General features: G+C 38.8%; 1 protein-coding gene across 1 annotated transcript; it reads left to right on the forward strand.

Annotated features, from left to right (window-relative positions):
* The first annotated feature begins 42,599 nt into the window (after positions 1–42,599).
* On the forward strand, positions 42,600–108,310 carry SDHAF3 (succinate dehydrogenase complex assembly factor 3). The gene is made up of 2 exons (XM_026506211.4): positions 42,600–42,878; positions 106,366–108,310. The coding sequence occupies exons 1-2, from the start codon at positions 42,705–42,707 to the stop codon at positions 106,567–106,569; spliced, it is 378 nt and encodes a 125-aa protein (XP_026361996.1). The 5' UTR covers positions 42,600–42,704; the 3' UTR covers positions 106,570–108,310.
* Positions 108,311–144,179: the final 35,869 nt, after the last annotated feature.

Below are 144,179 nucleotides of genomic sequence, written 5' to 3' on the forward strand. Positions count from 1 at the left end.
ACTTTTAAATTTTAGCTCAGATGAAAACATTCCATTAATTTCACGACCGATAACAAATTGTTAATTGGCAAAGACATTTTAACATCACCAAACACAAACTTATTTTTTCAAGTTACCAGCGATGAAAAAGTTTTTCTGTTTCTTTAAGCTTAAACCTAGGATTTCTGCCAAGTGTCTGATTTTCTATTGTTACCACATTTGACCTCAAGTGAAAATAACCAATTACGTTACAAATGTTATTGCATCATATAAACGAGGAAGAATTTGCATGGCTTCTGGTGGAACAGAGGAATACCAGTAATTTCCTTTTTGGTTGCTCTGAGTAGCCGACAAATAAATTAACAAACTCCCCGAAGTATTATTAGCATGATTCCTAATGGAAAATATGTAAACTTTTTTTTATGGGTAAATATTTTACCTTATAAAATATAGATTCCACAATATCAAGTTTTTTCAAATTGCTTAATTAAGCTTTCTGGATTATTGTTACAGAAAATTTGATGTAGGTAACTGAATGTGAGCTTAATTTGAGATTTATAAATCTCTGATTTACATATACTTCATGACAGAACAATCCTATTTTTCCTTCAGTATCAAAAGATTATTTTTTTATTTTTTAAAGATTTTATTTATTTATATGACAGAGAGAGAGAGACAGCCAGTGAGAGAGGGAACACAAGCAGGGGGAGTGGGAGAGGAAGAAGCAGGCTTCCCATCGGAGCAGGGAGCCCGATGCGGGCCTCCATCCAGGACCCTGGCATCAGGCCCTGAGCCGAAGGCAAATGCTTAACGACTGAGCCACCCAGGCACCCCTTAAAGATTTTTTTAAAAAAAGTTATCCATATTAGTTCTATGTCTCCTTTTATTTGAAATGTTTCTTTCATTTTATATCTCAGTTTTTACTTGCAAGAAGAATGTGTTCATTCTCTGAAAATAAACTAATGTGTAAAAATCAGAATATAACAATCAACACGAGCACTTGTCACGATTTATAGTGTTTTAAGGAAGTTGGTTTCTGTAGGGCATTTAACATAGGGATTGATGTACTTTTTCACATTTTCTTGTTACATAAAGAGAGGTGAAGTTTTCTTGTCCTTCAATTCTACATTGCATGGCTATGCTCAAGGAGTCTGTCAGCTTGAATCTGTCCTTTGCAGTGACTTAGATTAAGTGGCAAGAGAAGAAAGTTTTCTTTGGAGGGGGTGGAGGAGGAGAAAGAACATCTTTCTCTTGTAAATAGTGGTGCCCTCAGAAACCTGGCTGCTTGCACACTGCCGAACCAGCACACTGTGTCTGGGACCTTGCAGGGTTTTGCCATCAGAATCCTCTGAAGTCTCTACATTGTCCTGAATCTGGAATGTCTAGTGTGGTGAAATTGCCATGCGAGATGAATTAGAATGCAGTTCGAAACGAGTCTCTCTGATTTTGTGCTCTTGGAAGTCCAGCGGATGAAGTGACCAAGTGACCAAGTGATCCAGAGATCCAGATGCCTGGGGGGAAAAAAAGTAATTTTTTCCTACAAGGCATAGAGATCTGGCTACCTATGCCTCCCAAAGTTCCTGAAAATGAATCAGGGTTGGAAGCATCAAAAATTTAAGAAAAAAAAAAAAAAACCACACACACAAAACTGTCCAATAAAAAAAATCTATATTCCTTCTTATGAATCCAAAGAACAATTAGGCATCTTTGTCTTTAATCGCCTTAATTCAGTGAAATGGTATTCTGTGATAACCCCATCTTTAGCCCCTTTATGGAGTAACTATCAGAGATAGAAACAGGAGCTGGGATCACATGGTTTTTTTACCCCCAAGAAAATGAGGTGGGAAAAAAATCCAGATGCTTAATGTGGCAGGCTTCTGAAGTCTGTGCTTTCATTTTGGTGTGTGTCTGGCTTCCCATCACCTTAATTTAAATGGTATCTTTAGGGAGTAGGAAGAAACCCCAAGAATTTGGGTTAAATACAATTCGGTTACCTTAGGGAATGGTCATTAAATATTTCACGAGGTATTTTATGTAGTATCTATTTACAAAAAGTACATACAGTGCTACTTAAAAGCCTTTATTAGGTACACAAAAGATATTGTTATAGGATGCTACGTTCAGAACATAAGCTATAGCCTAAACATCTCGAATAATTAAAATATCCAAAATACCTTTAATGGCTCAGTAATGAGGACTGTGTAAACACATGAGAAAATGTGCTTTGAGCTTCCAAATTGCCCACTGTATTAAAAACTCCATCGCAGAATGGTGACGCAGGGAACTCTGGGATGGAGCTCGTGGACCTCTGATCCATGCAGCTAAGTTGAACATTACGAGTCAGATACTTGGTGAATAAAATTTTATAAAATGACTTGAAAAAGAACTAACCCACTAAGTCAGTATGGCTGGGTACACTGCGTAAGGAGCAACAGCCAGCCCTTCACACAGCACGCTGAATGCCCAGTGCTGAAGCTGGAAGCTGTATTAGTAAGAATGCAAGAATTGCAGCCAGTTTATTTTAGAAGTTCCAATCCGCCCTCAGACAGGTAGCCTGAATTTGCCTCTTGGGAAGAGATTGGATGTGAGGGAGAACTAAGTTGGGGGACATTTTGGCTGCAAATATTATGGACTTTAAATTTTTTCCCTTGCGTTGAAAACTCAAACTATTTTAAACCCACTGAATACTGTTACTTCTAACCTTGAGGTAGGCTGGCAACAGTGACATCTAGTGGTGATACTGATTCCTTTTTTTTTCTCTTCGTCTCCTCTCTATCTCCATCTCATCCCTCCCCACCCCCCGACTCTCTCCAAAGAAAGAGTGTTATCAGAGTTCAGCATTTAAAGTTGAATTTCTCTATTAATATCCACACTTAAATGGTCTTTCTGGGTCTCTAAGGTGCTTCAAATACATGTGTTGATGGATTAAGACTGAAATGTTTCATTTTGACTATTTCTTTGACTTGTATGAAAGTCACCTAGCAGTACAGCAAAGGGGAAATAATTGGGCTCAAATATTTAAAAGGACAAGTTTGACAGCCCAAAGCGCTTAGTGATGGATAGAACGCTCACAGGTGCTGCGTTTGCTTTAGCGCTGCCCCGCCCACTTCGTCCCATCTACGCAGAAGGCTGCCACCAGACTAATCTTCCTGAATAGTAACTCTCATCAATCCTCAGTTGCCCTCAGTTGCCTACCACATTGAATTCATACGTGCCTGCTTGGTTTTCAAACAGCCCGTAAGACTAGTCCATTTTAATTGTTTTTCACTGTTCCTCAGCTCATTTCTCCATCCCAGCTAAATCAGTTTCCTCTCTGTCCTCTTGACCCAGCATGTTAATTTCTCCTTTCCTGCCTTTGCGTCTCCTCTTCTCTCTCCCTTTCTTCTCTGCTGCCTATTTTTCAATGCTCATTGTAAGCCCATCTCTTCTCTGAAGTCATCGCTTCTTATTTCTTTAAATCTACACTGATCTCTCCGTTCTCTGAGTTACCATCTTATTTATACTTAGAACCACACAGCGAAGCATTAAGCTGCTTCTTGAGTATTTCATGCTCCTTGTCTTGTCTTATCTTTTAGAGCTAAAACCCTACAAAAGCAATGTTTGCCCTTACTCACTGTATGTCTTTTTTATATTTTCCTTAGAGTTTTTTTTGGGGGGGGTACCAAATTATTTTCTTTGAAGGAATGGTACAAATGAAAGAACTTAAGCTGAAGTTTTTGTACATGTTTAGATTTCTTAATGTCATAAAACATGCAAAACATATCTTCTTCTCAACCATTCCTTAATCTTCTCTCATGTTTCAGTGGAAAAGCTCTATTTCCCTTTGTCCAACCAGCTGATGGACTACAGTTTTTGGTAACTACTAGTATAATGTTAAGCTGTGATGCAAATCAATAAAATAAGCCTTAGATCAACTTGAGTTGTTATGAAAGTTTATTCCCGGGAGATTCTCAGGCAACATAAACAGAACAAATCCTTTCACAAATATCAGATCCTATACAACAGAGCAAAAAGATATATGATACTGTGGAAATCTTTCTCACTATTTGAAAGCTCTATTTATTTTCATTTAGGAAGCTCATCTGCTCTAAAAATGTAATTCTGTGTCTCCAACTCAAGTTCTGTTCACTACTGTTTGACATCTCACTGCTTTTCAAATACTGTGATATACTATCATGTGGACTGTTTAAAGAACACTAAGTGTCAAGTGAAGTTTCTATTATTTTTTAAATAAAAGAAAGTTCCATACCAGAACTTGGATAAATAATATTTAAGATTCTATTACACATCAACTAAGCATTGGCCAGGTTAATACCATCCTGGTTAAGATTCAACTGAAGGATTGAATTCTCTCCTGGGCACCACGTTTTGAAAGAGACAGACAAATTGGAGAGAGTTCAGAGGGGAAGAACAAAAATGATCAAAGGTTTGGAAAATCAGCCCTGTGAGGAAAGGTTAAGAGAATCAGGTCTGTTCTGCCTAGAGAAGAGAGGGCTGAAAAGGGCCATAATAACTCTCCAAAATACATAAAAGGATGTTTTCAGGAGGAAAGGGACCAATTATCCTCATTAGTCAACAAGAACAGGACCAGGAGTAATGGGACTTAAGCTACAGCAAAGGAAGAAAAAAAGATTAAATATTATGAAAACCTTCATTTCAAGGCTGGGCCTAATGCTTTTTCTGAGTTAGGGATAAAGAAATCAGTCCTGCTGTGACTGTAGGGAAATATCAGAAAATTACCAAAGCAAACCTTGACAACTCAGTAATTCTAAGAGAAAAAAGGAGGAAATTTTGATGTTACTTTTCAGATTTACATAATGTCCACCACACCAGCCCCATGAACGAGTGATTTTCACCCAAAGTCATACAAACACACATAGACACACCCAAAGATGCACGGAGACATAAATCACAAAAGAAGAAAGACGATTACCCATTTCTATACCATCTTGGCTCATTCTTTCAGCATTAACATACAAAATAGGTTTTGTCTTAATATACTGTCAATGTCCTTTGTTCCTGGGTTAAATATAATAATTATATTAAGTGACGAGAGGACCGATAGACCTTTAGGTATGATAAGTCAAGTGTGAATGCAATGATGACAGATTGGAAGGAAATATAATATATCTGAAAGTAATCAAAATTTGTATGTGATTTGTTTTTATTGCCTGCCATTTACTCGCTGTTTTCTTAACCTCCTACTTCACTAAGAAGGTCAGGGTTACCCAGCTTGAGTGCTTTATATACATTCTATGCCATTTGCATCTGGATACATTTCCTTTCTGCACAGTTCTGATTCTCAACCTCCATTTCTCCATTTCTTCCTTCTCTTGACACACAAGTATGGTTACCTTCTGTTTGCCCAGAAACTAGGTGGTGCTTTCACCCAGTCTCATTTAATCATTCACTCAATTGTTTGTTCAACAAATATTTATTGGATGCCTCCTGTATCCTGGCCACACTCTGGCCCTAGCTGAGGACAAAACACAGTTGTCCCTGCCCACACAGAGCATGCAGGGTTGACATAAACACACACACTAAATGTGTGATGTGTGTTGAGAAGGGAAGGAGAGAGGACTGTGGGGCGAAGAGCTGGGGGACCTAAGCTAGTGTAGGGAAAACTGCCTTCCAGAGGCAGTGAGACTTGAACCACAAGTACGAGTTAGCAGGTACAAGTGCAGGGAAGGAGATGAGGCAAAGTATTCCAGGTAGAGGGAACAGCATGTGCCAATTTTCAGAGGGGAAAATGAGCAAGCGTTTGGGTTCGTGACTTTACGTGTTTTAGGAAACTACCTGAACAGGCCTTTTTTAAAAAGCAGGCTTGGACGGTAACTGTCTGCATACAGCTTCTTACCATTTGTAAGACTTGCTCCATAGTCACAGGCTTCCACGGGAGAAAGATGTACCTCTACAGACAGAACCAATCGTAGTTATGTTCATGTCATGAGTGCCATCTGTTTGTTTGTTTGTTTAACAAGCTTTTTATTATTCTATTACATCTATACATATGGAGAGATTGGAATTATGAATTCATCACCTAGCTTCAGTGATTATCAACATATGTCCGATATGTTTTATCTATGCACCCCCACCCCCCCCCCCCCCCCCCCCGCCGCCATCCGCCTGTCATGTCATAGTTGTTTGGAAGTAAATTAGTGGCTTTGGGTTTTGGGAATGAAATGATATTTTCTGAGCCTGTTCCAGAGTGGAGGCTAAGAGAAGATTATTATTGAGTTACCTCTAGGAACCTGGGAGAGAGGCTCTAAGGTGCCCTTGTAGGCCTGAAAGAGGAAGAAATTGGAAAAAGATGTATGCATCCAAGAGAAATAGGTCCTCCAAAATACGGTGGAGTGTGGAGCCCAGGGAGAGAAAAAACTTAACGTTGAGAAATTCCCTAGGTCTGGGATGGGTAAGAATATTTTAGATTTATAAAATTCCACTTAATGTTATTTATTATTTGATGCTGGCCTGTACTTTGTCTCTATTTCCCTCAAATTCTAGTAAAAATGTGAATGTCCATAGGGCTTTGGTTGCAAGTAGCCAAGAAAAATCAACTCTGGATAATTTCAACAAGAAAGGAAATTAGTAGAAGGATGTTATTACCAGAACTAAAAACCCCTGGCCTCCAAAAAGATGGGAATTAGGATAGCTCTAGGAATACATGTAGCAAGAATCAGTGGACAGTTCTTAAGGTTACTGCCATTAGGATGAATAACTTGAATCTATTTTTGTCTTGGTTACTTGCTGGTGGTTCACATTCCAGCAAGAGAGCTTCGGATTGACCCAGCCTGGGTCTCATGCTGTTTGCCTTGATTTAAGTCCCCCCATAAGCATAGCCAATGGATGAGGCTTGGTCTCCCAGAGAAGAACAGTTAGTGGATGCTGAGCGGGCAAAAACAACAGATGTGTGCTTCTCAAAAGCTTTTTCTTTTACAAAAATATAAAGTGCCACATAAGTAGCATTTCCGTTGTACCGTGCATAGTGATTCTTGGGCCTGAAATTTTGATTAGGATTCAGGAATGTGAAGCTATGATCTTCATGGCTTTTTGTTTTGTTTTGTTTTTGTTAATTCATCAGGACTTAGTTCTAGATTCTAATCAATATGGCCCAGGATGCAGACGCCCAAACACAGAGACACTTCTACACCAAACAATAGTCTCCTGTTAACGCGAGTCATATGCCTACCTTGAAAACCCCAAAAAAAGCAGTTTTCCAGGGTCCCATGCTAAAATCTTTTTTAAAAGATAAATCCCACTTGTAGCCAAATTACAGATCGGGGTAGGAGAGGAAAGGGAACCATTATCTTTTTGGGACTTGGGGTCAGCCCTCAGCAAGAAAGGAGGCAGGAATATTACTGAGGGGAGGGTGGAGGCCATCCTTATACAAGATCGTGTCTTTTTTAGAGTAGAGTAATGATGGTGGAGATGAAGACAACTATGTAGACTCGAGGTATTTCGGAAGTGAGATTTACATGGTTCTACATTGTAAACACTTCACAAGTGAGAATCTGAAATGGCTGGAAGACTACCACTGTTTGCTTTTCAAGTCCTCTTATCTGGTAACCACAAAATGTCCCTCAGAATCTGAGTAACATTATTATTCTCCCAACTCTGCAAATACAGGAAGAGGACCTGCATGTTTAGTGATTTATCCAAGACGGAAAACGAATCCTGTCATTTTGTTGATTTCCAGCGTAGTTTATATTGTATTAGAGCACATGTGGCATCTCATTTTTCTTAACTATAGGTTTTCAAGGCACTTCCAGGTACCTTGATATCTTCAAAATCAAGATATCTTCTATCTGTCTAAAAGCCCCCATTTTTTTATGTGGTTCATTTTGGAATGGATGACAACTGTATATGTGTTTTGAATAAGGAAACGGACAGCATATCACAGAAATCAGGACCTTTTCAAAAACCTACTTGGAAATTCTACTCCTTTTATATCTATTTTGTCATATTTTGTTCATTCTGACAGTAGTTAAGACGATGACAATTTCCGTGAAGAACGTTTGTTAGGGGAGAAACCAGTCATGATTTCTTTTTACCACATCTACTCTGTGGAGACTCTACAATTGTAAAAAGACAGATGGCAAAATCCATGTCTGCTCCACTGAAAACATGAGGTTTCTTAGCATTTGTTTAATTAAATACGGCTGCTTCCACAGCTTCTGAACCGATGTTTTGAAGAAATAAACTCTTGAAAAAGAAAAACTTATTCATTTCATTTTATTTGCACAGTTCATGCCAAGTTTTCCAACCAACTCTCTTTCCAGAGCTATAATAATATCCAAGAGAACTCAGGAAAATATGTGAAAAATGGATTGACGAGCGAGTGTTTAGAGCAGGGATTTGGGTTCAGCTCTGGGTGCTCACTAGCTCTATTTAGCACTTGCTGGTGGCATTTACAGTTTGCCTGATTTCCAGCCATTGGAATGCACACCCAGAAAAATCCATTTGCTGAGGTTATGATGCTTGTTGGAAGGATTTAGGGATTAGACTGGAGGAAACAGGATTTTGGTTTCTGGCTCTGTTAGTGATTGTCTGTGGGACTTCAGACAAGTTCCTCAGCTTCTTTGTGCGTCCCCCTCGCCCCACCCGGCACCTTTCTTTCCCCCCAGCAATGAAAGGAGCAGTGAAGACACTCCAGGGCCAACGTAAGTAAATCTGAACTCATGCTTCATGACACTTGGTCTTTTTGTGATCAAAATATAAGTGGAAAGGAGAATAATTAAGAAGCCCAAATAACGAACAAGTGATCTTATGTAACACGGTTCTTTTGTTTACACTTTCTGAGAAGTCTCTTTTTGTTTTATTTTGACATACATGTTAATTTCAGGTATATGACACAGTGATTTGACACTGTATACCTTGTGAAATGGTCACAATAAGTCTCGTTACCATCTGTCTCCGTACAAAGTTGATACAGTGTTAGTGACTATATTCCCCATGCTGTACATTACCCCCCCATGACCGACCTCTTTTATAACTGGAAGTTTGTACTTCTTGAGCCCCTTCACCCAGTTTGCTCCCTCCCTCAGCCCCTCCGCTCTGGCAACCACCAATCTGTTCTCTGTACCTATCAGTCTGGGTTTTGTTTTGTTTGGTTCTTTCAGATTCCACATATAAGTGAAATTGTGCAGTATTTGTCTTTCTCTGTCTGACTTCTTCTCCTTTTTTTTTGGACTTATTTCATTTAGCATAATACCCTCAAGGTTCACCCATGTTGTTGCAAATGGCAAGACAGATTTAATTCTTTTTTATATTCCTGTGTGTGTTTTTTTCAATGTAGTATTTTTGTTTTCTTCAGATAGATACTCAGAAGTGAAATTGCTGTATCCTCTGATAGCTCTATTATCAATTTTTCGAGGAACCTCCATAATGTTTTCCATAGTGGCTGCACCAATTACCTTCCCACCAACAGTGTAGGATGGTTGGTTCTCTTTTCTCCACATCCTCACCAGCATTTGTTATTTCTTGTTATTTTGATAATAGCCGTTCTGAGAGGGGTGAGGTGATATCTCACTGCGGTTTTGATTTGCATTTTCCTGATGATGAGTGCTGTTGAACATCCTTTCATATGCTCGTTGGCCACCTATATGTCTACTTGGGCAAAATGTCTATTCAGAATCTCTGTCCATTTTTAAAAAAAGATTTATTTATTTATTTGAGGGGCAGAGGGAGAGGGAGAGAGAATCTTAGGCACACTCCCTGCTGAGCGTGGAGCCCAATCTGGGGCTTGATCCCAGGACCCTGAGATCATGACCCGAGCCAAAATCAAGAGCTGGCCACTTAACCAACTGAGCCACCCAGGTGCCCCTCTGTCCATTTTTAAATTGGATTGTTTGTCTTTTCGTTATTTAATTGTATGAGTTCTTCAATATTTTGGATATTTCCCTTACTGGATAAATGATTTGCCTTCTCTCATTCAGTAGGTTGCCTTTTTCTTTTGCTGATGGTTTCCTACATTTTGCAGAAGCTTTTAATTTTGGGGGCGCCTGGGTGGCTCAGTCATTAAGCGTCTGCCTTCGGCTCAGGGCGTGATCCCAGGACCCTGGTATCGAGCCCCGCATTGGGCTCCTCCTCTGGGAGCCTGTTTCTTCCTCTCCCACTCCCCCTGCTTGTGTTCCCTTTCTCGCTGGCTGTCTCTCTCTCTCTCTGTCAAATAAATAAATAAAATCTTTAAAAAAAAAAAAAGCAGCTTTTAATTTTGGTGTAGTCCCAATAGTTTATTTTTGCTGTTGTTTCCCTCGCCTTTGGAGTCAGGTCCAAAAAAAATATCACTAAGACTGATTATTGCCTATGTTTTCTTCCAGGATTTTTATAGATTCAGGACTCACATGTAGGTCTTTAATCAATTTCAAGTTGATTTTTGTGTATGGTATAAGAAAGTGGTCCAGTTTCATTCTGTTTTTTAAAGTTTATTTGTTTACTTATTTTTAATAATCTCTACACCCAACGTGGGGCTTGAACTCACCATCCCGAGATCAAGAGTCACATGCTCTTCTGACTGAGCCAGCCAGGTGCCCTGGTGCAGTTTCATTCTTTGGCATGTAGCTGGCCAGCCTCTCCAGCACCATTTATTGAAAATACTGTCCTTTTGCTACTGTATCCTTATCTCCTTTGTTGCAAATTAATCGACCATGTATACTTGGGTTTGTTTTTGGGGTCTCTGTTCTGTTCCATTGATCTATGTGTCTCTTTTTATGCCTATACCATACTGTTTTGATTATGATAGCTCTGTAGATGGTGTGAAACCAGGGAGTATGATGCCTTCAGCTTTGTTCTGTCTTTCTCAGAATTGTTTTGGCTATTGGGAATCTTGTGGTTCTGTATACATTTTAGAATTATTTGTTCTAGTTCTGTAAAAAATGCCATTGGAATTTTGATAAGGATTGCACTAAATCTATATATTACTTTGAGTAGTATGAACATTTTAACAATATTAATTCTTCCAATCCATGAGCATGGAATATCTTTTTTTTAAATTTGCGTCTTCTTCAATTTCTTCGTCAATGTCTTGTAGTTTTCAGAGTACAGGTCCTTCACCTTCTTTGGTTAGTTAAATTTATTCCTAGGTATTTCATATTCATAGAAGTCTTTCATTGTATACTTCTGTGCATTGTTGAACTTCTAGATTTCAAAATTCAATTCAATCAGCCTCTAATGGTTTATATCTATCGGAACTTTACAAGCTGAAAATGTATCTCTAAAAAGATATACTTTTCCGTTATTATTTTTTACAAAGGTTTTTATTGTTCTATTTCACTCCAGAGAAATTTCACTCAGAGGAAAAGATAATAATGACTGATGTGTCAAGGGAAGGTTTGTTTAGACGTGCATTAAGGATACAACTTGATGTTGTCATAATATACTGTCTACAGTAGATGTAGTCCAATTCTTGCTTTTAGCAGATGCCTAGTTCTAAAAGGGAGCATTAGTTTTGCCTGTGGGAAGTTAAGTACTTGATAATTGATCACCTGCAAGTACATTCTGCCTTTTACAAATGATTACTTTGTGATTATTTGTTCTTCAATTCCCTTTAGCCCAGGAGAATTTATACCCAGCTGAAGTGTGGAAATACACTAACACCATATGCCACGATGTGCCTGAAGTAAAGGACTGTGTAGTTTTCCTTGGTTTGGCTCAGGGGCTTGTGCCAGGCAATCTTTGTTGCTCCCAGCTCAACTGGGCTGGCTCCGTCCCCTGGCACCTTGGATGGCACATGACCTAGGCCTCACAAATGAAAGTAGTACTCTCTCCCTTGCCCGTGGTGACTGGTCAGGACTGTGTGTGTTGTCCTCTCCAGGCCAGGGATAGTTTGGGGAAGAGTTCTTTCGGCACTGTCGTGCTGGTGGGATGTAAGCCCAGAGCTATCTTGCCCATCTTTGCCATCATAGCCTGTTCATTCTTGTAAAAAGACATAAAAAGACAGTTTGCTGAAAAGGTAGTAAAAATGAGTAATAAATATTCAGTCTTATTAGTAATCAAAGCAATGCAAATTAAAACAATAAGACATGATTTACTTTTTTAATTGGAAGGTGATTAATTAGTTGATTGTTTAGATGATAAGTGTCAGACGGGATGCTATAAACGCTCAAGTTTATAGGGGTAGAATCTTCTGTGATGGTTTTTGAAAGTAATTTGAATGTGTATCAATATTTTTTTTTAAAGATTTTATTTATTCATTTGAGAGAGAGAGAGTGTGTGAGAGCACACAAGCAGGGGGGAAGTGCCGAGGGAGAGGGAGAAGCAGGCTCCACACTGAGCAGGGAGCCCTATGTGGGCCTCGATCCCAGGACCCTGGGATCATGACCCAAGCGGAAGGCAGACGCTTAACTGACTGAGCCACCCGGGCGCCCCTGTATCGATATTCTTTTTCAATATCATATTCTTTGTAGCAATAACTGGAATCTATTTTAAGGAAATAAATCTAAATACAGATGAGTTTGGGGGCACAAAACAAGAAACAATATCTAAAAGTACAAAAATGGTAATTAAATTATAGTAGATACCTCTGGGATACTTTAAGATCAAGTGAATCAAGCTGAATACAAAATCGTCTGTTCATAGTCTCTTAATGCCGTCTGAAATATAATTGACCTGTTATGTATAATATAATTTGTCTCTATGATATTTTCCTTTGACATATATATGCTAACCGATCACTATTGTACACTTCTAAAGTCTTTTTCCCCCGTGCTGCAAGTACTGTTGTCCCCTCTCAGCGGGTGAGACGTAGGCAAGTCTCTCACGCCAAAGGTCACTAGCCTCCCCTCCTGGATCAGCCGGCAGGTGCTATTTGTCCTTTGAGGGTCCCTCTTCATATAGTTTGTCCTGAGTGAAGAGTTTTGCCTCAAAATGGTTGACATTATGTACACGAGTGGTAGTGGAACAGCTGCTTCCAAGCTTCAGGTATGAAAGCTCAACTTTTCTGGACGCTTGAGGAGTGTTCAAGGAAATGGCAGAGGAAATAAAAAGTAAAATAAAATAAAATAAAATAAGTAAAGAGGATCAGAAGATGAGGAATTGGTGGAAATCCTTCAACCTTTTGAAAGCATATAAACATCAGTGCAAATCAGTAAACTTTTTTAGGACAGGGCTTCTCTTTTTGTTTGTGGGAAAACAACTCTTTCTGACTATAAAATTTGTAACACATGGGAACAACGTAGTAAAGACTCTACATAATACCTACAGAATACTCCACACAATAAAAACTCTTTCTGACTATGTAATTTGTAAGTCTCAGTGCAAAAATAAAAGTATGGAGCCCTTGTTCAAAAGCAGGGGGAAAATAAATAAAAAGTAGGGGGAAAAATGCTGTTAAAGGTACAGATAAAGCTTTTTCCTTTTTGCCGTGGTCTGTCTCTCTCAATCTTGTCAATGTGTTTTATTTGTTATTTCATTGTCATTCTAAGTAAAGAAAAATTTAGATATTAAATGTTTACATGAAATTTCCCATTTGTTTTTATATTGTGCAATGCCAATTTTAAATGCAAATAGCAGGACACAATATAAAAAGGGGAAATCTTCTGCCTTCGGGGGTTCAGAAGAGAAATACAAGCCGTCCCCAGGCAGGGTGGAAGAAGGGCGGGAGCAGGGCACGCTTGCGGGGTGAGTGCAGACCCTCACAGCTGTTCGAGGGCGTGCGTGGCTTGTGTGCAGGGGCCTGATGGTTACCGGCTTCTGCTCCCGCTAGCCGCTGAACCCCGGCAAGGTGCCTCAGCATGGGGTGGGAGGAGCTCTAGGGAAGTGGAGGCTGCTGCTCCAATCCACAGCAGACGGGTGACTCCCAAGTTTCTTTAAACCTCAGGGCTGGAATGTGCTGCCAGTTTGGATGGGACTGGGGAAGGGGCTCAGCCCAGGACCGGGTGTGGCCACCACTCATCTCTTCTCTCTCTACACTGCACGCAGGCTTCTGCCCGCAGTGGAGGGTGGCAGCTGTCGTGGGGCAGGCGAGGGGGAGATTGGAGTGGTGTGGGGTGTCTGAGAATGGAGAAGCAGGCCACAGACAGCCCACCCATCCTGGGGAGGTAGAGGGAGGCGGGATCACACGAGAGCTGAGGCTCCAAGATCCTGGGGCATGCTCCATTGTCCCACTGGATTTCACTCACAAAATCCAAATCCAAAGATAACATTATTAAGAATTTCAGGGTGGTGACCACAGAGCATTAAACCCCAATGTGAGGCCTTCCGAGCACCTGGCCCCGTGACCGCCCTGGTCTCACGGCCTGTGTGAAGGACACACCTACACTCGCTCATCTTGCTGCCATCTCAGTCTCAGGGTATGTGGTTCCAGTCTAGGCCACACTTCTCTCTCCCTGGGTGCAAATGGAGCTTCAGATGACATAACTGATTCAGTGCTTATTAAAAAACATTACCCACGGACATCTGGGTGGCTCAGTCGGCTAAGCGTCAGACTCTTTTTTTTTTCTATTAGAATGGCTATTGCTATTTTTTAAATTTAAATTCAATTAGCCAGCCTATAGTCCATCATTAGTTTCAGATGTAGTGTTCAATAATTTATCAGTTGTGTATAACACCCAGTAAAGTGTCAGACTCTTGATTTAAGCTCAGGTCATGATCTCAGGGTGATGGGACTGGGCCCTGCATCGGGCTCCACATTCAGCTTGAGATTCCCTCCCCCTCCCTCTGCCCCTCCCCTCTCTCAAATAAATAAATAAATCTTAAAAAAAAATTACCCAAATAAAACCCCTGGACACTAATTAGACCCTTAATGTGACAAGACCAAAGTGAACCTTACTTATTTTCTTACAGTGAGGGTTCCGTCTCCCCATCTGGTCTGCGAAAGCCCTTGGGGGCAGAGTCCCTGTTTTGTACTTCTTGAATCTCCTTGCCCCCCACAATCACCCCTCATTGCCTAACATGTGACTGGAGTCTTCTGTTTATGATGGTGATAACTTGATGGATTAAGTTTGCTCTCTCCAGATGAGGTAATTACCTTCCTTAGGACAATAAACACGTATCTAGTCTTACTGTTCTGTAAGTATTTGCAAATTCATTAAGAAAGCGCATTGAATCATTTGATTTTAAAGCTGGAAGGAGAAGACGGGTTCACCAGCGGGCTTGCACTGCAGGTCTAACGTCACACTGCTCATTACTGACAAAGCCAGGACTAGAAACCACGTCTCCAAATTCTCGGTCAAACGCTTTTCGTAATACATGAAACTCCTGCTGAAATTGTAATTAGCAACCTAATTTGAATCCTCAGAGCTGGTTGTACGATTCACAATGGGGGGAGATGGCTTATATCTGAGAATGAGAAGAATAAAAACAAATGAGAACTGATAAAGTTGTATATGTTGGATTGATTCATTAGCAACTTGAGAAGGATAACGAGAAAAAAGGGAATGGCTTCTTCACATGATTTTTAAAAAACAGCTGTTTGTATTTTCCTGTTGAGTCTCTATTGCCTCCAGGTAGTTGATCCTTTGTGGCATAGAAATGGAAAATGTCACCTCCAGACCAGCTCCACCATCGTCCTGCACTTGGCTGGCGGCCTTCCTTCACCGTCCACAGTGCTAATGTTAACATCAGTCTGCTGTCGCTCTAAAGATACATCGTCGATTTCCTGCAGTTATTCGGGGCATTTAACTCGTCTCCGCTGCAAATCTAAGCTGTTGGTTACTGTGGAGGATATACGGGTAATTCAATAAACAAAACAAGACAATCCTCTTTTCAAGGAGCTCAGAAACAAGGACAGGAGCCACCAGGTTTCTTTGCTGTTTTGTTTGATCTGAGTCGCTGCTACCTGTTATTATGACTAATCAAAAGTGGGGGCGTAAGAGAGAAACAAACAGCAGATGGGGAAGCTGGAGACACAGAATCTAGTTCTTGCTCAGCTTTTAATTAGCTGTATGACTTTGGGCAGGTCACTTAATCACACTGGATCTCCCGTTTGGTTTTTTCATCTCTAAAATGAGAGGTTTAGATGGGAAATAATTTCAAAGCGCCCTTCGAAGTCTAAAATCCCAATTTATGATTACAATATATTTATGTGAACTAAGCAATCACCTAATTTATTCCAGATTATGCCAAAATTAACTTATAATTAACTGATATTACCCTCACTTTAATTCAGAGTACTGAATAAAATCGAAGTTACAAATTGAAGTCAAAATGAAACCAAGCCTTTTAGCGTTGATGGCGTTTAGTGATGTTGGCAAGACAGTCAGCAGTGAAGGTTTAAATGACGATGATATTGTATTCTTTCTGTTTAGCTTTCGCCTAACCCGTCGTTGCTGAGGGGGCAAGCCCCGCTGTACGACGTGCACACGCGCGCGTGCGTGCACACACACACGCACATCTTATTTAAGGGCAAAGGGATGTAAAAGAAGGTATTTTGGCCCAGGGCTTACAATCCACCTATTCTTTGTGCCAAGTGAGGGTTTCCTCTTTCAGCTGTGGTTAGTCTTGATTTCTGCGTGAAGCGCTGGGCAGGCTGGTACATATGCATATCAGCTTCGCCACAGATCATGCCCAGAAGCCCTAACAGCTACAAACTGTGCATTGGTGGTCCTGACCCTGAGGTCCCCAGTTTGACAGGGTGCCGCATAGAACTCGCATTCTTGTACGTGTCCTCAAGCTTGGCTTTTTTTTCTTAACATTTCAGCATATCTTTGCTTTCCTTTGATTCTTCTGAGGTTGTAGGGTGGTCACTGGCAGAATTACACAAATAGAGTGTTCCCAGCTCAGCAGTCCTTGCATCCACACTGGGTTCTACGTGGGTGGCACAGGAATACGTGCCAAGAAGCAGCCAGGACAGATCTGTTAACAGAAATTAAGTGACTCAGGATACGGCTCTGAAAGCTTCCATTAAAAGGCCGGCGACACTTAAAAATTATAATAGTAGGGAAAAAAACCTCGATTTAAAAATTGCTAATAGCTTGAATTTATGGACCTTTTAAAAATATAACTTTTCGTATGTCTACCAATTAGTATTTTTAATACTTTTAAAATTAAGAAGCAACGTAGCCTTGAGGATCGAGTTTAGCTTTGCATTTGATTTTTAAAAATTGAAGTCAGCAACAACATTTCTTTGTGTTTCGACTCTGGCAAAAATAGGGTTGTGGAAACAGATTGGAAGGTGAGGAAAATATCAGCAAACTATCACCTAAAACATAGCCTATTCTCCTACATTTATATCTTCTAGGGGATGCTATCCGTTATCTGGATGCAATCAAAATCAATTTCACTGAATTCCGTATAACTACTTAGTTAAACTTCCAAAATTTGAATAACTGCGATACTAGTGATCTGTGCTCATCTTTCTTTTTTTTTTTTTTAAAGATTTAATTTATTTATTAGACAGAGAGACAGCCAGTGAGAGAGGGAACACCACAAGCAGGGGGAGTGGGAGAGGAAGAAGCAGGCTCCCAGGGGAGGGGCCTGATGTGGGGCTCGATCCCATAACGCTGGGATCACGCCCTGAGCCGAAGGCAGACGCTTAACGACTGAGCCACCCAGGCGCCTCTCATCTTTCTTTTTTAAGATTAATGATCTTACTATTAATGCATAACCTGCTCAAAATTTCCATTCAAAAATTACAATGATTGAGCAGTTCGTATTGCATATATGTAAAAGTATAAGCATATTTTTTTTCAGCAAACAGTCTCAATTTTAGCTTTTTAGGTAGCAGTTACTTCAAGTTCGTTTTTGTCTGGTTAGAGGCAGGATACATATCTGAACATACAGCGAAATAATTAATTTTCATTATTTTCCTTTAACTATTGGACATCAGAAGCCACCTAGGGTAAGAACTGTCCCTGCAGTCGCTTCCCCCTGGGCATTAGGCTGCCCAGGCTGAGCGGCCACAGAGCCTGGTTTCTATACCAGAGCAATCTTCCTCCAGGAGGCACCATACTGTGCCAGGATTGGCATTAAACAATGGCCTCGAACAAGGCTTTCCTGGGACACAGTTATGTGTTCTTCCCTGCCTCATTGCCAGGGCGGTTATTCTCAGGGAAAAGCTATTTCCAGAGGGATTATAAGAGACTTGCTGGCTGCCAAGGGGAGGAATTTTGAAAAGAGCTGTGGGGCTGGAAGAAATGATTCTGACCACATATGTTCCCTGGGATCTCAGAGAGAGCAAAGCTCATAAAAAGAGAAGACTTCGATGGCTTCTCCTTCCTGAAGAGCACGGGGGCCTGTCCGTGTGGAGTAACAACAGAGATGCAGGATGGGAAGCAGCATTCCCCTCTGCGATCGACTCTGCTGAGTCTGCTGGAGTTGCGGTACAGGGAAGACTACCCATCAAACTGTTGCCCATTTCATGCGGCTTTGGCTTCTTACAAGACCTTCGCCAAAATGAGCGGGCATGAGGCAATCAAGCTCCAGGTAACATTTCCTGAACACTTTCTTGGGGAGGATCATTCCTGTGGTATCCTGTTGTCCTTTTCATCTTTCCTAAGAGCCTTTGTAGTTGCAGAATCTGAAAAACTCAAATGAATTATTTAAAGTTATCCTTTATAAGCAAGTTGGAACAAAGTGTAAAGACCAAGACTCTTGAATCCAAACTCTGTGGTCTCTATGCTAAACTTCTCAGGCTGCAAGGGCTGTGGTCAGAAATGCCCCTTTTCCCTCCTGGTCCCAGCAAAGTTGGGTAGTGGGTTCTATGCTTTTGGTGACTATTGTAGTTGTCTATGCTGTGTAACAAACTACCCCAAAACTTAGTGGCTTACAATAACAATATATTTTATAGTATTTCTTTTTTTTTTTTTTATGGTATAGCAATTTAAGAAGAGCTCAGCTGGGTAGTTCTGGCTCAGAATTTCTCATCTGATTGTAGTCAGACAGTGGTTGGAGCTGGAATAGTCGATGGCTAGAACATCTGAGAGCTGGCCAGTCATCTCTCTCTTTATGTAGTATCCCAGGCCTCTCCCTGTGGATTCTCTCTATAGGTTTAGTTTGGGCTTCCTCACAGCATGGCAGCCCCAGGGTAGGCCTTCTTAGCGTGGTATCTTAGGGCTCCAGCACAAGTGTTTTACCAAATTAGGTGGAAGTTGTATCTGAGATTGAGAGAGTTCTGGCTTCTCTGATGGAGAGTTAAGAGAGTTCTGGCTCCTCTGACTGGAACCCTCCTTCCTGGACCCCAGTTTTTAGACATAATGTATTCCTAGAGAATATGCCATATGGTAGAGTTCTTCCTTGGACTACTAGGGCATTGTTGAAAAACCTCAAATACATGCATTCATGTAACAAAAAGTGACACTTAAGTCTGTCACTTAAAGATTGATAAAATGAGAAAGATAAAATGAAAAAAGGCCAAAATTTGATGGACTCATCCTAGAGAAACCACACTCTGTAACTCAAACACAGCAATAGTTGGGGAAGCTGATGTGCCATGTCTGTATTGTTATTACATTCTTAAATAGCTTTGTGTATTGTAATACATCCAGCCAGAAGCCCAATCCTGTGCGTAAGCTTCTGGAAAGTAAAGTATGGGTGTAATCAAGGGACAGAGTTGATCTTTTAAGTCTTATTTATCTGGAAAATGCCCATATTAATTAGGGTAAAGGCTGAGTGACTCTCATAAAAAGATTTGAAAATACCATGGTTCAAATGAGATAGAATGTTATGTTTCCTTTATAGATCAGTCCAGAATTAATTGGCAATTTAGGGTATGTGGGTTGTTAAGCTTCATGAAGTAACTTAGGGACTCATGAAGTAACTTAGGGACTCCTTCTGTCCTGTTGTTAGGCCATCCTTTCCTGTGTTGGTGTCTTCAAAATTGGTTCATTAGTTTTATGCTCTGCATTTGAGTCTGGGCAAGGAAAGGGGAAATAAATTAGATAGAAAAGAATTCAATTCTTTTTTGATGGATCTGACTCAGGAATGTGCACACATCACTTTTGTTCGCACCCCGCTGGTTAGGATCGAGTCATATGCCTCTGCCTAGATGCAAGGAAGACTGGACAATATTATGTCAGCTCGGCAGCCATGTGTTCAGTTAAACTGTGAGATTTCTGTCTCTAAAAGGAAGAAGCGAGAATAGTAGTAGGGGACCATGAACAGTCTCTGCCACAAAATTATCATGGAGTTACAGAGCCTACGTGGAAGTGCTAGTAGAAGAGATAATTCTGCTGAAGACATTATGCTCTCTTCATTCTCACTTTTCTCATCTGAACCACTGCAACCATATCTAGTTTGAGTATTTTGGAGAATACTCAGGGGTCTGGCTGAGGGTCCAAAAGGAATGGAACAAGATAGCTCATCAGCTCCAGATTACAGGGCAAGTTTTTTACTTGTGGTATTTCTGTGGGACCACTTTGTCATTGATAGTGTTGAATAAGAAATCAAGAAACACAGATCTACTGAGCAACTAACATACGCAAAGTATTGTTACGGGAGCTCTGTTAGATAAAAGGAGCATGAGATGATCCTTGCCTCCGCAGAGCACAACACCTACTTGGGTAGACTCAGTCTTGAAAAGTTGAAGAGCAATGAGATCATAATGATTTAACATTTCTTTGATTACTCACGGTGTGTTCTATAACTCAAAAGGACCCTATAGCCCGTTAAAGATCCATCTAAGCTCTCTGTTAGGTGGGCTGCCTTATGCAGGCAAAAGACAAGCAAAGACAGAACAACAGTACTGAACGGTAAGGTGCTAGTGAGAGAAGGTACTCTAAGAGTGTGTGGACTGGGGACTGACAGTCCCATTCAATCCAAACCATCTACCCCTTATACTGACCACGGCCCAATGAGTTCTACAGGGAGTAGCACAAGGGAGTCCAAGGATGAAGGGCATTCTCGGGGTTGACGTTCTCTTAGGGAATTTCCTGTAGAAGTAAATGTCACCTATCATTGGAGAATGGATAAAATGGAGAAAAGAAAGGGGATCTTTGAGGATAAAGAGACAAAAAAATGGGAAAGGAAGAGGCATGTTCTAGAGCTAGCCAGTTATGCCGATTGCCTGGAGTGAAAGGTTACACAGAAACAGACTGGGAGGAGCGAGGGCTGGGATCAGCTAATGAAGGACTTTAAATGCCTGGTCAAGAAATCTTTTTAATGTGCTGTCTATTGTGGAAAGCAACAGGGTGGGCTTGGCAGCAGATGTTTTTAAATAACACGCTACACCTAGACAGTGAAGGAACAGGACTTAGCTACATTAGAATTTAAATGTTAGCTGGAAGTTGCTAATCACAGTGGTTTCTTCTGGAACCTGGGGCATACACAAAAGTTCCATTTTGGAGATCTATATTTAACTAGCTAAGCATCTTTTACAGACTTTGGTCTTTGAGTGTTTGATCAGGTTTTGTTTATTGTGTTTAATGAGCCTGGTCTCACACAGCCTCCTCTGGGGCTTCCTAAATATGAGTGTCTTCAGGAGGGAGAGGAGCAGGGGTTCACTGAGGCCTCCCCAGGCCTGCCCCTCCCTCAAAGGAGTGTGGAGGTTGCGGTATCATTACTGGTTGTTGGCACAACGCCATGAAAAGATGGACACGGTGCCTATACATGCGTGCTTTCATGGCCAAAGTCAGGTACTCCTGTAACATCTGGTGACATCACCTTAAAGACACAAACGAAGTGATAAAAAAGCTTGCTTGGAGTAATTTTACCCCACTGACATTACAGAAAGGTGGAAAATAAGGAGAAATTTAGTAGAGAAGCAGGCGTGACCTGGTGCCTGCATTTCTAGCACCTTTCCGTAGGTCAATGAAGAGCATTTGGCCAGACGTTTGTTTGATAAAAACATGTAATGTATGTGTATTAGCACCTTCCCAATGCCAAGCACAGTGCCTGACACACAGGAGATTCTTAATCAGTTGTGTTGGATGATTGAATTAGTAATCATGTAAAATAGTTGTGGGACAAATATCAACAAGAGAAATCATTAATTAGGTGTCTGCTTGTGGAATAGCCTTTTCGTTTGTTTTGTTTTAAAAGGCTCAGAAATTTGGGGGGGAGGGAGAAGTAAAGCATAAAGAAAAAAAATGAAAAATCACTTCCGATTTCACTTTTCCAAGATAATCACTTTTAACATTAGGGTGTATTTCTTCCATTCTTCTTTCTTTGTAAGTCTTTGTTCATATATAAATTTTAGCTAATTTAAACCAAGTGTATAACCTGGAAAACAGAAGCATAGATTAGAGGATACTGCGTGGACTTACTAAGTTTTTTTTTCCCTGGTGTCGTAAGACATAAAAAAAAAAGATATGCAAATATATACCTACATCTTATATGTGTCATCATTAGCTTTTTTGGTGAAACGAATTTTATTTATCAAAAAAACTACTTAAACATTAATTAATATTAAAACAATGATTGCGATTTTTACACCCTTTGTAAATTTTATTGTGTTAGGTCTTAGATATGTGATGGGTGCAGTTGGCGCTTGAACAGCATGGGTTTGAATGGTGCGCATTCACATATATGCAGATTCTTTTCGATAAACACAGTACAGGATTATAAATGTATTTTCTCTTCCTTATAATTTTCTTCATAACATTTTCTTTTCTCTAACTTCACTTTATTATAAGACTACGGATATATATAAACATACAAAATACGTGTTATTCAACTGTTCATGTTATCGGTATGGTCAGCAGTAGGCTGTTAGTAGTTAAGTTTTGGGGGAAGTCAAAAGTTATACATGAATTTTTGACTGCGCAGGGGTTTGGCACCCCCACCCCTGTATTGTTCAAGGGTCCACTGTATTTGATTTTACATTTAATTCAGGCCTGCCGCATTTCAAGTGCTCCCAAGCCAGGTGTGTCCACACTAGCTTCATCCCACATGTTTGGAGCCAACGTATCGAAACACATTCTTCATAATGTGCATATGCTCCTTTTTCCTCTAGATTTTTAGCAGCATTCAATTAAGGTCTAATTAATATTAAGCTAAAAGAAAACCAAATCCAAAAAAAAAAAAAAAGACAAAAATTCGAAAGGTTTTGAAGCCACTCTGTAGGGTGCGCCTTAGTCACACGTGACCTTCTTGGCTGAGGCTTTAGCTAAAGGAAGAGGGAAGTTAGAGGCACGTATCCTGATTGCCCCGTGTTGGGTATTGCGCTAGGACATGATTGCAGCCTCTAAAAACTGGCTTCTAGAGGAGCCTCCAGTCCAGAGATCTATGGCGAAGATAGCACCGAGGCCAGCAAGACATTTTAATACATTGGCATTATATAAATTGGATGCTATCCTTGTTTTCCATAAGCCCTGGAAGGCCGTCCACGTACTTGCAGTTCAATGTTTCGAGTGTCCTCTGCTCTGTCAGTATGCCAGGAAAATAATGGGCTTTTCTTAAGTACGGTATAAGGCGGCTTCTGTGAAAGGCGTGTATTGTCAGTTGGGATGTCTCCCCCTCCTTCTTCTGCTTTCCTATCTAGCTGCACAGGAGGTACGACCAGGCGCCCGGGAGGGGCTCGGGGAGGCTGGTATGCGCTCTCCCAAAGCTTCGCCACAGACCCGGCTGTCTAAGCTGCAGCAGCCACACAGAGAGCGAAGGAAACTTTAAAAACTTAATGAAGGGAAAAAAAGCAAACAAAATAATACTATAGTGGATTTACTTAGCGCTGTACCCTTGCCAGGGAAACCGCAGAGCCTGCATTTATGTGTTTCTTATATAAGACATATCTAATTAAAACAGGAGACGAGACAACAAGCTTTCTTCTAAGTTCATTTAAATACATGTTTATGTTTGTGTTTAAATTCCCTGTGGGGTAATGTAACGCTGATCCAAAGGCATAAAAGCAATTTGATTAGGCAACTGTAGTCCTTCGTGAATACTTTTAGCCTTAAGTACTTAAGACTTAATCCCTCCCATACCCCGTACAAAAGCCGTCTACTGAGGCTGGGCAAGCCCCAGACCTGAAGATAGTACTTCCCCGTTTGGACTGATTCACCTTCACCTTCGTAGTGTCTTTTCTCTCCTTCCTTGGTCTTATTAACTCAAAGATTATTATACCTGAACCTTATTTTTGCTCTGTTTTTGCTCTCAATTATTTATGTTATCCTTTCAGTTGAGGTTTTATTTTAAAAAAGATTATTTCTCTTTTCTTTTTCTTCTCTTCTTTTTTTTAAAGACTTTATTTGACAGAGAGAGAGAGCACAAGCAGGGGGAGAAGCAGGCAGAGGGAGAGGGAGAAGCAGGCTCCTTGCTGAGCAGGGAGCCCGATGTGGGGGCTCGATCCCAGGCCCCTGGGTTCATGACCTGAGCTGAAGGCAGATGCTTAACCAACTGAACCACCCAGGTGCCCCTTCTTTTTCTTCTCATGCCACTTTTTTTTTTTTTTTGAGAGCAATGAAATATTTTAAATTGGACTTCAATTTGGAAAAGTTTTAGATAGTGGCAAGTCATCCAAAATATCCCCATGTACATATCTGAATAAGAAGATGCAGTTTGGGGGGCGCCTGGGTGGCACAGTGGTTAAGCGTCTGCCTTCGGCTCAGAGCGTGATCCTGGCATTGTGGGATCGAGCCCCACATCAGGCTCCTCCACTATGAGCCTGCTTCTTCCTCTCCCACTCTCCCGGCTTGTGTTCCCTCTCTCGCTGGCTGTCTCTCTCTCTGTCAAATAAATAAATAAAATCTTTAAAAAAAAAAAAAAAGAAGATGCAGTTTGGGGAAGTAAGATGTCATTATTAGCTGAAGATATGGATTATGTCTTAGGACCTCACTTCAAGTGTGGTCCATGGTCCAGCCACATCGGCATCACCTGGGGTCTTGTTAGAGATGCAGAATCTCAGCGCCCCCCAACCGCCCCCCCCACCCCAGACCAACTGGATCAGAATCTACATCTTAGTAAGATACCGATGATTAGTGAGCACATTATAGTTTGAGAAGCACCAATGTAGGGGAAATGTTCTTTCTGGACAAATCATTCTTTCCTCAGGCTCATCTTCTTGAGACATTATATAGGTTCTTCGATGAGAGGACTATATGGAACACATTGTGTGTGCTTAGATTAGGAGTCTTGAGTGGCCTTTTATGGACCCATTAGGAGCCTGTTAAATACAGTAAAAAAGCGCGAAAAATTGCTGCATAAGTTTTTAAGCCTTCCTTTTAATTATGTCTGAATTTAATTTATAATGGAGCTGGACTATAATTAGGTATCTTAAAAATTGATTCATTTTACATTTGTAAGCACATTTAAATTGGGTTCTTGTGAACAAAATAAATTCCTTTATTTTTATTTTATTTATTTATTTTAAAAAAGATTTTATTTATTTATTTGCCAGAGAGAGAGAGCGCACACAAGCAGAGGGAGCAGCAGGCAGAGGGAGAGGGAGAAGCAGGCTGCCTGCCGAGCAGGGATCCTGACGCGGGGCTCGATCCCAGGACCCCAGGATCATGACTGGAGCTGAAGGCAGACGCTTAACAGACTGAACCAACCAGGTGCCCCTTTTTAAATTTATTTTTAAAAGATTTTATTTTTAAGTAACCTCTACACCCCATGTGGGGCTCAAACTTACAACCCTGAGATCAAGAGTCTCATGCTGTCCCACCTGAGCCAGCCAAATGCCCCCCAAACTTTTCTTTAATATCATGCACCTATACACGGCAAAGTCGATTCTCTGTAAGATGTTCATTCTGCCACAGTGCTTGAGAAATGCTGTAATTCCAACACATACCCATAAAGGAAGATTGGACTTATGTTCTTTTTCTTTTAAAAATTTTTGTTAATAATGATCCTATTTGATCTAACTTTGAAAGCATATTTCATTATCAGTTGCATATGTTGTGACATACTTTATTTATTTTATTATTTTTTAAAATAATTTTTATTTTGTTGTATTAGTCACCATACAGTACATCCCCAGTTTTTGATGCAATGTTCCATGATTCATTAGTTGCGTATAATACCCAGTGCTCCATGCAATACGTGCCCTCCTTACTACCCATCACTGGCCTATCCCATTCCCCCACCCCCTCCCCTCTGAAGCCCTCAGTTTGTTTCCCAGAGTCCATAGTCTCTCTTGGTTCATTCCCCCTTCTGTTTACCCCCCCTTCATTCTTCCCTTCCTTCTCCTACCGATCTCCCTGCTATTTCTTATGTTCCATAAATGAGTGAAACCATATGATAATTGTCTTTCTCTGCTTGACTTATTTCACTTAGCATAATCTCCTCCAGTCCGGTCCATGTTGCTGCAAATGTCGGGTAATCATTCTTTCTGATGGCTGAGTAATATTCCCTTGTATATATGGACCACATCTTCTTAATCCAGTCATCTGTTGAAGGGCATCTCGCCTCCTTCCACAATTTAGCTATTGTGGACAATGCTGCTATGAACATTGGGGTGCATATGGACCTTCTCTTCACTACGTGTTGTGACATACTTTAGAAAGCCTATAATTCCATCATATATCCATTTTAAAATAATCTCATCTGCTTAAGAACATTATGGTACTATCCAAAAGGCCTTTTGAGGTCCAGTTAAATAATTTAAAAAATTGATCATTTGTTCTAAAATTGAGCCTCATTCTAAGACATCTGTGATATTTGCTATTATATTTTTAAAGAAATCCTGTAAATTTTCACTGTCAAAATCTTATTTTATGAAGGAAAAACAAATGCTACTTTGCTTAAACTCTTAATGCAACCTTGAAAACAATTTCTAAAGAGTTACTGGTTCAGAGTAATGTAGTCTCTAGAATTAGTCAGCCTTCACTCTTCATTCCCTGGATAAATGATCCCCCTTCATCATCATGCCTATAGAATGGTAGACAGACTAACCTCTCATTTTCACTTGTCATTCTCAGCCAGCATGAGTAGTAGCAATTCAAGTGATTTCACAACACAAGTCCAAGACGAAAACGTTCTGTTCCTATCATCGATGCCGAGAAGCTGTCAGATATTGCAGTTTTTATCTTGAATCAGTAAACTCTGTGCAGATTTACAAGAGATTATCTCTTTAAGAACAACCATTCTTGTTGCTTAAAGGAAAGTCATCATGTGTGAGTATAGTAGGCGCCCAGGTATAAACTCTGGTTTAAGAATTTAGGTAGTCACATCATATCAGTTAATTTAAGTTTTAGTTTACGTTTCATACATCTAAGATTAGTGTTATGTCTAAAGTGAGTTGAGTTTAGGGATGCCTGGGTGGCTCAGTCGGTTAAGTCACTGCCTTTGGCTCAGGTCATGATCCCAGGGTCCTGGGATCCAGCCCTGCATGGAGCCCCACATCCCACTCCCTGCTTAGCAGTAGTCTGCTTCTCCTTCTCCCTCTGCCCCTCCCTCCTGGGCTCATGCTCGCTCTCTTTCTCTCTCTCTCTCCCGTTCACTTCCTCTCAAATGAATAAATAAAATCTTGAAAAAAAAATAAAGAGATAAGTCTAGAAAGATCCACTTCTTTTTTTTTAAACGGTCTTTTTTTTTTTTTTTTTAAGATTTTATTTACTTATTTGACAGAGAGAGACAGCCAGCGAGAGAGGGAACACAAGCAGGGGGAGTGGGAGAGGAAGAAGCAGGCTCCTGGCAGAGCAGGGAGCCTGATGCGGGGCTCGATCCCAGGACTCTGGGATCACGCCCTGAGCTGAAGGCAGACGCTTAACGACTGAGCTACCCAGGCACCCCCCCCAAAAAGACCCACTTCTTAAAATAAGAAGCACAGTTTCTATGGCTATCAATTTACATCTTCATCATCATTGCTAACACTAATCAGCACTTTCTATGTGCTGTAGACTAGCTAGTCTAAATCCTTTTTGCATATTAAATCATTAAAACACAGAAGGGGCTTTTGAGGTACAAAATATCATTCTTATTTTAAGAGGAGGAAACTGAGACCCAGAGAGCTTCAACATTAGTCCAAGATCACATAATTAAAAAATGGCAGAGCCGGAATCTAGTTGAATATAAATATGATTTAGTCACCTTAAATTTGGGAGTATGAAGAATACATATTGTGAACTTACTGTAATTTGGGGGCTAGGGGAAGAAGGATGACTTCCCTTGTCAGACAATTATTTTTTGTATTTGTTTGTATTTCTGCTTACTTGTGCTTTCTGCAGGTTAAAGGTATAATGGCATTATGAAGTTGAAATCTTTGTCTGAATTTATCATTTAGAATTTTCTCCTTCCATTTTAAGAAAATTGTGTAATATACAATTGTACATTACAATTATCATAAAATTATATATTATAATAAAAATATATATAATATAATGAGGAAGTAGATTAATAATAGTTCAGCTGAAAGTCTTGCCTTTGGCTTCAATGTGATTTTTAAATCCAATTTTATATTCTTGGGGCACGGACTTTACCCTGAAGACAATGGGAAAGCTTTGAAGGTTTCGAAGAAATTAAATGACTGTGTGATCATTTAAATGAGGAAAGAGTCTAGGCAGGTGGGTCAATGATGTGGGAAAAAAGTGACTGATTTACAAAAGAAGTTTCAACAAGAATTAATCAATAACAAGATAGATGAAGAGAGTGAAAGGTGTTAACAGATGTCTCTCAGTCTTGAGTCTAGGTAAACTGAAGAATGGTAGAGAAAGAGGTCTTTGGAGAAAAATGATGAGTTTAATTGGGACATAGATTCTAAAGAGATGATGGGCCATCCAGTTTGAGCTTATCCCATGGTTAGATAGAGCGAAGGCTGAAACTGTAGAGAGGTCAGTGATGTGTGTGATTTGATAAGGTGGCCTGGCACTTTTCCAGGTAAGGGTGCAGCGAGAACCTCCGAAGTGGTTAGAATGGTCTTGGCCAGGTGGGGGCAGCAGCGTATCACCAATTGCTGGGGACAGCGGGCCTGGACAAGGGCGCTGGCTGAAAGCTGGTCTTTGGACTGAGCCTTTGGGTGTATTCACATTTAGGGATGGGAAGAAGAGCTGCAGCTAGCTAAGGACCCTAGAGGTGGGGTCACCTGGACAGTACAGATGTAGGGGACAAATGATTGGATTTCCAGAAAGATTTCTAGAAGGTCAGAAGAGAGTAGGTATATAAACTGAAACCAAATGACTAGTGACTTTGAAATAAGTGATTTTAGAAGAGTAGGGGGCCAGTAATAGATTAAAAGGGATTAAGTGGGGGAATAGGAATGGAGATAGAGAAATATGTAAGTTTTTGTGGCACCTGGGTGGCTCAGTCGTTAAGTGTCTGCCTTTGGCTCAGGTCATGATCCCAGGACCCTGCCTCGGGCTCCCTGCTCAGTGGGAAGCCCGCTTCTCCCTCTCCCACTCCCCCTGCTTGTGTTCCCTCTCTTGCTGTCTCTCTCTCTGTCAAATAAATAAATAAATAAATAAATCTTTTAAAAAGGTATATGTAATTTTTTTCAAGTTTGCCAGTGAAGGAAGCAGAGTGATACGATGGTAGTTTGAAGGGGAGGCAGAATAGATGGAAGGTTTTTTTTTCTTTTTTTTATGTGAAGTATTCTTGTAGAAGTTTAGGAGTTGCATAGAAGAATCTCATAAAGAGAATAACTGAGGATGTCAGTGAGAGAAAGAACGAGTGGATAATTATGAAGCCACGTCTCAGAAGGATTGGGGTGTAATCAAGAATGCTGGTGGAAGTCTTGGGTTGGAGGAGAGTAGGAAGGAAGCAGATACAGATAATGGAGATTTTGTGGTTTGTGAAGAGTGCCGACTTTGTATAGGTAAGCTGTGTTCTGAATGTTCATTAGTTATGTGGAAAGCTTACACCGTGTTCTGAGAGAAACACTCTGGCACGGTGGGTACGGCATGTGGGAAGCGGGACGATTGTGGAGTGGGCTCTTCACCTCCTGCTCTATACTTGTGGATATAACCCAGAGTTACATCATTCTCTTTCCACTCTTACATTCTCTTCCTCAGGGACAATTTTCGCTTTTATGGTTTAAAATATTGTTAGCGATATAAAAATCTCTATTCCCATGATCACAGAAACTCTTTGGTATTGAAGTACTGGATATTTAGTAACCAGTTTTTAACACAGTGTCTTAATATCTTGGGTACTTTTCCCAGGACCCATTGTCTCCAAGTAGGAAATTTAGACCATCGGTTCCCAGTCCTGCCTGCACATTAGGATCATTGGAGGAGCTTCTAAGCAATATCAGTGCCTCACCCCCCTCTCAGGGATTCCGATTCAAGTGTTTTGGAGTGGGACTTGATTATCAGTATTTTTTTTACTAGTTTTCCAGGCGACTGCAGTATAGCACTGACGCAGACCAATAGCAAGTTCCACTGGTATAAAAAGCAACTTTTCAGCGCATCGTGTAGCACAAGCTGTCCCTTCAAACTCGATGTGACTGAAGTACAATGCGTTTCCAAAAAGTCCCCCCATACCCAACTTTTCTGTCTTTGTCAATTGTTCCACCTACGGGAGGCCGGGGATACTCTCTCATTCAGCCAGTTACCCCTTTCCCCCGACCTGGTTTGTTCCTAAATCCAGTGTCCTCCAAAGTCTCAAGACTGTAGTCCTAGAGCTCCGCCTACCTCCCGCCATCACCTCTTGGATATCTCTAGCTCTCTTTTTTGACTCAAGTGCAGACAGTTGGGTTAATCATATTCTTCTGTGAGTGGCACTTTATAGTCATGGGTTCACTACAAGGCCCTTCTTTCAATTGAATGAAAGTAGGTATTAATTTATTCATTTAACAGCCTATTTTGCACATGGCTGCCAGATTATTCTTTTTCAAGCACTGTTCTCACCATGTCCTTCTGGCTCAAAGTTTCTAGTAACTCCTCATTTCTTATCCTCTAAATAGTGAACTCTGGGGGTATCTGGCTGGCTCTGTTGATACAGCATGTGCCTTTTGATCTCAGGTTTGGGGTTCAAACCCCACGTGGGGCATAGAGCTTACTTTAAAAAAGTGGTGAACTGTGTTGTATGCCTTTTAAGGCTCTCCATAGTCTAAACCCATTCAAATTGCAAAGTCACTTCTCTGGTCCCAGTTTCACCAACTGTAAAATCAGATGTTAAAAAAATACATACATATAAAATATATGGCTTATATATATATATATGTCAAAACATATGTATATTCTTTTTAGCTCTAAACATTTTATTTTTTGACAATTTTCTACTACCCAGACTATTCACAGTATTCACTAATACTGTAATTATTCACAATTCTAATTAGCTTGGCTTCTTCACTGTTTTAATGACATAAGTTCAGTGTTACTTCTCATGTTATTTTTCTCTTTTGAAGAGCACTCAGTCTTTCCTTCACCTGCTCATACTGTATCTGTTATTCAAGGCCCAGCAGAAATGCCACTCCACTATAATGTCTTCTTAGAAGGGCAACTGAGTATATGTGTCACAGAACTTAAAATGAAATGCGTGTTGTTTCGTGTAGTTCCCAGTCCTTTAGTGCCTCCTTTTAATATTTTCTGAATACTCTGTTATATTCCTTTCCTTTGCTGTAACATTTACATAAGAGAATATTTTAAAACTTCCAAATGGTTGTACTTTTCTAATGTAAACTTTTGTTATGATTTTCTAATTCATGTGTGGTGGTCAGAGCATAAAGTCTGTGGATTTCCTGCTTTTTAAAAAATTCATTGAAGCTTTTCTTTATGAAATGATCTAGTCTGTTTTTAAAAGGTTTTATTTATTTATTTAATTTTTTTATTTTTAAAGATTTTATTTATTTATTTGACAGAGATAGAGACAGCCAGTGAGAGAGGGAACACAAGCAGGGGGAGTGGGAGAGGAAGAAGCAGGCTCATAGCAGAGGAGCCCGATGTGGGGCTCGATCCCACAACGTCGGGATCACGCCCTGAGCCGAAGGCAGACGCCTAACCGCTGTGCCACCCAGGCGCCCCTATTTATTTATTTGAGAGAGAGAGACCGCGCAAGCAGTGAGGGGAAGCGGGGTGGGGGGCAGGGGGAGAAGGACAACCAGACTATACTGAGTGTGGAGCCCGACGTGGGCCTTGATCTCAGGACCCTGAGATCATGACCTGAGCTGAAACCAAGACTCCAACGCTTAACCTACTGAGCGACCCAGGCACCCCATGATCTAGTTTTTGATCAGTTTTTGTAAAGATTTCATGCAAGCTTGAAAATAATATAAAAATTTTTTTGACAGCTTTTAAAATAGTAATGTCAAATAAAATATATTTTACATATAAAAGAGATAGAACTTATTCAAAATTGGAAAGTACATCAACAATCCTACCGGAAACAACAGTGCTGTTAATATTTTAAATATTTATTTCTACGTTTCCCTTTTAACTTGAAAAAAAAATACTATCTCTCTCTCTCTCTCTCTCTCTCTCTCTCTCTCTCTCCTGCTTTTGGTGCTTAACAATAATTAAGATGCACTCTCTCACACTAAATATCATCATAGGCATCGTTTTTAAAAGCATTTTATATATACCATTGCATAAGTATATCATAATTTACTTAATCAGTTCCCTGATGCCAGACATTTCAATTTGAGTCTGATTTTTACAATGATAAATAATGCTTTGTACTTCGAATGTTAAGGTAATAGACTGGAAAAACAGCATAGTCACCCATTCCTGCTAATTCTCAGAAATATGATAAAAGGTATATTTTTTAAAAGCTGCAACTGGATTGGAAAAATAAAGGAAATTCATGATGTTCTAGAAAGTGTGAGGAATCCCTGAGGAAAGGAGAGTAGGTGGAATCTCCTTTAAAAAGGAAATCCAGTTCAAAAGGTGAGTAGAAGAGTAGTGCTAGCAGCAGATGGGAGTGATTCCCAGAACAGGCCATGCTCGGGGAGAAAGACCTAGGAGCAGGGAGGGTCCTGGCAGCTCAGAAGGTGACTAGTTCGAGTGCTGCAGCAGGGGCGGCCAGGTGTCTGTCTGCTGGTGAGGGCAGTGAGGACGGGAGCTTGGATAGGAGGGAGAGGTGACTGTCCTTCAGTGGCTTGATGAGGACCCAAGGGGAAAGGCATTTCTTTTTTTTTTTTTTTATTAATAATGATTTTTTATTATATTATGTTAGTCACCATACAGTACATCCCCGGTTTTCGATGTAAGGCTCGATGCTTCATTAGTTGTGTATAACACCCAGTGCACCATGCAATATGTGCCCTCCTTACTACCCATCACCGGTCTATCCCATTCCCCCACCCCCCTCCCCTCTGTAGCCCTCAGTTTGTTTCTCATAGTCCATAGTCTCTCATGTTTCATTCCCCCTTCTGATTACCCCCCCTTTCTTTATCCCGGGAAAGGCATTTCTTTTTCTTTTTTTTTTTTAGGGGGATTTACTATTTTATTTGTTTTATTTAAATAAATTTTTTAATAATAATTTTTTATTATGTTAGTCACCATACAGTATATCCTTAGTTTTTGATGCAGTGTTCCATGATTCATTATTTGCGTATAACACCCAGTGCACCATGCAGTATGTGCCCTCCTTAATACCACCGCCGGCCTATCCTAGTCCCCCACCGCCCCTCCCCTCGGAAGCCCTCAGTTTGTTTCCCAGAGGCATTTCTAAAAGTGGAAGACGGCCCACTGGGATACCCAAATTGGCAGGACAGCCTACTGGCACATCCTTTCTGTGCCCCTACTCTCGCTGAAAATAGACGGGCAGACAATCCTTAGTAGCTTCTCTTGCGTTTTCCTTGAGTAAAGCAGAAAGAATAGAAGCACTAGCGGGGGGGGGGGGGGGCTGGGTGGCTCAGTCGGTTAAGTGTCTGCCTTCGGCTCAGGTCATGATCTCAGGGTCCTGGGATGGAGTCCTGCATCGGCCTCCCTGCCCAGCAGAGAGCCTGCTTCTCCCTCTCCCTCTGCCTGCCGCTCTGCCTACTTGTGCTCTCTCTCTCTGTCAAATAAATAAACAAAATCTTAAAAAAAAAAAAAAAAAAAAAAAAAAAAAAAGAAGCACTAACAGGGCATCTGAATACAACAGTAAATCCCCAGTGAGAATCATCCTCATTTGAGGAGAAGCAAGATCAGGAGAAATAATGAACTTAAACCGAAGAACCTACCCCTCAGGAAACAGTTACAGACAAGCAGAACAGGGCTTTAGGATAAGTAGACAAGGACTTTCGGGTAAGAGTATCCAAGAAGAGAAGAGAGGATAGCGCATCATTAACTAAGAACAGTGAATGAGACGGAAGACTTAACGGGTGAGCTGAAGGGCAGCTGAACACATCGGGATAGTCAAGGAATTCTTCCAGAACAGAGTACCAAGGGATACGAATATGTAAAGTAGAGATATTAGTGACTGATGTAAAGTTTCAGCATTCATCCAGTATAAATTCCAGAAGGCAACAATGGAGATAGGAGAGAGAAGGTAAATTTTAAAGAAATACGATAGACTAGAATGTCCCCGACTTGATAACCACGTGCCCTCAGCTTGAACTGGATCAGAATTAAACCAAACCAAAGCAAACCAAATAAACCCAAACCACCGGAAACCAAGTCTAGTTTCTAAAACAAACTGAGGAAGAAGAAATGGGGCACAGAAGTAGTGGTGAGGCAAGAAATTAATGAAAATTAATGTTAAATTTAAATATGTATTGATTGTTAAGGAAGAGTACTTTTAAGCAATATTCTGAACCCACAATTCCAACTGATAACCACAGGGGATTTTGCAGAAAGTAGGCAGGCAGGGAAACAGAATGTTCTTATCTTATTTAGAGGAGGACATGGCTACTGATTAAGTCTAATTATTGTTTGAACAACATAACACTATGGCTACACATTTAAAATGCAAGAGTTATAGCCAGAAATATGGAAATAGAATGTAAAGCTTTCCAATTAATAATTTTTCAATAAAAGGAAATACAGTAGAAATAATCTGGACTTTGTGGTAAGCAGAAAACAAAATAGTAGGGACTAGTTCAAAAAGGCCGTTAGACACAATCAGTAGGAATATGCTAAACTCATCTACGGAGAGAGTTAATAAAGGTAAAATCTAGCTATAAATAATGAAGAGGGGACGAAAGAGAATGACAGATAATGATGGACAATAAAAAGGTACCACAAGCAAATGCTAACAAAAGGAAAGCAATTGTAATTGTATGTTAATATCGGACAAAAGAGAACTGAAGACAAACTATTTAAAGGGCCCAGAAGAATGCATTGCTAACAGGTACAAGAAGAGAACAATCATAAATCTCAATTTGTCTAACATAACTGACTTTCACACTAACTTTGAGGTCCACTATAGTTTCCAAAACATAGAAAGCAAAACCAGATATAACTAAATAGAGAAACTGACAAATCTACAATCCTCCTGGGCAACTCCAATGCTGTACTTTCTGAAACTGAAAGTTTAGGTAGACAAAAACTTAAAAAATAAAAAATTTGAAAAATTCAGCTTAATTTAAGATATATTTCACATATACATTTTGTATCTGCAAAATAGAAATGACATATTCATTTTTATTTTTCATTTTTTTAGTGTTTTTAATTTTAATTTCAGTATAGTTTACGTACAGCGTAATACCAGTTTCAGGTGTACAGTATAGTGATTCACCTCTTCTGTGTGATGGCCGGGGCTCAACACCTATTTCACCATTACCCTTCCTCCTCCCTGGTAACCACCAGTTTATTCTCTGTAGTTAAGAGTCTGTTTCTTGGTTTGTGTCTCTTTTTTCCCCCCTTTGCTATTTGTATTGTTTCTTAAATTCCACATATGAGTAAAAATATAGTATTTCTGTTTCTCTGACTGGCTTATTTTGCTTACCATTGTACTGTCTAGATCCATCCATGTTGTTGCAAGTGGCAAGATTTCATTCATTTTTTTTTTAAAGATTTTATTGATTTATTTGAGAGAGAGCACCCAAGGGGGGGAGGAGCAGAGGGAGAGGGAGAAGCAGACTCCCTGCTGAGTGGGGAGCCCAATGTAGGGCTCCATCCCAGGACCCTCAGATTATGACCTGAGCCAAAGGCAGACGCTTGACTTACTGAGCCACTGAGGTGCCCCAAGATTTCATTCTTTTTTAATGGCCAAGTAATATTCCATTGTATTTATGTGCCACATCTTCTTTTTCCATTCATCTCCTGATGGACACTTGGGCTGCTTCCATAATTTGGCTGCTGTTGACAATGCTGCTATAAACATAGGGGTGCGTGTATCCCTTTGAATTAGTATTTTTGTATTCTTTCGGTCAATACCCAGTAGTGAAATTACTGGAACATAGGGTAGCTCTATTTTTAACTTTTTGAGGAACCCCCATACTGCTCCAGTGACTGCACCAGTTTGCGTTCCCACCAACAGTGCAAGACGGTTCCTTTTTCTCCATGCCCTCTTCAGCACTTATTGTTTCCTGTGAAACAACATATTCTTTTAAGCATACGTAGACCCTCAACAAATTATGTAGACCAGCTCAAAGGAAATTCGAAGAAATTCCTTTTCCCGACAAGTTGATACATTACAACTTTTTCATTGATTACAATGCAGTAAAATTAGAGAACAGTTATGAAAGAGACGTAAACATCAATTTTTACATCAGCTAAATAACTTTTGAGAAAGGAGGATAAAAGCGTAAGTGATGAACTATTTTGAACAAAACTCACTGTGTGTGACCAAAGCAGCATTCAGCGATCGTTCTTAAGGTTTGCTTTCTATATTAGTGTTAGCTTCTAAAAAATTTCATGTTTTTTTCTATGCAAGATATTTTCACTGCTCAAAAGTTGAAACTGTGTAAAAATGTAAGGTTAGGAGTATCTCACTTCCATTCCTATCCTCTTTGCCTTGCCCCTCACTGAAACTCATCCCCATAGGTAACTTTAAAAAATAGTTTTTGGTCTATCTTTGTGTATGAGGCAAATATTATATATGTTCTTTTTCCATTCCCTTTTATGCAAAAGCTTTCCTACTATATTAGACGTTTTCCTGTTAACTAAGATGTTGGATTTTGTGTTGAGAAATCCACTGATTTCTGGGGTGCCTGGGTGGTGACTCTTGATTTCAGCTCAGGGTCATGAGATCGAGCCCCGCATTGGGCTCCATGCTGGGCATGGAGCCTACTTAGGATTCTCTCTCTCTCCTCCTCCCTCTGCCCCTCCCCACCTCTCTAAAAAAGAAAAAAAAGAAATCCATTGATTTTTATTATTATTTTAAAATAAGAAATGGGTGTTGAATTTGTTTTCAGCTTCTGCAGCACTGGTCAGTTTTTCCCCTTAGAAAACAATTAGTATCATTAGCACTTTAAATTATTATTATTATTATTATTTTTTAAAAGATTTTATTTATTTATTTGCCAGAGAGACAGACAGCGAGAGAGGGAACACAAGCAGGGGGAGTGGGAGAGGAAGAAGCAGACTTCCAGTGGAGGAGCCTGATGTGGGACTCGATCCCAGAATGCCGGGATCACGCCCTGAGCTGAAGGCAGATGCCTAATGACTGAGCCACCCAGGTGCTCCAGTACTTTAGATTATTATACATGACAATGTATCTCAACTTTGGTTGATTTTCCATCCTTGTTTATCAACAACTGTAAACATTTAAAACATTCCTTATAGTTAGATTTTTCTGTACAGGTGTAAACGTATTTAGCACCGCTTTGAAATTTCTTATGTAACATATTTCAGAAACTTAGGAATATACTAAATGAAGACTAATATGTTTTCCAAAGTGACTTTCAAAGAGTAGACTAGACGCTCCATGAATTTATTGGCTTCTCCCATTCTTTGAACTTCCAAGTTGTGTTTAAGCTTGAAATTTTGGCTTTCAAGATTTGCTTCTTTATCCTTGTATTTCAATAGTTAGAGATACTCAGACACCAAGTAAAAATGTTTAAAGATGTCCTTCCTCTTACATTTTCACCTCCACGGAGTGATGTTCCTATTTAGGACTCCAAGGTTAAGTGGAAACTGTGGTGTTGTGTGGGGATTATAGGTAGTGACCGCGGTAAAATCCAGCCTGTTCATCTCTCCAGGCCTCTAAGTATGGGAAGGTTGTTTGAGTCAGAGATGTGTCTTGTTCCAGGCATTTAACTTTTCATTATTCTCAAAGATTGAAAATTTGGAATTTAGTAGATGTAAATTAAAAAATGAGCCCCTTATGCAACCAAATCCAAGCCTGCAGGCGTGTTTCCATACCTAACGACAGAAAGCCGTTTCCAGATCTTTCACCACCAGCCTCTCCTATTCACCAGCCCTCTCTCCTTCTGCTGTGGAGGACAAGGCTTTAACCTAATTCCCAAGTAAGAGTTATTTTCAACATCTTATTGCAAACACTAGAGCATAATACAGAGTAACAGTGCAGTGTGCTCCACACAGGTGTTTCCTGTCTTCTTCTTTCACTTTACTTTTTCTTTTTTTAAATTAAAAATTAAAAAAAAATTTTAGTACATTTTTTGTTGATCACTAGAAAAAACTGAATAGCTTTTTCTGATGCATGTAAGTGCACAATTAAAAGCTACACAAAATCCAGCGACACAAGTTACATAAAGCTGTATCTTAATACAGAGAAATAGGAAATGTAAATGTATGGGGGCCTGGCTGGCTCAGTCAGAAGAGCGTGCGACTCTTGTTCTTGGGGTTGTGGGTTGAAACCCCACATTGGGTGTAGAGATTACTTGAAAGTAGAATCTTTTTTCCCCCAGTTTACTATTATTTTTTTAACTCACTGATTTTTCTCTATCTCCTTTGACCTCAAGTTCTCCATCTGCTTGTCAAAAAATTTCTCTAGCGGCCTCTTCTGTGTTTGTGCGGGAGTTGGTCTGCACAATACTACACTGCACAGAGCAATTCCGTTCATCTTTATGAGTATGGGTATATTGTGGTTGTTATGTTTTGTGTGCCCTGAAAGGCTTACACAGAGTTTTGAGGAGTTTCCCCTTTCTTTTAAAAGTCCTTTAAGAGCAGGGGAGCCTGGATGGTGCAGTCGGTTAAACGACTGGCTTTTTTTTTTTTTTTTTTAGATTTTATTAGAGAGAGAGAGAGTGAGAGAGAGCGCACAGACACACACACACACACACACACACACACGAGCCGGGGGGTGGGGGGCAGAGGGAGAAGCAGCCTTCCTGCTGAGCAGGGAGTCCGGTGTGGGGCTCAATCCCAGGACCCTGAGATCATGACCTGAGCCGAAGGCAGTCACTTAACCAACTGAGCCACCCAGGCGCTCCGGAGCTGACTCTTTTTTTTTTTTTTTTTTTTAATGATTTTTTATTATATTATGTTAGTCACCATACAGTACATCCCCGGTTTCCGATGTAAGGCTCGATGATTCATTAGTTGTGTATAACACCCAGTGCACCATGCAATACGTGCCCTCCTTACTACCCATCACCGGTCTATCCCATTCCCCCACCCCCCTCCCCTCTGAAGTCCTCAGTTTGTTTCTCATAGTCCATAGTCTCTCATGTTTCATTCCCCCTTCTGATTACCCCCCCTTTCTTTATCCCTTTCTTCCCCTACCGATCATCCTAGTTCTTATGTTCCATAGATGAGAGAAATCATATGATAGTTGTCTTTCTCTGCTTGACTTATTTCACTTAGCATTATCTCCTCCAGTGCTGTCCATGTTGTAGCAAATGTTGAGAACTCGTTCTTTCTGATAGCTGAGTAATATTCCATCGTATATATGGACCACAGCTTCTTAATCCAGTCATCTGTTGAAGGGCATCTCGGCTCCTTCCACAATTTAGCTATTGTGGACATTGCTGCTATGAACATTGGGGTGCATATGGCCCTTCTCTTCACTACGTCTGTATCTTTGGGGTAAATACCCAGTAGTGCAATGGCTGGATCATAGGGTAGCCGGAGCTGACTCTTAATCTCAGCTCAGGTCTTGATCTCACCCTCATGATTTTGAGCCCTGCATTGGGCTCCATTTGGGCATGGAATCTACTTTAGAAAAAAAAAAAAGTCTTTCCAAGCAATTATTTCAGAGTGGATATGTGTCTGCTTCTACTTTTACAAAAAAATTTGGAGGGAATCTGGGAAAAACATGATTAAATTAGTAGAAGTGGAAGGTACTGAAAATGACCTAACCCAGCATTTAGCATGTAAGACAATCAAGACACAGAGTGGTTGAGTGACTTGCTTAATAACACACAGGAAAAAGAAACAAATAGAGGAAGGACAAAGGAAAGGCCTACATAAAGTGTACTGATCCAGCTTAGTGGCCAGGAATGTAACTCAGATCTTATTTTCAATTCATGGCTATTTTGACCCTAAGAGGAAAACTGGTCAGCCTAAATTGGAAGGTCAAGGAATCAGAGAAAATTTTGTCCTCAAAACATACCTCACTGTCCAGCTCATTGTAAAAAAAAAAAAAATAAAGGCCATCTATCATTATAAATGTTGTCACTTGATTCCTCTTCCCAAGGCCTAACCGCTATGTCTTGGCTTCTCTCTCTCTCATCGCTTGCCATTTCTGAGTATTGATTGACCAATGTTCTGTGTACCTTTCCTGCTCCCTTAAGGCTGAATTAAGTCTTTTATTGTCATTTTTTATTAATTCATTGGCAGAATGTTTTTTCCACATTTTTATAAGAGCCTTGGCTCTGAAAGAAGTATTTATTATACACGTAATTTAGCCCCAAAGGAAACCAGAAAAAAAATAAATTGGAACAAGAAATTAATTTTCAATTTATAGGGATATTAACAGATGAAGGATGGTTAAAAAAATTTCCTGGAGTAAAATAACCACACTGCCATTCAATTCTTGCCATTAATGTGGTTTGTCATAATACCAAATTAAATCCATTTCTAAAAAATGTTCTGTGCCCTTTTAAACAAATATATTTCTAAATTTTAAGCAGAAGGAAAAAGTCCATTCAAGATAATCAATATTAGAATACTTACTATTTGTCAAGTACTGTGGCGGGCCCTGAAAAGGACACTAAAATGAGTAAGTCCCTGCCCTTGCTAGCAGGGTGTGTGTCTTCTTTGTCTTTCAAAAAGTCTTTGCACAGAGAAAAGTCTGTGAGGGAATCACATAAATTCCTATTCTCTTGCCCCTTCATCACCTGCAGGTCATATGAGTCATTTGACACCCTCAAAATCACAAAATGCCTGCCCTCATGGAATCTGTGTTCTAGGTTTTGTGTGTATATGGGGGGGGGGACAATCAGCAAGTAAGCAAAATTTGTGTTTTAGAGAAAAATAAAGCAGAGAGGGGGCTTAGGGAGTTCTTGGCATGGTGATGTTGTAATTTCAAATACGGTCACCAGGCAGGGTCTTAGAAGGGGACCCGAAGTAAGGAGCTGGGTGAAATGAAGGTGTTAGACAAGAAGCTATACATGTGGCAGAGCATTCCAAGCATAGGGACCAGCAAGTGCCAAGGCCTTCAGTTGGGAGTGTGCCTGGCCTGTTCAAAGATGACCGGTGTGTCTGGAACTGGCCAACTAGGGAGAGAGCAGTAGGAGAGAATTTAGAGAGCTAAGAAGTAGAGAGACTTTGGGTTTTACTGAAGGATTTTGTTGAGCCGAGGAATAACATGATCTAATCTACAGTTTAGGTGGATCACGACGAAAGTTGATCATGGCTGGAAGCAGGAACACAAGAAGCTACCACAATATCAGGAGCTGTTGACGGGAGAGAGAGACAGTTGTGGTTGTGGGAATGCTGAGAAGTGGTCGAGTTCTGCATATATTTTGTTGGTGGAGCCATCAGCATCTGCTGAAGGACCAAAGGTGTGATGGAAGAGAAGGGAAGACGCCAAGTTGCTGCCAGCTTCAGAAAGCACTCACACTCTCAGTATCACTTTTGCAAAAGGTGATTTTTAAATGTCTTGATTTTATGTTTTTAACTCAGACAATTTAATCAGCATCTCCAGGATCGTGGAAAAACCACATTCGAAAAATATTTCTGGGGGGCTGGGTGACTCAGTTGGTTAAGGCTTCCACTCTGGATTTCCACTCAGGTCATGACCTCAGGGTGTGAGATCGAGCCCCGGGCTGGGCTCTACTCAGGGGGAGTCTGCTTGAGATTCTTTCTCCCTCTCCCTCTACCCCTCCCCCTGCTCTCTCTGTCTCTCAATTAAATAAATCTTTTTTTTTTTTTTTAAGATTTTATTTATTTATTTGACAGAGAGAGAGAGAGAGAGACAGCCAGCGAGAGAGGGAACACAAGCAGGGGGAGTGGGAGAAGAAGCAGCAGGCTCCCAGCAGAGGAGCCCGATGTGGGGCTTGATTCCAGGATGATGGGATCACGCCCTGAGCCGAAGGCAGATGCTTAACGACGGAGCCACCCAGGCGCCCCCAATTAAATAATTCTTAAAAAAAAAAAAATCAAAAACCCGAAATGTTTCTCTACGATTCTTCTGCAGCCAATTTGACTTGAGCTAATGAAACCTGCTGGCTCATGGCTTCAGTTAAATGAAAGAGGCTGCACTTTCAGGGTACAAATTAGGAGCACAGCACTGTGCAAAGTACGTGGGTAGGTGGGCTCCTGAAAGGAGAGATTACCCTAATCCCACTCTGATCCCTCTCGGAGAACACAGCAACACTCTAAGACACCTGAAGTGGGTCTAGCCAACCGTGGAAGACTTTCTGGAGGAGCCCAATTTTGATGAAGGCTTCTTCAGGCCTTCATCAGGAGAGAAGGGTAAGATGAATGGAAAAGAGGATGCGGTGTCACTGAGCGGGTGACAAGAGGCCCACGCCCGACCTCTGGTTGGCTGCTTCTCTCGTTTGGACAAGTCGGGCTTTAGCAGCCGGGCCGCACTGCAGGGACATCTCCACCAAGGCCACGCCCCCTCCAGGCAAGAACCCGCCCATTTCCGCGTCCGCCACTGCAGCTCGGTTTCCGGAAGGTCCTGATTTTAGGGCGGACCAAACCGGATGAAGGTCGCGCGCCCTCTTCCGCCCGTGTTCCGGTTTACTAATACCCGGCTTCTAAGTGAGGTGGGCACGCTTCGTTCCTTTGCGCAGGCGCGGTGTGCGGTCCACCCGCGGGGCTATGCCGGCCCGGCACGTCTCGCGGGTCCGGGCCTTGTATCGGCGCATCTTGCTGTTGCACCGGGCTCTACCCCCAGACCTCAAAGCCCTTGGCGACCAATACGTGAAGGACGAATTTAGGAGACATAAGACCGTTGGTTCTGACGAGGCCCAGCGTTTCATGCAGGAATGGGAGGCAAGTGAATGCCACCTTTTCTTCGCCCCAGACCCGCTGAGGTGTCCCGGTTTGCCCCTGTGAGAGACAGCCTGTCCCTGCTGGTTTCCCCCGGCGCTACGCAGGGTCCAACAGCGGCAGCCTGTTGCGTTTGAATTAAACAGCGCGAAGCTGTTCAAACAGTACTTCCCAAAGTTATATACCGAGCCTGTTTCTCCCACCGGTTCCTGGCTGGAGCTGATCCCGTTACCTCGGCGTCCCCAATACAATTCATCCTTTTGAGCTCCTGCGCGTGCCAGGCGCCGGAGGGGTGAGGATGGGAGGTTTCAAAATTGAATAAATCACCTCAAGTAGCTTTTTGCCCCTCCAGTGCCTTGCAAGTAGCAAGCGCCTGTTAATAAAGTAATGGCTTTCTCATTACCTAGTTTTCAGACTTAGAGGATTGTTTCCATAATTACTGTTTTTTAAATTTCCGTGCTCCTTCTTGGGTCTTAATGTTCTCAGTTGACTGAGACAGATATTGGATGCGACCACAAGCGGTAGAGGAGAAAAATGCTCAGAGTTAAGTCAGGTGAAAGTTGATTTCTCCGGCGTCTCAAGTTGCGTTACTTTGTTATATTGCTTTGTTATATTGCTCTGTATCGTTGCACTGAATCTCAGACACATGCATGAGGAATTAGCCCTTTGACTACCTACTCTTTTTTTTTAAGTGAGGGCAAAAGATATTTAGAGTATTTCGTGGGGTTGGGGACCTAGCAGCATTGCTCTTAGTTATGATTTGCAAATATCAAGAAATGAATGAATTGGAAATTAGAGCGACATCTCATGTATTTGAAAGCGTGAAGTAGTGTCGGTAAAAGAAGCCTAAAAAATTGATGGCTAGATTTTTTTTTTTTTTAATTATAAAGGTTATGGTTAGGGTGAACACAGACCTTTTTCGCTGAATCTTAGAATTCTTGATTGTAGCTTGCAGGAGGGTTATTTAGGACAGTCTTGAAATTTAGAACTTTAAAATCATGTGTGTTAGCAGTAATTAGCCTGCATGGACCCAGAATAGTTGAATCTTCAATGCAAATTGCTTTCTTTTAATATGGTAACTTGGTTTTAGAGCCAGAAGAACTGGATTCAAATTCTGGAATTTGTTAAATGTCATATCACTTAATTTTTCCTAGTCTTATTATTTTCTTATCTGTGAAATAATAACAGTATTTATGCACCTCTAAATTAGTATATGTAAGCTCCCTTAAAAGCACTTTGTAAATTGCGAATTGCAGCAAATCTGTAAGAAATTAGTGTTAAGTGACATCTTTTAAGCCAGGTCAGTTTGTGGCAGGACAGGAAGGAGAGTCTAGCTCTGTTTGAGAAGAAATAAGGGCACTTTGAGAGTTCCTAAAGTAAAAGAACTTGGAAGGTTTTTAGCAAAAGAGTAGAAACTCAGAATAAATTGACAATACGCTGGAGGAGAGAGATGCATAAAAAAAGCAAACAACTGGGTAAATGTGTTGATCAACCGAGGAGGTTTGGTATCAGGAATTCAGCTTTTTCTTTAAATAATTTTAGACTTAACGGAAGAGTTACAGAGACAGTACTGAGTTCCCTGCATACATCCGACATCCAGCTTCCCTATATGTTAACATTGTACATAACCATGGTGCAGTTATCAAAAATAAGAAATTGACATAAAAAAGAAATAACGTTACTGCAGTGATGTTAACTATAGGCTTTATTCACATTTTGCCAGTATATCCACTAATGTTCTTCTGTGCCAGGATCCAATCCAGGATCCCACGTTGCATTTAGTCATCCTCTCAATTTTCTCTAGTCTATGACAGTTTTTCAATCTTTTCTTGTCTTTCATGTGTTTGACACTTTTTGAAAAGTATTGGTAAATTATTTTGTAGACTCTCTCATTTGGATTTGTCTGATTTTTTTTTTCCTCATGATTAGATTGATGTTGTGCATTATTGGGAGGGATACCACAAGGGTGATGAGTTTTTCTTAACACACGTTAGAGGGCACGTGATATTGATATGACTTACTTGTGATGTTAATTGTGATCACTTGGTTAAGTTTCTCCACTGTGAAGTGACTCTTTTACTTTTTGAAATTAGTATATATTTTGGGGGAGATACTCTGCAGCTGTACAAATATCCTGTTTCTCAAATTTTGCCAACTAGCTTAGCATCATTTGATGGATCTTGCCATTGTGTTCTCATGGTGATTTTCTATTTCCCGCATTCCTTTTGAATTTATTTATTGGAAAGTTTCTGTAGGTAAGCCTTGTCCCTTATTCCTCATTACTGATCTAACCTTTCCACTTATTTTTTGCAATGCAGAAAAGTGTATTCAAGGCTAGGGCCTTGTAATTAATGAGTTAGCAGCTGGGTAAAGTTTAGTTTCAACCTAGTAATCTAACTATTTGGATAAAGTAATACTCACACTTGCAAGGCAGCACAGTCTAAGCCTGGGAGTTGGAAGGGGTGGTGTGGATTCTGCCAAGAGAGCCAGTTTCTCTTTTTCAAGGATGAAAGATAGAGAAGATTCTAATGACTTGGAGGGGAGAACGTGTTGGCTAGGGCAGAGACACTGGAAAGTGATATCCTTCAGTCTTCTGGGCTTTTCCCTGCTACATGTTCTTCAAAACATCTAATTTATGATTATGTTATACCTGTTGTGACTAGTTATGTCCTGGATTTCTGTTGTTTTGGTTAATGATGATTACATATTTGGCACACATGAGTATTACTAGCTTGATGCTTATGTTTCTGTCAAGCTAATTGAGAGTAACACAGTTGTGGACTTCCTGTGCTTTGTGGACTTTGGGTTTTGATACTCTCTCGCTTCTAAAATTACTTATGAACTTGAATGGATTCTGAATTTGTTTTACTTTACGGGGCGAACTTCGGTATGGGTCCCTCTGGAGAAAAGAGAAGGGAAAGCTCAGGCATCTTAGAGCCCCCACCATTAGGAGGAAAGTTCTCTGTTCCTTTCATTTGTAATCAGGGAAAACTGTGGCAGATAATAGAGGGAATTCAGCTGGGGAAGTTTCTGTTCCAGGACCACTTAAGGGAAGGTAGGAGGAAAGTATTTCATTTTATCTTAAGGATAGAAATGTATATGCTTATTTACAGAGTAAATAGTGAATTTATATAGTATTTTACCATAAGAGGAAAATAATGTAGGTTCAGAGAGATGTTGGGAATATTTGTAGGAGAATGTTTGATATCTGGTTGGTAAAATATTTATTATAATCTTAAGTCTTTTAGGAGGCAACTGTTAGAAGTGGAATTGGGGCTGGATAGATCAGGGGTCTTATTTATCATGGCATTTTTAAAGTTCTAACTGCTCAGTTTTGAAGAATAGCTGATTTAGGTAATTCTTTTTTTTTTTTTTTTTTTTTTTTTCTCTGCCTGGCCGGTTGTGGAGAGAAGAACTTCATACCATGTGTTTTCTGGGAAATTAGAATCAGTGTTGAAGATTAAATATCAAGTAAAACATGTTTATGTTATGAGATGAAGGGTAGAAAACCGTGAGCTCTCAGGAGCCACTCTGAAGAGACTCCATGCGTTTAATTTTTCCTTTTCCTCCCTATTTATGTCTACTGCTTTCTTGCCTGGTTTCTTTTGTTTTTCTTAAGGAGCTGCTTTGCTCTGAGTCTGTTGGGGGATGTTTATAGAACTTGTTTCTGGAAAAAGCCAAACGACTTACACATTCTATAAGTAGTTATTGACAACGTCTTATCGCCAGGCAAAGTGCTAGGCATTGTGGGACACAAAAATTAATAATAATTGTATTTTACTTTCACGGTGTCCAAAATTTAGTCTATATTAGACAATTATAATACAGTATGAATGTGTGTCTGTTAAATGTGATGGGAGCAGGTAGGGAATGGAGGAAGTTGAGGGCCACATACAGTGTCTGAGCTGAGCCTTGAGCAAGTCAAAGGTACCATGTCATGAAAAAAACTTTCTAGGTAGAGGGAGTAACATATGCAGAGGTATTGAAGTAAAACAGTGTGACTTTTTCCAGGATCTTCAGTGATGTATTTAAAATTTAGTGTCTTAAATGAGAGATTAGGAAGAGATAAAGCTAGAGAGGTGGGAAGAGACAGGATATTCTAAGGATTTTAGGTTTTTATTTAGAATCACTGGAAGATTTTAAGCAGCGGTGAAATGATTCAAATTATATTCTAGAAAGATTGCTTTAGCAGAAATATAAAGGAATGATTGAAGAATGAGTCAGATTGAAGGTAGGGAGAACTGTTAAGAGAGATGTAGTAGAGATGTACTTACGTGTGTGTGTGTGTGTGTGTGTGTGTGTGTGTGTGTTGAGAACGCAGGGTATGGATGTATGTGTTACCTTTTATAAGGTAGAATGAGACTTAACTTGAGGACCCACAGAGGATTAGTGAAAGGGGAGGAGATAGAATGGAAAACTCTCAGGTTTAAGAACATGGTACCATAACCAGACTAGGTATTTAGAAGGAGCAGGTGAAGAATGAATACAGTATAGTATATATTGTGTTAATCATTCTGGTGGGGCAGTCAAATGGAGATGAGATATATTAGTCTCATACTCAGGAGAGAGATTGTGGCTGGAGGTAGAGAATTTAAATTCCTTATCTGTAGTTAGTTGCAGATTCAGAGTTGTGGCTGAAAGTGCCCAGGTTGGGTAATATGTGGGGGAAGGTAGTCAAAGATAGACCACTAACATTTAGGAGTTAAGAGAGTGAAGGTAGTAGTATAGTGCTGGAACTGTTCTGTTCTTCTGTATTTGTTTGTTTCTAACTACTTCTGCAAAGCAACATAACTTTTGTCCTTCTTGTGTTTAATTCTTTAGATTTGTATGGTAGTCTAAATATCATATGTTAACATTTGATGTTTTGTTGTATTTGTTGGAGAAGAGGAAGTGCTTCATATTTCATGTAACCATCCATTTGTAACTCACATGGGATATCTTTTTTAGGACTTTGAAATAGATTATCAGATAAAACATGTATGATTAAGTTGCCTGTCACCTATATTTAAAGTTTTCTTAACTTAGGATAATTAGGCTTGGATGGGTATTTTGCAGTTTTTATAATTGTATGCCTTTCTTGCCTAATTTGGGGACCTCATTTTGTTGCTTTTGAACATCCTGATTTGTAGTTTGTATTTTAGCTTGCAGAAGAAAAGGAATGAATTACCTCTCTGTTCAGTAGATGGATCGTATATGTTGGGGATGCATCTATCAAGTATGAGGGAGTCATTTGTGAACCTCTCAGTTGTACTGTTTATTCAGCATGTTACTCAATGTGTAGTGTTTTCGTGATGGTTTTTGGATGGTGATGGTTTACTGAATGGGGATGTATATTTTCTACATTAAGCTTTACTTAAAAAAAATTTTAGCCATATTCTGGTCTTTATGTAGTGGGTAAAAAAGGGGTAAAGGAGAGGATATGAAACTGTCTATCATTGGAACATAAAACATTTTTTCCCCATTTCTGAAGCATTTGGCTTTTTAGTCATACTCTTAAGATACTGTTTTTATTTAGGAATATTTAACTTTTATTGATGTCATGAGATGTGTTCTAGCAGTGCTGGTGTTATAAAGGTATTTTAAAAATCCTAATTTGATCAGTATTGTCTATATTGATGTTGTTACCAAAACGTAGAGGTCTCTTTCTTTTTATTTAATGATTTAAAATTTGTTTGAATTTACAGATTTAAAATAATGGTGATAGTATAATATTACTATGCTAGTGGTTATGTTTCTAAAATAGATCTCTACACCCAGGGTGAGGCTTGAACTCAAAACCCTGAGATCAAGAGTGGCATGCTCTACTGATGAGCCAGCCAGGAGCCCCTAAAAAATAAAATAAAAAATAAAATAAAATAATAAAATAAAGATCTGTACATGTATATTTTTACATAACATACAGTCTTAAAAATTTGAAATAAGTTTTTGCATAGAATTTCAGTAGATAAAGGATTGTATATACATAGTTTTACTGGTTTTACCTACTATTTTTTGAAATATATTTTACAGTTGCTTAATAAGAACGAATGTCTGAATTTTACATAGAGTATTAGAATTGAAAGGGAGCTTCAGATTGCTATAGTAAACTCTTATTTTTTTCAGTTAATGTACTTAAACTTTAAAAAAAACAAAGTAATGTTATGTTATTAAAAAAATTAGTGTGGGAGGGCTTATAATAAAGAGTAATATTTTCTGTTCCTTGTTTATCTCTTTTTAAGGGCACATTTTTCATTTTATTTTGATGTCTTACATTTCACATATCTTGTGAATTTTGGTTATCCTTATTTACAAGTAAAGCAACAAGAAACAGAACTCTGCCTACAATCTGATAGGCTTGTTGATTGGAAAATTACTTGTAGGTTTACAGTTTCCATTATCTCCCTTAGATTTGCTTCTCACTCCTGATTTCCTTACCCAAATGGTATTTGTGTTCAGTTGGGTCTGGCAGTTTGGCTTTATCTTCAGCTATGTTCTCTTTTCTGTTCTAAGCTTTGTTCTAAGCTCTGTGGATCCCTGTATCTGCACTGTTTTGAGTTCACTCCTCTACCTGTTTTCTGTCTTGAGAAATTCGCTGAAATCTCTTGGCTGCTAATGACTCCATTCCTGTTCTTGGTCATCATGGATTACTCCTTTTAAAAATCTTTTACTATCAGTTCAAAGGGGTTTTGGGAGAAGAGGAAATAAATATGCTGCTATGATTTCTCCAGTCTCATCTTAAAGTGAAACCCCAGTTCTGTTATTTTAAAGAGAAAGTAATGAGGCTTATAGAAGTAAAATGACTTGTTTGGTATCACACAGCTAGATAGGACAAAAATCTTGTTTTCTTACCTCATGAAATTAATGTTTCCAAAAAACTATTAAACTTTTGTAGTAAAAAATGGTTATAAGTATTTTTCTTTTGAATTTTGCTTGTTTGCTTGCTACAATTTGTGTATTTGCTTGTCCATTTTTCATATTTTTTCCTAAGGGAAAGAGAAGCTTCTTAATCATGTTTTTATCCTCTATATCTCTAACATAATAAACAAATGTTCAGTTATTGTTTACAGAATGATTTATTAGCCCAAGATGCTAATTGCCAAATTTTTTTTTCAGTAATGAAATAATGGAAGTGGCTGTGATCTACCTGTTAAACTCTTGTGATAGTCAGGCACATATGCTTTCTGTGTAATTTTTGGAAGGTTTATTTAGGCCTCAGTGGTCTCAGTAGGAAAAATAATATTTTATCCTTGAAGATAGGGATCAACTGATAGGTTCTCTTTTAGCCCTAAGATATGGTTATATTAGATGAGTTAAAACTATATCAAATGGCTTAACCTATTTTACACTTTCCATTGGTAACACTGATTTTTCTCTTTCATCTTTTCTGTTAGTTTTAGGGTAATATGTTTTTATAGTAATAGAATGGGTAAAAATGTATTTTGTTTGTTTTTGTAATACAGTTACAATTAACATAAAATTAATAACTCTGGAATTTTAAAAAGTTAAAAAAGCAAATGGAATATATTTTGAATTAATGTGATATATGTTTAATAGAATTAATATGAAAAGCTTATTAGCTTGGATTGGGAAAACACAGCTTTAAAAAAGAATGGGCAAAAGGGACTCTAGTAAAAGATCATTCTATGATTTATTTACAAGGATATTAATTGTGCTGCATGTATATGGTAATGACAAATCAAAAACAGCATAGATATCAATGATGGCAGAAGAGTAAAATGATAGCATAGCAGCTAGAAATAGTGTTTCAGAAGAATTAATGACCAGGAAAACCGTTCATGTTATAATTACATGTAAACAGTGTTTATCTTTGGGTGATATGGTAAAGGATGATTGTAATTTTCTTCCTTGAACCACCTATTTTCCAGATTCTCTGCAAAGATCAGGGCTACTTTAGTAATTATAAGAAAAGCCAATAAATGTTATTTTTAAAAACGCAGTTGGTTATACTCAGTATTTTTGTTACCAGTTTCATGTCATAAAGCATTTGAGGCAAACACATTAAAAGAGTCAAATACCAGCAGCTAGTAAATATATTTCCTAATTTGCCCTTTAAACTTTGCAAGTTAGGGGCGCCTGGGTGGCTCAGTTGGTTAAGCATCTGCTTTTGGCTCAGGTCATAATCCCAGGGTCCTGGGGTCTAGCCAGCATCCAGCTCTCTGCTCAGTGGGGAGCCTGCTTCTCCCTCTCTCTCTGACCCTCCCCTACCCCACTTGTGCGCGCGTGTGCGCTCGCGTGCGCTCGCTTGCGCTCTCTCTCAAATAAATAAAATCTTTAAATAAATTTTGTAGATTAAGCTTAGATTTCATGTTTAATAAATAATGTCAGCTATACATTTTATGATTTCATGCTGAGTTTTGTAAATGAAAAAAATCTAAACATGTATTCAGCATTGTAAATGGCCACTGAAATGAGACAGAAGAAATAAAAGGTACCCAGATTGGAAAGAAAGAAATAAAGCTGTCTTTATTCACAGACAATGTGATTATGTAGGAAATCTGATGGTATCTACAAAAAAATCTAAAATTAATGTCAGTTTAGCAAGGTTGTAGGATACATGACCATTATACAAAAATTAGCTGTATTTTTATATACTAGAAATGCAAACTTGGAAATTAAAATTTAAAAATACTACTTACCATCAAAAAATATTAAATACTCAGGGATGATGCAAAGGATGTACAAACCTGTACGCTGAAAACTCTAAAGCACTGCTAAAAAAATGCGTAGACTCAAAATAAAACTTTATCTAGTTATTCTCTTTTACCTAACCACGAGAAGACATATTTTAGAGTCTTTATTGCTCTAAGCCAAGATCAAAAAAGAATCATCAGGGCCATTTTCTGGTATAGTATTAAGTTTGTTTATTTTTAAAAGATTTTATTTATTTGAGAGTGTGCATGTGCACACAAGCGGGGCAGGGGGGTTGAGGGAGAAGGAGAAGCAGGCTCCCCATTGAGCAGGGAGCCCAATGTGGGGCTCAATCCCAGCACCCTGGGATCATGACCTGAGCCCAGGGCAGTAGCTTAACTAACTGAGTCACCCAGACATCCCGTATTAAGTTTTCTTTTTTTTTTTTTTTAAACAAACTTGAATAATTGTCTCTTGCTTAATTTCCTAGAGATCACACTTAAATAGTCATTGATTCTCCAATAACTTAATTTGATCAGAATTAAATTGCTACTTAATAGCTTGAACATCTATAGTATTTTAATTTTTCACATTTTTTCTAAATATTGTAGAAGGTGTGTCAGGCTGATAGGTGGGACTGGGAGGGAGATTGGTTAACTATCGGTTTGTCTTCTGGTAGGTCAGAGAGGATGGAAGACCTGTAAACAGGCTGACTTGGTGGTTTGGAAACCAGTAGCTTAGAAAAGAGATTCCAGGTGGGTATATGCCACTCATCATTGTGTTTATAATTACTGGTAATTGATCTTGTAGGTCTAGAATTAGACTTTATATACCAGTATACCCAGAGATGATCAGATGTTGGCATCAGACTCACACTAACTAAATTTATAAATATTGAAGTATAAACCAGAATGATGATTGAAATATAAGCTAGAATATCCATTTCTGTTGGTGGGGGAGTGGGGACTGGTGAAGGGGGCTCTTCTTTTCCAGGAGTCAGAATATTTATATCTAGATCCAGTGAACTCTTTTTCATATGTGTCTCAGAATTCAGAATTTTTTAGATTTTTAGAAAGGTAATAAGGAGTATGACTGAATTTTAAGAAATACCACCGTAGAATCTGGGGTGGCACCCTGTAATCGAATACATTAATATTTCCACAGTGAAATATTTGACTTTTAATATTAAGTGGAGTAAATAAAGGGTGTCCATTAGATCAGGATTTGCTGCCAGATAAGTTTTTAGAAAACTTTTGTTTGTCAAAACTTTTTTGACTTCAGAACTGTAAGTAAAGGATTGTGGACCTCAATTAAGCTTTCTCGGAAACTGAATTAGTGTTTAGAAGGTTGCCGAGTAAACATGGAATTAAAATAATGGGATGTGGGTAGGCATGAGAGATTTTTCATCAGGCCTCACTGTGTCTACAGCAGAAAACATGTGGGTTCCACTGCTTCACTGCTCTTTTTTTCCGGGACAGTACTGAACACATATTAGCAAGTTTGCTCCCTCATAACAGTTTATTATTTTATTATTTTCATTGTAAGCACTTTCTTTCTGTCAGAACATTATTATTACTGCCATTAATGTGTTAATAGATTAAGCTACCGAATTTCTCATCTAGGCCTGAGAGAATTCAGATAACTTCCCATGGCGTGTGGATTTAATTAGTTTAATTCCCAAGAGAGGATCATATTTATCTTATTTACATGTTTTCCTGAATCACTAGAACTTGGAAGCATTTCCAAAATAAACTGCATTTTTACTTCTGTGCTCTCAAACACTAAAATATTTATCCTTTATTTGAATAGATTTTAAATACACCCACATGGTTTATTTTCCCTTGAAAAGATACCGTTATTATAAACAAAAATTGTAGAACGTTGCTTATTGTATGTTTAAGTAACAAAGGTTTCTGGACTTCAATGCAGTGACTCTTTGCTGAAGGTGAAGAGGTCTACAGTTTGTTTAAAAAGTATTCCAATGAATAAAAAAATGCACACACTTCTCATAGAAAGTTTACCCCTTCCAGACTAAGAACGGCAGTAGGTGGCATGGCAAATACGCATGTACATATATCCGAAACCAGCTACAATGACACCGGCATGTAGCATCGGTGGGTCTAGCTTCAGAGCACACATTCTAAACCATGACTCCTCCAAAAGGCATCTTGTTCAACTGCCTCACATTTCCCGGAATGGGCCTCGATGGTTTGTGCGTGTTACTTTTTTACTTTATAAGCAGTGGATGTATACAATTGATAACTCAGGATATCTAGCCAATAACCCTAGTTAACACCACTTGTAAAAAATGCCATGAACATCATTAGATGCCTTTACAAGGCCAAGAGCAATATGGCATAGGGTGAGAAAAACTTATTTTAAAATATTTGGAAATATGTATAACTTTGATATAGTGTCTGAGTGCTCTAACACCCTTGGCTACTTCATTCATGTAAATCACTTAATATTTCTAAGATATTTTTAGAAACTGCAGTATGATCATATTTGAACTTTGTAATCAAATCTAATGAGGGCAGAGACACCTCAAAAACGGTTATAACCCTGTTTTCCTTACTCTGGAATTCATGTGGAGATAGATCCTCAGTTTTCTCTATCCTCTCTTCCTCAAACACCTCCCTCACCTCCTCTTCTGTCATCCTCTTCACCTTCTTCCTCTTTCTTCTTTTTCTGGCAACAAGCCATCTCCTTTGTACCATCAAATTTTCTCAAGCTGGCTAAATTCTTTTTCTATTTCTTTTTTTGCTTCACTACCTTAATGCAAGGCTGCTTTTTTGCTGTCAGATTATTCCACATCTGTTTGGTTTTCAGTGGATATGCCAGGGTTTTTGGACTCGATCTTAGGGTGGAACTCTTAACAGAGAAGAAATTAGCCAGTAATGACCATTTGGGAGCATTAGAAGCTTTCCTTTGTCCCTTAGTTGGTCCAAAGTGCTCCATTTTTGGACCATCAAATTTGGATTTCCTTTTCCCAGATACTGTCTTCTACATCTCAGAGCACTTGGAACACTGCAAAGGAAAACAAAACAAAAACTGCGATGCTGATTGGGATCTCTGGGTTTTTCTTCTTTTGTACTTCTGGTTTACCTGCATGAAGAAGACAAAACTGACTCTTTGCTCTTTGGTTTCATGGGTCACCATTAGCCATATTGAGTATTGTTTGCTAATCTCTGCATATAATTTTAAAGAAGAATTTGGTAGTTTAATGATTATTGTTAGGATAGTTACAAAAGTATATATTTAAGAACTACTTAAGATATACATTTCTATGCCATTTTCAGCTATTGTATTTAATTTGTTAGTTTCACCTTCTAGATTTGCAGGCTTTTGGGACAAAGATTGTAATTGAAGTTTCTGAAGCTTAATACTTTTGTAACTACTTTTATACTATATTTCTGAAAAGTTGTTTATAAATTGATTTCTTTTGAAATTTAACTATATTTTAAGTATACTAGCAAACTTACTATTAAAGGGAATTCTTTTGAGAATCCTTTTGTGAAGTGAATAATCAGCCCATAATTTGTTTCTTTGTGTAAACCTGCATTTGCATATCAAATTTGTTTTAAATAGGGTATGTCTACAAATGTCGATAGCGTGTGTCTAAAAAGAATAAAATTTAATTTCTGTTTGATGTGAAGAACGAATTCAGATTTGGCACTTCTGATGAGTGAGACATACCAGATCATTTTAGTTCTATTCTTTTCAACTAAATGCTATCAAAATGTGCTCCACACCCTAAATTAAGGAGGTGGCAAGTGTTCGTATATTAAGATTGAACTACAGTATATTTTAAACTATATTTTCTTAAATAGTAGCAGGGCTAGTGTGAAGTTATCCAAAGTTTAAAAAGTTATTTAGTAGTTTTTTCTTTATTAAAAGCAAACTGGAGCCAAATCCTTATGATTTGTTTTTCTTTTTGTTTTATCTTTATGATTACAGAAGTGTATGTTGCTTTTAATTATAACACATTTGTTAGCTTTCTACTTCAGTTTGATTCCCAGCAGCTTATTGCTTTGCTTAATACTTGGAAGATACTAATAATAATTCATCCTCCTTTTATGGATACTAAAATGCTTTTAACCAGAATTAACCATAAACAGCTATTTAGTCCATAATACAGCATAAATATGGTATATTTATAATGAAAATGTAAAATGTAATTGCTACTGTGTAATATTCTGACTGTACTGTGGTTAAATAGACTTTTTCTGCAAGGCTGTCTAGGAGCCTAACTACTATTTGTTGTATTGTTTCTGTGGGAAAGGATATACAAATCAAAGCTGAGCGCATTGGGAATTTTGCCCATTTTTCAGATCCTCTGCATAGCCTACTGGATAGTCCATCAAGGGAGAATCCTCTCATGGGTACTGTTGGATTCTATGGAAAGTAAAGCCTTTCCTTGATAACTGAGGAGGGAATCAGTGGATTAGGGAACCTTTGGAAATGTTCTGGGATTTAGGAGAAATGCGTCTTCTAACATAAATAGGGCTAGCCATTTGTTTTTCCATGGTCTTTACAAATTGAGGGTGTTGATGGGTAATCCAGAGGACATTGATAAGGTAAAAAACTGGAAAGGAAGCAAGAATCAGGAGGGAGTTTTCATCACATCCAAGGTAGAACATGGAGAAATTGTTCCAAACGTGGGCCTTGAATTTTTTGAAGATGTTGGTCACACTGTGCCAGGGAGGACTAAATAGAAGCAGCCCACCTGAGTTGATTTCATTCAGTGCCTCATTCAGTATTCACTCATTCATTCAGTGCCTACTGTTTTTCAGGGGATTCAGAGATTAATACATGGTCAGTGTCTTTAAGGAGTTTAAGTTTGCTACAAGTCTGTATGAGATAGTATGAAATTCATTGTACCTTAAAGAATAGCGGTTGAGGGGTGCCTGGGTGGCTCAGCTGGTTAAGCATCTGCCTTGGCTCAGGTCAGAATTCCAGGATCCTGGGCTCGAGCCCCACGTTGTGCTCCCTGCTCAGCAGGGGAGTCTGCTTCTCCCTCTCCTTCTGCGCCTGCTTGTGTTCGCTCTCTCAAATAAATAAATAAAATCTTATATATAAAAAAAAAAAGAATAGCAGTTGAGAATGTTGGTCTTTTGTCAGTAGAGCAAACAGTGGGTAGTATGAGTCCAGTGGGAGGAAAACTTTTTAGCCAGTTGAATTCATGATTAGGCAGTTTTCTACTCATTGTATCTACCTTGTCACTTGTTCCTTCATATGGATCCGTTCTGTTGGATTTTGAAGATCTTTTTTATCTCTGAGTTTGTTTTAAAAATATGGTTACCCCTGTGGGAGATTGCATTGTAAACTATTGTCAGTAACACTTTAATGATTATCTGACATTGGCTAACATCCAGTCACTTACCCTGTGACCTTGGGTAATTTGATTAACCACTCCAAGCCTATTTCTTCATCAGTAAAATGGGAATACCAACGGTAGTTACCCTTTAAGGTTTAGGAGTCAGTAAGATAATATATTCATAACAGTTGCCTTGTACCATAGTACTCAAATGCTAGCTATTTTACCTCTAGTGTGGGGTAAGAAGGAGATTAAAAGGAAGGAGGCAGGATTTCCAGGGAAGAGCTTTGAGGGTGCTGAAAACAAATTTTGTGATTTCATTATTTTTAATTCTTCCTTCTCTCTTATCTTCTATATCCAGTTAGTTGCTAACTCCTGTTGATTCTGTTTCCTTTTACCATATCAGAACTTAGTGACTTACTGTCTCCATTCTCATTGTCTGACTTATTGTCTCCATTCTCAGTACCTCTAAATGTTTGTAGTAATTTCATAAATAATCTTTCCTTTAGTCTCTTAACTGTCAGCTCATAAAACACAACTTTGACCATATTATTGCCTCTGTCAAAAATCATCACTGTTTTCCCATTGACCTCTCTTTAACCCAGAGTTTAAAACTGTGCAAAATCTGGCTTGAATATATTTTTCCTATTTGCTCATCTCAATATTCTCTGCCATGTATCCTCTGTTCCAGTTCTGTTTGAGTGCTGTTCTCTGGATGTGGCCGTAAGTTGTTTTGGCTTTCACTATTCATTTGGCCTAAATATTTTCCTTTTTCTGTATGGCCAAATCCTAAAATGTCTTTCACAACAGCTCCAGTACTTTCCCCTCAACTCTTTCTTAATTAATTCTTCCAGTGAAAAGCAAATTCTGTCTTCTAATTTCCTCAAACAGTATTTTTTTTGGTATTTTTGTTTTGGTACTTAATGCTTTCAACATTGTATTATAGTTATTTGTGTATATCCTTTTGGCACTAGTGGTAAATTCCTTGAGGACAAAAATGATGTTTTACCTATCTTTGTGTACTTTAGATCTCTTAGGACAGTATTTTGCTTATAATAAATGCTCAGTAAATCTTGTTTTTTTCCCCCAAAAGAAAAAGTGTGTGATTGTATTTCACTTGAAGACCAAACATACTAATGTTCATAGATTGGTTAACTTCTTAATCATTTGAATTTGTGAATTGTAGTCTTTATAAAGATGAATTGTTTAAGCAAAGGCTTTTACTCTGATATGAAAATTCTTAAATTGTATTTTATAAATACATAAGAAATCAGTGTTATATTTCATAGGGTACTAGGCTTATTCCAAGCACTTTAATTCATATTTTTATCTAGATATATTGGTAAGTCAGTAGGCATATGAATGTATGGCAAGCTGGCTCAGTTTTTATTTTTTGCTATGTAGCTGTTAATAAGCTTTCGGTCTTTATAAAAGTTATGTTCAACATCTGTGGTTCCTAATTATTCAGGACAAGTTAAAGTAGCTTTATATTCCTGTTTCCTTTTCCATTGAAGATAGTCTTTTAAGTGCCTAAAGTGGGGAAGAGATAAGGAACTAATATTTAAGGAACTTAAGATCATGAACGGGGAGAGACCAAGGATAACCGTAATTGCTAAAAGTCTCGGAAACAAAAAAGAGGTTGAATGTCTTTCATGCAGTTTCCTTAAGCTGCAATGAACATCATCTCCTTTCAGGAAGAAGACAGGAGCTAAGAGTTCCTATGCATGATCATTTTCACTAAATTCTTCTAGGAATATGGAACTAGCTTATAACTGGATTCTAATATTGGGAAACAAATACGCTAATGAGATACTGACATTTTTTGTGTAAGTGTAATTTCAAACATTTCCACATGATGGCAGAAGATACTTACATCTGGAAAGGCTAGTGAATGAAATTCAGAGAAGTTGGTTTCAATTTTATCTGAAATAGTATTTATCTTTTCATATTGCAACTAGTAATTTTCATGTTTGTATTGTCTGATATAGATATGTTATTGCCATTTTAAGCATTTTAAATGTTTTCACTAATAGTAAAGTGGAATTTTCCCCCCTATTTTCTTGTATACAGTTGAGATACATTTTTAAGATTTCATGGGTTTCCCTTGAATAGTGTTTAAAATAATTGTTTTGGTAAGTGTCTTTTTTTTTTTTTTTTTTGATTAGTCAGTTTAGGGGAAATTTAATATCGTTATTTACTATTTATAAATGTATGAAACTCAATATGTAGACTTGTATTTGACTTTATTTTATTTTTATTTTTTTAAAGATTTTATTTATTTGACAGAGAGACAGCCAGTGAGAGAGGGAACACAAGCAGGGGGAGTGGGAGAGGAAGAGGCAGGCTCCCAGCAGAGGAGCCTGATGTGGGGCTCGATCCCAGAACCGGTATCACGCCCTGAGCCTAATGACTGAGCCACCCAGGCGCTCCTAAAACAGTATACTTTAAATAAAATCTTAAACACCCTGCAAGTTTTACATGGGTACAACAGATTAACTGTAAAATTATGAATTATAAAAATGATGAAAAAGATCAAAATAAAGACTTGGAAATTTTGTGGAAGCTTAAAAAGGCCAATTGTTTTGTTTGTTTTGAACACTAAATGATTATCTAGTTAAAAAAGGAATAACATGACATTTTTTACTTGTAGCCAGTAACATTCTGGCCTTTTTCAGTGTGCAAGTGTTTTATCTTATGTATTATCTGTATAATTTGTCAAAACTGGGACACTTGGGAGTAAAGCACTACCATAAAATTGTACAACATATGTAAAATGTATATTTATTAACTTACATATTTGGTTTATATTGATAGACCTATAAATATCTCTTTATGGGGATGCCTGGGTGGCTCAGTCGGTTAGGCAACTGCCTTTGGCTCAGGTCATTGATCCCAGGGTCCTGGGATTGAGCCCTGCATTGGGCACCTTGCTCAGCAGGGAGCCCGCTTCTCCCTCTGCTTGCTGCTCCCCCTGCTTCTGTGCACTCTCTCTCTGATAAATAAGATCTTTAAAAATAATAGCTCTTTATGAAAACTTTCCAAAAATAAGTTGTCAAAATATAAAAATTATATATATAATCTATTTTCTTTAAGGCAATCCCCCCCATAGTGATTATGTGACCAATACAAAAAGAACATAAGTAGGATAATAACTCTTGGGATATATTAGTATTAGTCCTTTCTTTTTAGCTGTTTCTGTCCGTAATACTGTGTCCCTTTTTTGTGAAGAATATAGTTTTGGCAATATGGTTTTGTTACTGAAAGTTTTCTTAAAATTGCTTGCTGTAAGCTTTTTCAAAGTTGTATTTTATGGTTAACAGATTTCAGTTGTTGACTTCTTTAATTGAGAAAACGACCTTTCTATAGATGTTGAGATATCAAAGGAATTAAAGGTAAATTCTGCTTAGTGGAGGATATTTTCAGATCAACCTTTTTGGCATTTAAATATATCAATATTTAAGCCCAAATATTTTAACAGGTACTATTTTTAGTCTCCATTTAGACTAGTGTTCTTTGACAAATATTTTTGTAAGACAGAATTTGTCAGATAAGTTGTCTTCATGATTATTTTGATGTTTTGCCAAATTCATATGCTCCAAAATCATAGGGCTTTTCAATTTTTATCCATTTTAGTATGAATATAAATATTTCCAATTATAAATAGCTTCTTTAAAAGATTGTCAGAAATTGTGATATGTAATGATAGAATTTCAGAATTAATCTTGTATGCCATTTGTGCTCTTAAAATTTGATTTCTCATTTTAGTAGCAGTTAATTTCAGTCTTCCTCTTTACAAGCTTTGTTTTTAAAAAGATGCCATTTGTTGAAAGTTAAAAGCTTAAGCTTTTTGCCCCTTTGTCTCATATGTTAAGAATACCTACTGATTTGAACAAAATGCAACCAAAATTTAAAGACTTTTTTACAAAAAAGTTCAATATTATTGTAAAATACTTAGGTTGATTTACAAATTAGTTTTTTTTAAAGCTCCAATATTTTTTAAATCTGTAGATGATAGGCAGCACAAAGAGAAAGTTCATACAGCCATGCCGAAGTGCTGCATTCAGTGTCAGCTTTGTTACAGAATTTTGTGGATTACTCTTACTGTGTAAACTACAGATTTGTAAAAAGTGTCAATTTTGACAATAGATTCTGTTTTGATTAGAATATCACAGTTTGGACCCAGTTATAAATTACACACCACAGCTAATTCCAAGTACATTCCTTCTCTGATGGTCTCTAATTTAATAATAACTGTTTCTTTGGCACTCCACCAACATGTATTCATATTATCACTGTAAAAATGATGTTGAATTAATTAATTGCAGAATTTGCAGTAGCACTGACAATGTCAGATATTTCACCTTTAAGACTGAATTTCCGTCTACTCTAGACTGGAAAGTTAAGACTCTGGAGCCTCTGTGTGTGAGTGCACTTGCTTATCAGTCAGGTCTTGCATGCTGTCTTCAAAAAGGTTCACTGCATCAAGAAACGGTTAGGAAAGAGACGGGGGTTATTAATAGTCTTATTCTAGATTTAACGGCATATTAAATTGAAAGCTTGTCTTTGTTGCATCTCTTGCAGTACTAGGCTAGACTGGCGAAGTTGGAAGTACAAAGTGAAGGTATGCCGATACCAGCCCAGCTGTCTTAATGCAACTCTTAGTACTTTGGAAAAAAGTGAAAAAATTCAGGACAGATTTTAAACTGGATGAAATGCGAAAACAATGGTAATAAACCAGGATGATCCTCTACCAACCAGAATGTGTGGTGGTTCTGTTTTTAATCCACTTCAAGTTTATCAGCCAGTAGTTTTGGTAGGGAAGTGGTGTACTGTAGTTTTGGGAATAAAATACTGAATTTAGTCAAGATTTTTTAGTTCTTGACTCTGTCCACTGATTTGCTGTATCACCTTTGTATGTTTCGTAGTTTACTTTTTAATTTCTCCATCTTCCAAATAAAAAGAATATTTGCTTCAGATCCATTTTGCTAGAAAGTATTATGTGAACAAATCAGACCTGGTAAGACATTTGAATCTTAAGAAGTAAATCTAAACCTAAAAGAATTATTGGCCACATAAGGTGAAAAGTTAGGGCTGCCAACAACAGCACTCCTAAGAAATACCAATGAAAATGTTCCACTAAGCTTAAAGGCTTAAATCCAGACCTTGCTGGAGGGGGCATAGCTATAACTCACTGGATGACAGAGAAGTTGTGATGGTGCCATGCTGGCAGAACATGCTAGAAATCTGCCGTTTGGAGCTTGCCAGAAATTAGCACCCAAGCAGTGTACAGGGAAGTGTCTCACTGAAGAGGGGAGCTATTGGTCGCTGGTGGTTTGGCTACTGGGCACTGCATGAGCCGAGCGTTCTGGAGGAGCTCTGCTGGAGCAAGCCTGAGGAAGCAGTCATTTATTCCCGCAGAGTCTCTCCTGTGCCCTCTAGTGACAAAGCTTAACACTGTGCCAGCTGGCAAAACAAAAATTTTGAAGGGTCCAGGTCCGTTTCACAGAGCAGTCTTTCGGTGAATTTGGAGGTATAAATTAACAATTGGCATAAAACCAAACAGCTTCCTCATTTTGCTCTGCTCTGGTAAATTATAGTTGCCATTCATCATGAAATTTGTAATCGCTTCTTCCAGGTTTTTATTTTTTATTTTGGTACTAGTTCTAGCTTTTGAATGTACTCAATTCTGCATCAATATACCTTTCTGTTAAATTTAAAGTTGTCCATACTATATTTTTAAGCTGAAACATTTAATTATATATAATTAAAAAAACAGGTATTTTTATTTAATTACCAATTAATAGGTATCACTGTAAGTCATGCTGTCTTGCATATTTCTAATATGCATGACACTGGTGCCTAGAAGAACATTACTTGAGCTGAAACTCTCTGTGGACACTAACTGGATTGGTTGTGTGCGTGTGTGTAGTACTAAAGTAATGCTTGTATTTTCCTCCCTTAGTACAACACAACAACAATATCTTACACAATGCAGTTGTTGAAGTAAAATGTTTCCTACCAAAACAAGAAGGTTGTGTTTACTGGGAAAATATTTTATGCAGCTCAAGTCTATTTGAAAGGAATTGTCAAACTATATTCCAGAGTGACTGTACCATTTTATATAACTACCTTAATATATAATTGACCAGTTTTTCTACATCTTTGCCAGCACTATTGTCATTTTTAAAATTTTAGTCATTTTGATAGTTGTGTAGTGATATCTCATTATGTTTTAATTTGCACTTTCCCAATGACTGATGATGGTGAACATCTTTGCATGTACTCATTTCTCATCTGTGTGTTGTCTTTGAAATGTCTGTTCATGCCTTTTGCCCATTTTCTAATTGGATTTTTTTTTTCTATTGAGTTTTGAGAATTCTTTATATGTAGTCTAGATTTTAGGCTTTTGTCAGATATGTGGTTTGCACGGATTTCTTCTAGACTGTAATTTGTTTTTCATCCTCTTATAACAGTCTTTTTCAGAGCAAGTTTTTAAATTTTGATGAAGTTCAATTTATCATTTTTTTCCTTTTATGGATAATATTTTTGGTGTCAAGTCAAAGAGCTCCCATATCCTGAAGATTTGCTCCTATGTCCCCCCCCCCAGAAATTTTATAGTTTTACATTTAAGTCAGTGAACCATTTTGAATTAACATATGCATGCAGTGTAATGTTTAGTTCAAGGTTCTTTTTTTTTTTTTTTTTTAAGCCTATGGATGTCCAATTGCTTCAGCAGCATTTGTTGAAAAGACTGTTTCTCTTCCATTGAATTGCTTTTGCACCTTGTTTAAAAAAAAAAAATTAGGCATGTTTGTGTGTGTTTCTTGGTTCTCTAGTCTGTTCCATTGATCTGTGTGGCTATCCCTCCACCACACTGTCTTGTTTGCTGTAACTATATAGTAAGACCTAACATCAAGAAGAGTGATTCCTCACACTTTATTCTTCTTTTCCAAAATTGTTTTTGACTATTCTAAGACCTTTCCCCCCCATATACAATTGAGGATAAGCTTGTCTATGCCTACAAAAACATTTCTGGGATTTTGATAGGAATTGTGTTAAACTTGGGGGAGAATTGATATCTTGACTATGCTGAACTGCTTCAGTCTTTAAGTGAAATAAGATTAAGAATTCAGGTTCTCAGTAATCATATTTCAAGTGTTCAATAGTCATGTTGGTTAGTGGTTATGCTCTTGGACAATATAGCTCTAGACTCCCGTACATGCTGGTCCCTTTCTCTGAAACTTTCCCTCCTATTTATTTAGTTTGACCAACATCCTATCCTTTGAGAGTCAGCCTAGATGGCACATTGTTCCAGGCTTCTTCTCTGCCTCATGTCTCATTTCTCAGCCCAAGTGCTCCCATTGAACTTTATATTCATTTCTATTTATGGCGGTTATTCTCTTACTGCTTTTTATGATTACATTGTGTGCTAATTACCTTTTTACTTTTCTGCTTGATCACTAAATTATAAGCTGCTTTAAATCAGAAATTGTATGATTATCCTTGTGTCTCTAGCAACTGACATTTAATGTGTACTCAATAAATAATTGGTGATATATTAACAGTAGTATCACATCTAATTAACCTCATCGTTTTCTAGAATTGTGGTCTCCATGCTTTGGGGGCATAGATTTATATATACTTATTATTTTATAACTTCTGAGTAGGTCTTATAAGCTAATATCTGAAGCACAATCTACACTTGAGGTCAAATGTTCGTCATTAACAATAGTGAATGTAAATTTGTATTGCAGTTTGTCTTGATGCTTTTGAAAATTTTGGACTGAGTTTTTTAGACCTGAATATGTTGCCATTTTCAAAAAGTAAGGCATATTTGTCACAACCAATGAAGTTCATTCTTTATTCATATTTGCTTAGTTTTTACCTAACGACCTTTTTCTGTTCCAGGATCTCGTCTGGGAGACCACATTACATTTAGTTGTCCTGTTTCCGTAGCCTCTTCCAGACTGGGAGAGTTTCTCAGACTTTCCCAGTTTTTGATGACCTTAACAGTTTTGAGGAGTGCAAGTTGGGTATTTTGTAGAATGTCCTCCAACTGGGACTTGGCTGATATTTTCCTCATGAATAAACTGGGGTTCTGAGTTTTGGGAAGGAAGACCACAGAAGTAAATTCTATTCTCATCACATATCCAGGGGACATTTTTGCCTTTGTTTTTACTTCATTAATCTGGTCGATGTACCAGTAGTACATGTACTATTAGTGTTATGTACTAGTACTAGTAGTTGGAAAAGTGACTCTTCTCCTTGCTGTATCTTTTTTGCTGGTGCTTGTGTTATTTTTATTTTTATTTTTTTAAAGATTTTATTTATTTAACAGAGAGAGACAGCCAGTGAGAGAGGGAACACAAGCAGGGGAAGTGGGAAAGGAAGAAGCAGGCTCCTAGCAGAGAAGCCTGATGTGGGGCTTGATCCCAGAATGCCGGGATCACGCCGAGCCGAAGGCAGACGCTTAACAACTGCGCCACCCAGGCGCCCCTTGTGTTATTGTGTTCAACCAGAAGATTCTTCATAGGCATCTTTTAAAGCCACCTGTCCATTTTATGAACTAATTGAATTAAACTAGTTAATATAAATTGAAAATCTATTTAACTGGCTTATCAAACTAGCACATCCAAATACCGTACACCAGAAGCGGACATAGAGGTTAGAGGGAGAGGTCTTTGTCAGCTTTGATGGCATGGAGGAACTGGAGAACTAACCTCATTTATTGCCTGAATCCTACATGATTCTGTTACACAGTTAGGAGGGTGCTGGTGACAACCTGTAACTTAAATACCAATAAAGCAAAATTTCCCTTATTTTTAAAATAAGAAACTTGTATACAGATTCTGATTATTTTCTTCCCTTACTGTGGTGGATTGCCTTGCTGCAATCCTGAATCTCTCAGGTGCTCACATCTCACTCTAGAGACTAATGGGCTAGTGAACTAAAAGAATTTCAAAGATCATTTTACTCTCTCCCTAAATTGATTATTTTCTATATTTTCCAGACTTCTTCAAGTTATTATTCCTTTGTGCATGTTATCCTTGTTTCGACAATTTCCTTCTATTTCCTGATAACAAGACTGAACGTTTTGGTTTCTACATTCCAGTTAGAACTGGGGAACCCTTATAGAAATCACAGCCATTGTTAGATTCCTTGGTTTCCTTTTCAGGATGGGTTAATAGGATTATTTCTAGGAGGCTGACATTTATTTTCTCTAGGAATATAGAATTTGAATGCTGTCATTCTTTTTTCTTTTTTCTTTTTTTAAATCTGCATTTCTTTTAATCTTATAACCACTTTTATTTATAAATACTTCTTTGAAATGGGAAGACAGATGTGCTATAATGCTAGAAAAAAGTAATTAGAAAATAATATAGAGGAGAATCGTTTTAGGGAAACCCAGTGTACAGAATGTGAACTTAAGCTGTGATTAATTAGGACTGATGATTTTATTTTATTTTCAAAGGGATTTTTTAAACATTAACAGAGCTTTAGGAATAAACCCTTTCATTCTGTAGTTCATTTAATTCAAATTAGGTGCATGCAGCTTTTTCACAACTGTCCATTACAAAGTGAGGTATATATCTTCAGGCATTTTTGACAGATTCCTATTGTTAAGAGAATCCAGTTAATAAATTCTGTATGAAGTGATATTTGGACAATCTATGCTGCCATACATTACAAATGTAATAATGATGCATATTTTTGGTGGGGTAGATTTGGGTGGGCATCTGTAATCTTTTTAAGGAAACTATTTACCTTATGCATTTAGTCTATAATCTATTTTACTTGATACAATATTATATATTCTATACATATTAATATATTTTTGTTACTTTCACTTGTTTTAGCATTTAGCATGATAATCAGAAAATTAAATGTACACTAACTCAATAATGCCAAATACTAAATCTCCAAATAAGAGTGTTAAATTGGAAAACTCAGTAACTGGCATTTTCATGCTGCTGTAAGCGAAAGAAATTCATGATACTTTTAAATAAGGCATATGGCAACATGCTCAAGGAAGTTAATATTTTATGTCTATTTGACATTTTTTTGAGATGATGCTTCCAAAAATTTTTTTTTGCTGTATATTTTTTAGAGCATTTTATAAAAGTATTGTTAATTTTTTTGGTTAAAAATATGAATTCAAGATGAATGCAGGCTTAGGGCTTTGGTCATTCCACGTGAACTGTTAACAATTGCGTGTTTTTCATTTGTTACTTTGCCTTCCCATTGTTTCAAGAGATTCTCTTTTTATTATTCATAGTTATTCTTTGTCATATAGTTCTCATCTGAAGCATTATCATTCAGAAGAATAATTGCATGGATTTGAATACATATGAATAGATTTGTATTGACTGTGTTGTTCTTCATTTTTAGCTTGAAACCAGTTCATAGTTGTTTTCAGTTATTGCTCCAGGTGTTAATGCTAGAACTCTGACTCAGCGAAACTCACCTTACAAGAAAGATGTATTCTAGCAAAGTTAAATTTGAGTACATGAAATTCTGTTTACATAACAATATGTATTATGAAATTGAAGATATGGTGTGTGGGGGGGGGCTAGCATGTACTGCCCTAAATAACTTACAGAAAAATATACACATGAAAACAGCCTATTTTTGTTTTTCTTTTTAATGTGTGCTAGTGATTCAGCAATACAAAGAAAATATATTTGCTGAGAGCCTAAGTGAACAGAATATGGTATGAAAAAGTCACTCATTTTTCTTTAAACAAATTCTTCATTTTACAGCAAAATAGCATGCTTATCTTCTAGGTTCCTTAGATTCTAGGTCCGTAATATTCATGTAATTAATGCCAACCTCTGTAACAATCCCAAAGTCTAGGTGGTTTCTGATAAAAATTTATGTTTTGCTCTTGAAGTGTGCGTGAATTTTCTTGTTTAGGCAGCCCTCCTGGAGGGCTTTCCTCAAAGCAGTGACACAGAATCTAAACTCCCTCAACATTTTAGACATGTGGCCATTGCATGTGATCTTTTAAATTCCCAGAAATGTGGGTGCTTTTCAAAACCTTTACTTTGCAAAGTGTCTCATTCATTAGCCTTTTATTCCAAGTTTTTTGGTTAATCTGTTGTTTGCCTCAACTGTTATCTCTTGCCCCAGGCATCAGTAACTAGTAGTTTGCCTGATGTATTTTTGACAAATGTCCCTGGTGGTCCCCCCAGCACTGGGAGAGTTCTGAGAGGACAGATAAAAGCAAGCCCTTTGAGCTGCTGCTCTAAGGAGTTGCTAAACAGGTCTCAACAAAAAATCCTAATTGTTTGAGAATAAGGTCTGTTCTGTTCCCTCTGATACTGGATACCTGTACTGGGAAAGTGACCTGTTGTCTTCAACCACTGTCCAGCTGGGAGAGCATGGGACAGGACCAGAGTGAGTTAAAATATCACAGAGATGGGGCTCCTGGGTGGCACAGTCATTAAACGTCTGCCTCTGCCTTCGGCTCAGGGTGTGATCCCAGAGTCCTCCGCTGGGAGCCTGCTTCTTCCTCTCCCACTCCCGCTGCTTGTGTTCCGTCTCTCTCTGGCTGTCTCTCTGTCAAATAAATAAATAAAATCTTTAAAAAAATAAAATATCACAGAGCTCTCTGACCAAGATTTGACTTTTTTCTTGGCTAAACGTTTACTTGGTTGCTACAAGCTTTCCAGAGTTCTGAAAAAGTTGGTTTGACAGTTTTTGCCAGTATATTTGTTTGCTTTTGTGGAGGGATGAACTATTGGAGTTTCCTACTCTATTTTTGGTGACCTCTGTATGATTTTTAATGTTTGAAAATGGTTCTATTCTGAGGACATTGGGAAAGACAAGGATGTGTTACCCACTGGATGCTGATGGAAAAGTGTCCAAATGGAGAACAGTAGGCAGTTGTCAATACTGGACTATAGTGAAAGGCAGAGACGTCAAGGTTTGAGATTAGGCTTCGGACTTGCTAATGTTGAACCTTTGGAATTTAGAAGTAAATTTGTAGAAAGAATAGCAAAGGGCTGCTGAGGCCTGCGGTTTGGAGAACAGTATACAGTCATTGTGTAAAAGGAAACCTCTGAAACTGGTGTAGTAGAACTTTTTTTTGAATGGGAAAATTTTTGGAATTTGGTATAAACTAACACATTGTGCGAGTTTGTCATCTTTTTTATTTATGAAATTTATGTATTTATTGAAGTGAAATTGAATATATTATCCTATTAGTTTCAGGTGCACATCATAGTGATTCAATATTTTTATACATTATGAAATCATCCCCACAATAAGTCTAGTTACTATCTGTCACCATACAAAATTATTACAGTATTATTGACTGTATTTCCTATGCTTTACATTACATCCCAATGACTTATTTATTTTGTAACTGGAAGTTTGTACTTCTTAATCCTCTTTACTGATTTAGTCCCCCCCACTCCCTCCTCTCTGATAACCAACAGTTTGTTTCCTGTGAGTCTGTTCCATTGTTTGTTTTGTTTTTTTTTAGATACCACATATAAGTGAAATTGTATGGTACGTCTTTGTCTGACTTATTTCACCTAGTACGATACCTTCTAGATCCGTCCATGTTGTCACAAATGGCAAGATTTCATTCTTTTTTAATGGTTGAGTAATATTTCATCACGCACACATACACAACCCGCCCATCTTCTTTACCCATATATTTATCATTGTACACTTAAGTTGTTTCCATATCTTGGTTACTGTAAATAATGCTGCAGTGAACTGAGGGTCTTTGTCATCTCTTAAAAAAATAACTAGTATGTGGTCTGTGGGACTCTACTTCATAATTAGCTGCTGCTAGTTGGGATTGGAAGAAGGAATAATTATAATAGCAGTGTTTCTTCGCTTAGTTTTTAATCAGAGAATCACTAATTTGTACTAAGTAAGAAAGACCTAAATGCTCAGTGTCTCTCTATTTTTGTTACCTTTATTTTTTTTTTTTTCCACTTTGCCCATTCTTTCTTCCTCCCAAAACTCAGGTAGCTTATTTCTAGTTACCATTAATACCAGAGCTTTTTAATCTCTGCCGATTCAACTTGAACAACCAATTTAACAAATATTTTCTATCCTGTCCTTCAAGTAATCAAATTGATCTTATCCTGTTCTCCATTTCTTCTCCTTCTCGTCTTTACTTCTCTCACATTTAACAGTTTGTTACAAGCCTGCAGGCACTTAAGAAAAGGCAATGAGATGAAATTTATCAAAAATTCCAATATACTTTGCCAATTTCCAGGGTGGAATACCAGAGGCTCTAATTATTTGGAACTGAAAAAAAAAAATCCCATTACATTTCAAAAGTGTAGTTCATAAAAACAATATAGACTGAATCATAGCTCCTTGGGAATTTCAAAATAATTTCTCTCTAGTGACTTGTAAGTTATTTGTCTTTTAAAAATCAATCCATAATTAGACTGGAAAGGGAAGGATCTATCATGAAAGTTTTAATTGCTCCCTGAGTGTATTTTACCAAAGTAAGAACATTTTTTTTTAAATTGTAAAAGGAGGACAGTATAGTATTAGATTGTGTTACTGAAATCAGAAACACCAAAAGCATTTTCCCTAGCATTTTGTATATCTGTTAATGAAGTGTAGAGATTTTAAGGAAATTCTCTTTAGAGTCGAATATTCAATTTTGTGAAAATGTACTCTTTAAAATATTCTTGTTCTATCATTATATGAGAATTAGAATAAAAACTTATCTCTGTGCACTGGAGGTTATGTACATGCTTTGGCAGCTGGTCTCATTACAAGGCCAGGGCCTAACTCAGTGAAATGGAGAAACTTGTGAAGGGAGATAGGAGCATAAATCCTGTGGAGTGCAGCATTTCCACTTCTCTGCATTTTCTTACTGAATATGACCTTCCCAAAGTAGGAAATGAGCAAGGTGAGAAGTAGAGAATGCTGGCTCAGTTCCCCTTGACTCAGTAGGCACCATGGGAGACAGGTCCTACATACTCAGTCACTGTCTCATTCATCTTGGAACCTGTAGTGATTAAGATTCTTAGTAGCTGCAATGGTTCTGATCTCAGCTTGTTTAAAACTATAGTCTAGGGCTGCCTGGGTGGCTCAGTCGGTTAAGCATCTGCCTTTGGCTCTGGTCATGATCCCAGGGTCCTGGGATTGAGCCCCAAGTCTGGCTCTCTGCTCAGTGGAAGCCTGCTTCTCCCTCTCCCTGCTGCTCCCCCTACTTGTACTCTCTCTCTGTCAAATAAATAAAATCTTAAAAAACAAAAAACAAAAAAAAACCCTTTAAAACTATAGTCTAGCAGGTCATACTGTTTTTGGAAAAATAGCCTAAGGTCCAGTTCAGCTGAGCAGAGTGTATACATCAAATTTGACCGTATGTGACTTGTATTATCTTCATTATTGTATCTCTTTGTTATTATGGTAGTTGAGAACTATTTGTTGTGGAAATTAATAATTTTTACATTTTATCCAGATTTTGTGGTTAAATTGTATTTAAGAGCCTTTTAAAAATAGAGTCCTATTTCTGTTTGAGAAATTATTTTATTTAAAAAGAGTGGGTAAGAGTGTATATGAAATGGAAACTTTGTTTTGTAAAAAGGAATTATTTTTCTTAAGCTGGTTCTACTATGTATGGTGTAACATTGAGAAATAAGCCAGTTTACAGTTGGTCTTACTACAGTATGGTATGGTATTTATGAGAAATAAGCCAGAGTTTAGAGTTGGACATACTATGTAGCCAGGTGCATTATAAATTATTAGAAATTGTGTCTTCATAATTTTCACCTTGAGTCATTTTACAGATTGGCCATGATAGAATTTTGTTTAATTTTTCTTTATTTTGATTAAAGCCTAGAATTTTTAAGGTGAAATTATTTGCTAAATGTAAGATAATATGGATCTCTTGTTTTTAGTAAATCTAGGCTAACATGTTTCGGTTGATAAAAATTTCCCAGAAACATTACTTAGCTAAATATGATATACATAAAATGTTTTTGCATAATATTTTTCTTAAGTTAATAATAATTTATAGGTCTGTTATTTTCATCCTGAGATCATACTGAATACATTAAATTTACATTTTGGGGTGCCTGCGTGGTTCAGTGGGCTAAGCTTCTGATTCTTGATTTCAGCTGAGGTCGTGATCTCAGGGTCCTGGGATGGAGGCCCGGTCCGGGCTCTGTGCTCAGCAGGGAGTCTGCTTGAGGAGTGTCTCTCTCACTCTGCCCCTCTCCCTGCTTGTGCATGTTCTCTCTCTCCCTAAAATAAATAAATCTTTAAAAAAAATTCTATTTTAATATAGTGAATAAGGTTTTATTGAGGAAAGTAACCCTCCTCCAAACCCATACCACCTGAATATATTAATATATTTGTGTGTGTTTGAAAGTGTTTGCAGTTTAAGATATACCAAAGTAGGATAAAATTACAAAAAATCTTGCTAAGACTGTGACCTGTATAGTCACTTTAATTTTAATACTGATTAATTTTCAGAAACTAAAACTAGCTACACATTATGATTTCTGATGTTGAAATTTACTTTGGTGCTAAGCTTCATTTAACTATATTGTTTTCTTCTTCTCCAACAGACATTCAGTTGATTTCAGTTTTGTTCCAGGGTCCATATTAACTTTTTATTGTTATAATGATGGTGACAATTGGTTTTTCCAAATATTTATTGCTGTGAAGAATTAATGATCCTTAGAAGCTTTGTTTTGGTTTATTAGCATTTATGGATGTGCTACAGAACACATTCTATGATTTTATTTAAGAATTAAGAGGATGAGTCAAAGTGATAACTGTGATATTGTAAGTACGTCTATTTTTTTAATGTTATAGTAATTGTTTTTATTGTAATTTATAGTTAAGAAAGATACTTTTATTTGGTGAAAAGGTCTTCAGGGCATCCTTCCATACTATTTTCTTTTCATGCAACACTTAAAACATTGCAAATTTATTATTAAATGCTTATCAGTTCCTGGATATTAGAGGGTGGGATAAAGAGCAGTGTTTGTGATAATTGGCCCTCTTTCCCCAGGTATTTATGTTAAATAGAACCAATCTTTTGCATGGGCTGTGCACGTGTATCTGTGTTGGTATGGAAATTGTTAGGATGTAACCTTTGTGAAGGAAGGAGTCAGGAAAAGAGAATGTTAAATCATTATAGTAGTGGTTCTCAAACTTCAGGGTACATAAGAATCACCTGGAGGGCTTCTTAAAGCAGATTAGTGGATCCACTTGAAGTTTCTGATTCTGTAGATCTGAGATGAGACTAGAAATTTGCATATTTAACAAGTTCCCAGGTGCTGCTGCTGACTCTTTCTGTCTTGGAGATTTAAGACCGATAAAGCTGACAGAAAAATCAGAAGACAGACTTTACTTTAGGAAATGAATGCAGAATAGAAATCTAAGAAGCAGTTAGGGTATATGGTCACCTGCCAGAAAGACATAATCATCAAACATTCTTTTTATTTTTTCAAGCTGTACATTTACATAGCTTCAAAAGTCAAGTTAGCACCAAGACATTTATAATAAACATTACTGTCCTATCCCATCCCTCCCCATTCCTGCATTTTTTTGTTTCCTAAAGGCAGTCACTTTTAATTCTTAAGTCAGGTGATCTGATGTTCACCAGATCTCTCTCTCTCTCACACATGCGTGCACATCACCTGTACAAAGCAAAATAAATCTGTAAGCATCTAGTTGAAGTACAGAAGAGGGAAGGCATGAACATTTCTAACGTGCAAATAAGTAGAATTGAACAAATTATATTAATATGTAAAGTGTCATGATATTGACCTTACTTGATTTGCTGTCTAGTATTTTTTAAATGTGAATCTTAAAGAGCTTTTATTGCTATAGTTTCAGTGTTGGTCTACCTATATCTTCCCTGCAAGGTTTTAGATTGATAAATGAGAAAAAGGAGGGCATTTCAGATGAAAAGAATAGTTGGAGTAGAAGTTTAGAAGCAGGAAAAAGCAGACATAGAGATGAACCTAATGAGAAATGTGATTTGGTATTTATTTTCTTAATTCATTGATCTTTCATTGTCTTCTAGTGGCTGTGATAGATATATAAGTAAATTAATACAACTGTGGTACATGCCAGTGTAGAGCTGGGTACACACACGTAATATATATTACTGTGGGAGTAGGGAATACCTGTTTAAGTTGAAAATAATTTTGGGGTTAGTTGATAGATGGAATTTAAATTTGATCCAGTGGGAAATAGGACACCATTGTGGTTTCTAACGTAAGAGAGTGACTGTATTTAATGTCATTGTTTCTGAATGTATAGTGGCAAGGTAATAATTATACCCAAACTAAACGTAAGGTGTGTTGATTCATGGTGCTTTTGTATAGCTATGACAGTTGTGCCGCTGGTCCTCTTGATAAATTGTTTGAATAACCAGAAGTGAAGTTTTGGAGTAAAACCTGTCTACCAATTTGGGAATGGAGGGGGACAGACAAACATAATTTCTCATAATTTGCTGTACACTGAAGCCATATACTATTATCACATAAACAATCGAATAGTGAACTGAAACAAAGATGGCCAAAAAATATATTGGGGAACATAGTTAAAATGTTATCATGGCTGTGAGGAAACTAATAGAAAACAGTAGCTTGGAGTTCTTTGATCAGTGATGGAGTAACTCACTTAAAAATTAAACTGTAGTTGGTTGAAAAGGAAAGAGATGGTATCTCAATGAGAATCATCCTCTGAAAGTAATGGTTTCTGTTAAGCAGTCTTTAAATTTTAATCATCATTTGAGAAAGTTTACACATATATAAAATAGCTACATTTTATCCTTTAAATAAAAATGAAAAGCTAAAGGAAACTGATGTGATTAATTATTTACTACTGAGACTATTCTTTTAAGATGCAGGTTTTACATATATAGAGAGGAAAGGGAGAAGGTATGGATGTCCTTAGAACTGCTTTTAAGTTTAGTTTTAAGAGACCAGGTTATACTTGTATTTATGTATTGGCAAAATAAATTTCTTGACTTCAAATTAGGATATCTGAAAGAAGTTTTCTGGTTTTTGTTGCTTGTTTTTCTTCATTTTGGTTACTGTTTAGTATTTCTTTGGATGGTTTTTAAAGTATTTTATTTTTTTGAAGATTAACATTTGACTCTTAAATATAGGATGAAAGAGACTTTTCCTTTTAAGTATTTTTTTTGATTAAAAAATTAAAAAGATCTTAGGGGAGATTCTGTGAAACAGTATAAAGGAGACATGAAAACCACCCCCAGATAATCATATTTTTATTAATCCTCACTGAATATCTTCATTTTATGGGGATAAATTGTGTGTCTGAATTCTGATACTTAGATTTGCAAGCTCATCCATTCAGATTTGTCAAGTTCCATGTGTTTTGTGAAATGTAAGGGGTAATATACAGACTGCTAAATTGCCTATTTCCGTTATGAGACAGAATTTGTCAGGTGAATTGAGAACGTGGGTTTTGGTAGGTCAGCACATTTTCTTCCTTTTCCCTGCCTGTTTTCTTTAATAATTATATATTGAAGCTTGGTGATGCTAGACTCTGAAGGCATGAGTGCCTAGGCCTGCTCCTTTGCCTGCAGGTCTTCAACTTCAAAGTCTAACATAAAGAACATAAATAATGTGCCGTAAGATGTGTGCTAGAAGAAATGTGTACAGAGTGCCAGGGGACCACCACAGGCAAATGGGGTAGGGATACTGATGTAGTGGAGAAGAAAATGACACAAGAGCTGAGTCTTGAAGTCTTAAGCCGTGAAATGAGTAAGCACATTCCAAATGGAGGGAATATATGCCTGTTGATGCGCAAATGACAATGGGATATAGTTGGGAACTATAGGTAGTTTGTAATAAGTCTGGTGACATAAGTGGGTACCAGATAATGGAGCATTTTGTAGAACAGTAGAAATAATGGTCACCATCCTTGCAATTTGAAGAAACTGCATGTCTGGAAGTTTTAAGCATACTCAGAGTGACATATAAGGGCTTCTGTGACTAAGCTTTTATAGTGGTGTAACTTTCTCCACCATAAGGTCATGCTTAGGGGATCAAAATACTCATTTGACTGATCCAGGCACTCTGTCACTTGAATGCTTGATAACATTTTTTAAAATTTAGTGCCCTTTTCATGCCAAGACCGTTGAGGAGGAGTGTTGAGGATGGATTTACACTTTGGCTTTGTGTTTTCCTCATGGCTTTTACTTTTTTTTTTAATGTTGTTTTATAAACTATTTTTTGTTCTCTCTTCCTGTTGTTTCTCTTTTTGAACCTATCAGTGAATATCCTAAGTTCATTTTTTTATATGCTTAATCATATAGTCTCTTTTAGTGATTGAGTTATTTGTGTTTTTTTTGGTTTTTTTTTTTGGTTATAGATAAGTGGTTTCTGGGTAACTCATGTAGTATCATTGTTACAGTGATAATGCTACATTCCCTTATTTGGTTCATTAGAATGTTTATATGCAGAAAATAATTTTTTAAGACCTAGTATATTCTAATTTTCTGTTGAATTTGTCTTTCAGAAATAAAGTAGTACTTAAGGTAATAATAGCCTACTTTGCATCATGGCACGTGACCCCAAATTGAAGTGTAAAATTACTGTCAATTTCATATGTGATTTAAAAAATACCTTATTTAGCTTGATCAAGAGTAACTCACCTGATCTTTTGATAGATTACTTTGGAGAATATCTGAGAATTATTTAAATTGTTTTGGATTTTTTGGATGTAAGCCAAAATATAAACTAGTAATTAGAAAACACTGCTCATTTTCTAAAAAGATTACATCAGAGTATAATTTGAATGCATCATGTTCATAAGTTTGTTTATATAATTGTTTATTTCATCTGTTTTAAAAAATGGACTATCTTGCACTGTAGATGAACAGGTAGTAAAAACAGTAAAAAATTTTTAGAAAAATGTGTAGACTTTATGCAGTTTTTTTATTTACCAAATACAGGTCTGTAGAATAAAAAAGAAAAATAATTATAAAAATGTATCAGTTTTTTTAATAAAATAAAAATCAAAGCATAAAGTTGACCTCTACACTATCTTTCTAAAGGCCTGCTTTTTTTCTATTTTCTTGTTAATTATTACTGAAAGTAGTCTTTGATGCCTAAAAATTTTAAGGGTAAAGTATTTGGTAAAGAAAAGAGGGGTTTTTTTTGTTTTTTTAAAGATTTTATTTTTTTAATTTATTCGACAGAGATAGAGACAGCCAACGAGAGAGGGAACACAAGCAGGGGGAGTGGGAGAGGAAGAAGCAGGCTCATAGCGGAGGAGCCTGATATGGGGCTCGATCCCATAACGCCGGGATCACGCCCTGAGCCGAAGGCAGATGCTTAACCGCTGTGCCACCCAGGCACCCCAGAAAAGAGGGTTTTTAAAAATGCTTTTTGAGTCTTGTCATAATGATACCAGTGTATCCCCCACATAAGCTGTTTCTGTTCTCTATGAATTATTAAATCAGTTATGTATCTTGCTGTATCCTTGCCATCTTTAGATACTAATTTTATCTCCTTGCTGATTTCTTGGACTCTCCCTCCTCCAGTGGCATTGGTTTGTGAGAAGCGGTTAAGTAAGGAGGGGTTTGGCTAGTTTTTTGTTTTTTGTTTTTAACAGCTTTACTGTGGTGGTATTGATGTACAGTGAATTGCACATATTAAAGTGTACATTGGATGAATTTTGACCTATGAATCCATCACTGCTATCAAGGTGACAAAATATTCATCACTCCAAAAGTTTTCTTGTGCCTCCTTCTGTTCTATTCTCTTCATTGCTTTTCCCCTTCCTCCTTGGGCCCAGGTCAACAGTGATTGTGTCAGATCAGTTTATATTTTCTAGAATTTTATATAGATGGTATTTTACAGTAAGCACTTGTTTTTGCCTGGCTTCTTTCATTCAGCATAATTATTTTTGGGATTCAATGTTATAGCTGTGTAATAGCTGAGCAGTATTACATTGTTTGGCCATACCAGAATTTATCTCTTGTTGAACAATTTGTGTTTCCAGTTTTGGTTACTACAAAGCTGTTGTGAACATATGGGTACAAGTCTTTGGACATATACTTTTATCCCTCTTGGGCAAATATCTGCAATTGAAATAGGGTAATTTCTTTAGTGTTTTAAGAAACCACCCGACTGTTTTCTAAAGTGGTTGTACCATCTTCCACTGCCATCAACAGTGTTTAAGAGTTCTGGTTGCTCTGCATCCTTGTCAGCACTTAATATGGTTAGTACTAGTATGTATGGTTAGCCATTCTAGTGGGTGCGTAGTATAGCTCACTGTGGTTTTAATTTGGATTTCCTTATTAATGATGTTGAACATTTTTCCATGTTCTTATTGCAGTCCCTGTTCTCTGTTCAAATCTTTTGCCCCTCTCCCTTTGATCGTTGGTCTCTTTATTGTCGAGTTATAAGAAATCTTTATATATCCTATTCAAGTTGTTTGTCAGATCCATGTTTTGCAAATATATTTGCCCAGTTTGTGGCTTGCCTTTTCATTTTTCTAACAAATCCAATTTATGAACTTTTTCTTATATGGATTGTTTTTAGTGTTATATATAATAAATTTTTACATAACCCCAAGGTCACAAAAATATTTCCCTATGATTTTTTTTTCTAGAAGTTTTATAAATTTTTGTATATGGCGTGAGGTGTGGCTTGAGTTTCATTTTTTTTTGCATTTGAATGTTCAGTTATTCCAGCACATTTTGTTGAAAAGATGATCCCTTTTCCACTCTGTTGCCTTTGTACCTTTGTAAATAATCATTTGGTTGTGGCATGTCAATTTCTACAAAAACTCTGCTGGAATTTTGATTGGGATTACATTGAATCTATAAATCAGTCTGGGGAGAATTGACATGGATTTGTTTCCCTAAATTATCTTTGATTTTTATGTGTGTGTGATGCTGTTAATTTAGGAACTAACTCATTTTACTGTTTTTATATTTATTTGTTTGTTTGTTTATAAGATTTTATTTATTTGACACAGAGACAGCCAGTGAGAGAGACAGCCAGTGAGAGAGAGACAAGCAGGGAGAGTGGGAGAGGAAGAAGCAGGCTCCCGGCAGAGGAGCCTGATGTGGGGCTCGATGCCAGAACGCCAGGATCATGCCCTGAGCCAAAGGCAGAGGCTTAACAACTGAGCCACCCAGGCGCCTCTCATTTTACTGTTTTTAATCAATCTTTTAAAGTTTTCTTGATTGCAAATCATTTTGCCTGGTTTACTATAGTTTTATCTTATTTGTTTCCTGTCTTACTGAGATGACCATAGATTTCTTCACATTTTGATGTTTTCTCCCAAAGAGAAATTATAAACTTTTTTTTTTATAGATTGTATTTTTGTTAAATCTAATAGCAGTCAGATAATTAACAACTAGAGTAAGGATTTAATGAAAGAAAAATGCAAAGTCAAAAAGAAGAGTGGCTCTTCTATGAGGCAACTTGGAATCTTCATATTAAAGATGAGGTTTTATAGTTACATTAATGTTTTTCAAGTATGTGCTTTGACATCTGTTTAATCTCTTCATTAAAGAGGTTATGTAGATATGTTTTTGGAACATTTGTTAAACAGTTTTATAGTTTCCCTTTTCTTAATTACTTTGGTACTTTTCAAGCCCTTAATATACTAACAAATAGAGTTAATTTCTAAGAGGGATTATAGTATGCAGCATTTTTCAAATCTAAGCAGAGAATTTTCTTTTCTAAAGAAGAGCATATAGTGGGATTAAAAGTCAATGAAAGATACTTTGTGAAGGACCTGTGCTCTAAAAGTGCAACTGATGGTTCAGAACCAATGATGGGTAAAACTGCTAGCACTTGAGCACAAACTGAGGCCATGGCACAGGTAGAATTGTATTCACCACTGGTTTGCACTTGCAGTTTTCTTTTTTATTGAAGTATAATTAATATACAGTGTCATACTGGTTTCTGGTATACAACATGGATTTGACAATTCTATATATTACTTAGTACTTACCACAATAAGTGTAGTCACCATGCAACGTTATTACAGTATTATTGACTATATTCCCTATGCTGTACTTTTAATCTCCATGACTTTATAACTGGAAATTTGTACCTCTTAATCCCCTTTATCAGTTCCACCCATCCCCCACCCATCTCCCCTCTGGCAACTGCAAGTTTGTTCTTATTTCACTTAGCATAATACCCACTCTGCCCATCCATGTTGTTGCAAATGGCAAGATCTCATTCTTTCTCATGGCCCAGTAATATTTTGTGTGTGTGTGTGTGTGTGTGTGTGTGTGTGTGTACATACATACATTCATTCATATATACACCATGTCTTCTTTATCCTTTAATTTATTGATGAGTAATTGGGTTGCTTCCATATCTTGGCTATTGTAAATAATGCTGCGGTAAACATAGGAGTGCGTATGTTTTTGAATTAGTGTTTTCATTTTCTTTGGATAAATACCCAGTAGTGGAGATACTGAATCATGTGGTATTTCTGTTTTTAAATCTTTGAGGCACCTCCATGCTGTGTGCAGGGCTTGATCCCAGAACCTTGTGATCATGACCGGAGCCCAAGTCAGATGCTTAACCTATTGAGCCATCCAGGCACCCCTCCCCATAGTTTATTTTTGCTTTTGTTTCCATTGTTAAGGGTGACGTCCAAGAGATTACTGACTGCCTAAGATTTCTTTTAGAGTTGTATGGTTTCAGGTCTCACATATAGGTGTATGGTGCAAGAAAGTGGTTTGTGTATGGTGTAAGAAAGTGGTTTAGTTTCATTCTTTTCCATATAGCTGTCCACTTTGCCCAGCGCCATTTATTGAAAAGACTTTTTTCCCATAGTATATTCTTGCCTCTTTTATCATAGATTAATTGACCATATAGCTTTGGGTTTATTTCTTGACTCTTTCCTGTTCTGTTAACCTATGTGTCTGTTTTTGTGTCAGTACCATACTGTTTTGATTACTGTAGTTTGTAGTATATCATGAAATCTTACATTGTGTTACCTCCACTTTTGTTTTTCTTTTTCAAGATTGCTGTGGCTATTCACGGTCTTCTGTGGTTCTGTACAAGTTTACTATTATTTGTTCTAGTTCTGTGAAAAACACTGGTATTTGAAAATATTGGTATTTTGATAGGGATTGCATTGAATCTATAGATTGCTTTGGGTAGTTTGGACATTTTAACAATAGTCTTCCAATCTGTGAACATGGTGTACCTTTCCATTTCTGTCATCTTCAATTTCTTTTATCAATGTCTTATAGTTTTCAGAGTATAGGTTTTTCAACTCCTCAGTTAAATTTATTTCTAGTTGTTTTATTCTTTTTGTGCAATTGTAAATGGAGTTGGTTTTCTCTTTCTACTTCATTATTACTGTATAGAAATGCAACTCATTTATGTATGTTTATTTTGTATCTTGCAACTTTATTGAATTCATTTATTCTAATAACTTTTTTTGGTGACATCTTTAGGGTTTTCTATATATAGTATCATGTCATCTGCAAGTAGTGACCGTTTTGCTTCTTCCTAACCAATTCGGATGACTTTTCTTTTTCTTGTCTGAGTGCTATAGCTAGGACTTCCAGTACTGTGTTGAATAAGAGTGGTGAGAGTAGACACCCTTGTCTTGTTTATAATTTTAGAGGAAAAGCTTTGTTTTTCACCATTGGGTATGACCTTTATTATGTTAAGGTATGTTCCCTTTAAATCCAGTTTGTTGAGAGTTTTTATCATGAATGGATGTTGTGCTTTGTCAAATGCTTTTTCTGCATCTATTGAGATGATCATGGTTTTTATCTTTTCTCTTGTGAATTTGGTATATCCCATCGATTGTGCATATTGAACCACCCTTGCATCCCTGGAGTAAATCCCACTTGATCATGGCTGAATGATTTTTAAATGTATTCTTGAATTTGTTTTGCTAATATTCAGTTGAGGATTTTTACTTCTATGCACACCAGGGATATTGGCATGCAGTTTTTGTTTGTTTGTTTGTTTTGGTAGTGTGTTTGTCTGGTTTTGATGTTAGGGTAATGCTGGTCTTGTGGAAGTTTTCCTTTCTCTCTTTTTAGAAGAGTTTGAAATGTTTGGTAGAATTCATATGTGAAACCATCTGGTCCTAGACTTTTGTTCAGAGTTTTTTGATTGCTGATTCAATTTTGTTGCTAGTAATTGGTTTGTTCAGGTTTTTTTTTTTTTTTCCTTATTCAGATTGTCCAATTTGTTGGCATATACTTTTTCATAATATTCGCTTATAATTCTTTGTATTTCTATAGTGTCAATTATTTCTCTTCATTTTGGATTTTGAGTCTTCATGGTTTCATTAATCTTTAAAATGATTGTGTGTGTGTGTATCTATATGCATAATTATAATTTCCTTCCTTCTACTAGTTTGGGCTTTGTTTTTCCTTTTTCTGTAAAGTTAGAGATTTTTTTTTGTTTTGTTGAAGTAGGTTTGTATTGCTATAAACTTTTCTTAGAACTGCTTCTGTTTTGTCCCAAAGATTTTTGGATCGTGTGTTTTCCTTTTTGTCTCCATGTATTTTTTTGATGTCCTCTTTGATTTATTGGTTAACTCACTCATTGGTTAGTAGCATGTTGTTTAGCCTCCATGCATTTGTGTTCTTTCCAGGTTTTTTTAAATTTCTAATTTCACATTGTTGTGGTTGGAAAAGATGTGTGACATTTTCAATCTCCTTAACTCCACTTTCTTGTCCACATTTTATGTATATGACCTCATATCTTACATCTTTTTGTGTCTCGAGTAATTTATTGAGACTTATTTTGTGGCCTAACATGTGATCTGTCCTGGAGAATGGTCCGTGTCCACTTGAAAATAATGCGTATTTTTGGATGAAATGTTCTGTATATACGTTTGGTCTATTGTATTGTTCAAAGCCACTGTTTCCTTGTTGATTTTTCTGTCTGGGTGATCTATCCATTGATATAAGTAGATGTTAAAATTCCCTACTATTACCATTTTGCTGTCAGATTTCTCCCTTTATGCCTATTAATGTTTGCTATATCTATCTAGATGTTCCAGTATTGGGTGCTTAGATATTTATACTTGGTATATCCTTTTGTTGGATAGGTCCCTCTGTTATGTAGTGTACTTCTTTGTCTTGCTACAGTCTTTGTTTTAAAATCTATTTTGTCTAATTATTGCTACCCCAGCTTTTTATTTTTTTTTTCCATTTCCATTTGCATGGTATATGTTTTTCCATTTTCTCACTTTTACCCTGTATGAGTCTTTAGGTCTGAAGCAAGTCTCTTGTAGGCAGCATAGAGATGGGTCTTGTTGTTGTTTTTAAAATCTATTCAGTTACATATATTTTATGGTTGGAGCATTTAGTCCATTTACATTTAATTTTTCATAGGTACATATTTATTGCCATTTTGTTAATTGTTTTCTGGTTGTTCTTGTAGTTTCTTTTGTTCTCTCATCTCTTGTCTCTCTTTCCTTGTGTTTGGTTTTGTGTGTATCTACTATAGGTTTTTTATTTGTGGTTACATTATGGTAATACACGTGTATATTTGTCTATATTAAGTCTTTGGTCACTTAAGTTTGAACACATTCTAAAAGTGCTACATTTTTACCTCCCCCACCACATTTTATGTATATGATTGCATATTTTATCTTTTTATTCTTTTTTTTTTTTTAAAGATTTTATTTATTTATTTGACAGAGATAGAGACAGCCAGCGAGAGAGGGAACACAAGCAGGGGGAGTGGGAGAGGAAGAAGCAGGCTCACAGCGGAAGAACCTGATGTGGGGCTCGATCCTGTTAAACCGGGATCACATCCTGAGCCGAAGGCAGACGCTTTAACCACTGTGCCACCCAGGCACCACTGTGCCACCCAGGCGCCCCTGTCTTTTTATTGTCTTGACTAATTTTATAGATGTAATGCATTTTACTACCTTTGTATTTTAACCTCCATACTGGCTTTAAAAGTGATTAATCTATTACCTTTACTATATGTTTGCTTTTATCCTTTTCTTTTGGTTATGGACTTTACACTTTAAGTCCCTTTAACATTTCTTGTGAGGCTGGTTTAGTGGTGATGAACTCTTTTAACTTTTGTCTGTCTGGGAAACTATTTCTCATTCTGTTCTTAATGATAATCTTGCTGGCTAGAGTATTCTTTGTTGCTGATTTTTTCCTCTCAGGACTTTGAATATATCATGCCACTGTCTTCTGGTCTGCAAAATTTCTGCTGAAAAATCAACCGATAACAGGGTTTCTCTTCTATGTAACTTTTGCTGCTTTTTAAATTCTCTATCATTGCTTTTTGCCATTTTAATTATTGTGTGTTTTGGTGTGGACCTCCTGGAGTTAATCTTGTTTTAGGGGCTTTCTGTACTTCCTGGATCTGGATGTCCATTTCCATGTCCAATTCCTTCCAATTAGGAAGTTTTCAGCTATTTCTTCAAACATAATACAAACATTATTACACTTAATAGTGTCACTGAGTTCCCTTAACCTATTCTCATTTTTTATTACTATATATTTTTTTACTGTTCCGCTTAGTTGCTTTCCATTATCCTGTCTTCCACATTGCTGATCCATTCTTCTGCATCCTCTCTTCTGTGGATTCTCTCTAGTGCATTTTTTCAGTTCTTGAATTTTTTTTAAGATTATTTATTGATTTGACAGAGAGAGCCAGCCAGTGAGAGAGGGAACATAAGCAGGGGGAGTGGGAGAGGAAGAAGTAGGCTTCCAGCGGGGGAGCCTGATGTGCGGCTCAATCCCAGAATGCCGGGATCACGCCCTGAGCCAAAGGCAGTCGCTTGACGACTGAGCCACCCAGGCGCCCTGAGTTCTTGAATGCTTCAGCTCTATGGATTCTTTTTTATATTATCCATCTCTTTAAGTTCTCATTGAGTTCTTCCACTCTTTTCTCAAGTCCTCCAGTGAATATCTGTGATCATTATTTTGAATTATCAGGCATTTTGCTTATCTCCATTTCATTTAGTTCATTTTCTGTCATTTTGTCTCTCGTGTTTGTTACTATGTATTAGGGAAGTTGGCTCCATCTCCTGGTCTTGAAAGTAGTGGCCTTGTGTACAACAGGTCCTGTGATGCCCTGTAGCTCAATCCCATTTAGTCACCAGAACCAGGCAGTCCTGGGGTGTCTTTTGTGTGGACTGCATGCACCCTACTGTTGTGGTTGAGCTGTGTTTGCTTGCAGCCCAGTTAGCTGCAATGACCTGATCTGCTTGCTGTGGGTACAGCTGTGCTATAGAGTCTTTGCTGAGGCCACCACAAGCTTTAGGTGGATGGGGCCAGCAGCCAGACTAGGTGTCTGCAGTTAACCTCCCTGCCACAGTTGCAGGTGCACTGAATGGAAAGGCTTGCTCCCTGTGCAACCAGCTAAGAGGCTCAGCTATACAAGAACTGCAGGTGTGCTGGTGTGTGGGGTTATCTTCCCCTCTCATGAGGGTAGTAGTTACTTTGGAGTGGTGGTCTCTGCTGAGGCTGCTTGCAGGGTGTGGTGGAGCTGGAACTGCTTTGGAGGGAACTCAGCCAAGGCAGGCAGGTTAGATGGGTGGGTCCTTAGGAGAATGCAGGGGCATGTGGTACTAGCAAGATAGATACCCTAAGTGCTGACTTTCAAAAATGGCTGTCTAGGTTGGGGAAAGGGAACAACAAAATGTCAGCATTTTGTTCCTAGAGAAATCTCCTGAAGATCCCTGCCCTGCCAGCACAGGTTCTGAGATTAGTAAATAAATCTCCTTCATGTATATCCCAGGCACTTTTCAAACTGCTGCTTCTGTGCTGTGTCTGTGGCCCAGTTTATTATGCTGGCTCTTTAAGGGCAGGGACTTGGTTTCCTATCAACCTTGGCTCTCCCTGGTGTTAAACCCAATGAGTTTTAAAGTACCTGGAGTTAAGTCCTGCTTATTTAAAAAGCTCCTGAAGTTAAGCCCTGCTTATTTTCAAAGCCAGATGTTTGTTACAGAGACTCATCTTCCCAATGTGGGTCTCCGTTGCCTGGTGTGGTGTCTGATCTTCTGACTTCTCTGTGCTTGGGGTGTCCCTCCCACTTGTGTTTAGTCTTGCTGGAGTTCCTACCTCTCCTGTCTTTTCAGTGTGGCCTCCTCTGTGTGAGTAACTGTGGAAGGTCTTTTCTGCTGTCTTCAGGTCATTTTCAGAGCCAGTTGCATATATGTAGCTGTTATCTTGTGTCTGTGTGATGAAGGGAATTTAGGATTCTCTTCTGGCTCTTTCCTGAACTCCCCTGCCTTTTTTTAAAAAAGCCAATTTTGTTTAAGAATATCCTTAATGAAACAGTAAATGTTAATTTTATTAAATCTTTACCTTTGAGTATGTCCTTTTAATATTCTATGTGAAGAAATAGGAAGTACTCATGAAACACTTTGGCTTCATACCAAAGTATGATGATTGTCTTGAATAAAAGCACTTATGAAGATATTTGAGTTGAAAGTTACTCACTTTTTAAATTGTATACAGCTTTTACCAAAAAGAATGACAGGTAATCATTTCTTGGTCTTGGGTATTTGCAGACATTTTCTCAAAAATGGGTGGAGTGAGTACATCACTTCATGGAAAATTATTGACATTGATTGCCAAAGATAAAATTTGAGCTTTTGGAAACCTGTCCTCCCTCCGTCCCCCAATTTGGTAGACAGTTTCCAAGACAAAGACTCTTCTCATTTTACCAGTGGAGATATTAATAAATGTAATTTAAAAATATCATATAGTAAAACATCAGCATTTGGGAGATTTGTATAACTTAGTGAAAGTAGTGATTTTGCAATGACCAATGCATGGTATTACAGAACCATGTAGAGATAAAAATTTCATTTAAAGGGTAAAGTGGAGCAATGAATTTTCATGTAATAGAGTAGGAAAAGTTCATTGATACGGTACATTGCAACTTTCCAGAAACTACCACTTGTTTAGTTTTGGTGTAGCATCAAAGAATAATATCCACAATTATCAGAAAAAGTACTAAAAATGCTTCCCTTTTACAACTATTAATCAGTGTGAGGTTAGATTTTCTTCATATACTTCAACCAAAATTACATAGCACAATAGAAAAAGAGGGGCGCCTGGGTGGCTCAGTCGTTAACCATCTGCCTTTGGCTCAGGGCATGATCCCGGCATTCTGGGATCGAGCCCCGCATCAGGCTCCTCTGCTGGGAGCCTGCTTCTTCCTCTCCCACTCCCCCTGCTTGTGTTCCCTCTCTCGCTGGCTGTCTCTCTCTCTGTCAAAATAAATAACTAAAATCTTAAAAAAAAAAAAAAAAAAAGAAAAAGCTCTCTTGCAGGCGGAGAGACATTTATGCTGACACTCCATTCACGTGCTCAACCTTGATTCATACCACACCGTACTCCCTCCCTTGGATTTGATTTGCTCCTTGAGCCCACCCAGGTAGGTCTTCGTGCATTGTGTCCTTTGCATCTGTGGATCTCTCTGCCTGGAGTGCTTTTCCCTCTTATACACGTCAGGCTGCCTCTTTGAGTTTATTGGTAATATATTTATTTTTAATGAATTTTCAAATGTTTTAATTTTTAATACAGTGAATATTGATAGATATAATTCACATAAAAACCTCTTTGTATTTAAGAATATAAAGTTCTGAGACCAAAGTATTTGACAACCACTGAGCAAAGATAACCTTTGACGATGTCATCAGTAAGAAATAAGATTTTATCCGTACTCCCCTCAATATCTTAAATTATTAATCCTTAAGAAAACTAGATAAAGTAAGCATATTTGAAGATTAACCTTGTGCCCGTAATACCCTGGGAGAATGGTTTCTGGTAGATGTTTGGACAACGTTCATTTATTCATCATTAAGATGGTAATTATTGAGCACTTTATTTGATCTAGGCACCATGTTAGATGAAGAGAATTTAGTAGTGAAAAAGACAGATGTGTCCCTATGTTCATGGGCTTTTCATTCTAGTCAGGAAAATAAAAATACCGGATTAAGATAAGTACTGAGTAGGAAATTTAGGGTACTGAGAACAGGAGTAACAGTTACATAGGAAGGAGTCAGGAAGGCCTTTCTGAGGAAGAGACATTTAAGCTGTGACTTGAGGATAAGAGAGCAGGCATGAGAAGAGCATTCCAGGCAAGAGTACTCACAAAGACACATAACCATGAAGAGAATTCTACAGTATTTTACAGACTGAATGCAAAGACCTTTTAAAAATATTAACTGTTTATAATTTAATTCTCACAATAATTCTATACTATACGTATTTGTTAGTTCTGATTAATAAAGATGTCCAGTTAGAGAGCTTGACAATAGTTTTTATCATTTTAAAATATCCTGTTAATCTATCATATATTATACATTTAATTCTATATCTAGAACATAAGTATAAAACTTACTGATAAATTATACTTCAAAAACAAGTTGCTAAATCATAAAATGTACATATAATGCATTTACCTTCATAGTTACAGAAAATGACCGGTAATATGTATTTTTTTTTTGTAATTTTATGAGTGTTTTTGGGTGATGAAGAGTTGCCTTTAAGGTATCTTATGTAATAATATTTACCTTAAGTACAAATTCTAATAGTAAGCTTCTAAGAACTTTTCGATGAATTTCATAAACAGAAAGGTACTTATTTATTTGTACTGACTTCTCATTTCTGCCGTTATGAAATACTTGATTTGCATGGGACTAATGTCAAGGACATACAGAATTCAGAGTAAACAAGCGTAAAGAGCATTTGTGAACCAGATCTTCTCTACATTTCCTTACTACATCCCTAACCAGGAACCTTCCATGTTCATGTGTTGAGTCTCTTTTTTGGCTCTGCTGTGAGTAGCAACTAACACCTTTTTTGCTAATCCCTGGAGTCACAGGTGAGTCCTGGGCTTACCTTCCCTGGGTAGAGAAGCCTGGGGAACTTGATTCCAGAGAGGCCCAGCTTCATGGCCACCTGAGAAATACGTATCGGTGACACTGGTGCTACTTTCTATTCTTGTTGTTTGTGTTCTTTGAGTCCAGTGTGATGTTTTATAACTATTTGGGTGTTGAGAAATAGCATAAGTGGATTTGATATGTTTTGTGCTATAAAAATGGATCATCATTGAAATGAAAATCATAAAATCTGTCAGCCAAAAAAATCAGATTTATTATTGACAACATAGATTCCGTTTTTCTGTAACATAAAATATTCTGTATTAATGACTTGGGCAGCTGTGCTTCAAATCCCTAAGGTGTCTCTGAATTTAGTTATTATAATTCAGGTAACTTTCAGTTTTCTTATGGAGGGGGGTGTTTTTGTTGTTTTTGTTCCTCCAGGAGGCGTGGCATTTTTAATCAGTTCTCCAGGGAAAGCTTGACTAAATGTTCCAAACTTTGTTGGTTCAATGTTGCTAAATAAAATCTTACAGTAATTAATTTTTGGGAGAAAGGTAACTTCTGGATCTATTAGTTGTCTTTCTCTTTGCGAGTTTACATTGAAGGAGTACAAATAATTTAGCAAAACTCTGAAAGATTACTCTTATTTTAGCTTTCCAGGAAATTATGGGCATGGCAGCAACATATATGCCTATGAGGGGAATTAATATGATTAATAATAATAGATGTAATATGTAGTTCAAAAGAAAGATTAGGCTTCTTAAACCATCTGTTTTCATTTTTCAAAGGGGCCTATGACAAATGCTTTTCTAAATATGAATATCCTTTTGTGAAGTAATTTTATTTAGGGTTTGACAATCTGCATTATCATATCATGATTTCTTACAGAATTTAAATGTTTGTATTTTTGGGCTGTTCAGTTGGAATTTTATTTTAAAGAACAAAGGGCAAGTAATAGATATGTGATTAACAAAACAAAACTCAAATTCATTTTGTTTAATCTTTATGGCAAATTGATTTGGTCTCTGCTGTTAGGACAAATCATGAAAACCAGAGCTGTAACTTCCTCCATTCTAAAATTTGTCCAATAAAGCTTCTCTTTGCTTTGTTTTCTTTCCATTTAAATAATATTTAATATTATAAAAGACCAAAACATTACAGAAGTGAAATATTCAGAACAAAATATGAAAGACCACCCCCCCAAACTTCTGTGGGCATCCTTTCAGGTCTTCATTTACATGTATAAATATAAAAGTATTCTATTACCTACATAAATGTGTACATATTTTAAAAACATATACAAATGACTTTTTTTTTTTACATAATATTCTGCAAGTTGCTTTTTTTCACTGAAGGAGCTCTTTTTAACTGTTGTGTAGTTTAGGTGTACTATATTTAATTTGACCAGTCCTTATATCTGTTTCCATATTCATGTGAGACTTTTTAAAGATATGAATGGGTCTAGTATCTTTTCTGCCCTGATATTTCTATCATTCACAATTATAGTCTGAAGTCCATAGATTTGATTCCTGGCTTTATTGTGACTCTATCACTGTCCTATGTTCAAATCTTATTTTCTTACCAACAGTGTTCATTATTAGCATCTTAAAAAATTGTGGCCCAGATTTGTTCAGCCTCATTTTTTGTATGTCAGGTTTATAAGGAATCTTATTCCACTTTGATGCTAGCCTGTGGGGCAGGTGGTACAAATCCACTGATTCACAGTATAAATACAAGTGGTAATTTAATGGTATATACTAAGTGAATTTAATCAGGGTTCACAAGCATATGCTAAAGTATCAAGTTGAAATCCTATTCTTTTGGTAGGGAAATTGTGAAACCTATTGAAAAATTTTGTTGTGTTTTCCTTATGTATGGCTTAAAAATTATGGTAAGGGTAAGGTATTTAAGAAATAGTTCCAGAAACAGAAAGAAGAAAAACTGCTGGTAAAGGTAGGGTTTTTTTCATTAAAGAACCTTAGTGTGTTCTCTAATGAACACTTACTAGAGAGGAAGGAGAAACTTGAACGGTTAATTGGCAGGAGAGTGAGGATCAAACAATATTAACAGAAAATAAAAAGGACAAAACTTTGTTCCCCAGGTAATCATCATGACCTCATTAGAAATAAAGATCTTGGTGGGTGGGGTGGTGCCTGGCTGGCTTAGTAGGTAGAACATGCACTCTTGATCTTGGGGTTGCGGGTTCGAGCCCCACACTGGGTATAGAGATTACTCAAAGAAAAAAAAAATTTTTTTTTTTGTAGTTTAACAGAACTCTATTTCTCATTCCCATAAAGTCTCATTCCCACAGGACTATGGGACTCTCCAGCTGTTCTCCATGTAGGGGGCTCAGCATTCCAAACTACTTTAAGTTTCTGGCCCCTTTTTCTGTGTGGGCTTCCATGACTGAGGCAGGAAAAGCACTAGAGTCTTGTACCAACAAATAAAGGCTTAAGCCCAGAAAAATAAGATCTTAAAAAAAAATTTCTGAGGATAGCCTCAGAGCAAACTAGGTTTCTTCTTTGAACCGTGATGACTCTATAAGTAAAAAAATGTTATTTTGGAAGTTGATATGGCAAAGAACAGTTAATCTGAAAAAGTTTGCCTTTTTCTGTGATTTACAAAAATTAAATTTAGCAGTAAAAACACTTAATATCCTTCATTCACTGAAATAAAAAGAATTGAGAGCTATGGTTTTTGGTTAGAGAAGTTAATATGAGAGCAGACTAGTCTAGAACACAGGCTTGTGCTTCTTGGATTAGGCCAAGCAAGCTTTCCAGGGCTTTGGGAAGCTTGGTGGGTAAGTTTAGGAGTGATTGAAATAATAGTTTTAGTTGAATAGTATTTGTACATGGCTAAGTCTGTTTAAATTGTGTTATATATGCACATGTGTGTGTGTATACATTTTTTAGTTAATAGAAAAAATTTCAAACATATACAAATGTAGAGAGAATGTAACAAACCACCATGTCCCTATCACTTGGCATTAGCATTTTTCAACTATGGCCAATCTTGTTTCATTTGTACCTTCATCTACTTTGTTCCCTCACCCTCAGATTAATATTTATTTCTAAAAGAAACTCTAAAATCGTGATCATAATACCATTATTGTACCTCCAAAATTAGCAGTAATTCTTAATATCAAACATCCAGTTTTTTAAATTAGGATTTTTGTTTGAATAAGAATCCATATAAATTGATACATCATCATTGATGTCTGCTAAATCTCCCTTTTCTTGAAAGTAAAAAAATATATATATTTTTTAAACACTTCCTTTTTTTTAAATATTTCATTTATTTGACAGAGACAGTGGGAGAGGGAACAGAGGCAAGGGGAGTGTGAGAGGGAGAAGCAGGCTTCCTGCCAAGTGGGAAGCCCGATGCGGGGCTCGATCCCAGGACCCCGGGATCACGACCTGAGCTGAAGGCAGACGCCCAATGGCTAAGCCACCCAGGTGCCCCAATATTTTTGCTTTTTAATTTGAATTAACTTTAGATTTACAGTAGCAAAAATAGTATAGCTCCTCTACCTGTTAACATCTGGCATAATTATAGTACAGTGATCAGAACTAAGAAATTAACATCAGTACAATATTATTAACTACTTAGTTTATTCAGTTTCACCAGTTTTTATGCTAATGTTCTTTTTCCAGGGTCTAATCCGATGTTCTATACTGCATGGGATTGTCATGTTGCCATTGTTTCCTCTGATCTGTGACAGTTCTTTAGTCTTTGCTTTCATGACATTAAAACGTTTGAAAACAACTGGTAGTTATTTGGTGAAGAGTCCCTTAGTTGCAGTTTGATGTTTTCTTATGATTACATTGAGGTTGTACATTAGTGGGAGAAATATGGAGATGACATACCCTTCTCAGTGAGGTATTATCAGAGGGTACCATGCTGTCGATATCACTTATTACTGGTGATGTTAACCTCGATCATTTGGTTAAGGTGGTGTCATAGTGGTTTCTCACTGTAAAAATATTTTTCCTTTATTAGCTCTTTGATTGGGGTTGTTTTTGTAGCCTGGATTTTGCTGATTGTGTTCCCATAGTGATGTTTGACATGTTATTATGTAAATTGGGTTGGATATATAGGCTTCTTAAGCCAGCTTGATTTTTGGTATAGGTAATAAGTATCAGGGGGTAGGTACATCTATCTGGTTGTTGATCTTCTTAGGTTATCCTTTTAGTTTTATTAATTTCAAAGCTGGTAAAAAAAAAAATCCCATACAGTTCACTTTTATTCTTTAATAAAACACTGCGCAATGGAAGTCAGTTTTCTTTTTCTTTTTTTTTTTTTTTTTGAAGAGATAGAGACAGCCAGTGAGAGAGGGAACACAAGCAGGGGGAGTGGGAGAGGAAGAAGCAGGCTCATAGCGGAAGAGCCTGATGTGGGGCTCGATCCCAGAATGCCGGGATCACGCCCTGAGCCGAAGGCGAACGCTTAAGCGCTGTGCCACCCAGGCGCCCCTAGAAGTCAGTTTTCTAATACTTAAGAGATAAAAAACTGTTAGTATATGACTTGAACGTATGTAGAAGATAATTTTATTAAACTAATGGATTCTATCCACTTTGTTACCAGTATTTATAGTGGTATCGACTGGATTCAAGTTTAATATGTAGAAGGTACAGTGAAGGCAGAACTAGTCTCAAAATATCTTTGTTGTTTTGTCACTGATAAACTGGTACTGTAGGTCCTCTGCCTTTTCAAAAACTCTAGTGAGAAACGAAATTAGCAAGCTACAGTGAATTTGCCTTTTGGTAGCAGCTTAAGTTGTTATCATAGCATGAAGGGTAGTTTTCTGTTAGACTTTTCTAAAACTTTCAGTAGTTTCTTGCTGTCATAGTTTCCTGGGGCTGCTGTAATAAATTAGCACAACATGATGGCTTAACACAACAGAAGTTTCTTCTCTAATAGTTCTGGATGCCAGCGGTCCTAATCAAGGTGTTGGAGACTCTAGGGGGAGAACCTGAGCCTTGCTTCTTCCAGCTTTTGGTAGATGTAGGTATTCCTTGACTTGTGGTCACATCACTCCAAACTGTCTCTATTTTCATATCACCTCTTCTGGTGTGTCTAATTTCTCTCCACTTCTGTCCTAGATGAGTATTTCTAGTGGTATTTAGAGCCCAACAGGGTAATTTCCTTATCTCAAGTATTAAACTTTTAAATATATCTGCAAATCTTTTACCTGATAACACTCACACATTTCAGGGGTTAGGGCTTGATATCTTGGAGGACACCATTAAGCCCACTACATCTGCTCTCACCACTCTCATGAATGGATGTTGAATTTTGTCAAATGCTTTTTCTTGATATAATTTTTATCCTTCATGTTATGAATGGGGTTTATCACACTGATTTGTGAATATTGAACCATACTGTATCCCAGGGATAAGTCCCACCTGACAATGGTATGTGTGATCCTTGAATTGGACCTGGTAATATTTTGTTGAGGATTTTTATAGCTATGTTCATCAGGGATATTGACCTCTAATTTTCTTTTCTTGTACAGTGTCCTTGTCTGGTTTTGGTATCAGGGTAATGCTGGCTTTGTAAAATGAGTAAAATAGGAAATTTTTTTTTTTTTAAAGATTTTATTTATTTATTCGACAGAGAGAGAGACAGCCAGCGAGAGAGGGAACACAAGCAGGGGGAGTGGGAGAGGAAGAAGCAGGCTCCCAGCGGAGGAGCCCAATGTGGGGCTCGATCCCAGGATTCTGGGATCACGCCCTGAGCCGAAGGCAGACGCTTAACGACTGCGCCACCCAGGCGCCCCATATTCTCTACTCTTATATATTTTTGGAAGAGTTTGAATTTACCGGTGAGGCCATGTGGTCCTGGACTTTATGGATTCAGTTTCCTTATTAGTGACTGGTCTGTTCATATTTTCTCTTCACTATTCAGTCTTTGTAAGTTTTGTGTTTCTAAAAATTATTTCTTCTAGGTTGTTCCAATTTGCTGGCATATAAATTGTTCATAGTAGTCTTTTATCCTTTGTATTGGTTGTAATGTCTTTTTTTCTTGGTGAATCAAGCTAAAGATTTGTCTATTTTTATCTTTAAAAAAATAGTTACATTTAACTTTTCTATTGCCTTTTTTTGGTCTCTATTTCATTTATTTCTGCTCTGATCTCTGTTATTTCCTTCATTCTATGAACTTTGGGCTAAATGTTTACTTTCTCTGGTTCCTTCAGGTGTCAAATTAGGGTTTAAAAATTTTTTTTATTTTGAGATGTTTCTTGTTTCTAATGTAGTTGTTTGGGGCTCCTGGGCGGCTCAGTTAGTTAAGCGTCTGCTTTCGGCTCAGGTCATGATCTCAGGGTCCTGGGATTGAGCCCTGTGTCTGACTCTTGGCTCAGCAGAGTCTGCTTGTGCTTCTCCCTAACTTTCCTCTTAGAATTGGCCTTTCTGCATCCCATAAGTTTGGTGTGTTGTATTTCCTTTTTCTCAAGGTATCTTTTGATTTATTCTTTGACTTACTGGTTATTCAGTTGTATGTTGTTTAATCTTCACATATTTATGAATTTTCCAGTTTTCTTCTTGGTATTAATTTCTAGTTTCATACCACTGTGGTCTGAAAAGATGCTTGATGTGATTATAGTATTCTTAAATTTATTAGGCCTTGTAGACAAACATGATTTATGCTAGAGAATTTTCCATGTGTGCTTGAGAAGAATGTGTATTCTGTTTTTAGGTGGAATGTTCTGTAGATACCTGTTAAGGCCAGCTACTATAATGTGTAGTTTAAGTCCAGTGTTTTATTATTGGTTTTCTTTCTATCCAGATCCAGATATTGAAGTTTCCTACTATCACTGTATTGCTGTCTATTTCCCCTGTAGGTCTGTTAACATTTGCTTTATATACTTAGGTGCTCCTATGTTGGCTGCATAAATAGTAACAAATATTACAGATTGACCCCTTTGTTATATAATGACCTTTTTTTTTATCAGTCTTTTGTCTTAATGTTTTATCTAAGTATAGCTACCTCAGCTTTCTCCTGACTTCCATAGGCATAATGTATCTTTTAGTTTCAGTCTGTATGTGCCCTTAACTCTGAAGTGAGTCTCTTGTAGAAAGCATAGTTTTTTTGTAATCCATTGTCATTTTGCATCTTTCTATTAAGGAATTCAGTCCATTTATATTTAAGGTTATTAATGATAGGTAAGGACTTACTGTTGCTAATAATTATTTTTTGGCTGTTTTGTAATTCTTTTGTTCCTTTCATCTGTTGCTCTCTTCCTTTGTGATTTGATGATTTTCTGTAGTGGCTTAGATTTCCTTCCCTTCATCTTTTCTGAGTCTATTTCACTCTCTTTTAAGCTGAAAACATTGAATGCATACTAAAGCTTTACATTTTTACTTCTTTGCCCCATGTTTTATATTTTTATTTTCACAACTTTTTATCTTGTGTATCCATTAATACTTTTGTGTTTTAACCTTCATGTTGGATTTATGTGATTTATTGACCACCATTAGAGTATTCTGAATTTATATACCTTTATTGGTAAGATTTGTACTTTCATATGTTTTCCTGTTAATAATTAGTGTCTTCTTGAAGTCCCTTTAACACTTCTCTTTCTGTATTCCCACCAAGCAAAATGTGTAGAATGTATTGTTCAGCATTCAAGGTCAGGGGCTCTGGCTTTGGGGGTGGCCGACCCAGAGTATCTCCTTTGTAAGGACAAGTCCTAAATGGCAGGCCTAGGTCTCTTTGGAACAGTGGCTGTGCAACAAGAAGGGCTACAGCTAGCTTCCGGGCTCAGTTGTGACATTATAAAAGCTTGCTACATGTAGATCCTAGCAGTGGTTGCTTTGTCCGGTCAGCTGCTCCTGGGCTCCCTGTATGTAAGTTCTCCCAGTAAACCTATGTCTTAGTTGCTGTCTCTGGGTCTTTTCTTTGGCCTCCCCAGACCATCACCCACCCTGGGCTTAGAGTCTGCTGGGGTGCAGTTAGACAATTGGCAGGCCAGCCAGGAGGCTGGAAAAAACCCTGTGAGTGCCTAGATATGGGAAAGGGGGAAATTCCAGGCTGACCATCCATGTTTGGCCTTATAGCTGCAATCGTTGATAGATAGGGCCCACAGTGTGAGTACAAGAACACCTTGAAAATGCTGAAGCATCTAGAGGAACTTTTGACTGAGAGGATGGATACACAGGTGTGAGCAGCTGCCTCTGAGGTTGGGTGACCCCTCCTCACAGCTGTTCTTGGGGCAGAAGCAGAATTCGCTGCCTCGGAGAAAATGTACCACCTGCAGGAGGAATTGTGCTTAGAGAGGAACACTAGCACAAAGACTGTAGAGACCTTGATAATCCGCTTGAGGGAACAAGACGATACATTAGAAACTCTAGCATGCAGACTGGCCTGGCTGAGGGGTTGTAAGTTGCCCCAGCCATGAGTCTGGGTGGTTATCTCTAAGCCCACCTGGGACCAAGTTGTGCAGCCCTGTTGAGCGCTCTGTTGAGGAAGAGATTGACTGGGATGAGTCCATAGACATTCTCGTTCTCTCAGCTCAGCTGCTGTAACCACCAAAGTGAAAGCAGAGCAGCCATGCCACAGGGTGTGGAACCCCAGAACCACAGTGAGCAACTATACATCAGACAAACTGGTGGAATTGGGAAATAGAAAGGAAGGGAGTCCATCACAGCATCGTTGTTCTATGGGACCTGGGCATCAGAGGCATTTTGCTTTTGGGAACAAAAATGTCCAAGATGGCATCTATTATGACACACCCCGATTTAGAGCAAGGTCTGCATGGAGCCATCAGTGAAGATCATGTTACTCCTTTATCTCCTGGCTGGTATGGGGCTGTAAATCAGCTTGTCCTAAAGAGAGAAATGTACGCACCTCTCCCTCTATGATGGCTGACTATGGAAGAGATCTAGGATATATTGCAAGAGGAGAGAATGAAGCATGCCATCTATGCTGAGCATTTTAGAGGTCCTGATAATAAATTTACTGTTGGTATGAAAGATGTTGTATTACAGTCTGCCCCCAATCATTGGTATGGGGCACTTGTGTCCATTTTGAGGCCTCTAGTGGAGGTGCCTAAACTGACATTTTACAGTATTTGCTTTAGGTCAGTGTTTTAAAAAGACATAAAGAGCGGAGATAAAACTCGACCCCAGTCTTTTCCCCTTTCTATGTCCTCAGAGGTAATCAGTATCTTGACACTGGTGTCTGTTGTTTCCATGTTTGTTCTGATATATTTTGCACATATATAATGTGTTTGTACATGTTTGTGAATAATATATATACTATTTTTAAAATGTATCCAAAATGGTCATACTATTTATAAATGTAAGATTTTTGCTTTATTGGTCCTTTTTAACATTTTGCTCTGATACGACTGGGAGTGGCTTCATTATTATTCCTTTTTAAATTTTTTATTTAAATTGAATTAGCTAACATGTAGTACATCATTAGTTTCAGGTGTAGTGTTCAATAACTTATCATTTAACACCCAGTGAGGAGTTGCTGGGAACTTGCTAGGCTTTTTAATCTGTACGTTTTTAAGATGATTACTTTTCAAATATATTTTCTGCCTCATTCTCTTTTTCTGGGATTCTATTTAAATATGTAAATGTTTTGACATTGTCCTGTGTAACATTGATCTTAAATTTAATAGTTTTTTTTTCTTTCAGACTAGATTATTTCTGATATATTTTTGAATCTTTCTTCTTTCAATGCTCGTATGCTATTAAGACTACTGAGGTTTTGTTACACTTCAGATATTGCATTTTAGAGTTGCAAAGTTTTCATTTGGTTCTAACAATTTCTCATCTATACATTCATTGTGACCAAATTTTCTTTTACATACTTACACATATTCATAATAGGTGCTTTGAAATCCTTTTCTAATGGGGGCACTGGGCTAGTTCAGTCAGTAGAGCATGCAACTTCTTGGTGTCAGGGTTGTGAGTTGGAGCCCCACACTGAGTGGAGAGATTACTTAAAATTCTTTTCCAGTAATGTCTGAATCATTTCAGACATTGGCTTTTCCTTTGAATTTCTTCATGTTTTTTTCATGGGGACTGAATGATACATTGTAGAGACCTTATTCCACTATTTTCTTCCAAAGCTTATTGGTTTTTATCAAGCAGTTAACTTGGCAGAACTCAGATCCTAAACTCTGTCTCCTTTGACAAGAAGCTGCTGAAATACCTATTTCTTGCTTTTTTTTTTTTGCCTTTTGAGCTGAGTCTGTTTTGAGCATTCATAGTTAAGGGGTTAGCCAGAGATTTTGGCAGACTTTATTTACAAAATTTAGAGTTCCTGAGATTTCCCCTTGTCACTTTCCAATTGCTGTGGTTATCCTATAATGTCTGCTGATTCTTTAGTTACCTCTCAGCGCCAACGGGGAATCTTAGATAAAAATGGGAGTCTAACCTAGTATTTTCTGAAGAATCAATTCCTTTCTATTTTCTGTTTGTTTGACTTTGGTTGTTCTCAGGTGCCTTAGGGTTGTTGTTTGATTATATTTATTTGTCCGGAGTTTACAAGGTTATTTGCAGGAGGGTTGGTCTGATAGAAGCTACCCCACTATTAATTGACACAGAACTTCTTGCATAACCTTTTTCTTCCTGTGATATATAACATAAAATTTGCCATTTCAGTCATTTTTAAGCATAATTCATGAGCATTAATTGCATTTACAATGTTGTGTAGCAGTTGCTATCTATACCCAAAACCTTTCTTACCCAAAACCTTTCTTACCCAAACAGGCACTCTGTGCCTGTTATGTAATAAATCCCATTTTCCCAACCCCTGGTAACCTCTGTTCTATAAGTGTAATCCCACAATATTTGTTGTTTCAGGCTTATTAGCATAAATTTTCAGCATTCATCCATGTTGTAGAATATACCAGAACTTCATTCCTTTTTAAGGATAAATATCTGTTCATCTCTTAATGGACACTTGAGTTTTCACATATGAGTAAGGCTGTTATGAACAAAGGTGTAGAAGTGTCTTGAGTTCCTGCTTTTATTTTGGGTATATACCTATGAGTGGAATTGCTGGGTTGTATGGTAATTCTTTAACCTTGTGAGGAACTGCCAAATTCTTTTCCACAGTGGCTATACCATTTCATATTCCCATCAGCAATGCCCAAGGGTTCCAACACAACAGGGCTTTGATTTGCATTTCCCTAATGATGCTGAGTATCTTCTAATGTGCTTGCTGACCATTTGTATATCCTCATTGGAGAAATGTCTCCTTAAGTCTATGCCCATTTTTAAATTGGGTTGTTGTCTTTTGTTTTTATGTAAGTAAGTCTGGGCTTTTTCATCAGATAAATAGATTGTGAATATTTTTTTCCCATCCTATAGTTTGTTTCCTGATACACAGAAGCTTTTGATAAAGCCCAGTTTATTTCTTCTTTTATTGCTCCTATTTTGGGGTCATATTTCAGAATTCATGGCCAATTCAAGGTCATGAAGATTTACCTATTTATTTTATTCTAGGAGTTTTGTGATTTTATCTCTTATATTTAGGTCTGAAATTTCATGGATTTTAAGTTTTGTTTATGATCCCATCCATGGAGGTAGGGATCCAGTTCCCAGAAGTATCTCTTGCAGAGACTATTCTCTCCCCCATTGAGTGAACTTGACACCCTTGTTGAAAAACAGTTATAAGTAGAGTTTATTTCTGGTCTCAGTTTTATTCTTTGGTTTATATGTTTATCCTAAAGCCTGCGTCACACTGTTTTATTTAATGTAGTGTAGTGAAGTTGGATGCTGTGAGTGCTCCAAATTTGTTCTTTTTCAAGGGTGTTTTGGCTATTCAGGGCCTCTTACATTTCTCAGTTTTCCCATTTCTACAAATGAATAACTTTTTAAAATCTACTGTTTTGGACATTCATCCATGCTAATAGGCATTTAGTTCACTTACCTGATAATGGGTTATAAAGTAGTATCTGAAATTCTAGTCCAAGATGGCAGCATCAAAGACCTTACTTCCAACATTGATACACCAAATCCATAACTTTTGATAGAGTAAGCCCTCCTGAAAAAAGGCTGATGCGTGACTAAATAGCTTCTGCACAACAAAAGGTAAATATACTGTGTTTCTGTTTCTCTTGCTGTTCTCTATGTGGTAACAAAGGGAACCCCTGCCCCAGCACTGCAAACTATAGTGGGGAGGGATAGTACTGAGGGAGGATAAACAAATATGTTTGCTCTAGACCAAAGAAAAAAAGCTGTGGCTTAAAAGGACAACTAGAATGTGAAGGAATCAGCCCTAGAACCCTGCCAAATGGCAGGAGAGCTGGTGGTGAGCACCAGGCTTTATGTCCCACCTCCATTTTGAAAGTACAGTTGGGAGAAGAGTCTGGGTACCTTACAGGCCTGCTGCCTCAGTGAGCCCCAGGCCATCTAGCACACACCAGCACCAGGTGCCTAGGGGCACAGTAAAAAAAAAAAGGCTGCCATTTGAAAGAGCAACTACAAGAAAAACAGAACTGGAGGCATCACAACTCCAGATATATTACAAAGTGGGAGTAATTAAAACAGTATGATATTGGCATAAAAATAGACCTATAGATCAGTGAAACAGAACAGAAAACCCACAAATAAACCCATGATTATATGGTCAATCTGTAACAAAGGAAGAAAGAATGAGAAAAAGTCTCTTCAACAAATGGTTCTGGGAAAACTGGACAGCTACATGCAAAAGAATGAAACTTAGACCACATTTTTTTTGCCATATGCAAAAAGAAACTCAAAATGGATTAAAGGCCTAAATGTAAGACCTGAAACCATAAAACTCCTTGGAGAGAACACAGTAATTTCTCTAACATTGGCTGTAGCAACATTTTTCTAGATCTGTCTCCTGAGGCAAAGGAAATAAAAGCAAAAAAAAAAAAAAACAAAAAAAAAAACCCTGAGCCTACAGCAAAATAAAAAGCTTCTGCACAGTGGAGGATATAACCAACAAAATGAAAAAACAACTACTGAATGAGAGAAGATACCTGCAAATGACATACCTGATAAAGGGCCAGTCTCGAAAATATATGAAGAACTTATCAAATAATCCAGTTAAAAAATGGGCAGAAGACATGACATTTTTCCAAAGAAGACATCCAGATGGCTGACAGGTACATGAAAAGATGCTCAGTATCACTCATCATCAGGGAAATGCAAATTAAAACTACAATGAGATACCACCTCACACCTATCAGAATGGCTAAAATCAAAACCTCAGGGAACAAGTGTTGGCAAGGACATGGAGAAAAAAACACTTTCATGCACTGTTGGTAGAAATGCAAGCTGGTGCAGCTACTGTGGAAAACGGTATGGAGTATCCTCAAAAAGTTCAAAATAGATTCTACAATCCCGTAATCCCATTACTGGGTATTTACCCAAAAAATATAAAACACTGATTCAAAGAGATACATGCACCCTGTGGCTATTGTAAATAATGCTGCAATTAAACTATGGAAGCAGGCCAAGTGTCCATTGATATATGGATGGATAAAGAAAGTGTGGTATGTATGTATAATGGACTACTGCCCAGTCATAAAAAATGGAATCTTGGCATTTACAACAACATAGCATTATCTTCTCTAGCTCTATGTGAAGTAAGTCAGAGAATGACAAATACCGTGTGATTTTACTCATGTGGGGGAAAACAGACACCAAGAAACAGACTCTTAACTATAGTGAACAAACTGATGGTTACTAGAGGAGAGGTGGGTGGGGGAATGGGTGAAATAGGTGATGAGGATTAAGGAGTGCACTACCATGATGAAAACAAAAATAATATAAAGGATCCAAACAAGGGAAAATCTCCCCAACATGACTGGGAGCTGCTGAAATTCTCTCTGGTTAGGAGGGGCTGGCAAGAGCCTTGGTTTACATTTCCCCTCCACCTTGATAGCATGGACAGGAGAAGGGTCCGGGTGCCCTAGCTGACCTATCACCCTAGTGAACCCCAAGACCCTAGCCCACACCAGCCCCAGCTGTCCCATCAAGGCAGCCTTAGAGCAACATAAACCAAGACTCCCATGGTCAGTACTTACTGCAGTTCCAGCCATCATGCCCAGGTGACACAGGTACAAAGCATCCTGGAACACTCTAGGCCCATACCACCCTGGCTCCAGATGGCCCTCCTACCTCAGACTGCTCTGGAATCTCCTTACACCTACTGTACTGAGCACTCTGGGGCTCACACAGTGTGTGCCCCATCTTGGCTCCATCCACCCCACCAGGGCACCCTGTACATGGAAGACCCTGGGACTCCCTGCATTGAGTGCCCTAGGATACCCCATTTTCTTTCACTTTAACTGTCCTTCCAGGGTGCCCTCTGCACAGAGAGCTTTGGGACCCCCAGCCCACGCCAGCCATAGCACCAGGCAGCCAAAGTCACCAGGCACACATAGCTTCCACTGGGGATGACCACATATAAGACCATTCCTTCAAGTTTAGGAGAACTCTAATTCATATAAAGAAACTCCAAATGTCAAGCAAAATGAGAGGAATATACTCCAGATGATATGGAGATAAGCAATATGTGTGATAGAATTTAAAGTAATGATTGTAAGATGCTCACTGGACTGGGGAGAACTCAGTAAGAACTTGAACAAAAAAAAAATACAAAAAAGAACCAGAGTTGAAGAATACAATACTGAAATGAGAAATAGACTAGAGGGAATCAAAAGATTAGTGGATGCAGGGGAACTGACCAATGATCAAGAAGGGTCATGGAAAGCACCCAAGCTGAAGAGCAAAAAGAATTTAAAAAATGAGAGGCTAAGAGATTTCTTGAGCAATATCAAGTGCACATTCATATTATAGAGGTCCCAGGAGGTGAAGAGAGCACGGAAGAGGCAATAGGCATCTTGGTTGAGGAATCAGAGTTCCAAACAAGATGAACCCAAGGAGTCCATATCACTTGACACCTAGTGATTGAAATGTCAAACATTAGAAATAAAGAGAAAATTTTAAAGTGGCAACAGAGGGAAAGTCCATAAAGCCTCTGCTGATTTTTCAGCAGAAACTTTGAATGTATCATGTTACTCCCTTCTGGCATATAAAGAGCTGAAAGAATATTCTTGGTTGTAGGTTTTTTTCCTATTTGGCAAAGAGAGAGTTTCTCAAAGAAAAATTAAACTAAACCAAGCTTACAAGAAAAGTGGAAAAGAAAAGCCTCTAAGTGGAAATAGGGAAATATGAATAAAAAGCTGTAAATTATGCCAACATTTACATGGACTGTGGAAGTGGGAGTTAAAAAGTTTTTAGAATGTCCTCAAACCTAAGTGGCCACCATTTTAATATAGATGCTTTATACTTGGAATGTTACGTATAAACCTCATGGTAACCACAAACTGAAAACTTACGATACACACAAAAAGAGAAAGGAAGCCAAGCATACCATAGAGTCACGAATCACAAGGGAAAAGAGTAAGAAGAAATGAACAGAGAACTACAAAAGCAACTGGAAAACAGTTTGAAATATATATACCTGTCCACCATTACTTCAAATGTAAATGGTCTAAATGCTCCAATCAAAAGACATTAGATGAATGAATGGATAAAAAACCAAAACAAGACCCATCTATATGCTGTCTACAAAAGACTCACTTCAGAGCTAAAGACATATCTAGATGTAAGTGAAAGAATGGAAAAAGATCCCATTTAAAAGGAGGGAAAATCGGGGTAGCAATACTGGTATTAGACAATAGACTTTAAAACAAAGACAGTAACGAGACAAAGAAGGGCACCGCATGATGATAGAAGGATCATCCACCAAGAGGATGTAGCAATTGTAAATATCTCTACATCCAACACTGGAGACCTAAATACAGAAAGCAAATATTAACAGATATAAAGGGAGAAATTGAGAGTAATACAATAATAGTAGGGGACTTTAACATCCCACTTATATCAATGGGTAGATTATTCAGGCAGAAAATGAATAAGGCAACAGTAGCTTTGCATTCAAGACCAGATGGACTTACATATACAACATTCCATCCAAAACAACAGAATATACATTCTTTTCAGGTGCACCTGGAACATTCTCCAGGATAGATCACATTAGGCCACAAAACAAGTGTTAATACATTTAAGAAGATTGAAATCATCGTGCATCTTTTTTGACAACAAGGGTGTGAAACTAGAAATGAATCACAAGAAAAACAACAGAGAACACAAACACATGGAGGCTAAACAACATGTTACTAAACAAGCAGTGAATCCACAAAGAAATCAAGGAAATTAAAACAAACAAACATGGAGACAAATGAAAATGAAAACACAACAGTCCAAAATCTTGTGATGCAGTGAAAGCAATTTCAGAGAGAAACTCAGAGTGATACAGGCCTACATTAAGAAATAAGAAATCTCAAACAACCTAACCTTACACCTACAGGAGCTAGCTAGGAAAAGAACAAAGCCCAAAGCTAGTAGAAGGAAGGAAATAATAAACATCATAACAGAAATAAATGAAACGGAGACTAAAACAACAATGGAAAAGATCAGTGAAACCAAAAGCTGGCTCTTTGAAAGGATGAAGTAGCTGAATAAACCTTAGTGTATTTGTCCTTTCTCCTCCTGAAAAGTATGAGTTTCCAGTTTTTGCTTTACAAAGTAATACCGCACTTGTGCTACTCATTCACATGTTTGAAAGTCTCTTTAGGGCCATAGTTCTCAACCTGGGTCAGTTTTGCCTGCCAGGAAACGTTTGGCAATATTTGGAGACATTTTTGATTATCAAGACTGAGGTGAGGTATGCTCCTGGCATCCAATGGGCAGCGACTAGAGATAACTGCTAAAACATCCTACCAAGCAAGAACAGACTCCCCTCCACCCCACCACAAGGTATTATCCAAATTATCCGATTTCTTAATGGTGCGAAGGTTGAGAAACCTTGCTCTGGGGCCTATCCTTTGAAGTGGGGTTGCTAAAGCTTGGGGTGTGTGCAACTCTTTTTCAGTTATTATATGAAACAGATTTCTGTAAAACAAAAATATTTTCAATACAGGTAAAGGTTTGGAATGTCTTGAATTAAAGTTTCTTTGGTGGTAATGACAATCCAGCAGTTATTAGACCAGATAGAGTTAGTGGCATTACATAGAGTTAACTAATCTATTTACTTACTAGAGGGTGCATATAATCTTTTAATTTCATGAATAAAATAAAATACATTGTTACTTCCTGATTAAAAGATTGATTGAGAGTCTGCTTCAAAAAAGTATCACTTGTGTAAGACAACAGTAGTTGGAATATTAGGCTGAAGATGCTGATTGAATGAGAGATAAATTACAGCATGCAAAATGTAGAATTTTTTCCTGACAGTTATTAAATATAGAAGGGTTAAAGGTTTGAAAACATTCTCTCTAGTGTGAATTAGTCTTTTATTTGTAAGGGAATGAATTTTGCAACCCACTTTTAAGTCTATAAGACCCCTCCCACCCCTCCTTAAAAACCTGAGGAAAGCTTTAGCCTCAGAACTATCTGCATACAATTTTGTGCCTACAATTTAGCATGTGACTTTTGGGCGGTGTATGCATGTTCTTCAAGTTTGTTCATGGGCCACACCCAACCCCTAGATTTCCGGGTTAAAAACTTTGCTAAAAAGGTATATTTGAAATTTTCACTGAAAAGTAAAAACACAACTATATTGTTTGTATCTTCAGTGATGGAGAAAAATAGGTGACTTGGAATTAGAATTTTTCAAGTCCTCCAACATTAAATGGATGAATACATATCTTAATTTTATATATATAACCTGCATTTTTTATCTTTTTATTAGGTGTATGCAGCCGTGCTATGGCAACAAACTAATGAAAACAGACAAAATTCGACAGAAAAAGTATGTTTTGGAGCTGCCCTACCAGAAGAAAAACTTAATGACTTTCGTGATGAACAAATCGGACAGCTGCAGGAGCTGATGCAAGAAGCTACCAAACCTAATAGACAATTTAGTGTCACCGAATCCAGGAAACCAAAATGTTAGTCTACAAAATAAAGCTTGACAAGCATTTTAAGTTCAGAACCCTTATTCGACTTGAATGGTTTTTAAAAATTTCTTACGCTTTTAGGCTTTGAGAATGCCTGGTATTAATGAAATATTATATTTGGGGATGTTGTTAATGCCGTCTACAATATATAGATCAATAGGACCAGTAGACAAAACTTTGTATCATTGAAGTAACAGTACTTGCTGGATAAGATTTGATTTTTGAACTAAACAAGAAAGAATGACTAAAATTCCACAAAGTTGTGCAATTTTGCCGGAAGTTTTTTTATATATAAATTTAATGCTGTTCTTTTTCAAGCACTAGCTTCATGGTTTTAGCTTCAACAGATAAGTATATTGTGATAATGACAGATGTGGAATTCCAACAAGGTTGTTGTTTACATACATTGTCATCCTGAAAGTTTCATCATTTCTACTTTAATAATGTATGATTATTATTGTAAATATCCCTCTCCCTGAGTCATTGTTTAGATACGATGATTAAAAAGAAGCTTTAAGATTTAGTATCATACATTATATAATGTCATACAAATTATAGTGTAATGTTTCTACAATGTTTATTAATAACAGATGACTCCTTAATTTGTAGTTACCTTGAGAATCTCATTTATTGCCTTATAGTTGGGGAGATATAAAAACACTTCCATAAATTTTTTCTAAGTTGATTATAAACTGAAACAATCAAGTGGTAATCCCATGCACGTCCTAAAATGTTTAATTTCTTTTTATAATGATTTTTTATTATGTTAGTCACCATACAGTACATCCCCGGTTCCCGATGTAAGGCTCGATGATTCATTAGTTGTGTTAAAATATTTAATTTTAAAAAATTACTAAGACGACTTGTAACTTTAGTTATGTATGTCTACTTTGAGATTCTGAAGTGATCATTTTTCAGATGCTGTTGCATTTATTCAGCTCTTTAAAAATTGATTCATATTTACTCTCTTTTGGGCTTTTTCTCTGTGTATGGCTGCCAGACTCCTCACTCCTTTTTAGTATTCCTCATTGAGTCTACAACCCTCAATATAAATTGATGTAACCACTGTGGAAAAGAGTGTGGAAGTTCCTCAAAAAATCAAAAATAGAAATACCATATGATCCAGTAGTTTCACTACCGGGTATTTACCCAAGAATATGAAAACACTAATTCAAAAAGATGTATGCACCCCTATGTTTATTGCAGCATTATTTACGATAGCCAAGATACGGTCCTAAGTGTCCACTGATAGGTGAATGAATATGAGATCTTGCCATTTGCAACAACATGGATAGACCTAGAGAGTATTACTCTAGAAATAAGTCAGAGAAAGACCAATGCCATATGATTTCATTAATTAATATATGGAATCTAAAACACAAATGAACAAACAAGCAAAATTAGAAATAGTCTCATAAATACTGAGAACTGGTGATTGCCAAAGGGGAGGGGGATGGGGGATTGCAAAATAAGTGAAGGGGATTGAGAGGTATAAACTTTCAATTAAAAAAGTCACGGTGATGAAAAACACAGCATAGAGGATACTGTCAATTATATTGTAATAACTGTATGGTGACAGAGGGTAACTACAATTATCGTGAACACTGTGTAACGTATATTAATTGTTGAATCACTATGTTGTTCACCTGAAACCAGTGTAATAGTATACATCAACTATATACTTCAAAGTGTGGATTGTATGAGAAGAGAATAAAGGTATTATAATTTAAGTATAAATGTGATTTCTAATGTATAACTCATTTCTATATAACAACCTTTTAGTGGTTACATGTTATATAGAATTGATTTTCTAATGCAAAACCAACCACTAAAATGATTTTATAGAAATGAGTATGTAACTTCCAAGCTAATAACGGAGGAAAAGTGAGATAGGAAAAAATTTTATAAAGTAAGGAAAGTGAAAAGGAAAAGAAACATAGAAGGATGAATAGAAAAAAATTGAGATAATAATAAAAATATGTCAGTAACACATCAAATGTGTGTGTACTAAGTTATCCAGTTGGAAGCAGAATAAACTGACAAATAAAACCATTTACATGTGCTTACATGCGCACCTAAAGCTTTATAAAATACAGAAAGTTTGAAAGTAAAATGTTGAAGTTATACCAACCAAAAGTAATCTGATTTAGATACATTTATATCTGAAAATAACTGTAAAGCCAGAAACACTGTTAGAGATAAAGTAACTTCATATAATGAAAGATTCAATTCACTGAGAGGATAATTTTTAAATTGGTATTTACCTGGAAGTAAATGATTAAGCAGCCCCAAATTTTAGGGAGTTAACAGTTTCTTGAATCAATCAAGAAATTCTGATGGATTCTAAAATATAAGTGGAACTGAACACTAGTGAAATGATAAAATTTATAAACAGTAGCTGGAGGAAATTGATAGCTTTAAATGTGTCTAGCAAAAAGACAATATTAGTGAGAAGCATCTATTTTAATAAATTAGAAAAACAGCACAAAATAATCTCAAAGGAAATAAAGATTAGAGCAGAAAGTAATAAAAAATCAAAACTTTATTCCTTGAAAAAGACTTTTTTCAGCGACAAATCTCTGGTAAAGTTGAGTAAGAAAAAAGTGATACCAGGAGTGAAAAAAGAGGACATAGCCATTTCTTTTCTGACATTAAATAGATATGATATGAAAACTCAAAGCCAGTAAATTTGTAGCATAGAATGGCTATTTTTTTAAGAAATTATGTAGCTTAGCAAAATAGAGAAAAAAAAAAAACCGTTCCATAGCTTTTAAATTAATTGTATCAATATTCATAGAAAGAAAATTTGAGGCCTAAACAACTTCTTTGGTGAGTACAGCTAAGTATTCAAGAACTTAAGCTTTTCCAGAGAACAGAAAAAGAGGGATACTTGTTCCTAACTCATTTTATGAGACCATCAAATATCTGATACCAAATAATGGTATGAGAAAGGAAAATTACAGGCCAATTGCACTTATGATATAGATGCATAATTCTAAACTAAGTATTAGTAAAACAAATACAGTAAAGGATGACTCATCAGGACTTGGTCAGGTTTATGTTAGAAATCCAAAGTTGTTTTTACATTAGAAAATCAATTACTATGATCCACCAAATAATCAAATTAAAGGAGATTTAATTGTGATCATCTCATTAGATGTATAAAAAGCATTTGCTAAGCTTTCGACATCTATTCATGATAAAACTGCTCTTAAACTAGATATGAAGGGCACTTCATCAAAGGGTTTCTACCAAACATCTGCAGTAAACATAATGATGAGTCCTTGAAAGCTTTCTCTTTGAGATTAGGAAAAAGACAAGAATGTCTGTCATCGCTGCTTTTCAAGTCAAAACTGTTAGTCTGAGATAATAACATATATGTTCAACATCCAAAAGAATCTACAAATTATTAGAATAAGAGAATTTAACAAGTTAGATGCAAAAATTGCTGTACAAAAATAAATTGCATTTCTGTATAAGCACCAACAATGTGAAAGTTTATAAAAATGTTAAAATAATATCAGTAAATAAACACAAAGCAATTTCACAAAAGGTATTCAAAACCGGAGAAAATTTTGAAATTTTACTTAAAGACACTAAAGAAGACTGAAAATGTGGTATTCTTTTGTTCACTTGGTACATTTGTAAATAGTTCTGCTTGCCAGGTGCTCAGATAACAAGTGACAAAGCAGAATTCTTTAAAACATTAAAGTTCCTTATACCTAAGGATAAATCATGAATACATTATTTAATTCATTCATGTCCTGATTGCTAGCAGATCAGCATCTGCACATTTGGCATGCTTCATTTTTTTTGGAGTTAATTTCTCACTGCAGCCTTATTTGTCAATGTACAGTAAATTTTGTAAACTTACACCAAGTTTATGAATAATCATTAAAAAAGTGTTACTCCATGCTCAAAGATTGGAAGATTTAGAACTGTAAATATAATTATGCTTTATAGTTTCGATGTCATCTTCATCAAAATTCCAAATGGTTTTTTAATTGAAAAGCATACTGTAACCATATGATAATTGTCATGGAACATTACATCAAAAAAAAAAAAAAAAGCATACTGTAAGATTTATATGTAAGTGGAAAGGACCAAGAATAGCCAATGCACTAAGAAGAATGTAATAGAACTTACTCTGCCTGCCAGATATTGAAATACATTATAACTATAGTTATGAAGATAGTGCAACATTTTACTATATGGAGACTTAGCTTATGGCAATGGTAGTACCATCCTACAGGGCAGAAAGGACTGCTTTTCAGCAAATGGTTCTGGGAAATTTAGGTATTTTTATGGAAAAAAAAACTTGGGTACCTAGAATTGGTTGTAGGTTTCTTAAAGACCAAAAGGTAGAAGGCAAAATTATGACACTATAAGAACACAATATAAAGAATATCTTTAAAATACTGGGGGAGGAGAGGATTTTTTTTAAGTAGACTTTACATCCAGCATGGAGCCCCTTGTGGGGCTTGAACTCACAACCCGGAGATTAAGACCTGAGCCGACATCAAGAGTCAGATGCTTAACCCACTGAGCCACCCAGGTGCCCCGGGAGAGGATTTTTTTTTTTTTTTTTTTTTTAAAGAGGGCACGAGAGAGCACGCATGCGTGAGAGAGAGAGCACGAGCATGCTCACACACAATCGGGTGGGAGTGGAGGGGCAAAGGAGAGGGAGAGACAGAATCTCAAGCAGGCTGCACACGCAGTGCAGAACCCAATACAGGCTTGATCCCACCACCCTGAGATCATGACCTGAGCCAAAATCAAGAGTCAGACACCTAACTGACTGAGTCACCCAGGTTCCCCAGGAGAGGATTTTTAAAAGACACAACCAGCTCTAGCCGTAAAGGAAAAAAGTGAACATATCTAAACACGTTATTTTTTCCATCAAAAGCAATAAGCAATGCAAATTCATGCCTCAGAGTATGAAGAGATAGTTGTATCACATCAATAATGCTCAAAGAAATAATATACAGAACATCTAAAGAACTCCTGTATATCAAGAAAGACCTAAAATCCAAAACAAAGAACAGGAAATTCACAAATAAGGAAATTCACATGGTCAGTAAACAAAATCCTTTGTTTCATTTGTAATAGAGAAATGCAAGTGTAAATCACAATGAGACTGTATTACACAACTTTCAAATTCACTAAACTAAGGAAACTGACAATAACAGGTATTGAAAATGATAGGAAGTAATGGAAACTCTTATCTTGCTAATGAGAGTGTTAATTAGCATAACTTCGCTGGAAAACAGTTTGACATTCTCTAAAGATCTGAAGATGTTGTACTGTATAAATACTATTGCATTAGGATGTGGTAGTTGGGTACAGACTGTTGCCAACTATGTGGATTTGAATCCCACCTTTTTACTTTTATGACCTTGAGTGTGTGACTTTATACATAAAAAGATTTTTTTCTCTCTTACTCCCAATTCCCGCCCCAGGAACTAAGTTTTGCCCTATGGGTTTTTTTTGTGTGTGTGTGTGTGTGTGTGTGAAGATTAAATGAGCTAATTTATGTGAAATGCTCATAACAGTATCTGTAACATAATAAATACTATAAAGAGTTTTCTATCATTGTTATTACTATACTTTACAACCCCAAAATCACTCTAACATATGTACACTAAATAATCTTGCGCATTTGTAGATTAGGATACTATACAAGAATGCTCATGTAAGAATGATTTTAGCAGCCCTAAGCCAGAACCAATCCGAATGTCCCTCAGACTGGATAAAAAGTTATGGTATAGTCAGCAGTGAAACTGAATAAACTACAGCCTCTCATAACTACAATAGTGACGGAAAGAAATAAGTCAGATCCAAACAGTATGAATCCTTGGTACAAAGTTGAAAACCAGGCAAAGTGAAACAATAATGTAAGGGATGCAGATATTAGTGGTAAAATCATAAAGAAAAGCAAGACAGTAACAGTCACGAAAATCAGGAGGATGGTTACCTCTAGGGGAGCCAACAAAGTTAGTATTGGGGATGATACATGGGGCTCCTTAGGGGTCCTGGGTGGCAGTTTTATATTTTGACTGGGTAAGGTTTATATGAATGTTTACCATTATTCTTGACCTCTCCACTCCCAACATAATGGCATACTGGACCTTGTTTTAAAAAAAAAAGAGCATTTTACTACTGAGAATTATGTTGGATTTAAAAAAAACAGGTGCCCACACTCATTATTCAATAAAGCAGGAAAATAATCATTTTATTAAGAATCGGCCACAGGTTTTCTTTCATTTAATATAATTAGCTCCCCCCCCTTTTTTTTAGCGTAATCCAACTCTCTATGGTTTTGATTTATTCCGAGCGTTTCACGGATGTGTTCAGTATGTGCTGTAGGAATGCACCAGCTTGAGAAGGAAAGTAAAGATAAGGGTTAGTTTTGATTTGTTTATTTGTTTCTCGTGTATTGAGTTTGAGAAGTTCTTTGTAGATCTTGGATACCAGTCCTTTATCTGTAGTGTCATTTGCAAATATATTCTCCCATTCTGTGGGCTGCCTCTTAGTTTTTCTGACTGTTTCCTTGGATGTGCAGAAACTTTTAATCTTGATGAAGTCCCATAAATTCATTTTATCTTTTGTTTCTCTTGCCTTTGGGGATGTGTCATGAAAAAGGTTGCTTTGGCTGATGTCGTAGAGGTTGCTGCCTATGTTCTCCTCTAGAATTTTGATGGATTCCTGTCTCACATCGAGGTCTTTCATCCATTTGGAGTTTATTTTTGTGTATGGTGTGAGATAGTGGTCAAGTTTCATTCTTTTGCATGTAGCTGTCCAATTTTCCCAGCACCATTTATTGAAGAGACTGTCTTTTTCCCACCGGATGTTTTTTCCTGCTTTATCAAATATTAGTTGCCCAAAGAGCTGAGGGTCCATTTCTGGGCTCTCTATTCTGTTCCATTGGTCTATGTGTCTGTTTTTGTGCCAGTACCATGCTGTCTTTGTGATCACAGCTTTGTAGTACAGCTCGAAATCCGGCATTGTGATGCCCCCAGCTTTGTTTTTCCTTTTCAACAGTTCCTTGGAGATTCGGGGTCTTTTCTGGTTCCATACAAATTTAAGGACTATTTGTTCCAGTTCTTTGAAAAACGTTCTCGGTATTTTGATCGGGATAGCATTGAAAGTGTAGATTGCTCTGGGTAGCATGGACATTTTAACTATGTTAATTCTTCCGATCCATGAGCATGGAATATCTTTCCATCTTTTTATGTCTTCCTCAATGTCTTTTAAGAGTGATTTATAGTTTCTAGAATAAAGGTCCTTTACGTCTCTGGTTAAGTTAATTCCAAGGTAACGTATGGTTTTTGGTGCTATTGTAAATGGGTAGAAGATATGAATAGACACTTTTCCAATGAAGACATACAAATGGCTAACAGACACATGAAAAAATGTTCAAAATCATTAGCCATCAAGGAAATTCAAATCAAAACCACACTGAGATACCACCTTACGCCAGTTAGAATGGCAAAAACAGACAGGGCAAGAAACAACAATTGTTGGAGAGGATGTGGAGAAAGGGGATCCCTCTTACATTGTTGGTGGGAATGCAAGTTGGTACAGCCACTCTGGAAAACCGTGTGGAGGTCCCTTAAAAAGTTAAAAATTGAGCTACCCTATGATCCAGCCATTGCACTACTGGGTGTTTACCCCAAAGATACAGACGTAGTGAAGAGAAGGGCCATATGCACCCCAATGTTCATAGCAGCAATGTCCACAATAGCTAAATCGTGGAAGGAGCCGAGATGCCCTGCAACAGATGACTGGATTAAGAAGTTGTGGTCCATATATACAATGGAATATTACTCAGCAATCAGAAAGAATGAGTTCTCAACATTTGCTACAACATGGACGGCACTGGAGGAGATAATGCTTAGTGAAATAAGTCAAGCAGAGAAAGACAACTATCATATGATTTCTCTCATCTATGGAACATAAGAACTAGAATGATCAGTAGGGGAAGAAAGGGATAAAGAAAGGGGGGGTAATCAGAAGGGGGAATGAAACATGAGAGACTATGGACTATGAGAAACAAACTGAGGGCTACAGAGGGGAGGGGGTGGGGGAATGGGATAGACCGGTGATGGGTAGTAAGGAGAGCACATATTGCATGGTGCACTGGGTGTTATACACAACTAATGAATCATCGAGCCTTACATCGAAAACCGGGGATGTACTGTATGGTGACTAACATAATATAATAAAAAATCATTATTAATAAAAAAAAAAAAGATAAGGGTTAGTTTTATGTTTGCACTTGTTGCTTCTGTTTTTCATAAAGCTCTTTACTTTCTAGTCCTTAGCACTATTTTATGTTGGTGTGTTTCAAGTAAACTTGGTTTCACAGTGAACGGTAGGTGAGGTTTGCTTGCATCTTCTCTTCGGTCTCTAATTTATTCTTTAGTCAGAGACCCAATCGACAAAAGACTGTAGGACCTTTGTAATGTCAATGAGATTCATATAAAGCTCTTCAGTTTGAAGAGGCTGATACGCTTATCTGGTCTAACCACATTTTTCACCTTTTCATTTTTAGAATTTATTTGATTAAGAAGTGCATCTTCGTTCTCAAGATTAGTGCATTTGAAACACAAATTTATTTACTTCAACTAGTTTTGTGCTCTGAATATCTCTAAGTCTGATGGAAACATGTAGAAATGCTGGGCTCAATCAGCAATTACTATGCGCTTTAACAAGTGTGTAATTTCTATACAAACTCTTAAGACTGTGCTATTTTAGCAAAGAAATAATGGAGTTCAGTGCTAAATACCTGAAATAGTACACCCTTTTCAGGATTTCAAAACATCTCAGTGCAAAAGCTGATAGAAGCTGAATGTTAAATAATTGTTGCTAAGCAACTTTAAAATAATAACTATCTGCAGAGTAATGGCATATCTAGTGAATGCCGCCATTCCCATCAGATGACTGAAAAGAAAACCAAATACCAGGATAAGAAGAGTAAAATCGTAAATTTAAAACATATATCACAAAGAGCTTGTAAGACAAGCTCAAAAGCAATGTGATTTTTTTTTTTTTTTTAAGATTTTACTTATTTATTTGACAGACAAAGTGAGCACAAGCAGGGGGAGTGGCAGGCAGAGGGAGAAGCAGACTCTCCGCTGAGCAGGGAGCCTGCTGTGGGGGGTCCTCCCCAGGACCCTGGGATCATGACCTGAGCCGAAGGCAGACGTTTAACCAACAGCCACCCAGGCGCCCCAGCAACGTGATTTTTAAATAATTAAAAGATTATGGTAAAAACATTTGAATGAACTAGATTTGAATGAGTTGATCTTTTACACCAACATTTCTAGTGTTAAGGAGATGTGAATTTTTTTTTTTTTTAAGATTTTATTTATTTATTCGACAGAGAGAGACAGCCAGCGAGAGAGGGAACACAAGCAGGGGGAGTGGGAGACGAAGAAGCAGGCTCATAGCGGAAGAGCCTGATGTGGGACTCGATCCCGTAACGCCGGGATCACGCCCTGAGCCGAAGGCAGACGATTAACCGCTGTGCCACCCAGGCGCCCCAAGGAGATGTGAATTTGATCTCAAAGCTTTAAGAAACATGGGAGGGATATCTTCTGCCTTCTAGCGACAGATATCTCACATCATTTAACTGGTGCCCAGGCTGTCTTCCTAGAGAATGCAAGTTCCATAAGGGCAGGAATTTTGTCTTGTTTATTGTGGTTTCTTCACAACAGTGCCAACCACGCCGCAAGAACTCAATAAATATTTGTTGAATGAAATAATGATATCAAAAATAGTGCATCAGTGAGGGTCCATTCTGGAAACAGAAATCACCATTAATTTGAATATAATAGAGAAGTAACTGAAAAGAGCTGGGAGAACTCTAAAGGACACACTAGGGCTGACAGAGAATATCCAAGGAAGGACCGAGTTGGAACGGGGGGCCCTCCCCAAGGCTGGGATTTAGAGCTCGCTGGAAAAGGTGTGCTTGCAGCCCACGGGCCAGCAGAGATGCTGGTAGTTTTTCCCAGGCGAGAAATAGCCTGTATTTGCTAGGCAAGCAGGAAGCTACCCTCTGGCGGGTGTGCTGAGGCTGGCCAGTGGGCTTGCAGAGCGAGCTGGGGTAGCTGGATCCGGTTCATCGGCAAGGCAGTGTGCAGCCTGGGGTACGCGGTGTACGGATCCGGAACAGCCGGCGCAAGAACCTGGGGAGTGCAGGCAGGCTGAGGCTGGTAGCGGGCACAGACTGAGTCAGGTGCCGGGGGGGCCTGGGATGCCCGGGGTCCACGTCGGGAGGGCCACGCGAAGTGTTCACCAGTCCAGGCCAGGCTACAAGCTTGACAAGAAACTATACATCCTGGGTGTGCGGCTGGGCGGGGCACCCCTGGCTCGCCCAAGTCCTGGGCTGCTGACCTCTATGCAGCAGGAGGCAGAGGCGGAAATGGCAGCACACTGGAATGAGAGAAAAATCCCTCCTCCTGCAGCAAACTTCCACCAACAGAGCTCAGTAGTGCGCTCCGTGCGAAGTATTTAAATCTGCATTAGCACCGAGCTGGTAACGCAAGATTCCTTGGGAAAGGAGAGGCAATAAGCTGGTATGTGGTACATACAGCTAACACAGAACGCTCATTTTATGCCAGCAGGGCTTTATGTCGACTCTCTCATTTAAACACCAGCTCGCTCATGATTTGTGTTGCTATTATTTTCTCTATTTTATAGATGAATAATCTGAGATTTAGAGGAATGAAATAACCAGCTAGAGGCGGACAGGCTGGTGAGCACAGGGCTGGGATCAACGGTTCGAGTTCGCCAGCACCTGTGCCTTTAACCACTACACTCTCGTACTTCCTCCCAAAGAAAAATGGAATGGAGCTGGTAAAGGGGAGAGACGGGTCCCCAGGTGGGTCAGCACTTTTTGGTCTTGTCCTCATCAAGTGACACGTTAGACACTTGCTTTTCAGTGGTCTTGCCCGCTCCGAGAGTCCCATTTTGCTCAGCAGGTCCTCAGCATGCTTTTAGGTGCCTCTGCATCCGTTCCTCCCAGATGAGTGCCCCGCACGGCCACCTGGTAGTCATGCCAACACACAGGGCAGTCCTCACTGGAGTCCCCTAGGCAGGGAAACACCGATGGCATGGCAATAAACGCTATATAGCTGCTCTCTCGAAAGGAGGAGACCGTGTAGCAAATTTCCCAAGGTCTTGAGGTCACACAAATGGCCCCTAAATCTCAACAGAGCTGTTAGTACCTTGCACATTCAGGAATGGAGAGAAATACACCTGTTTACTCTGAGAACTTCAGCAGGTCAAGGTATTTTATTGGTGGTGTTCTAAATCTTCATTCCTGATGGGTCTCATTCTTCAGTGGACCTGCCTTCTTTTGGCAGAGAAATCCCTGGATTCCACAAGCTGTCTTCCCTGTTTCAAACCAATTTCTTTTTTTTTTTTTTAAGATTTATTTGACAGAGAGCGCACATGCGCACAAGCAGGGGGAGCGGCAGGCAGAGGGAGAGCGAGAAGCAGACTCCGGAGAGTAGGGAGCCCCGTGCAGGACTCGATCCCAGGACTCTGGTATCACGACCTTAGCCGAAGGTAGACACTGAACCGACTGAGCCACCCAGGCACCCCTCAAACCAATTTCCTTCTGGTAGTCAGGAATAATCATCTCAACCAGTAGATTAAGTCCACCTTCACCTACTGAATCCGTAGCCTGAGAGGGACTCTCAAGGGTCAGGTGGTAGCCTCAATTTCTAATTCAATAGAACCGTCGCTGAGACTCCTGATGGAAACATCTCCGCCGTCTACACTGGCAAACCTCAGAGCTGTAGGGACAGAAAGCAGAAGTTCCGCATGTGGTATATGAATAATGAGGGAACCACACGCAGTTCCATGTGCTGATTCCTGGATGCATGAATTCTAACTGTGGGAGAGGTGGTTTACTTACTGGTCCCGGATTCAAAATATGAACTGCATCCTGTAAAACAGAATCCAGTCTTTTCAGGAGATCATTTCCCAACTGGCACCATAACTCTCTTCGGTAGGTTGTTTCCCCATTCTATAGGGCAAACCACTTCCAGGTGATGGCTATTGGAAGACTAGTGAACTCCATTGGCATGAGCCCATTGTGTACCTCCTTTGCTCTGGAATGAGTTCCCTGATTAGAAGTGATATTTGAATAGTACCATGATGACGAATGAAGCATTTCAGAGGTTCACAAATAGTGCTGGCAGGGTGTTACAAATAGGGATGGTCCATTCATATCCAGAGCCACGTCAGTCTGAATGAGGATAAATTCCTGCCTCCTCCATGGAACCAGCATAATTCATCTGTCACGAGGTAGCTGTCTGGTCCCCCTGGGGAATCTGGGCACACCGGGGGCTCAGTCTCTGATGTTGGCAGGTTAGACACTCAGCAACAGTGGGAGCTAGGTCAGCGTTGGTGAGGGGAAGCCCAGGTGTACTGAGCCCACTTCTAGCCTCCACTCCTGCCACCCCGGCCACTTTGTACACAGGCCCACTGAGCGAGCACTGGGATGACCGGGGAGAGATTGACATCTATGCGTCATTTTGTTCAGCTGATTACTGAGAACCTCCTCTGCAGTAGATGTTCTTTGATGACCAATAACATGGCATAAAAATATTTTCACCCTCTGTGCCCCTTCTGAAAGTTTCATCCTCGTCCTTCTTTCCCAGGCCTCACTGGAGGGTGTTTTCCAATATTGTTCTTTCCAAGTCCTGGATCATCCAGATCAACTGCTAACACCTGCCCATACATACGTCCTCCGGTGCAAAGAGAACAACCAAATAAACTGCCACTGGGGAAACATTTCCTCTATTTCCTCTACTGCAGCCCCGAGAAGTGGTAATGCTGCCACCACGGACCTCGGGCTGCTGCCAGAATATTGCACTGAAACCCCTGCAAACCAGGACTGAGTTTTTCTCTCCTCGATTGACTGTCATAGGAATTCCCGTGGGGCCTGAAGTAGGGACTGGAGGAGGGGGGTGAGGCGACCAAAGTAGGTGTCAAAGAGGTCGGAAGCATCTGCTCACGGAACGGGTTTCACGGGGAGCTCGGATCGCACCCGGTAGCCCACGGTCGGCATTGACTCTTTACCAGCACCCCGCAGCAAGCCCAAACCCGTGTCTCAGAAGGAGGGCGAGAGTTTGCTTCAACCCCCCTCGTTCTAAGCCGTGATCCTCCTTCCGTCCCTTCCCAGAGGCCCCCACCTCACCCCTATTTGTCACGGACACCTTGGGTGTCACCGATCTGCCCGCTCATCAGGCCCAGGAGCCGCTTGCCCTGCAGTGTCCCCTTGCTGCAGAGTCTCCTCTTGCTCTGGACCGCGCTCGAAAGCGCAGTCCTGTGTTACCTGGCACGGGGAAGGGTAGAAACCTCGCCTCAGCCTCCCCCTTTCCAGCTCGAACTCTGGTGAAGTTAGCGAACGTCACGCAGTCTCACTAGTGCGGCAGGCTTTCCTGCTCAACGCTCCGACTTCACGCGCAATGCTCCGAGCTCTGGAAGCCGCCCTACACTTTTCTGGCCCTCCCTGGCCATTTTGGCTTCAGCTGAGAGGCCAATGCTGAGAGACCGCCGGGCAGTCTTCCTGTCTCCTCAAGCCCGGCTTAGGTGTCTCTAGTTTGTGTTCCCACAGTCTTATCACAGCACTTATCACACTGTGTTGAAATTGCTTGTTAAATTGTCTATATCAGTGTTTCTTAATCCATTTTAATATCACCCCCCAAAGAACCTTTCTAGACATTTCTACCTGATCACTATACCTCCCATAAAATTTTACCACCACACACATAGTGCGTATCTGTTTATGTACTCCATGTATATCTGTGCCTTGCACACTTAAGACAAGATTTTTTTTCACCCTCACAAGAACCAATTTTCAGCCCCTTGTAGGTGGTATTACCTCTCCTCCCACTCCTTTCTGAGAATGCCCAGTCTATGGGCACCAACCCCCACCAACGCAAAAGCTGTGTCTTGTTCTTTGTTGAATTACCAGAGTCTAGCATGGCACTTAGTATGTAGTAAAGACTCAATATTTGGTAATAATGACCGCTACAACCTGAAAGGACATCAAAGATCAGAGATCAAAGCAGATTGGTATTCCTACTGTCATTCACCTTTGATTCACTCTTACAAAATTTTCTAGGCTATGATTTTTTTCTCCTTTATTATAATTTTTTAAAATATTTTTTTCTTCCCAAATTGTAGTTTACTTGAAGGCCACGACCTCGTCCATTCCTTGTCCATTTGTTGACTCTTTCTAGAAAGATGGAGCATGGTGTTTTGCACATAGAAGATAGTCAATGACTATTCAAGTGTCAGAAATAAATAAGAAACTTAAGTCTTGTCTGAAAGCAACAGTTGCCAGTTAAGCCATCAGGAATGGGTTGAGAAAGAGGGTGAGGGATGATTTCCCTGAACCTGATTCCAGGACCATGAGAGACTTTTCTACACACTGCGGCCTGTTCAATTTCTTCTTCCTCTGCTCCCTCAGCATTACTTGTCTGTGTTTTTTAGATGTCAGGCTCCCAGATAGACTGGAAACTTCCATCAGGCAAGGACAATTATTTTGCTCCATCTTGTGTTGCCTGTTCCTTACATGCTATCAGACATTAAAGGAAACAGTAGAAGCATATCCATGTGTAAGTTCTCCCTTTGCCTCTGACTGGTTTTGTCATCTTCGGCTAATTATTTAAATTCCTATGCATCCATTTAATCATATGATAAATGAGAGTAAGAACATTAATTACCTCAAAGGAGTGAGGTGGCGTGTGCACTCACACCCCCTCTGGGTCTCCAGCCCATGCCGGGTGAGGATAATAGAAGGGCCTTGGCAATGCAGAGAGAAGGACAACTATTCTGTTAGCCAAATAATGCAAGAGATTAGACTACAAGGGGGTCATTCTTAGAATTCAAAGAGTTTATCTTGAAATATTTTATCCTCAAACTGACTCCTAAAGGACTGATTTCTTCCTTTTAGGCTGATCCTCGTACATTCAGCATCTCAGGATTCTGCCCCAGCCCTTTTCCTCATGTTCAGATTTCCCCCCTCCTTCTTCCATGTTAATCCTCTCCCTTTAAGCAAGAAGGTCCACTCACTCAGTTTCCCCAACTACTCCAGGCCAGAACTGGCCCGCATCCACATCGGCAAAGGAGGCAGGGAAACGCAGCCGTGTAGCCCCCAGGACCAGAGGGGTTCTATTAGTGAGGAAAATGGGAGGCAATTATGAGTCTCCGATGCATCCACGAATGAATTCAGTCAGTCAGTTGTAATGAGTAATTAGTTATTATTGGGTACTTAGTGCTTATTGAATGAACGTACAGATGGAAACATTCCCATATCTACAAGAGAAAGAATTAGACATGACCAATATTTATTCGTTTCACAGCTCAGAGCCTGTGCTCACGTATCTAGAGTCACACAGCGCGAGCCCTGAGTTCTGAGACGCACGGGAGGCAACCGCACAAAGAAAAGCAGCCTGAAACCTGCTGCTTTTCTTGCCTTTCTCCATTTGAGGACCCCAGAGCAGCAGCGGACCTCAAGATCTAGGATGCTGTTCAAGCCCCTTTCCTTCATGTTCTCAGGGAGCACCTTCTTTCTGCTTCCTTCATGTAACCGTCTCTCCTTAAGCAAGTCAGTCCACCCCCGGCAGTCTGCTCTCATTCCCATTTCCTCTGTGCTTTGTTCACCCCATTGCCTCCCCGCTTAGAAAATTGTCTCCTCCCCGTCCCAAATGATGCCTCTTCATTTTTAAAGACTGTCAGCTTCAGGGGCCCCACCTCCCCTGGACCAACCATTCCTCCCTGACTATGCGCCTTCCACCCCGATCGCTAACTTCCTCCCTGGATTCCTCTAACACCGCCGAAATGCATCCTAACAGGCTTGATTTTTCTCCCTGTACGTTAGCTTCCTGTGAGCAAGAATTGTGTCTTTCTCATTCTTTTTCTCTTTGCAGCTTTTACAATGTCCCAATACCCATTAGATGGTCCATAAACATATTTTGGTCAATCGCTCCATTGACTGTTGTGAAGCCTGGGCCTTGTTGACAAAGGTCAGGGGGAGACAACTTCACCTTGGCAAGTGGGTGAGAACCACCCTCCTGCAAAGGTTCTCCTGCCTCCTCTGTTGTGTGAGCAAAGCAGGCTCTTGGTGAAGCTTCTTGTTCCAAACCTCCCTTTCCCTTGGCTGTTTAATATTCACAAAGCCACACAGGCCAAATTATCCCAAACTTTCGTGACAATAGGGACCCAAGCAGAGTTAACCAGAGGTCCAGCTTCCCTTCCTCTCCGAGTGATGGTATCTAACTGACTGAAAGACTTGGGTGGGTGGTCAAGGAACTCTAAACGCATCATAAGCAGCTTGGTGGGGCTTCTGAATTTCAGGCAAAAGCCTACAGAAACAATCTTGCCCCTCAGAGCCCGTAGGGAGGATGGGTTTAACTCCCATCAGGGTTTTATGCAGAAGCCAAACTGAAGTAAAATGCTCAGAACAATCCCTTCAATGGGAAAGACAAGAAACCCCTAACTCTACTGATCAGGATTCTTGAGAGCAGAAAAAGAATCCATTCTACGTGGTGAAAAGAGGCATATTTGAATGGTTCGGTTGGCCCACAGAATCTACACACTCGGGCAGGTCTGAAAATGGATCCCACCATATCTTATTTATTCTGGAAAAATCCCTGCTGCCATAGCTTGTTCCTTGCACCCCCTGATGCTAAAATCTGGATGGTAGAAAGACACAGACATTGCCCCAGAAAAGCCAGATACTTCTGCCATCGTGCCTTCTGGAAGCTTTGATGGTTTGCACGTGTCCACATCACCAGGTGCTCACATCTGCCTCCAGCAAGCGTGTAGGTGGCTCCACTAGGCGGCACCTCAGTGCAAGATCACGGGGGCGGCGGGGGGGGGGTGTGTCCACGCCGGATGGTCATTCAGACTTTCAAGGCACAGCAGGCTTACCCAGCACAATGTTTACTTCTAAGAAAGGATCCAGAAGAGAGGGCACCCAGGACGAGAGCACGACAGAGACCTTCCTGCAGCTCCCGATGTCCCCAGTCACATGCCTTATGTTCCCACCCCAGGAAAAGAAAAGACGCTGAAGTGAACGGGGGTCACATCAGCACAGGGAAGCCGCAGAGCTCAGAATCCCTGAACTTAGACACTCTGCTAATCACCTAGCACCCCAGAGTCATGTGCTGGGCTCCCACTCTTTCTTGCAGCGATAGTCCGTCCATAAATTACAAGTTATACAGCAAACAATCTTGGATAATTAAGTACAGCATACTTAAGTGTATTTTTGGTGCTCTCGACGGACCCCAACGGATATTTCAAGAAGCCTGACTACAGATCTAACTGTGCTCAAGCGTCTGAGGCTGCAGGAAGGTGTATAGTTCAGGTGTTAATTCTTTCAGCAGGTCACGTGCAGAACCCCGGCTGAAAGGGACTGTGGGAGATAGCTTTCCTACCCTGTGTGGCCCAGGGAGCTGAGCGAGAAGGAAGTGGGGGCAGACGTGCGGACCAGAGCGAAGCAGGCCTACTGCCTAACTGCCTAACGGCCTGGGTCTGACGATAGGCCCCTAAGGCATCTGCCCTAAGTTTTGACTTTGGCAAGTCACATAACCACTGGGGCATCTGGGTGGCTCTGTTGGTTAAGTGTCCGACTCTGGATTTTTGGCTCAGGTCATGATCTCAGGGTCCTGAGATCCAGCCCTGTGTCAGGCTCCCCACTGAGCTGGGGTCTGCTTGTCCCCCTCTTCGCCTGCCCCTCCCCTGCTTGTGCTCTCTCTTCATGAATCTTTACTTTTTAAAATTTTTAAATTATGTTCGGTTAGCCAGCATATGGTACATCATACATGACTCTTTAAAAAAATCCCATACTCCCTTGAGTTTTCATCTTCCTTACTGCCACGAGAGACTTGTGGACTGTACTGCTTTAGCAATTAGTCTTGCTGTAACATTACACAATTCCACAATTCGGGGCGAATCTATTCCAGATTCATTGAGCTTTAGCACCACGGAGGACGCATAAATAGGCCGTGCGTTAGTGCCTTTACATGAAAAATCCATCCCACGTCAGAACTTTGCTCTTACTCATCATCATGCTATTTTCAGATTTTTAAAGTAGTTTTCCTCCTCTTATGCTAATGGGACTTGTATAAAAGTCAGCTGGCTTTAATTCACATTCATAATATTCAATTTTATAAGGTTAAAATCTCTAAGTATGTTTTTAATTATTTTGGACACATTTGATTTCTGGAAGAAGAATCATTTTTATAAAGAAAATAGCACTACATGCTATTGCGTATGGATCTGACATACAAAAAATACTGTGGCAGGTGGCATTCATCAACTTTTGAGGGGAAAATGAAGCCACCTGAGTGGGACCTAAAGCCCTAGTAAAGAGAAATGTCAGTTTATTCCCCGCTAAGTCAAAGCCCCTAAAGGAACTTCTACCTGGGGCCCTCTCTATCTGGCTTACCTTTCCTCACAAATTTGTTTAAACCCTTGCCAGAGGGACCGTAAAGCTCTGTTCACTTCACTGCCTCTTTAGAATGATAGAAACTTCAGAAAGACATTGAAAGGGCATAATGAATACAGAAGCAGAATTGAGAGAGGTTGTGATTAAATTAATTTAGAAATGAAAAATCCCCTGACAAGTGATATTCACCTCACTGCAGTGGTTGCCAACCGCCCCCCACCCCCAAGTTGGTGAAGCCTATTTTTACAACCTTAATGAATCGAGGTCTTATTGTGTCAAGTCATTGAGTCCAGATTACAGGGATAACTAAGAAGAAATTAAAAACATCAACCTACTTTGGCAAGTTCTTGAGAATACTTCTCAGGGGCAGTTTATCTCCCACCTTTGAGGGTGGGATTGCTTCTGGAAACCAGTCAGGTGTAGCAAACACTGGATGGTAAGTCTGAAGGTACACACGGACCCTACAACATTGCAATGGTAAGTAGACGGGTTCCCGGGGCCGCTGAGACCCGGTTCTGTGAGGAGTCGGACACACGACTGATAAAGCTTGTAGGCTGAGAATTTTTGTTCCAATTCTTGCTTTCACAGTCTTTCATGTGCTACCCTAATTCCCAACCCTCTCAGTTTTGAAACCAGCACAGGCTATAGGTCTTGAATTATTTACTTCTCAATCTGACCGCCAGCTCTTTTGGCTTTTCCCTCTTCGTTTTATAACAATGTGATGATAGACGAGGCCAGCCCATGCTTTTACCTGAAAGTCGGAGAGCCGTTATTGGCAGGGGATGGGGAGGGGGTGGGAGGCCAGAAGAGCCGTGTGAAACCTTAGCGACCTCTGGGGAGGATAATTACAAAAATCGTCCCTTCATATGTCAACCTCCATGACATAAAAACAAAGCACCAAACTTCCAGAGGTCCTCAGGTCTGTTCCCGTTACACTCAGAAAGTGCCCAGGGGTCGGATGTGATGACTCATCAAGCCTGGGGCTGAGCAAATATTTCTTATTTTATGATTTTGGCTTTAAAAATGTTGTCACAAAAATTCAAATATAGAAAAGTGTGTCATCACATAGTGTCTTGCTTCTAAGGAATTAAAGGAAGGACTGAAAAAGGATGAAGATGGAATCAAATCAAAAGAGTTGGGTAAGCAGCATGCAATCAAAGCAGCAAAATACAGTTGGGGAAAGACTTCTAAGCACAGCGGTAAACAGATGTGGTTGTGCCCCGAAGATGATGGGGCTGAGGAAGGATTCACAGGAATAGCATTCCTTCCCTAAGTCATTCCTGTTGAAGGATTGTCCCGCTCTGTACCTTGGTGCCAGGAGAAAGACAGGAGTAAAAATTAGCTGAGAGGGCTATTATTACTATTATATCAGAGAAAAAAGGACAGAACATTTCATTTGTCTGAAAATAGGGACAGTAACTTAAGAAGAGTGGATCCATTTGGGAAGAAACACTGAGCAGGTCCCAGGAAAAGATGCAACGCTTGGTCTCTGGGATGCTATCTGAACAGGGGAAAGATATTGGAGGTGGGGTTGCCAGATTTAGTGAAAAAACAATACAAAACATATAATGCAACACACACAGGACAGTTACATTTCAGTTTCAAATAAAAAACCCATTCTCTGCATGTAGTATTTTTAGTTAGCTCCAAACAACAGCCCCTAAATGAATCCAATGAATACACACAATTCGAATTCTACCTGGTATGCTGTATTTTATACCCGAGAAAGCCGGGACAGCCCCTAGAAGAGCGTGGAGGCGGAAGGGGAAGGTGTAGGAAGAGCTGAACACTACAGTACTATGTTTGGCAAGGAGGGGAGCAGTGGCTAGAAGGGGGTAAGAGGAGGAGCCAGAATCGGGTGCCTTTGGAAATCACTAGGTTTCCTGCAATCCTGAGGTGTCCTGTCCTCCTGTATGGTAGCTGTCCTAGCTGGCCGGCGGCGTAAAGGACAAAGCTTCAGGAGAAAGGAGTTCTCTATGAAGCATCTCAAACTAAAAAAATAACTGGCACTGGGCGGTCAACAAATACGTGTCAAACTAAGTGACTGCTCTCATCCACTTTCCTGGAAACATGAAGCTTTTCCTGGTCTTTCATGTTTTTTTTACTTTTGATAGAAACAGGAGTTCTCATTAAAAAAATTTTTTTTCATTAAAAAACAAAGCTTTTCCTGGTCTTTCATGTTTTTTACTTTTGATAGAAACAGGAGTACCCATTAAAAATTTTTTTTCATTAAAAAAACAAAACAAAAACCAACAGAGCTCACATGATGATAAATGGCAGATGCTGGGGAGATAGAAGGATCTGGTGAGGACCACGGGGATCTCCAGCCCAGGAGTCTTGTCTGAAGGTGGTGGTATCAAAATCCATAGAATGTACCACCCGGCGAGTAACCCTAAGGCAGACTAGCGGCTTTTACTTAACAATAATCAGTATTGGCTCCTCAGCTGTGACAAACGTACCACACTAATGCAAAATATTAATACCGGGGGAAAACTAGGTGTGTGAGGAGAGGGGATATACGGGACTCTGTACTTCTTTGTGAAATCACTCTGTTAACCGAAAAACTGTTCTAAAATGTGGAGTATATTAATTTCAAAAAAAAATGAGTATTCTGCTGGCAATCACCTGGAGCTTCTTGGAAATGCAGAATCACAGGTCCCTACGGAAGCAGGATGAAGCAGAATCTCTATTTTGGGAGGATCTTTGCATGGACTCCATGCCCGCTAAGTTGGAGAAGGACAAGCACCGCCGTCAGAAACTCGGGGGATCATGTCGGATGGACCTGGTTCTCACTCCTATCTGCCATACTTTTTCTTCTAATGGGGCCCCTGTGGCCAAGTTACCTAACGTCTTTAAACCACATGGTTTTTGTTTTGTTTGTTTTTGTTTTTTTTGATTTCTGACACAGGGGAGTGGGAATACCTATCCCAAAGAGTTATTAAGAGGAAGAAATGAGGTCCTTAGCATGGTGCTTGGCAAATAAAAAGTAGTTGGTAAAGGTTAAGGATTGCTATCCCTAACAACGTCAACGGTAGCAAACACCCAGGAAGAATTTGAACTTCTTATGTTAGAGTTTTGCCTTCTTAACTTCCAAGATACTTTTCTTCTAAGGAGGGAAGGGAGAGGAATAAAGAAGGAAGAAATGTCTTATTCCTTAAAGGAATAAGCGTGCTAAAGTCACTCCTCAGATAGCTGGGTCGTTCCGTTCTATTTGTGGAAATAACCGGCATTGTTCTCTTGCAACTCTGCATGAAAGCCAAATGAATCAATCTGCTAGACTGACACGACATAAACGAACTCATTCAGTTCTCATTTAGTCCAAATGACTCGTTCGCTACTCATCCTGACTTTCCTGTTACACAGAAGGAAACGCAAGGGTCCCCTTCTAGTCCTATTAGCAGCCAAAGTCCCAGTGTTGGCTCAGCACTGGAACCTGTTTCCTGTTACTGGTGTCTCTTTGGGATCTTATTATTTCTAGAAGATATTTAAGACTAAATTTCTTTAAGGTGGACACTTCAGGAAGAATTGCACCGTATCTAAACTGGATTCAGTTATAAGAAAGGCGTTTGTATGAATCGTGCCTTTTTATTTTCTGTGTTTCTGATGCTTTGACAACTTGAGGTCTTGTTGACCCTGGAAAGTCTGTCCCTTTCAGGGCTAGCCAGTTCCTACAGACAGTAACCCAGGAGCATGTCTTTCCTTTTTTATTTTTTTTACAGATTTATTTATTTATTTGACAGAGAGAGACAGCCAGCAAGAGAGGGAACACAAGCGGGGGGAGTGGGAGAGGAAGAAGCAGGCTCCTAGCGGAGAAGCCCAATGTGGGGCTTGATCCCATAACGCCGGGATCACACCCTGAGCTGAAGGCAGACGCTTAATGACTGCGCCACCCAGGCACCCCATGGAGCATGCCTTTCCTATGCAAACTGACTAATCCAGAGCATCCCCACACTTTCTCCGGACTGTTAGCTCCCTGCCCTCATCACCCCAGGGCCAGGTACCAGAGGACCAGTGACTGCCCCTATACCGCAGAGCCCCCTGAAAGCATTCCATCTAGCCAATCCTAAGCCTGCGTCCCTGGCCTTGCTTGTTTCTTCCCACCGAAACCACAACAACGGTCCTTGCCCATGTTTTCCTCCTGCTCCCTCAGCCTCTCGAGCAGCCCTGGTGCTTCCGCACGTGGCCCGAGGCACGGTGTGGCCCTGCTCCTGAGAAGTGTAAGACACCATGTCTCCAGCGGCATCCACCTCCCGATCTGTTGGCTTCACCTGCCCTGCATAATAACACCTGCATCTGAAAATAGTGTTTTGAAAGGTGTTTTACAGATGATTCTGACAACAGAGTAGTCCGTTTTGAGCAAACAAATGGACACCGTAGGGTAAGTGCCCATAATATCAAAAGTCAAAGGGTATACGGTTTGTTTCCATGGACAGGAGGCCATTCCTGCGGATTTGAGCGCAGAGAAGAATTCAACTTGCCATGCTAGTAAAATAGGACGATGCGCTCCTTTCCTAATGCTATTTGCTCTGTTTTAAAGATCTGTTCTTCCCATTTCTATAGAATTCCTGCCTGTGCCTCAGATCCAGCCTCAAGGCCACCTTCTCTGTGAAGCCTGCTTCAACCACTTCAGCCATAGCTCACGTGTTTGCTCTCCTGTTTGGTACTTTCTCTATTTCATTCCATGTATCTCCCTGGTTACGCTGGTTGTTGGTGGGTCTGCCTCCCCTGGTCCTGCTGCCCTGGAATTACGAGTCCCTGGAAAGAGGGGATCATGCCATTCATCTCCGTCTTCCTAGCGCTCGGCGTAGAGACAGTGGAGGACACTAAACAGTGGTTGCTGACCACGTGCGTGAGCAGGGAGCTATGTCTCAGACGGTAGCGCGTGTGAAAGGGCTGCTGTCACGAAGTGAGCCGAACTGGGTGGCTTCAAATGACCGGAATGTCTTCTCTGTTCTGGAGGCTAGGAGTCTGAAATCAAGGTGTCACAGCTCCTGCTTGCTCCAAAACCTTTAGGGAAGAACCCATTCTTGCCTCTTTCAGCTTCTGGTAGCCCCAAGCATTCCTCGTCTTGTGACGGCAAACCTCCATTTCTGAGTCAGTGTCCACGTGGCCATCTTCCTTCTGTGTCTGTGTCCGAATTTCTCCCTTGTTATAAGGACACTAGTCATACTGGATTAAGCACCCACCCGACTTCAATATGACCTCATCTTCACTAATTACATCTGCAACAAGCCCATTCCTAAATGAGGTCACATTCTTGGTACCAGGGGTTAGGACTTCAACGTATCTTTGGTGGGTGACACAATTCAACCCCTAACGAATAGTAAGGATCTTATGGGAAATCCCACAGAAGATTGTGGTCTGTCCTTCTATGCCATCTTTTTATAGGTGAATTCCTATTTAGAATTAAGATCATGGTGACTTTAATAAATAGCAGCTGGAAATTGAACATTATGGAAACAAAGTGAAAAAACTATAGCTGGAAATTCATTATTCTCTCAAATGATCCAAAAGTACCTCTGACCTAGAACTCTCTAGCCTTTATTAAATGCATGAAAATTAACAGACATCTTTATAATTGTCAATGGAATGAAATACCATTTGCTCTTTACACAAGTCTGATCCAGATATTAGAATAAATAGTCACTGTTATTTCCTGTTAACTAAAATTTATTGGGCAATTTACCAAAATGTTGGCAGGTTGCATTCTAATAACTTTAGTAAATAACAAGAGAAAAGCGGGTTAATTAATTCTTGAGGATAATTTGGGAATATAATGAAAAGGATGGTGAGAGGTTTAAAGCCTAAGATGTCAGCAGTTAGGGTGTTGGCATTGATGGCAGATGACATCCCCTGGGGGGACATCAGTATCTTTGACAGTTAGTCACTGGCAGCCTTACCCTGGGTAGGAGCAACGGCGGGGGGGGACATCGTGCAAACCCTGCCACGGGGTCCCAGCAGTGGTAGCAAACAACGCCGTGCTAAGCTGGGACAGCTGAGGAAGAAAATGAGAGGTTCCAATAGGTAGCAAAGAGGCCGTGATATGACACACAGCAGATGCTCTCTCCAGGTCCCAGGATCATTTGGGAAGAAGTAGAGCAGCCATTCTGTGGTTCTGGCAGAACACTGTGAGGCAGAGCCAGACAACTGCGGAGTGGAGACATCCACAGCGACCTCCTTTACCTCCTGACTTGTCTGACTTTAAGCTCCTGATTCTACAAAGAGAGCAAAAAAATCAACCAGAAGGCCCAAGGGAGCAAGAAAGTGAAACTCGCGAGGGCAAGAGAGAGAGGTGATAGAAGAGAGGAAGATGATCAACTGAGAAACAGGAAGAGAAACCCCTGGCGAGACCAGGAGTCCTCATGATTCATCAGGGATGATCCGAACAACCGTGTAGAGTCCCGGGGATGGTCTGGAGAAAGGGTGAGGCTAGGAAGATGGCTGAAGGCTTTCTAAGCAGCATGTCAAACAGAGGGAAAGATGGGTGAATAAACTTTTTTCCCAGAAGATGGGAAGGGTGTGGGGAAGAGTTAGGTGGCTTTGAGAGGGTAGGACAGTAGGAAAGGGGTAGGGGTCTGGGTGCAGCTGGTGTGTGGTGATGGATGGCTAGGGAAGGTTGCAAGAATGTGGCAGGAGGGCTGCTGAGGTGCTGTCCTGAATGTCCGGGTACGTCAGAGGCAGGACTGTTATGTACAGGTGTTCAGGTGGGGACCCTTCCAAGGGAAGCTGGCTGAGGGCATGTGTGGGGTTCGGAATCCACCGAGCTGTGGGCGCTACCTCAAGATGGCAGCCCCTTGGATGAGACAGGGAGGCTTTGTAAGATTCACAAAGCGCTGTGTGGACTGGTGTAGCCCTGACAAATAGCATTTTCTTTGGTCATTTTTGACACCTGGGCCACTGATATTTTCTTCTGTTTACCTCCCTGTCCGGAAAGCATCACTCGTTCTGTGAAGTCTGGGGCCTGTGTGAATTTCCCCCATCGGCTCTGACAGAAGTCATCAACACCAACTTGAGAAAGCTTTATGTCACATCTCCACTTGAACTCTCCCCGTCAGTGGCTGCTAAATACGTTCTCACCTTCGTATCCAGCCTTGCTTTCTGCATGACCAGAATCTTCACAGGAACGTGCCTGCTCAGGGTTTATTCTTCCTTCTCAACCAGCTCTCTGTAACATTCACTCCCAGTTCACGCACAAGCTTCTCTGAGAGGAAATGGCATAAAGTCTTTCTCTTGGCCTTTCTTAGGCTAAAGCTTTCTCTTTTGGTTCTTGAAACCATTTGAATATTTGTAAAACTATGATCTGTCTCTCCGTGAAAGTGCACACGATTACTTCAATATCTTCAGGAGTTTCCAGATTCTGTAAAACTCATTCATCTCCCAGCTTCAGAGACCATTTGAAGGAGTTGTAGGCTCCTGTATGTTGTATATTGTAATTATTTTCTCTTTTGTAGAACTCAGTCTCAAGTGCAAAACACAACCTCGATGTAACCAAATGTCTGTGGTGGCTGGAGGCATCTGTATTTGCTGCCACTGCTCCGAGAATCCTGTACGACGATTTTGCTCTAGTCTCTCTCCTTGTCTCCAGTTTCATTCCCTGAATTCAGGCCTTAATAATTTCTAACCTGGGTTATTACATGAGGCCTCCTTGCTTATTATCCTGATTCGTACCCTCCTTCATTCCGTGTTCCACTCCGGCTTTCAGAGTGAAGGTTGTAACAGAAAACTCAGGTGCCATTCCCTTGCTTAAAACCATTCAAGGACACCCCTGCTGCTTACAGCTAGTACGTGACCAGACACCTGTGACCACTAATCCTTCATCGATCGCAGTGTAAAGCTTGAATCAATGTATAAAATCTGGGTTTGCTCCAACTGAGACGATGTGATGATCAGGAGAATGGGAGCTGCGAGGGGCATGGGATTCCTATAGACTGGGGTCGAGCTTGCTCGGACACGAACAAAAACCCGGGACAAAAGACCGTCATTGTTTCCTGGAGCTGCGGTCCCCTTGTCTCGGAAGCGTGGAAGAAACCTCCAGAGTGAGTACGGAAGACAATTCTACCCACAGACCACGCAGTGCTGATGGATGGCCAGAGTTATGCTCTGGTTGTTCTACTTAGTTTTCTGTCCAAATCTCTACAAATGGGGTTCTTAACTCTCATAATCTTCTATAACTTTAAGACATATAAAAAAAAGGGAAAAATGAGTTTTCTGGAACATGAAATGAGGCTTATGGTTTTTTCCTAACTTCGCTAAAATACATAGAATAGATTAACATCCGAGGCCCTGAGACAAGGATTACTTGGGGGATGACTGGAGGAACATGGTGAGGGGTGGAGTGGGGGGATGAGGAAGCAAACAGAGCCACAAATGTGTGTGTTGCTGTGGTGTTACTTCTGTGAGCAATCGGGCTCTGTCTGCCAGGGGCTTCTAGGAGAAATTGCAAAAAAAACCCCCCAAAACAAAAAACAAAACCCTGAGAATAGTCTCTCTGGGGGCTGAAGAAGCAGGAATGTTTTCTAATACTCTTCCTGCGTTGTTCGAGGGGCATCCTGGCTCCCCTAGGCACTTTTGGCTTCCGCCTTGTACAACCTGAAGGATACTTTTTTTACCATCAGGAAAAGCCCTCAGATGACAAAAAGATCTTGGGGTTTGAGGGACATGTCTCCTGGTGACTTCCCGAATTGCCTGAGGGGACGGGGGCCAACCAGTTGGCTATAAATAGGCTCAAGATTCATCACTTTAAAATGTGAATTAATTTACAATCACGGTGTTGAATAATTACGGTACCATTTAGCAGTAGTGGGGTATAGATATACACACGCGTACACCCAGTATTGACTGTCTTTGTATATTTTCACCTGATATGTTACCATGTTATTTTCCATTCAGTTCTCTCCTGGAGACTCAAAAATGATAGAAAACCACTGGCTTAAAGGCTGGCGACCAAACCGCTCTCGTGACATTCCAGTCCCTAATGATCTAGCCGCCTCTGTGTCCTGTGCACTATGGCCCAACATGACAAAATCCTGTGTTGTTTCATGCTCCCGCGCCTTTTCACATGCCCTTCCTCTCCCTACACTGTTATTGACTCCATCCTTCAAAGCCCCATTCATCTTACCCTCCATGCAGTCCTCCCTGGCTGCTACCTCCCAACACGCCTTCCCTACTGGGTTCCGCCACTCCACCTCGCGCACTTCTCTCTGCATCAGATTGTTCTCTCGCTATTAATTGACATGTGCCCCACCAGCCTGCACGATTGTCCATGTTTTATATAAATTTAAATCCCCATCATCTACCACAAACTTGGCCCATGATAGATACTTACTGATTATTATTTAACTGAATTGAACTTTATTTCCTGAATCTCTGTAAGGAGCTACGTGGCTGCAGAGTTGGGTGGATATATTCACTCAGGCTTACAAGACCAAGGTCAAAAGAAATAACAAAGGCAAGCGCATTTTTCTTTTCCATTGTGGTAAAGAGTTTGAATTTTATTCTAAAAGGAAAGCCATTGAAGGGATTTAAACAGAGGAGTCACATGATCCAATTTGCATGTTAAATACATCACTCGGGTATGCTTTCATTTGGATACTAAAGAAAGCATTGTTCATGGGTACTGAACATTTATGCCACACACATTATGCAAAAACAAGTCCACATCATTGAAATCGTCAAGGATGATTAGAAAGAGAAATTTAAATGTGGCAGACAAAGAAATTGCCCTGCCACCTCCCTATTCTCCCATATATGAATTTTCTATTGGGAATCATAACCTTCCCCCAGTAATATTTCAGCTAGAACACAGAAGTAGGTCTTTCAAGTCTCTGGCAGAAAACCCGATGGCAGTTCCCAAGGTAGAAAGTATACAAGGTCCTAATGATAAACTTGTTGGAAGTTTGAAAATGGGCAGGTTTTTAATTTTTAAAACATTTTTTGTGTGTCATCACCGGGCCCTCTTGCAAGTTCCACCAGATGAGCCGCCCGATCCAGGCAACCCATCTTCCAGAAGGGGAGCCCCTACGGTGTTTCTGAAGCCAGACAAGCTTTGGATCCTCCATGTCTAAAGTTACCTGTCTTATACTCCCCACTCTGTGCCACCTCTGAGTGGACATCTCTCTTGTTCGCTAGCATTCACCTGGGCTTAGACATTTTTGTTGCAATGCCTGGAACACGGCATTGACTGGGATTTCAGAATGAAAACCACTCTTCAAGGAAAACTGAACACAAGTCACTTGAAATATAATTTACTACATGATTTGTGTAGAAGTGTCTCCTTCGCGTCAGGGGCTCTGGTGGCATTCTGCAGGTCACAGGCAGAGAGGGTTAGGAGTCAGCCAGATCTGCTGCTGTGAGTTGTCAGTCATGTTTAACCTCTCTGAACCCAGGTCATTTATAACATGAGGATAATAATGCTTACCCTATGGGGCTGGTAGAAAGTTTAGCGTTGGTCTGTATATGGTGCCTAGCACGTAATAGATGCTAAACTAGTAATAGTGGTTATTACTTGTCTATCTGCTGACTCTACCTTTCCATGGCATTAATAACCTTCTGAGAATGAAGAAATAAGTTAGAGCTGCAGTCTCTTTTTTTCTCTGTCGTATTTTTATTCTGTCATCTACTTGGTGATTAATCTTTTCTTTTCTCACCAAAGAAGTCATCGCTCCCCAAGGGAGAGGTCAGAACTCAATTTCCAAGCTTCCTTTGCAGCTAACTTATATCAGATTGGGATGCCGAAAAATGGGACTTCCATTTTGTAAATTTTTAAAAATTAATTAACTTATTTATTTTGCAGGTGACAGGAACAGCAGGGGTGGTGATTTCCTAGTGCTTGCGAGGTTGGGTTTCTGAGGCAGAAGCAGCCCCAGTGACAGAGCCACCCGTGGCTGGAGTAAAATCAAGGTAGTAAAATCTCATGGGGTAATTTGGGGCTTTGTTCCTTAGCTTAAAGAATCCTTCACTAACATCCTATATTAAGGTGATAAAGGGTATTAGCCTTTCCGTTTTGTCTAGCCAGAGCGGGTTCTATGATTCTGCAGTTGGTTGTTTTCAAACACACTTTTTATCTGAAGTCATTTTAGGTTTACAGAGAATTTGCGAAGCAAGCTGCAAAGTTAGGAAACATTACACAAAATCACCCTCACTTCTTACGCCAGTTGCAAGTTCACAGGTCCCCAAGACCACTCTCAATTTTGATGATCCACTAGAAGGACCCATAAAACTCACCGAAGTCTGTTATACTCTCCGCTACAGTTTATTACAGCAAACAAATGGATTAAAATCAGCCCAGGGAAGAGACCCGTAGAGCAGAGTCCAGGAAAGTTCAAAACATGGAGCTTCCGTTCGTCCTTTCCTCAGCTCTCCAACTGTGTTCACTTTCCTGGCAACAACGTATGAATTGCTCACCAGGGAAGCTCACCCAAGCTGGGGTATCCAGGAGTTTTATTGAACACATAGACCTCGCTGGCTGAGCACATGGCTAATCTTCCTCTCCAGCTCATTGGAAGGCTGCGCTAATACCATGTGACCAAAAATCCCTATTCTTTTATCTTATTTAAATTCAATTAATTAACACATAGTGTATCATTAGTTTCAGACCTAGAGTTATTTATCGGTTGCATATTACATCACGGTGCTCATTATATCACGTCCCCTTCTTAATGTCCATCCCCCAGTTATCCCATCTCCCCACCCACCTTCCCTCCAGCAACCCTCAGTTTGTTTCGTAGAGTTAAAAGTCTCTTAAGGTTTGTCTCCCTGTCTGATTTCATCTTATTTTATTTTTCCCTCCCTTCCCCTATGATCCTCTATTTTGTTTCTTAAATTCCACATATGAGTGAAACCATATAATTGTCTTTCTCTGTTTGACTTATTTCACTTAGTATAATACCCTCTAGCTCCAACCATGTCATTGCAAATGGCAAGATTTCATTTTTTTGATGGCTGAGTCATATTCCATCATATATATACCACATCTTCTTTATCCATTCATGTGTTGATGGACACCTGGGCTCTTTCCATAAAAGTCCCTACCTAAGTCACATTGTTAGACTGTCTTTGTGCACCAGAGCTTCCAGGTAAACAAAGACACTTTAATTAGGGAGGACATTCTCTAGGCCTTTTCGGTCTAGGTCAAATTCAACACATAAATCTAAATAAAAATGTAAATATACTTCACATCAGTTTTGACATGAGGCTAGTATTTGGTTATAATAGCTACCATTTAGGTATCTTACATATTCCAGGCCATTGACAAACATTATCCAATTGTTGCAGTGATATTTTTTTCAGGCACTAGGATATTTTATAGGTGAAGTAATGGGGGATATTTTAAAGAGAAGTATAAATATGCCCAAAGTCACCAAGATAGTAAATCATAGTCATATTTCAGAACCAGCTCTGATGCCAAAGTCAATCTTCTTTTTATTTGGTCACATGGACTCCCACAAGGTGCTGGTTTTACCGTGTGATGGAAACATTTGCCCTGGCCTCTGCCAAGTACAGACAAGACTGATGGATTACTGCCCACTCCAGTAAACTCTGATTAGACATGCACATTTTTTGGATCAGTCTTTATATTTGTATTACATGTATATGAATATTTTTTAAAAAATAAATAGTTGACATGTTAATACAAATAGCATAAGTATATTACAAAGTTCCTATCCCTGTAATTTTTGCTATAAGTTTTTTAAAAAAATATTTTTAAAAAATTTTATTTATTTGAGAGAGAGGGAGAGAGAGAGATAGCACAAGTGAGGGAACAGCAGATGGAAAGGGAGAAGCAGGCCCCCTGCTGAGCAGGGAGCCCAACACGGGGCTCGATCCCAGGACCCTGGGATCATGACCTGAGCTGAAGGCAGATGTTTAACCGACTGAGCCACCCAGGCACCCCCTGCTCTAACTTCTCTTAAGCTTATTTGAATCTCATTCCTTTCCCTCTTTATAAACTTGTTAAGTGCTCACTGTTAGTATTCAAAATATTTCACGTTCATCTCTTGTAAATAATTAAATCTAATTTTTCACTTTCTTAATGTGCTTGCTTGGGGTCTGTAAAAGTTCAGAGCTTACTTTCAATTCTAAAAAATTGGGCTCCCCAGCACCTTCTTTTCCCTCAAGAACCAGAAGCTCAATCTAAGCTCGTCCTCAAAGGCACAGCGTGCTGTTCCTGCCGAGGACGTAGAGCTCGAGGGGTGGTGTTCTCCGTGTCAGGTGGGTTAATTAGTAAGTGCTAAGCACGGGGCGCCACAGGGAGCTGGTAGTAGGATGAAACTAGTATCAGGTCAGACAACAGGAACTATAGTGTCTTAACAATTAAAAGAGATTTAAAGAAACCTAGCCCAGGAAGGCTGACAGAGAAAATCTACATGCACACATTTCCAAGGAGATAGCAATTAAATGCACTCCTACCCATTGTATTTTAAGATGAGAAAACAGGAGCATGACGATGTTAGGTGGCAATATTAGTAACAGCAGCCATAATAGCTACTATTTATTAAGAGGTTTCTGGCTGGCAGGTGCTGTATTAAACAGAGCGCATTATATCATTCACTACTCATGATAACCTTGAGATAGGAATGATTATAGTCTTTCTCTGTAAATTGAGAAATGAAGTTTATAGAGGTTAAGTAACTTGCCCAAGTTCACACAATTGCTAAATGATGGGAAGAGGACTTGAGTCAAGAAGTCTATGCTCAAACTCATGCTTTTAAACACTAGGATCTATTTCCGAATAGGAACCCATAGCCAATAATGGGACCACAAGAAGCAGCCATCTTTCCACTGTTACGACTTGATAGAAACCAATATGCCTTTATGTCTCATTACTGATTGCCTTAATGTTGCATAGGAACAGCTATGCTGTCAGCAAACAGAGTTGGGACAACTAGTAATCTCCACGGGTGTCTTCTTATGAGGGACCTAGGGAGAGAAAGTATATTTTTCTGGCCCTTCAGATAAACCTTCCATCTTCCACTATTTGCCTTCTGTCAATCTGTGTCTCCAGGAATATAAAAATACAACAGACCTTGAACTTTCCGAAGCAAATAAATGCCCTCAGACTGATTTTCTTCCTCCTCCTCTCCGTTCCTCTCTGCCCGTCAGAACTTCATATTGATTCTGGTTCAGGTTTAGCAGGTGTAACAAATTAGAAATGAAAAGTGGGATTGACAAGAGGACAATTTACCAGTAAAGATATCTTCCGATATAACCTGATTCCAAACTTCCTAAAGTGTAAATGAGAGAGAAATATATCCCCAGGCCAAAAATGAGAGGCTTACTCTAAAGAAATTAAACAAATCTTCTGGGAAAATGAAAAGTCTTACAGTTTGTGTTTTAATATGCCATAGTTTCATCAAACTTTCCAAACTTAATGGGCTCCCCACACAAGAGAGGTTATATTAATATCAGAAAAAAAGACACTGTGGCATCATAACAAGCATAGTTTATGAGATGATTTATCAATGATGAATTGTATATACTCAATGACAAAGAAGCCAAATGTATAAAGCAACCACCATTAGATATGCAAGAATAAGTTGATGAAAGCACAATAGTGAGGGATTTTAATGTACTTTTTAGGATAAAACAGATCTACTAGACACAAATAAGCAGGGATGTAGAAAATTCTAAAAGTGTCGCTTAATAGATAGGCAAAGAATTTTTTTTTCTTAAAGATTTTATTTATTTATGTGACAGAGAGACAGCCAGCGAGAGAGGGAACACAAGCAGGGGAGAGGGAGAGGAAGAAGCAGGCTCCCAGTGGAGGAGCCCGATGTGGGACTCGATCCCATAACGCCGGGATCACGCCCTGAGCTGAAGGCAGACGCTTAACAACTGCACTACCCAGGCGCCCCAGGCAAAGAAATTTTAATCCACTACAGCACAAATTTTTTTTTGGTAAAAAGAATAAAATTTGCATTTGACCACAAAGAAGTTCTTAACAATACTTTTTCATAAAATTGAGAGTTCTGCAAACTGTATGCTCTGATCCTGATACGATGAAATTAGAAATTAAAGAAGGATAAATAACAAAAACTTACTTAAAATCCAAAAAAATCCTTTAAATTATTCTCGAATGAAAAAGGACCTTAAAACTGAAACTACAAAGATATTTAAAAAGCAATGAAAAGGAGAACATCTCATACCCAAACCAATGGGACTCAGCTAAAGCAGTTTAGAGAAAAAAATTGTAGCTTGAAATACCTTTAGTATTAAAAAATAATACCAAAATAAAGGAATTTTGTATCCATCTTAGAAAAATAAAAAATGACAATAAAATTCTAGGAATGTAAAAAGATGGTCACAAGAAAAAGCTGAAAATCTCAAGAACAGAACACAAAGGAGAATGGAAAATAAATATAAAAACTGTTTTTCAAAAAAATTTAAATAGATAATATTCTCAAGAACCTGATAGAGAAAAAATGGCACAGAGAAAACAACAACAAAAAATTTTTTTTAAAGATTTTATTTATTTATTTGACAGAGACAGCCAGCGAGAGAGGGGACACAGGCAGGGGGAGTGGGAGAGGAAGAAGCAGGCTCCCAGTGGAGGAGCCTGATGTGGGGCTCGATCCCAGAACTCCGGGATCACGCCCTGAGCAGAAGGCAGACGCTTAACGACTGCGCCACCCAGGCGCCCCACAGAGAAAACAAAATTATGCAAGTTTATAAATACAAAAATAAGGAAATAAGCACAGGAATGAATGAGACTAAAATACCACCATACTACCTGAAACTGTGTCAACAAATGTGAAACCTGGAGAAAAATGATGATTCGCTAAAAAGTGTAAATTAGCATAACTTATTCCAAGAATAAGTAAAAAATTTGAATGGATCAATCATAATAAAAGAAATTGAAAAGAGAATAAAGATTTTTCACTATAAAAGGTACCAGAACCACATGGTTTCATAGTCAGTTTCAATGTGATTTAAACCATTCCAGAGAAAGCATGAAAATCTCAACAACTTCATGAGGTTAGCATTTAAATTAATAGCAAAGCTGATGAAAATAGTTCAGAAAAGCAAATTATAGACTACTTTCACTCATAAGTGCAAAACCCTACATAACATTACTAAGTAGAATTGACCTAAAATTAAAATATCAACATGAATAAAGGAGAAAATTATATGATTATATCAACAGATGCCAAACACATTTAATAAGACTCAAGATATTCACAAAAATAAGAAAACACTATCACCATTATAATTCATCATTTCACTGGAGGATATAGAGACTACAATAAGATGACAAGATGAAATAGTTGGTATAGCTTCTGAAAAAGAAGAGATAAATGCTTTCTTTTGCTATTCAAAACTATTTTCCTGTGAAGTTCTAGAGACCGTACCAAAGAACTATATAAGTCAAAGGATATTTATTAAACTGACTGAATATAAGGTGAATATAGAAAAATCTGTAACTCTTCTCTATGCTAACATCATTCAGAGATAGAAATGGAAAATATTTCATTATTAATAGCAACCGTTTTGTCAAATGCTTTTTCTGCATCTACTGAGATGATTTAATTTTTATCTTTCATTCTGTTGATGCGGTATATCATGTTTATTGACTACTTGTATTGAACCATTTTCCCATTTCAGGAATAAGTTCCACTTGATTACTTTATATGATACTTTAAATGTGCTCTTGAATTCAGTTTGCTAGTATTTTGTTGAGAATTTTTTCATCTACATTCACACACGCAAAAGAATCCAGACCAAAATACAATATTGGTTTGTTACTTTCTTTTTTGAAGTGTCCTTAACTGCCTTTGGCATGAGAGTAATGCTGGCTGCCTCCTACGGTAAGTTTGGAAGTGTTTTCTTCTCTTCAATTTTTTCTTTTTCTTTCTTTCTTTCTTTCTTTTTTTAAAAAGAGAATTAGAAGGATTGGTGTTAATTCTTTAAATGTTTGGTAGAATTCACTCATGTGGCCATCTGGTCCTGGACTTTTCTTTGTTGGGAGGTTTTTTATTATGGATTCAAATCTGTTCAGATTTCTATTTCTTCAAGATTCAGTCCTAGCTGCGTGTTTCTAGGAATTTATTCATTCCTTCTAGGCCATCCAGTTTGTTGGTATGTAATTGTTCATAGTCTCTCATGATCCTGTGTGCTTCTGTGGTATCAGTTGTGTCTCCTCTTTCCCTTCTGGTTTTGAGTATTCCCGATCTCGGTTAGTCTAGCTAAAGCTATGTCAATTCTATCTTCTTCAAAAAACAGCTCTTAGTATCATTGACATTTTCTATGGTCTTTCTATTTCATTTATTCCCACGTTAGACTTTATGATTGCCTTCACTCTGATAATTTTGGGCATAGGTTGTTCTTTTTCTAGGTCCTTGAGGTGAAAGCTAGGTTGTTTATTTAAGAGCTTTGTCTTCTTAGCATAGGGATATCACTATAAACTTCTGAGAACTGCTTTGCCTGCATCCCTTAAATTTTGGTATGTGGTGTTTTTATTTTTGTTTGCCTCAAGATACTTTTTGATTCCCCTCTGACTTTCTTAATTCATTAGTTGTTCAGGAGTGTGTTGTTTCATTTCCATCTGTTTATGAATTTTCCAGTTTTTCATCTGTTCTTGATTTCCAGTTTCATATCATTGTGGTCCGAAAAGGTAGTTGGTATAATTTTAATCTTTGTAAACGTATTACGACCTGTGGCATAGCATACAATCTACACTGGAGAATGTTGTGCGTACGGGAAGAATGTGTATGCTGTTGCTGTTAGCTGGAATCTTCTGTATATGCCTGTCAGACTGATTGGGCCTACAGTGCTATTCAAACCTGCTGTTTACTTACTGGTTTCCTTATTGAGGATCTTTCCGTTGTTGAAAGCAGGGTATTGAAGTCCTCCGCTATTATTGTGGTGTTATCGATTTCTCCCTTCAGTTCTGATAATATTTGTTTTATACACTTAGGTATTTCAATGTTGGGTGCGTATGTATTTACTATTATTATATCTTCTTGATGAATTGATCTACTTATCATCATATAGTGAGCTTCTCTGCCTCTGGTGACTGATTCTGACCACAAGCCTATTTTGTCTGATGTAAGTAGAGCTGCCCCTGCTCTCTATGGTTACCATTTGTACGGGTCTTCCTCCTTGTTGCGGGTTTGGATGTCAAAAGCTCCCACAAAAGCACGTTTTGTCTGTGGATGGCTACCAAATTGTTGTTGCTGAGAGGGGCTATCGGACGGTGGCCTCCTATTCTGCCATCATGTGGGTGTCACCCCCACCAAATTAATTGTTAGTGTCCTAGAGTGAGGATATTTAAGGTTCTTTCCTCCCTTCCCTCCTTCTCTTTTTTCTTCCTTCCTTCCTTCCTTCCTTCCTTTCTCCTTTTAAAATGATTTTCAAGGGGCACCTGGGTGGCTCAGTCAGTTAAGCGTCTGACTCTTGATGTCGGCTCAGGTCGTGATCTCAGGGTCCTGAGACTGAGCCTGCTGTCAGGTTCCCTGCTCAGCGGGGAGTCTGCTCTTTCTTTTTCCCTCTACCCCCCTCTGCTTGTACATGATCTCTATATAAATAAATCTTTTAAAAAAATTAAAAAAATGTTTTTCAAATTTAAAAAAAAAATCCTAAGCAGGGGGAGGATAATCAATTTTTATCATAAAAATTGCACAATAACAAATGTCATCAATCAAAAATTGAAAATAATAACATAGCTATCAAAAATTGGAAGGGGCATTGGGTTTTGGGGATAATATAAGCAATGTAAATTCCCATCTTTCATAGGAGACAATAAATAATGCCTGTAACTATAAACCCCCCTCCAATAAAAAAAGAAAAGGCAGGGGGGGTACCAAGCATGTGATTTATTGCTATGGGAGTATCCATTAAAAAAGGTAAAAATCAGACGACTGGTCCAAGATGGCAATGGAGGAAGACCCTGAACTCCCCTCCTCCAGGGACACAACAAATCCACACCTATTTATGGAGCAATTTGTCCTGAAGAAAAACTGAGGGCTGACGAAACAGCTACGGCACAACAGAAAACAGAGAAACCCATGGAGAATGGCAAGAGAGATGCACACGTGGCCATGAATAGAGCCCCCACTCCAGATGCTGCCCGCTGCGGTGGGGGGGTAGCACCGAGGCACTGGGAGTAGAATCACCGGCCCTAGGGCACGCGGAAAG

This window comes from Ursus arctos, unplaced genomic scaffold (assembly GCF_023065955.2).
Source record: "Ursus arctos isolate Adak ecotype North America unplaced genomic scaffold, UrsArc2.0 scaffold_3, whole genome shotgun sequence".
Taxonomy (NCBI): Eukaryota; Metazoa; Chordata; class Mammalia; order Carnivora; family Ursidae; genus Ursus; species Ursus arctos.

Bases quoted from the DNA above. Each gene is read 5' to 3' on its own strand.
- SDHAF3 (XM_026506211.4), top strand. From the start codon at position 42,705: ATGCCGGCCCGGCACGTCTCGCGGGTCCGGGCCTTGTATCGGCGCATC. The intron at 42,879-106,365 runs GCAAGTGAATGC...TCTTTTTATTAG, and splicing joins GTTTCATGCAGGAATGGGAG to GTGTATGCAGCCGTGCTATG.